At 39.4% G+C, this 144,179-nt stretch overlaps 1 long non-coding RNA gene across 8 annotated transcripts; it reads left to right on the forward strand.

Annotated features, from left to right (window-relative positions):
* Positions 1-3,314: 3,314 nt before the first annotated feature.
* LOC140700026 (uncharacterized) lies at positions 3,315-107,124 on the forward strand. 8 transcript variants are annotated; one of them, XR_012078230.1, is made up of 10 exons: positions 3,315-3,559; positions 14,706-14,786; positions 63,922-64,055; positions 66,097-66,342; positions 82,961-83,133; positions 84,914-85,132; positions 103,480-105,240; positions 105,367-105,455; positions 106,475-106,566; positions 106,943-107,124. It is a non-coding gene; the product is annotated as an uncharacterized lncRNA (long non-coding RNA). The 8 variants fall into 8 exon arrangements; XR_012078231.1 differs by having other exon boundaries at positions 103,480-104,807; positions 105,138-105,455; XR_012078229.1 differs by having other exon boundaries at positions 103,480-104,807.
* The last annotated feature ends 37,055 nt before the right edge of the window (positions 107,125-144,179 follow it).

A 144,179-nucleotide genomic window follows, 5' to 3' on the forward strand; every position in this document is an offset into this window, starting at 1 on the left:
GTAACATGCTTTTACCCATTGCTTTTGTCCTGAAATTTTAAAGTCATTCTCATGAATTATTCCTAGCACATGGAAATCAGGCACCAAAGGAGAAAAGCAGGAATAATAGAATACAAAGTTGCAAACAGGAGCCTCTCCTTTATATAGGAGATATTTAATTTCCAATTACGTGTCTGCAAGAAGACCTCCAAAGTGCCTCAGAATTAGTTACTATTCAATATGAAATCTTCCCTGCTGCTTCTGCTAGCCAACATTTCGTTTCTTCTTGTAACCACCTCAGCGTTTATTTTGTTTTTAATCCAGGGAGATATTCTTGTCTTGATACTCAATTCCTGGTATTGCTGCATCGAGCAAAAATGTGTATCCTGTCCCTGGAACATTCTCCTCTTGCTTGTGCTCTTTTGCTTTGGACTGAGTTGCAGTATTGGGAATTTCAATCACTGTAAAATTTGAGGGAAACACTGTTCTCATGTTTAAAAAGATGGAAACATGAAGCAGCTCCCATAGACTAGATTAGAGAGCCCCAAATGAGCAGAATATTATAGAGTTATCTGATGACTTCAGGACCACACCATTTCTCTATTTTCTAAAAATTAGACTTGGATACTTCCTGTTATTTGCAAAGAATTCTGATTAATAAAAAGCACTGCTCTGATAAATTCCTGGTACTAATCTGCTGCAAATTTCAGTGCCATCAGAAGATGTAAAATGACACATGAAGTTAAATGGTAATGGAAATAGAGCTGATGGGTTTATTGAGTGAGATTGTCTTTATCCATCAACCTTAAAATTTGGAGTCAGGAAGTGGACTCCAGGACCTCTCTACAAATGCCCCTTCTGGAATCACAGAAACTGAGGACGAGGCTGAAGGGTCAGAAGGCTGTCAGCTTGCCATTCTCAAGAATGTACTGTCATTTTCCATTTTAATCTAATATTGTTATTTCACAGGAGAATAATATGTGATTGCACTTCTTACTAACAGGAATTCACCTCAAAACTGAGGACATGAAAGCCGTCTTTGTATCAATTAATTTTTATATCAACCCTGGAAAATAACCGAGTGGAGAAAGTAGTCAGTTCTGGTAATAGCAATGAAGCAGATAAAAAGAGATGTGACTAAGGCAGCAGCAGAAGTCTCAAAAACAGACTTATTTCTGACCGAAATGTTGCCAGAAAAGCAGATTCCTAGATGTATCTAGGGGCCTGCAGCTGCCAGGAATGTTTTCTGGGTGGTCACAGGGCTCATTAATCACTGGTCTGTGTTCGCTAGCCTGGCGGCAGGTGGATGTGCAGAAGCCTTCAGGAGCGGGAAAACCTGGCAGATCTCATCCTTTTATTGGCTTGCCTAAATCCCTTCAAAACCCAAACTCCTTTGCCTGGCAGATGAGGCATTTCCTGATGTCACCCGAAACCCCTCTTCCATATCACCTCTGACTGTTCCCTGGGCCTCATTTTCCTAGGCTTTCAGTTCTCTTCCATGCCTCTGTAAGTTCTGCTCCCTTGGTTGTGATACCCTTCGTCCCCTTGTCAACCTGGTGAACCACAGAGCTTTCAAAACTCAGCTTAGGCTCCGCTTACCACAGACAGAGGATGACTTCCTTGGTTTCATGCTCATTACACCACTTTGTAATGTTTTGTTTACCATTTCCATAACCATTGTTTACTATTGTAACTATTGTTTACCATTGTAACTATTGCTTATTTTGTAACTATTTTTTACTATTGTATAACTAGTCTGTAAGGGCAGGAACCAACTCATTCAGGGTCTTAGCACAATGCCTGGCAGATGGCTATGGCTTAATGAATGCTTGTTGAACAAATGAGTGAATGGCGCCAGTCAGTGGATGTCTAGACTGTGGCCAATGATGCTAAAATTAATTGGACTTTTATTGTAGAACCAAACTATCAGCCAAATTTGATGTTCTCAGTCGTAAGTATCTAAAATATAGGTTTGGAAATAAGGTCAAGGGACAGAAAGTCTAGACAGTTCCAAAAGCCAGGCTACACACGGAATTGGAACAAAGGTTCCAAGTCAGAGGCTGTCTTTTCCGGAGAGAAAGTGAAAAAGAGACAAGAACGTGATCTGAAGTTAGGATCAAAAATGACAGAGTAGCCCAAGGAGACCACAAAGAAGACAATTATGGACAGCAGGTGGTCCAGAGCATGTCCATGCCTCATGTGCCTGACGATACAGGGCAGGGTGACAGAAAACTCACATTGGGTTCAGCAATAGAAACTTCAGTCACCGGGAGTAAAATAGGAATCCAGTCTGTTAGTATCTCAGGAACAAGGAAGAGAACCTAAGAAGAACTAAGAAACAGATCTGCAAGAGTGTCTCATGTTAAGTCATTCACTTGTCTGTTTCTGGTTATATTTTTTTCTACCAAGGACAAGCCCTGGTCATAGAATTTAAAGTACTATCCGTATCTGTGGAGTGGCTTGAGTAGTGTTTAACAGTTAAACTGTGGAGTCAGACTGCCTGGGCTTAAAGCCTCACGCCATCGCTTTCCAGCTGTGAGGCATTAGTCAATTACTTAACCTCTGTCAGGTGTAAAATGGGGCTGAAAATAGCAGCTACTTCACAGAGTTGTTGGGAAGATAGAATGAGTTAATCCACTGGAAGAACTTAACCCAAAGACTGGAAGATTCAGAGTGGGTAGCCAAGCGGTTAATTATACTTTTAGAGAATTCAGGGTTGAAAACCCACCTATTTAATTTTTCATGTTGAACTAAAAGACATTCTCTATTTATTTGCTTTTATCAAATAATTATCATGATGTCCTTTACAAGGAAAAAAAAAATCTACCAACTTAAAAAAACTCTTTGGGGGGGTATAGCTTAAGTGGTAGAGCGCAAGCTTAGCATGCACAAGGTCCTGGGTTCAACCCCCAGTACCTCCTCTAAAAGTAAACAAATAAATAAACCTAATTACCTCCCCCCAAATTAAAAAAGAAAAGAAAGAAAAAACAAGAAAAAACTCTTTGAGTAGAAATAAGAACTTAGAAATACATAATCCATCTAAAATGCTACAAAAGCAGTGGAGTTCCATTTGCTAGTTGATGTATTAGCTGAAATAAAGTACCAGGGTCTATTTCACCTCTATCTGGAAAACACCTGTGACTGACCATCATACGTAATTGCCCCTGCCTGGGCTAGTGATTGCCCTTATCAAAGCGGTGGTGAGGGGCGTGCCCCTCCGCTGGTTTCCATGGTAACCAACGAGCCAATGGGACGTCAGTTTGCCCTATAACTGCGAACTGCCCTCTGCCCCGGAAGCGAAGCCTGCCACCATGTTCCGCCTGCTGGCCGCCGTCCATCCGTGGCGGGAAGTCGCTCCGGGAACTTGCTCCAGGCATGGAAGCTCCACCTGTCCTTTAAGTCATTGCTGTCTCTGTCACTGGCTTCTTCGGTCCCGCAGCTGGGAGTACAGGCCTCATAGGCCTGTGGGGTGCAGCCCAAAAGCGTCTTACACACTTCATCTTAACGAAGGCTGCTCCAGTTCTCCTAGGCCTCCTCTGGGCTCCCCCCGCACGCTGGTTTGCCTCTGGGGTCACGCTTGGTAAGTGGTGTTGTGACTGCTTTCCTGCCCTTTCACGTTGACGGTGAATTTAGGGAGGCACACTGCCATGCAGAGATAGTTGTTTAATGGACTAATCAACGGATTCCGGCCCCGTAGATATTGACACATGCGGCGTTACCTCATAAAAAGCTCCTTTAACAGAAATACATTAGGAATAACAATAACCACGTTGCTAATAGCGGCAGTGGCAGCTACGACTTTTTTTTTTTTAATGTATTAAATGTATTTGAGCGTCAGGAACTTGATATATACTGTCAGGAATCTTTAAAACCTTTAAAATTAAGGAATATTATCCACATTCTACAGCTGAGAAAATTGAGGCCCAGTTAGATTGCATAGCCTGCAGCTGATGCCAAAGTCTACCCCAAACTATGCTCTGAATTGTTTTTCTCAAGTAGCACGTCGCTCTCTTGGGTTAAGCAGAGATCACTACCCTCTTTGGTCATCTTTGTTTTAAATGCAGACACTGAGAGGCACTGTCACTCGAGTCCCTGACACATAGGTGGGCTTCCTGCCTTGGATCCCCTTCCTTATGAGAGAAGGAGCAGGAAATGCACAAAAGCATGGAAGGAGAAGCAGTGATTAGAAATGAGAGTAAAGCGACCCATGTGCCCCTAGCCCAGGATTGGCTTTCTCTAAAGGATTTGGCTGTGTCAGTGAAGCATTGTATTCATTTCCTCCTGTTCCAATGTAGTTGAAGATTTCCCGACAACTGCTGTACTTGTGTCTCTCCAGTGTCCTCGCAGGCACACGCTCACATACACACATGACATCTCCTTCACAAAGAGAATAAACCCAGCCATAGTGGACTGCCAAAGCCTTCACTTTTCTGCCATTAAGTCTATCAAACCTTCCAGCATCCGTACTGTCCATCTCTTCTGCTTTCATTCCCTCTTGTTATGGCTCAGGAGATACCACTCCCTCTTTGTTAGAGATCCCACGTCCCCACACTTGCCCCAGAACCTGACATCGATCATTATTTTTTTCATTCTTGTTTCTTTCTTTTTGTGGCGCCCTTCTCATCATCATTTAAATATATACACATATTTACAAAGTAAGGAAACATTCACTTTCATGTTAAAAAGAACTTTGCTTCCCTTTTGATTGTTTCTGTTTTGGGGGTTTTTTTCCCCCTCTCCTTTACAAAGCTTTGACAAAAGTTGCCTGTACTGATTCGCTTACCTGCCACTCAGCTCCTTCCCATCTAGGCTCCTCTCCTGTCCTTTATCCATATGCTTCCTGCCATGGGTACCAGTGAGTTCTCCATCAGTTAAGCCAATGGGCATTGTTCTGTGTTCCTGTTACTGGAATCCTCAGCAGCATTGGCGATTGCAGACTAGTCCGTCTTTCTTGACTGATTCTGCACTGGGCTTCGCTGTCACCAAACTTTCCCTGTTTTTTTAACCTTGGAAACTGATTCCTCTCAGCGTCCTTTGCTGGATCACTGCCCTTTATCTGGCTTTTAATCTTGAGTTATTCAAGGCTTTGAACTTGGTCTCTTCCTTTTCTTACTTTGTATTCTGTCTCTCATGACTTGTTCCATGCTCATATCATTAATTATTATCTATATTATGAATGCTTTCAAGTTAATATCTTCATTCCAAACTTCCCCTCTGAGCTAAGACAACATCTAACAAATTGCTGACTCAGCACCTCCAGCTGGAAGTCTCAAATTAACCACAAGCTTAACCAGCTTAACCACACCATAGCTGAGCTCGAGATCTCCTTCCTCAATCCCAGCCTTCTGCCAGTGTTGTCTTGCTTAACAAAGGACACTACTATCTGCTCACAGCAGAAACTCGGGATCTAACATTTTCTCTAAAGAAAACAGTATAGTTCTATGTGGCCTGATATCCTATAGGTCTAAGGTGACTTTGGCACATTTGGGTAGGCAACCTCTAAGTTGGCCATCAGTGATCTTGCAGCCTGGGATTTGCTCTTGTGAATACCTTCCCCTTGAGTGTGGGTTGGACTTGATCCACTTCGAATAGATGGGATATAGCAGAAATAATGAGATGTTACTTCTAAGATTCAATTGCAAAAGGACTGGTTTATATCTTCTCTCTCTCTTTCTCTCCCCTCACTTGTACTGGAGAAGACTAGCTCCCATGTCACAAGGTCATGCAAACCCTGTGAAAAGGCCCATGTATCAAGGAACTGATGGCTTTAATTGTAAATGGCATTTGGGGAATGAAAAACATCTCACTGTTGTTTTACTTAGCTTTTTGCCCAGTGGAACATCTTTTCATATGCTTATTTGCCATCTGTTAAGTTCTTTGATCCATTTTGTTCATCAGGTTTTTTTTTTTTCGTTATTGTTGAGTCTTAAGAGTTCTTTTGTGTATTTTGGTTAACAGTCCTTGATCAGTTAGGTCTTTCGCAAATATTTTCTCCCAGTCTGTGGCTTGTCTTTTCATTCTCTTGGCAGGTCTTTCACAGAACCACTGCCCTTTTCTGAGCCCTACCAATGACCACATAGGTGAGATTGGAGGTAGATTTTTCAGCCCTAATTAAACCTTGCCTTAGCTCACTTTTGACTCTGAACGAGCTAGACTGTTTGCTGTTTTAAATTGCTAAGTTTGGGATAATTTGTAATGTAGTGAAAGATAACCAATATACATTTGAAGAATGAAGACGTGAACTTAGAGAAGTCAGATGGCTCTTTATTAATAACTTTATCATTTTGTAGAGATTGCAAAACAGACATCTAGAGTGTTGCATACATATTCACTCAACAACACATGTTTTCCTATAAAAATAACTTGGAGCAAAAGTTTGTTTTTAGTATGAGTTGTCTTTTTTTAACTTTATATTTTTAGAGTAGTTTTAGGTTTATAGTAAAATTGAGTGGAAGGTACAGAGATTTTCCATGTAACCACTGCCCCTATACATGCAATTTCCTCCATTATCAACACTTCCACCAAAGTGGCGTATTTATTACAACTGATGAGCCTACATTACCATATCACAACCACCCAAAGTCCATGGTTTACAATAGGCATTTTACGTTCTTTGGGTTGGAACAAATGTACAAGGACATGTAGCCATCTTTATAGTATCGCACGAGAGTAGTTTTATGGCCCTAAAAATCCTCTGGTTTTTCCACTCATCCCTCCTCCCTCCGCTCCCTGGATTGTCTGTTACTTTTGAAAAACTTAAACTGTTACAAATATAAAAGAGATGAAGTTAAATATCCATGTTTTATGACCTCTAGGCATAGATCAAATAACCTAATAAAATTTATGCAATCTATTATTGACCTATGCTCACCTTCACATATGCTACTGGAATGTTGAGTGACTAAATTTCTATTAGCTGTCCAAAGACTTGTGGGAATCCCCTCCAAGTCCAGCACACATTAATATATCCCATGTCCTGTGTACAGGTTTTTAAATTTTTAATTCAAAGCTAAAATTATGAGGTATTTTTACTTCTGTCTTTTAATTGAATGTAAGCTAATCCTAGTTTGCCTCTCAATCCCCCTTCTTTCTTCTTCCTTCATTTCTTACCTGCTGTTTCTTTTTTTTTCCTACTTTTCTACCCGTAGATAATGGTCATTTATTTCTCATTAATTTTATACCCAACCATAAAGGATGCAAGAACCAAGGGCAAGTACAATATAATAAAAAGTACTAACATGGGCTGTGACTAAAGTCAAACCTTAGAGCCTAGGTAAAAATAAAGATGCAAGTTTTAGTTCATTTCTCTGAGGTGAATAATGCACTCTAACAGTTTTAGTCCTTTACAGTAACCAGACGACTATCTAAGAAGAACAAATGCAGGTATCCCAGAGCATTGAAATAGGAAAACCTATCTTTCAAAACAGATAACAGTAGAAATAATCACATGGTTGAACTAGATACAAGAACTGAAAATTTTCTCCACAATAAATATTAGAAACCCAAACAACTTAGAACCAAAAATTTAACATGGATAAGTAAGAATAATTTAATTAAGAATGAAGCATGTTATATAACTGAATCTAATAAGAAAACTTTTAAAATGTTCTATAATTATTGAGAAATCTTTGTAACATGGAAATTTTGTATTACCTTATAGATAACATCATTTTTAGAACTAAAATGGCCATGAGTCGTATTTCTTCATCTAAATATAATGCTGAAAATAAAGACTGTGATTATTTAAAAAGAATCTTTTAACTCAAGTTAGCTAATTGTTTTAATTGGCATCATGTGGGTGGAAAAGGTATAGAGATAATTGCTATGAATATATTAATCAAGCATTGCTGGAGAAAGTGTTTAAAAGAATCGTTAAAGAAAAATGAAAGTCTTTCCTAATACAACTAGGTAATTCAGTGTAAAATTTTAGCAGTTACTACTCGTCACCATTCCTTTTTCATGAGCTCATAGACCCCTATAAATGTGGCATATGATGGGAAACTTATTAATCACAGTAGATCCTTTTTAAAAAGCAGCACCAAAGATTTTTCTGCTTTGGAACTAATCTGCCAGTTACTATGCTGCCGATAGATCTCTGGTTGCATACATCCTTCAACTTAATGAAAAAGCCACATTTTATTCATTACTATTTCTACACACAGTCCTACCCCCAAAAGATCACTAATATCTATAAACATTTCTGCTTCATACCTTTTATAATTTCCAATTAGCTATTCTACATTGCTTTACTTGGTCAGTTTTGTCTGTTTAAAATCGTCTATAAAGGTTTTCTTAAACCTCTTCATGTTGAGAACTATAGAATAATGATGCCAATGATAACATTAAATATGTTCTCTTATAAAAAAACAGAAGATCAAGCACAAGAAATATGCCTACCATGCGAATTATGTAAAATAAAAATTTCTTAGTTTTATCTCAATTACATCATGGTAACATGACGTCAGGTGAAAACCAGCACTAATTCTTTTTTTTTTTATTGAGCTATAATTTATACACAGTAAAATCCACCCTTTTAAAGTGTACAACTCAGTGGATTTTAGTATACTCACAAGGTTGTACAGCCATCCCCAGTAGGTAATTTCAGAATGTTTTAATCACCCACAAAAGAGACCCCAAGTCTATTAGCCATGACTCCCTCACTCCTCCCTCCCTCTTTCCAGCCTCTGGTAACTACTGTTTTGTCTCTGTGTGCCTAGGACATTTCATATAAAGAATCATACACTGTGACCTTTGTGTCCAGCTGCTTTCATTTACCATGTTTTGAGTTTCATCCATGTTGCAGCATATTTCAAAGTTTTAATTCCTTTTTATGGCTGAATAATATTCTGTTGAATGGATATACATTTTTTTAAAAATTCATTCATTTGGTATCGACATTTGGAGTGTTTCACTTTTTGGCTATTATGAATGATACGAACATTCACGGACAAGTCTGTGTGTGAACATGTGTTTTCAATTGTTTTAGTATATACCTAGGAGAGGAATTGCTGGGTCATATGGTGATTCTATACTTATCATATTGTGGAATCACCAAATTGTTTTCCGCAGTGGCTGTAGCATTTTACATTCCCACCAGCAATGTGTGAGGGTTCCAGTTTCTCCACATCCTCCCCAAACACACTATTTTCTGTTTGCTGTTGTCTTTTATTTTTATTTTAATTATAGCCATCCTAGCAAATGTGAGTGGGCTCAGTGTGGTTTTTGATTTGCAATTCCCTAATGACCAGGGATTTTAAGCATCTTTTCAAGTGCTTATTGGGTGTTTGATAATCTCTGAAGAAATGTTATGCCCTCTTTAAATTTGTGTTACTGAGTTGTAAGACTACTCTGTGTGTTCAAGATAAAAGCTCCTTATTGAATATGTGAAAATAGAAAAATATTTTCTCTCATTGTATGTGTTTTCACTTTCTTGACAGTGTCCTTCAAAGCACACAAAAAATTTAATTTTTGATGAAATACAATTTATCTGTTTTTTGTTGCTTGTGCTTTTGGTGTTAAACATAAAAAACCATTGCCTAATGTAAGGTCACAAAGACTTGTGCCTGGATTTCTTCTAAGAGTTTTACAGCTTTAGCTGTGCATTTGGCCTTTGATCCATTTGGTTTAATTTTGTAGATGGTGTGAGGCAGGCATCCAGTTTTATTCTTGTGAATGTGGATATCTAGTTTTTACGGCACTCTTTGTTGAAAAGACTCTGCATTTGCATTGAATTGTCTTGGAACACTTGTTGCAAATTAATTGACAACAGATGTAAGAGTTAATTTCTGGACTCTCAGTTCTTTTCCATGATCTATATATTTATTGATCCTTATGTCAGTATCACACAATTTTTATTACCATAGTTTTGTAAGATTTAAAATTGAGAGGTGTGGTGGGTCCTCCAAATTTATTCTTCTTTTTCAATATTATTTTAATTATTCCAGATATTTGCATATTTATATGAATTTTAGAATCAGCTTGTCAATTTCTGCCAGAGTACTATGTAGGATTTTAATAGGGATGGCATTGAATCTGTAGATAACTTTAGGACTATTGTCTTCTTAGCAGTAGTAAGTCTTCCAGTCCCTAAGCATTGATGTCTTTGAATTTATCTCTTTAATTTCTTTCAGCGAAGTTTTGTAGTGTATTGAGATACATATCTTACACTTATTTAGTTAAATTTATTCCTAAGGATGTTATTGTAAGTTGAATTGTTCATTTTATTTTTGGATTATTCATTGCAAGTGTATGAAAATAAAATTGGATTTTTATATTGAACTTTTATCCTTAACCTTGTTAAACTCACTTATTAACTTTAATAGTTTTTTGGGGGAGTGGGCAGGGATTTCTTAGGATTTTTCTATCTGTACATAGAGGTACTTTTATTTCTCCTTTCAAATATGGGAGATGTTCATTTCCTGTTCTTGCCTAATTTCCCTGCCTAGAACCTTTAGTAAAATACTGAATAGACTGGACATACTTGCCTTTTTCCTAATCTTAGGGGAAAGCATTCACTTTTTCAGCATTGAGCATGATGTGGGCTGTGGGATTTTTATACAAGCCCTTTATCAAGCTGAGGAAATTCCTTTCTATTTTAGTGTGTTGAATGTTTTTATTATGAAATTGAGTTGCATCTTATCTAATGCTTTTACAGCATTTGAGATGATCATGTGGTTTTTTTTTTTTTTTTTACTTTTATTCTATTGGTGTATTACATTGATTGAACCGAATTTGCATTCCTGGGAAAAATCCCACTTGGTCGTTATGTATAATGCTTTTCATGCACTATGGATTAGTTTTCTAGTATTTTGTTTAGGGTTTTTACAATGATATTTGTTAAGGATATTGGTCTATATAATTTGCTCTTCTTGAGATGTCTTTGTATGTTTTTGTTATCAGTGTAGTAAGCCCTAATGGAATGATTTGAAAAGTGTTCCATCCTCTTCTATTTTTTTGGAAGAGTTTGTGAAGTTTTATTGTTACTCTCCTTAAATGTTGCTTGAATTTAAATGTTGGTAGAATTCATCAGTGAAGCCTTGGGATTTTCTTTATGGAATGTTGTTTGATTACTGATTGAATCTCTTGTAGGTCTATTTTGATTTTCTATTTTTTCTTGAGTCAGTTTCAGTGGTTTGTACCTTTCTGGGATTTGTCCTTTTGTCTAGGTTATCTCATTTGTTGACATATAATTTTTATAATTTTCCCTTATAATCCTCTTCTGTTTTTATAACGTTGGTAGTAGTGTTCCCTCCTACATTTCTGATTTTTGTAATTTGAGCATAATTTTTTTTCTTGGTCAGTCTAGCTAAAGGTTTGCTGGTTTTGGTATCCTTTATGATATGAGTTCCGGAGAGCTGGACAGAGCTAAGCTACCAGATGTTGGATTAGCCAATTAAGGTAACAAGACAGAGTAACAGTCAGGTCTTTGATCACTTAGATAGAATAAGGAAGGAGCTAAACTGCAGAAAGTGCTGGTTTTCCTGTTTCATTCTCCCTGTGGAATGACACTGGCCAAGGCTTAGGGTAATAAGCACAGATGTGGAAGTCATCTCACTATAGACGGAGCCCTGTACAGAAGGCTCCTGAGGTCTCATGTCCCCAGGAGCCAGATGAAAGACAGCAGGAAAGGCTAGGAGTGGAAAAGTACTGAGTTAGAGCAAAGAAAATTATCTTTCGGGTTCCCCCTATCCTTTCCCTGAAAAGGTGATCTCTGCAGAGATGATGGAGGAAGGCCACTAAAGAAGGCTCTACATGAAGGGATTTCTGAATGAAGGCATCTGGGCTAGTGATGCTGAAAGCATACTTTGTGTGAGTCCATTCCTTTTAAATGTATTGAGATTTGTTTTATAGACTAACATACGGTCTAGTCTGGAGAATATTCCTGTGTCCTTGAAAAGAATGTATATACTGCTGCTGTTGAATTGTTCAAAAAATGTTAATTCTAGTTGATTTGTAATGTTTAAGTCTTCTACTTCTTTAATGATCTTTTGTCTAGTTGTTCTATTCATTATTAAAAGAGGGATATTGAAGTCTGCTTTATAATACTTACAAATATCATATAAATATATAAAATAGTAACAGTTATCTGGGAAGGAGGACTTGGGGAAACTCCTGCCCTTTCTTTGGTCTTCAAGGTCTGCTGGGTTGCTGGGTTTCCCCATGATTGTAGAGCTGTTGGTTTTTAAGACTCTCACATATCTGGGGAAGGTGGGTGGGACTGGGACAAGGTAGATGCCACAAAGCTTTCTGTTCTGAGATTTAGCCTTTTTTCTTAAATAAATGATCCCCAGGTTGTTGCAAGCCTTTGGTTAATTTCCAGAGTTTTAAAAAAAAGTTGATTTGGGCCATTTTTTTGGCCAGTGTTCTTGCTTTTATGGGAGAGAGGGTTTGTGCTGGTCTTTACTTTGCCATTCATGTTGCCATTCAGCATCAGTTCTTGAGAAGATCTTTTTCTTTTTCAGAAGTTTTTACTGACACTAGTTACAGTCAGTGGCTATAGTAACACACCAAATATTTTTAGAGCAGCCTTGTATTTGTATTTTCTTTGTTCCTAAGAAATACTTGTTGAAACTTTTTTTTAAAAAAATAACACTTTTGCCATGTTCATGGAATTCAAATGAGTTTGACAACTTTTAGATACAACATCTTGGTACACAGAGGTCTCCAAATAATAGATTGGCTTGAAAGCCATTAGGTCAAAAAAAAAAAAAAAGATGATCTGAGTCACAGTAACCATGATTTTATGATGATTATTATTGATTATAACAACTATATATTGAGATTTTGCTATGTGAAATGTCCAATACTATTTTGGGGGAGAGTTACAAAGCAAATAAGACTACATTTACAATTTAATACAACAAACTTCATTACGCTATTAATCATTATAGTCATCAGTTACCAGTATTTAAACATATGAGATTTATTACTACAAATAAGTCAATAAATCTGGTGCCTTTTTTGCTTAAGTCGTAAAAGAAATATATGACAAGTCCTAATGATAAAGATTTTCTGCATTACAGCTTTCATTTTCTAACATAATATACATAATTTTTACAACAACGTCAAGAGAAATGTAACCTTTCCATTGATATTTATTTACTGCTTTTATTTATTTCCATGCTTTCTAGCATTTCTCCATGAATACAAATCACACATGTTCTTTTGACTAATACGTTCATAATTTTATATTGTGAGCTTAGGAAACAGTTTTCAGACCAAACATAAGAAAGCATTTGCCGATTCCCTTAATATGCAGACTATCAGATGCCAATTAGTTTGGTGATTCTTTCCACTGCAGCTGCATGTGTGTGGGCAGGAATGAAGTCCAAGTTTTCATTCCTTTTTCTGTTTCTTGTCATGTTGGTGTTAGACTACTGCTATTGGATCCAGCTGAACCTCTTCACACACTGGGTGGGCCAGCAGATACTGTCTCCTCACATCCTTTTTAATCCTATTCCCCCACTGATGGTAAGCATCGTTATTGTCACCCAAGTAAAAATCTATTTGCTCTCTGGCTTTCATTTCAAGATGAATATTTGGCCCATGAAATTTTTTTGCAAAATAAATACTTTTATACTACGAGAAAATTTTGACATTTCACTGAGAGATCTAGTGGTTAGACTTACTTTAATTCTTTCAAAAACAGTTTATGCAGTATTAAGGTTTGAATTCTTCTTGTGTGTTCTCTTCCAAACCATAAATGAGCAATCCTCAAAGGAGTAAATTGCAATCTTACATTTGAGTGCTGGTCCAACCTAGCTAGGTTCTTTAGGTCCTTAGGACTGTGCTGAATGAAACATTAGTGTTTTGTTGTTGTTGATTCTGGAAATTTCTTTCGTTGTAAGTCAGAAGGTTTTGAGGGAAATAGCACATTCCTATAGTCACAATGATAAAGCTGTTTAGAGAAGAAAAAAATTACAAATGAGTTTCCAATCTCAACTTAGCCAATTTCCTCATGTTTACTTACAGGATCTGGGAAATAGAGGCATAGTGAACTAGTGAGCTGGGTGTTTTCTTCGTTTTACATCCCTTGTCTTATGGTATAACTGCTGAATAGAGGGACTATTAAAAAAAAAATCTAACAGAATGTCAGAAAACGAGTTCCAGACTTGCATTTCTACTTTAATAGATTTCTACTTTAGTAGGTTTCATGATGCTGATCTAACAGATTAATTATTCCTTTAAATAACAGTACCTTCAGAGATATTCTGGAAAATCTGAAGATCAAAGTGCTACACATACATGAAATATTGTTGTAGATACTTGTGTTGTAAAGGAGAGAAATTAGCAAAACTGAAAATCTTGTTAAAGGCTGAGAATAAGAAACAAGGAGACAAACTGGTCTAATGCATCTCTGTAAACATATTGGGAGCGAGTCGGGAGTGTGGGCACCAATCTTCATATTCCCACCTGAGATTTTCATAGATGTGTTTGACAATGGTCATTTCCACTACTGTCCCAATAGTTTGTATAAGAATATATAAGAAAGGCCCACTGTTACGTGGTGCCATTTGTGGCAGGCAGCGATAGGCATTTAACAAAATAATTCCCTTTACTCTTGGGCACACTGCTAGACTACATTTCTCAGCTGCCTTGCAATTAGGAAATGCATGTGGTCAAATTCTAGACAACAGAATGTGTGCAGAAATGATGTAGCGTATTATCAAGTCTGGACTTTAAAATGCTCCCACGCATAATTCTTGTGCTCTTTCCCTATCTTCCAGCTTAAGGGAGAGGCATGCATGGACCTAGAAGAGTGGAAAGCTCAAGAGAGTAAGAGCCTGGGTCCCTTCCTTTTCACTGTGGTAAGTTACTGAGGGTTGGGGATTGCTACATCAGTTCACCTGTCTTTACTAATGAACTGTCATAGGATTTTATAGTCAGTTAAAATTCTAGTTATATACATTATGGAAAAAAAAACTGTCTGTGCAGTCAATTTGGAGTAAATATTTGAAATGATTATTTGACAGGCTCTGAATTAAACAGTTGGTTAGTTGATCAGATCTTTCAAAATCAACTTGCTGCTTGAGGATTGTATTTGTAAATATAGTCATAGTGCTTGCTCTCTGGGAGTTTGATGTCACACAGAGTTTCCATATGGATCCATGAACGAGACGTAGAGTGACTGAGTGCCTAGGCTTCCATTTGTGTGAGGGACTTCTAAGCCTCCTGGGGGGACAGTAACTAGACAGTGCTGGCAGCTGGTATTCGCTCTAAGACTTCCAAGGATTGGGAACAATTGAAGAACTGCTGACCTGTTTAACCAAAGAAAATGAGTTGAAGGGAATTTCTACCAACTTGAGCAAATATTGACCTAGACCACAAAGTTAAACAAAAAGAAAGCAGAAAGGCAAAATTGGGTTTAAATGTTGGAAATATTAGTTGAAATTTTCTTGAAGTTAAGCAATAAACATTGGGGCTACAGTTTGTACCTTATCCAACACCCAAAATAAGCCCAAATAGGATGATGACTGCCAAGCAATGTGAAAGAGCCAAGATATCAAGCTTTCTAGTACCAATTCAAAGCTCACGCATGAGAGAAACAAAGTCCCCTTTTATTCCGCCAAGTGCCTTTCTCATCATAAAAGAAAAGAGCACTAACAATGTAACTGTAATAGCAAATTCAGAGAGTTTGAGTGGCTGAGTGTTACAGGGGAAAATCACTATATAAATGAATACACTGAGAAATAAAGTGGAAACCAGGCCACCATTCAATATTCCAGTAGGTACAAAGAATATTTCAGTAGATGCAGAGAAAAGTGTTCATGAAGGGTCTCTGTGTCGGGCATGAAAGGGGAGAGAAGCTCAAATATCCCAGCGTAAGGAGCAATACTGAAGCGCACCTCAGGGGCACCAACACATGGACCTTTAAAATGAAAGGGGCCATCAGAGGGCTAGTCCTTAGGTCTGGTGAGACTTCAGCCTCAGTTATGTAATTGTGGTCCACATAACAAAGCCCAAGGTGTCCTGTGTAAAGAACAGCAAGGAAATGTGAGTTCCCAGTCAGAAGGAAGACCGAGAGATTGCTCCCTAAGGTGACGACTCTTTGAGCCTTAATCATGCCTAGTTTCGTGCTATTTCCCATGAAGTCATTGATGACTCTAAAGAACCTGAGATTGAGACAGTTAGGTAAGCCATTAGAAGGGGTCAGTTTGAGCAGGGAAGGGAAGTTCCTGTAACTTAGTGATTTCATTCTGTCACTAAAAAGAGGTAAGAAAATCAGAAAGCGATGGAGCCTTTTCTTTGTGATATCCCCATCACTCAGAAGCCCTCGCTTCCTGGAAATGGTAAAGGATGCTCTGTGTGTCAAAGCCATTTCAAAACTGAGATAACTGGAGGTAATATTCTTATATACAGACATGAACATAGATAGTATGCTTATGAGGGATTACCCAGTTTGTTGACCTGAAATAACTAAGATTCACTAGTTAAGAAAAATAGGGAAACAACAAACAAAATCTTACAACTAACAGCTTTCAATCAGTGTTTACTTTTTGAAGTAACTAAAGTATCAAGACTATCTTTCAGAGTTAGGTAAAAATTAGGTGTAATTGGCTAAATAATTCAGGAGAAGACAGACATATTGTAGCTTACTTAAGAATTTCAGTACAATGGCTTCGGAAGAAATCCAAGTAGACCCGTAATGTCATTAATTTTATTTGTATTGTCAATGACAAGAGGATCCTCATGTGAATATTTGGCTAGAAAATATTCTAATGCTTGAAAATACTTCTTGATAAAAATTACCTTTGATGGTTGACATTGCTCTTTTAAAAGGAGAGAGCTTTTATCAGGTTTGAAACACTTGATATGAGAGAACGGTGTTTTTATTTCCAAAGTCTTTGCATTGTTTCCAGATTTCATTCAAACGGTTTTCAGGAAATAATGGTACATAAAAGGGGATAAGGGTGGGAAGAAAAATTAGGTGAAACTTGCTAAAGGGGTGTAGCAGTAATAAACAGCAGGTGTTTGCAGTTTGCTTTCTGCAGATTCACAGTAATTATTAGACAGAAACCTACTGCCCCTCTCCCGGGAGATCGTGGTCCTTATTTGTGTTTTATGTATAATGACCTGTATGCTGGCCGCCTGCAGCGATAAAGAAGGGGTTTCTCTTGGTTTCCTCTTCCCCGTTCAGTTTCCACAGCCAGTTTGACGTGCACAGTCAAGTGTCCTGAATAATAGCCCACGCAGGAATATGCTGTGTTAAAGCATAGCTTCTTTTGGGGGAGGATGCTCATCTTTCTTTTTTAATTGAAGGATAGTGAGTTTACAATGTTGTATTCATTTCTGGTGTACAGCATAGTGGTTCAGTTATACATAGATTTATATTCCTTTTCATACTCTTTTTCATTTTGGCTACTACAAGGTATTGCATATAGTTCCCTGTGCTGTACAGTAGGACCTTGTTTATCTATTTTATGTATAGTAGTTTGTATCTGCAAATCCCGACCTCCCGTTTATGCCCTTCACCCTCCCTTTCCCCTCTGTAACCGTAAGTTTGTTTTCTGTGTCTGAGAGTCTGTTTCTGTTTTGTAAATAAGTCCATTGTGTCATTTTCTTTAAGATTCCACAAATAAGTGATATCATGTGATACTTGTCTTCCTCTGTCTGACTTATTTTGCTTAGTAAGACAATCTCCAGGACCATCCTTGTTGCTGCAAATGGCATTATTTTATTCCTTTCTATGGCTGAGTAGTATTCCATTGTGTATGTATACACCATATCTTTATCCAGTCATCTGTCCATGGATATTTAAGTTGCTTCTAAGTCTTGGCTATTGTGAATAGTGCTGCTGTGAACATTGGGGTGTATGTGTCTTTTTGAATTAGAGTTTTGGAAGATGTTTATCTTGCTACCAACTAACATTTGGGGCTTCCACCTTATTTATGTGTCTGTAATAATATCTGAAGTTACCTAGATTCTTATTCTTGATGGATTTCCTTTAGATATATTTAATTAAAAATAACAGCAGGAATAAGAATGTTATGTTATTTTTCTATACACATGAACACAAATACGTTTTCTTCTCAGCCTATAACTTAAAGTAAACTGCCTAGGTTCAAGTCCTGGCTCCACAACTCACTAGCTTTCTGGGCAAATTATCTAACCCCTCCCCCTGCCTTATGTTATTCTTTATAAAATGAAGACAGTAGTCGATTGTTTAAGGTTACTATGAGGATTACATGAGATGGTGCTTGGAAAGTACTTGGTTTATCTGATAACACATAATGAGCATTCGTTACATGTTAGTCACAATAAACTAGTAATTCTCCAACAAGCGGTTTTGGTATTAATCTATGCAGAGCTTGCTTGATGAAGCTCTGAGTTGGATGCCCCTAAAGGAATTCGTTCTATGTCATCTTTTACAAGAATCTGCCTGCTTCACCCAGGGCTCTGGTCTTCTGAGTTCATGCTAGTCTTTGACAACCAGTCGTTTCCTCATTGTAGGATGTTTCACACCAACTGTTCCAAATTTCTGAAACTGCTCAAAGTTTACACTTGAGAATCATGTATATCATCGTGTATATTTCTAAGGGGCAGTGGCTTTTCTTCAATTTGCTAAGTAAAATATGGAAGCCAAATCTTATTACATAAAAGAGCTGCTTCCTCTGCCAGCATTTCTTCCCCAGATAGTCTTAACCCTCCCTCTCACCCGCTTCCAGGTTTGCTTAAATTAATCTTCTCAGGGAAGCCTTTCCAGACCTGCCTGTTCAAAATCATAATATCTGCTCCTTTCGCCCAACTCCCCAATCCTAAATTTCGTTTTCAGATCAATTTTTCTCTAAGGCATTTTTCAAGTTCTGATGTATTTATTTATTCTTACTTGTCTGTCAAGTTTGGTTTATTTTTATTTATTTACTTATTTATTTTTGCTATCTTCTACAAGAACATAAAATGCGAGTGAGCAGAGGTAGTTTATTTCCTGCACTACCCCGTCGCACAAGCCTAGGCTAGCACTCGGCAGGGAGCAGGCACTCAAATGTTTGATACATGAATGAATGGAAGAGTGAAGGAATGGACAAGCAGTTTTTGTTTCTCCTCTCTCTCTCTTCCAAGGGTTACTTTATAGTTGCATTTTCTTGCTTCTTGTGCCTCTGTTCTGCTGCAAAATTTGGAGCATGGTTTTATAATCCGAAGTTTTCAGCGGGGCAAGTCATTTCCAAAACTGTTTTGGGCAGAAGAAGCCCCTCCCCCAACTTTGAGGTGGTGGGTACTTTTATCCCATCAGTGTACCACTGCTAGGTATTCCCTCTGGTTGTATTTGTGTAGAACTGTAATTATTCCGTCAACCCTATCATGTCGCTCACCTACAGTCTGAATAAAGCCTCGGTAGGAACAGCAGCTGTATTTAAACATAGGCATGAGCTAAGCTTCACACCGTGTCTTGGAAAAATAATACTCTGTGCGTGCGCTACGAAGAACCTGCCTAGGAAGTGAAGGTTCCCCAGATGTGTGTCAATTTCTGTTTCACTGTCAAGCTACAGGATTTCATTAAAGGAAATCTTTCCTTTTTAATGAATTTTCCAGGCTTCTTCAGCATTAGGCAAGTAACATTGCCCAACTAAACAAATCAGCTTTGGAGTCCTCAAAACCTCTCTAGCTAATCAGGACACTTGCATTAGCTGGGAGGTGCACTCTAAATGGATTAAACAGACCTCACCATTACCTACCTGTTAGAGATCGAATTCCTGCCTAAGGGAGCAGATGGTAATGGTTTCAACCCTGTTGTCCGAATCTGCACGCCAGGGAACGCTACAGTACATCACAAAGAAACTCCACACTGTGCCGTGTCTCCCAGCTACAGATTGCCTCTCCTCCGACTTCTTCTCTTGTCTTCTTCCTCCTCTTCTGAAAATTTCCAAGGAGATGTGAATTCTTTATTTTTTTTTCCCCTGCAGAATTTTTAAAATTCAGAGCTGAAATGGCCCTTAGGCACTATCTAATCTGTAATGTGAATGCAGCTCCATCAACATTCGTTTATTTATTTAATACATATTTATTGACTGCTCAACATGTTCCACACATAGGTGCTGAGTGACGGGTTAGTTTCTAAAGTCGACAGTCAAAGATTGCAAGCTTCCCAGTTAAACACCACCATAGAAACTCTGTTCTCACTCCACATGGACTTCTATCTACAAACAAAAGATGAAGCTTATTTCAGATGTAAAGCTATCTTGCTGAAATGAAATGTGGTAACTCATTTGTGGACACAATGTTTCATCTCATTAAAGCACATAGAGGGATGATAAGGGTTTGAAAGGTGTAAAAATGGAGGTGAGGGGGGGAAATTAACAACTTTATGAAGATGACTTCCAGATTTGATATGAACCCTATCTGGCTTCCAGACATGACCTAATCAACCACGTCTACTATAAATAATGAATTGTGTAAGGTTTCCCAAGACCATCCTACATGGCTTAGCCCCATGGTTGTGAGAAAGCTGGAAATATGCCTGAGTTCTGGGGCAGATATTAAATATAAACAGAGATTTGGCCTTGATGTTTGAATAAGTGGATTTTAAAAAGCAATGGACAATGCAAGAATTGGTGCATAAGGAGGCTCCACTGTGATTAGCAATCAAGTCAAACTAATGAAGAGAAAGGGTTCTCCTGTGGTATAATTCATACCAACACATAGCCGTGAGGAAAGCAGCCCTATAATATTTTGGTTACTTTCAAAACATGTCAAAATCCAAAATTAGTGAGATTTGACATACTGGGGACTGTTTCGACAATGCTCTTGAAAACTGTGCTGACTCTCTGCTGTTCTTTAAATACACCGTGCTGTCTTGCATGCCAATACTTTTCACGTCCCTTTCCTTTTATCTATAATCTTCACTCCCTCTTTGATTCACTCTCCTGAGTCCTACTTGTTTGTTAGGACTTAGTGGAGAGGCCACCCTCCTTAAATACTTCCCCAGCAATTAATCCTTAACCTCTATCACAGCAGGTGTCATAACCATCTAAAATTGCTTGCATGCTTGTCTGTCTCTTCTCTCAACTGAGAACTCCCCACGTATGGCAGCTAATCACCAAAACCCTAATTCCTGACCTGTTGTTGGAGCCTAATAGATAATTTTTTAGTGTTGATTTCTATTTAATGAAGATAAAAAAAACTAAAATTAACATTAATTTAACGTTTATATCCTTCCTTCAAATTCAGCAGCCTAATTTTTGTTTTACTCTTTAACAGATTGTAATAATAATTCCCCTAGTGCTCCATGGTTAAGTATAATATTTACTTTTGGTTTAAAGTAGATATATTTTCTTTATTAGGAAAGGACCTTCTCATTGCCTACTTACAAGAGTGTTTTTGTGAAAAACAAAAACAGGACATTGTAGTCATAAATTTTTCATAGTTCTCTAACGTGAACGTGTTTAGAAAGTCAGTCTCTGGGTGTATATTTTGTTCACATGTGTTCTTGATTCATGTTCTATTAATTTTACTTGTTATTAAGTCTGGTTTCAGAGCACTAGGCAGACTGCTTTGCCGGGCTACACTCTACTTTGTTGACCATGAAAGGACATGTTTAAGTGTGTGTTCTGTTAGGAAATAAAATACAAAACTAGGATTGTTCTCCAGATATTTGGTGTGCCACGGCGCACACTTCTCATGGTTGTCTTAATATTTCAGAAGTGCTTGTTTGCCATTTGAATGACCATATGTGGAAAAGGGACACACTGTTACACTCTTACTCAGTTTCATATTTTCTAACCACAGATGCTTCACTTTTTTGTTGGACATGGTATCTTACAGGTCATATGCATGCAACAAACATTCTTGAGTTTTAATCCATCCCTAACCCTCCTCCCAACTATAAGAATCTTATGACTGATACTTTATTTACTTCTGTATTATTTAAAAGTTTTATAAGAATAAATTAATAATCAGAAAAATAAAATATTAAATTATACTGAAAAAAAAAAAGATTACGCTGCCTAGGTGAATAGAGTAAAAGAAGCTGGCAAACTCCCCTGGTTTGTTAACCTGGGATGAAGGTCAGGCAGAGTCAGGAGTGAAGGGAGCGAAGCCCTGCACAGCAGTCATCACAAGACGGTTTGTAGTTCTACAGGATTATCCGGTGGTGCCTTTTTGCATAACCCATTTCCAGTTTTCCGCTGTTCATAAGCAACTTTTGAGTGGTTCTAACATTATTATTTAGTTAGTAACAATGATTAACTTCTCTCAATCTATATTATAAGTGAGCACATTAATTATTACTACACTCTGGTTGTGAGGTCTTGTAGTGGCAATTACAAGCAACGTGGTGTGTAGAGTGGGTGAGGGTAGGGCACGGGTGAGTTCAGTTTTGTCCAACTAATCTGAACATCAGTGACAGAAATTCATATGAATGCAGATTGCAGTAACTGCTTTTACTTGATAATGTCCATGTTTTATGTTAAATATAATTGTCTATTTTTTCTAATTACAGGTATAATAGTGACCAGTTCACAAGCAGTTACTAATGAAATGCCCCCAGGTGTTATCTCTGCCCTTAAAAGCAGCTGAAATGAATTGATTTTGTATAGTTTGTTTTCCATCCTTGTAGCAGGTGTTACTAAGCTCTGCTCACCGGGCCAGAGACCCTTGCGGTATTGAGCAAAACATGTGCCCCGCGTGTAGCACACCACCCGCGCTTGTGAGTTCCTCCGCCAACCTGCTTTGTGTGGTTTCTGCAAACCAGATGTGTGGAGATGAAGCAGGAGCACAAGTTTGGTTACAGTCCTCGGAGGCGTCGTGTCCTTGCGTCACGTTGGGAGGGCTTTATAAAGCCTGTACCAAGGCCTGTGCTCTGGGGAACCCTCAAATGCGCAAGCAACCCCACCCCCGATTCTGCCTCCCAGGATGTGAGGTGGGTAGCTTTGTTATCAATTATTCTCTTGAACTAACCTAAATATGTTCTAACAGTAAGGAGTAGAAACCAACAAATTATAGAACAAAATTGATTTCTTATGGTAGTGCGGGAATGTTATTCCAGTGCCTTCATTTTGCAAATAAGAAACTTGAAGCCTGTAATGATAAAGTGGCATTTACAAGGTTGCAAAGCCAACTAATGTCAGAGCTGGAATCAAATGCAGACTTACAGATTCCTCGGAAAGGGCCGTTTCCATGACACCACATCATAGCCTCTGGAAGAGACACTAACCACTAAAAGCCTCTTGACTCTCAGATCCAAAGTCCTTCAGCTCATTCTTGCAAAAGTACTAAGATAAAGAGTGTGGAAAAGTCAGGGACTTTTTATTTCTTTATCATAGTATCTTTTTGATGACTGTAGCTGTCACTTTCAGAGAGAAAGTGAGCTTGACTAGGGTTCTGTTTCATGTATTTAAGCATATTTTTGCCAGCAGTTCACCTCCCTAACATCCTAGAGCCATCTCTTGGCTTTTTTCTTGAAGACATGTCTTCAGGCAGGGAAAATGATTTGTGGTCTCTGGAGTCAACTGCAGAAGAAGATTTCTATTACAATAGCCCTTTGACAAGTACAATGTGTTAATTTCACAAAGCACTGTGCTGACATGAATGACCTGGTCTCCAGAGTCCTTTTAAATGGTAGTCTCTTGGTGCTGTGATGCTCAGAGCAGATAGCTAGGGACAGAAAGACAACTTGGGGCTAAGATAACTGGCTGTACTCTTATGGCTGAAATCACCCGCAACGTGTTTTCTTATTTCTCTGAAAAGAAGAGAAAGCGAAGTGGATGCGTTTTCAGTGCTCGTGATGACTACATTTGAAATATTGCAGAAAATGTAAAATTTGATTCCTCTTACCTTATTATATAACACCTTACTACAATGATAAAATAATTGCTTAAGACCGTGTTATGACTCTCAAATTATACTGATGCTCTAATTAATCATATAGAAATTCCCTAGATACCTCACATAAATGCAACAAGAAGTGGAAAACATTAATATTCTATGTATGTCAATATGTCATATGAAAATCACCATGACAGCTCTGTAAAACTTTCACAGATTGAAATACTAATAGCTAAGTTACAAAGCCTTTTGAGCAAAGTTTTCCAATGTTGCAAGTCGAAGTGGCAGAGAGACTGGAGAAATCTTGATACATCATAACAATAATTAAAAAGCTGAGGGACGGGAGTATATGTTTAAGGAAATTGTATTATTTAGAATGGGGAAGACAAATTTGGAAGGTAATTTAATCACTACATTTATATAGCATTCGTATACTCCCTCCCTGATAGGTATAATAACAGAGCACATGTAAAGGACAAAATTATTTCCAGGCTCTGGAGCGTATTCAGACATTTTTCTCATTTAGCTCAGCTTAAAGCCTTACCCCAGAGAGTGAAAGCAGGCATGGTGTATTCTGCTTTGGCACTATGACACAAACTTTATGCAGCTTTTTCAAATTAAATCTCTCCACTGTTTCTGATCTACATTTTAGTGACTCTTTAACTTTATGGAAGATTCTAGCAATGCATTTAATATGGGCAACGTTCTGTAAGCCAGTGTGTAATGAAATGTATATGGAAGCAGCTTGCTTTTCAAGCTGCTTTCTTGCACAGTGAGTGCCTCTTCGACTTGCTTCCAATTTACTATTGAATGTCAGAAGATAAAGGACCTTGGTATCCTGGTAACAGGTGGGTTTTCCTTTTCATGCGCCAGTCCTTAGAGGTCTACTGTGGAATGCAGCCAGTAGCAGTAAGTAAAGCTGACTCTAGCTTGTGCAAAGAGCAGGACAGAGTGGAACAGACATCGCATCTTTAACAGCATGTGTGCAGGTGCACATGTGTATCGCAGGGAAAGGATGCTTAGCATCAGTATCTTTGTTTTTATTGAAAATGTATATTTTGTGAGGCAGATAAAGTTTCAGAGTGGCTATACAAAGCTGTCAGTCATTCTTACATTTATTCTAATTGTTGCACAGATGCCTCCTGAAATAGGGAATCAGGTTTGACACATTTCTTTATTGTTTCATTGCCAGGTTGGCAAAAGAAAGTGTTCAAAATTTTCTGTTGTCTTTGTTTTACTCACAGTTGTCACTGTCTTGCTTGCAGATTCCACTATGTCTAAAGGTTTAAAAAACCATTTTCTATACTTCTTGAACTTTGCAAATGCTCATGAAACTTCTATAAGGGAGAAACTTCACACACATTTCTAACAAGATGTAGTTGGCAATTTCTTTGCTCTCAAAATTGTTTCGCAGTGTATTTTTCCATTTGCTTTTCTTCACGTAGTTTACCTTGTCCAGTGTTCTATTTCAGAAATATATGATCTCTGATTATTTTTCATATAAAGAGGGCATATCAAAAGATTTCCAGGGTCTGACAACAATTTATTTTGCAATTGCTGGATCAAAAGGAATCCATATAGATTGTACATGACAGCATAATCATACCGATCTACAGCACGGAGTAGTTCCAATGTATGAGCTGCACTTCTGTGTACTTGATGCCACGAAGGTTTGCATTGTATTTTTCCATAATATATACTTTAGCTTTGCAGGAAGATTGTTTTGCCTCTGGAAATGAGACATCTATCTGTCATTTAAATGGACGACCTGTGCAATTTGTTTGAAGTGATGTTTTCCATAACCTAAAAGAAAGGAGAACGCTAGAATTGATAGTTTAACATTCCGTCAACTTGGAACAAAACTATTTTTTTGTCTTTTCAAAAAGAATGAGGTATAGAAGCTACTTTCTTAAAGTTGAAAACATAAAAAATTGGATATTAAATAAACAAACTTTTATGTATCCAACATCCCTAATTCCAAAAACAAAACAATGGAAGTAGAGAAAATGCTAGTATTGGATGAGATGATTTATCATAGGACTAAGAAATTGAACATTTTGGAAACTTGACTAGCAAGCCAAAGTTGATCAGATTCCCACGTGCCTCTGCGAGTCTTCAGAATGCTTTACAAAACAGACCACCTCTGTTTTCAAACAAAGAAACAGATGTAAAAGCAACAAAATGGAAAACAAGTATTTTGTAATTTTGGACTTCTGCAATGACTTTTTCCTTCTGATGCAATTTAATCCTTTCTTCAAATGAGTGATTTAGCCTATGAGAAGAAAGATAGTTTTATAACAAAACTGGCATCCCAAGTCTGTTGTGAGACTCAAAAGGGAGGTCCTGCAAGCTTGCTTTACCTTTAATGGTTCTGTTGGTTCTTTAGTTGGTGCCGTATGGACATCAGCCATCAGACATGAAAGCCTCCAGAATGCTCCTTGCAGAACATAGTGATCTCAGGCATGCATTTATTGGGTTGTCTAACTGTTTCCGGCATACTTGATCGTGTTCTCTAATCTATCCCTGCCTTTCTCCCGAGGAGTGGATATAAAAATACTCTACTGTCTCAGTTTTAAAGATGAGAAAATAATACAGGAACAACCTGAGAAAATAATGTGAAGTTAGCTTTTGTGTATTACCGTGTGATGTGTGAATTCCTAACAGTAAAAAAAATTTTCATCAAAACTTTTATGTTTTAGTCTTGATCTGGTTGTGCCTGCCTTTTAGTCTAAATGGAAATTATTCTCTAGAATCTTGATGAGATATAGATTTAGCATTTTTGCAAAAATGGAAAAAATCTCATGCTTCAATTTGCATCACATCCAGGGCCTGAAAAATCTGTTGGTTCTACTGTTAGTGATGTTAAGGTTGATCAGTGATTTCAGGTGGTGCCAGTCTGGCCCCTCTGTTGTGATACTCCACATCAATCTTTTTTTTTTTAATTGAGTTATAGTCAGTTTACATGTTGTGTCAATTTGTAGAGTAGAGCACAGTTTTTCAGTTATACATGAACATAGATATATTCATTGTCACATTCTTTTTCACTGTAAGCTACCACAAGATCTTGTATATATTTCCCTGTGCTATACAGTATAAACTTGTTTATCTATTCCACATATGCCTGTCAGTATCTACAAATTTTGAACTCCCAGTCTGCCCCTTCCCACCCCCTGCTCCCTTGGCAACCACAAGTTTGTATTCTATGTGTATGAGTCTGTTTCTGTTTGGTATTTATGTTCTTTTTTTTAGATTCCGCATATGAGCAATCTCATATGGTATTTTTCTTTCTCTTTCTGGCTTACTTCACTTAGAATGACATTGTCCAGGAACATCCATGTTGCTGCAAATGGCGTTAATGTTGTCGTTTTTATGGCTGAGTAGTATTCCATTGTCTAAATATACCCCAGCTTCTTTATCCAGTCTTCTGTTGATGGACATGTAGGCTGTTTCCATGTCTTGGCTGTTGTAAATAGTGCTGCTATGAACATTGGGGTGCAGGTGTCTTTTTGAAGTAGGGTTCCTTCTGGATATATGCCCAGGAGTGGGATTAAAGGGTCATATGGTAAATCTATTCCTAGTCTTTTGAGGAATCTCCATACTGTTTTCCACAGTGGCTGCACCAAACTGCATTTCCACCAGCAGTGCAGGAAGGTTACCTTTTCTCCACAGCCTCTCCAGCATTTGTCATTTGTGGACTTTTGAATGATGGCCATTCTGACCAGCGTGAGGTGATACCTCATTGTAGTTTTGATTTGCATTTCTCTGATAATTAGTGATATTGAACATTTTTTCATGTGCCTATTGATCTTTGTATGTCTTCCTTGGAGAATTGCTTGTTTTGGTCTTTTGCCCATTTTTGGATTGGGTTGGCTGTTTTTTTCTTATTAAGTCGTATGAACTGCTTATATATTCTGGAGATCAAGCCTTTGTCAGTTTCATCTTTTGCAAAAATTTTCTCCCATTCTGTAGGTTGTCGTTTTGTTTTGCTTATGGTTTCCTTTGCTATGCAGAAGCTTGTAAGTTTCATTAGGTCCCATTTGTTTATTCTTGCTTTTATTTCGATTGCTTGGGTAGACTGCCCTAGGAGAACATTTGTGAGCTGTGTATCAGATAATGTTTTGCCTATATTTTCTTCTAGGAGGTTTATTGTATCTTGTCTTATGTGTAAGTCTTTGATCCATTTTGAGTTTTTGTGTGTGTGTGTGTGTGTATGGTGTAAGGGAGTGTTCTAGCTTCATTGCTTTACATGCTGCTGTCCAGTTTTCCCAACACCATTTGCTGAAGAGACTGTCTTTATTCCATTGTATATTCTTGCCTCCTTTGTGGAATATTAGTTGACCAAAAGTTTGTGGGTTCATTTCTGGGCTCTGTATTCTGTTGCATTGGTCTGTATGCCTGGTTTCGTACCAATACCATGCCGTCTTGATGACTGTAGCTCTATAGTATTGTCTGAAGTCTGGGAGGGTTATTCCTCCAGCCTCTTTCTTTCTCTTCAGTAATGTTTTGGCAATTCTGAGTCTTTCGTGGTTCCATATAAATTTTATTATGATTTGTTCCAGTTCTGTGAAATATGTCCTGGGTAATCTGATTGGGATTGCATTAAATCTGTAGATTGCCTTGGGCAGTGTGACCATTTTAACAATATTGATTCTTCCAATCCAGGAGCATGGGATATCTTTCCATTTTTTTTAAGTCTTCTTTAATTTCCTCAATCAATGGTTTATAGTTATCTGTGTATAACTCTTTCACCTCTTTGGTTAGATTTATTCCTAGGTATTTTATTACTTTGGGTGCTACTTTAAAGGGGATTGTTTCTTTACTTTCTTTTCCTGCTGATTCATCGTTAGTGTAAAGAAATGCAACTGATTTTTGAACATTAATCTTGTAACCTGCTACCTTGCTGAATGCTTCAATTATTTCTAGTAGTTTTTGTGTGAACCTTTTAGGGTTTTCTATTTATATTATCATGTCATCTGCATATAGTGACACTTCTACCTCTTCTTTTCCAATGTGGATCCCTTTTATTTCTCTCTCTTGCCTGTTTGCTGTGGCTAGGACTTCCAAGACTATGTTGAATAGGAGTGGTGATAGTGGGCAGCCTTGTCTTGTCCCAAATTTTAGTGAGAAGCTTTTGAGTTTGTCACTGTTGAGTACTATGCTGGCTGTAGGTTTGTCATATATAGCTTTTATTATGTTGAGATATTTTCCCTCTATACCCACTTTGGTGAGAGTTTTTATTATAAATGAGTGTTGAATTTTATCAAATGCTTTTTCTGCATCTATTGAGATGATCATGTGGGTTTTGCCCTTTCTCTTGTTGATGTGCTGTATTCCATTGATTTATTTGTGTATGTTGAACCACCCTTGTGTCCCTGGGATGAAACCCACTTGATCATGATGTATAATCTTTTTCATGTGCTGTTGGATTCTTTTTGCTAGTATTTTGGTAAGGATTTTGGCATCTATGTTGATCAGTGATATTGGCCTGTAATTCTTTTTTTTGGTAGTGTCTTTGCCTGGTTTTGGTATCAGGGTGATAGTAGCTTCATAGAATGAGTTTGGGAGTACTCCCTCCTTTTCAATCTTCTGAAAGAGTTTGAGAAGGACTGGTATGAGTTCTTCTTTGTATGTTTGGTAGAATTCCCCAGTGAAGCTGTCCGGTCCTGGACTTTTATTTGTAGGGAGGTTTTTTTTTTATTACTAATTCAATTTCATTTCTAGTGATTGGTTTGTTCAAGTGGTCAGTTTCTTCTTGATTTGGTGGTGGTGGGCTGTATGTTTCCAGAAACTTGTCTGTCACCTCTAGGTTAGCCATTTTGCTTCCATATAGTTTTTCACAATATTCTCATATGATATTCTGTATTTCTATATAGTTTGTTGTAATTTGTCCATTTTCCTTTCTTATTTTGCTTATTTGTGTTCTCTCTTTTTTCTTCTTTGTGAGTTTGGCCAGGAGTTTGTCAATTTTATTTACTGTTTCAAAAAAACAGCTTTTGGTTTGATTGATTTTTTTTAATCTCTATGTTATTTATTTCCTCCCTGATCTTTATTATTTCCTTCCTTCTGCTGACTTTTGTGGGGTTTTTGCTCTTTTTCTAATTCTTTTAGCTAGTGGGTTAGATTGTTTATTTGAGATTGTTCTTTTTTGAGGAAGGCCTGTATCACTGTAAGCTTCCCTCTTAGCACTGCCTTTGCTGCGTCCCATAAATTTTGTGTGGTTGTGTTTTCATTTTCATCTGTCTCAAGGTATTTTTAAATTTCAACTTTGGTTTCATCTTTGACACATTAGTTTTTTAATAGCATGTTTAATTTCCATGCTGTCACATTTTTCTCCTTTATGTCTCTGTAGTTGATTTCTAGTTTCATGGCATTGTGGTCAGTAAAGATGCTTGAGATAATTTCTGTCTTCTTAAAATTGTTGAGGCTTCTTTTGTGCCCAAGTACATGATCAATCCTAGAAAGTGTCTCATGTACACTTGAATGTATATTCTATTTTTGGGGGGTGTAATGCTGTGGAAATATCCACCATGTCTAATTTTTCAGTTGTATAATTTAATTTCTCTGTTGCCTTATTTTCTGTCTGGAAGATCTGTCTTGTGATGTTAATATGGTGTTAAAATCTCCAACAATGATTGTATTCCCATCAGTTTCCCCCTTTATCTCTGTTAGTAATTGCTTTATGTACTTAGATGCTCCTATATTGGGTGCATACGTATTAACTAGTGTAATATCCTCATCTTGTATTACTCCTTTAATCATTATAAAATGTCCTTCTTTATCTTTCTTTATGGCCTTTGTTTTAAAGTCTATTTTGTCTGAAATCAGTATTACTACACCTGCTTTCTTGGCTTTTCCATTTGCATGTAATATCCTTTTCTATCTCAATCTATATGTGTCCTTCTCCCTGAAGTGGGTCTCTTGTATGCAGCATATTGAAGGTTCTTGCTGTATTTTCCAGTCTGCCATTCTATGTCTTTTGATTGGAGCATTTAGTCCATTGACATTTACCATAATTAACAATAGATGTGTGTTTATTGCCATTTTAAACTTATTTTTGCCGTTGATTTGGTATTTCCTCTTTGTTCCTTTCTTCTTCCTTTTGTGGTATGATAATTTTCTTTTGTATTATCTTGTATTTTATTTAGTTTTTGTGACTCACTTGTAAATTTTTGGCTTGTAGTTACCCTTTTTTGTAAGTCTATTAACCCATTACAATAACTGTTTGTACTAAACAGATAGTAATATAAGCTCAAACCCATCCTACCAAGAACAAAACATTTTAAAAAGGAAAAAAAAACACTCTATTTTCTTGTTTCGCTCTCCCACTCTTAATGATTTAGATGTCTTCCTTTACAATTTCATGTTTATTCTATTTGTAATGCATGATAGTTACCACCTTCCCAATTATGATTGTCTCATTTCTGTAGCATCCTGCTTCTTTTGCATTTAGAGTAGACCTTTCAATATTTCTTTTAGCATGGGTTTAGTGTTGCTAAACTCATCTAGTTTTTGCTTGTCTATGAAGTTCTTTAACTCTCCTTCTATTCTAAAGGATAACCTTGCTGGATAAAGTATCCTAGGCTGCATCATTTTTTCATTCAGGACTTTGAATATATCTTGCCACTCCCTTCTGGCCCCAGGGTTGCCTCTGTGCAGCCTGCTCCAGTTCTCTGCCTGGCTCGGGAAGCCTGTCCTGTCCCCCACCTGCCACTTTGCCTCTAGGGCTGGGGGGTTGTAGAGAACTTCTGTGCCTGTTTAACTTAGTTCTGTCAGTCAAGGGTTGTTCCGTACAGATCCAAGCCTTGGAGGTTCCCCCACTATCCCACTGACCTCTCTGTTGGAGAGGGTGAGACCCAGCAAACAAGAGCTGTTTCTCCTTTGCCACTCCCTCCCCACAGGACTGGTCCCACACTGTTTTGCTTTTTCTTCTTTCTTTTTTCCTTTTGTCCTACCAGATTCGTGGCATCTTTGTCTTTCGAAGAGGGCGATGTTCTGTCGGAGTTTAGCAAGTGCTCTGGTTGGCTGGGTGGGTCTGGATGGAGTTTTGGTGTATTTGTAGTAGAGGGTAAGCTAGAGCATCCTTCTACTCCGCCATCTTGGCCGATCCCCCGTCAATCTTTGATCTACTGCCTGTACCTATGAATGATGGTTGCCAGATTAATTACTCCTTTAGAGGATTGAGAATGGTAATTCTCTAATTCTTTTATGCTTTAAAAGTGTATTAGTTGGAATTCTGCAATAAAGAAGAGCTTTCTCTCATCAGCTAGGACTACTTAGTTTCCTTGAAATATAGTTCATACTCAAAGAAGGGTAAACACTCAGTTCTTTCCTTTTAGTTACCAGTTCTCCAAGTAAGAAGTTGGTACTCTCGTTGGTCTCCTGCCATGGTCTCCAATGAATTTTACTTTTGATATCTCTCTTTCTGCATAGTTATAAACACAGATGGCTTGGTATATTTGATAGGTTTTAGACAATCACTTTACATTGTTATTTTTTGTTCAAATTGTCCCATCTTTGGTCAGTGGAAGCCCTTTCATATTTGTTTCTATGACCAATTGACCAAACTGCATTAGTCCTTGCTTAGTACTTGCTTATTCCTGGCACAAGATGTCTTAGACTCATGTTGTATGTTTTCTATCCCAGACTTAGAATTAGCCGTTTCCTCAAGAAGATCTGGTTCCTTTTGGTACGATGTGAAATCCAGAGTCTGGGTGCTAGGTGTGTTCATGTTTTTGGTTTTTGTATTTTTAGGCCTTTAGTGGACAGAGTTGAAAAATACATATGTTCAAAAAGAAAAAAAAATAAATCCATATGGATATTTATAGTTAAACTTTACCAGTCTAAGATTTTTTAATTAACTTCCTAAAAATTAATTTTAATTAACTTAATTTTATTCTTGTATCTCTTTCCTCTTACAGTGAAAACCTTGGTTTCTAAGATGTTAGCATATTTTTTGTTTGCATTGTTCTATAGTATATGATAGCTTTACAATAATAAATTAATGTTGCTATTAACAGTTAGGCTGCTAAATCAAGTTAAGGAAAGTTGAAAACCAATATTACTCTTTAGGATATGGTTATAACACATATTTGATACCCAGATTCATTCATTCTATTTTTTCAGTTCTTATGAGTTTTAATTTTATTTTTAAATATGTAAATATATTTCAAAATATTTTAATAGTAAATCATTTCTGCCTAAAATAAATTTTAACTATTATAGGAAAAATAATGATGGAATATTAAGTGAGAAAAGCAAGTCTGATATTGTTTGTAGATATCAACAATTTATACTTAAAGAAAAATACTTCAAGGAAATACACTATAATGTTGGTAGTAGTTCTTTCCAGAAGATGTGACTCAAGGTGAAGTTTTGTATTATTTACTTACAAAATCAAATCTAATTCTTTTAAAAGATAATTTCACCTTCGTTTTTTCCATTCAAGAATATATTCTTATACTTAGTGAAGTAATTACTGCTAAAAGTATTCTTTAGAGTAATTTTCTAAGAATGGCTTTTCAAAAAAGGGCTTCTTGTTTACTTCCCTGTTTGTACACATTTTAAACTACACTCAACTTAATGATTTACAACAAAGCAAAAAGGCTTAAGCTTCAAGGCATCTGTGAAAGGATGCTAGTAGTGTGTTCACGTGGCCATATGTTTTGTATATTTGCAAACGTATTTTAACCATGTTAAGCCTGCTGTCTCTTTCCACTCTGACTTTTGTTGTTGCCTTCATCAGGTGACATTGGAGAGGCCACCAACATTTCTGGGTTCTGGCTTAGGGAAGTCATATTGGAGATACCTTCAGCTTAGATTTTGTAGAAGATACTTGTGCACTTTGCTTCCATTATCAACTTGTTACCAGCTCTCTCGGTTAATGAATAGCTTCTACAAGTACTCCTCGTCCCTGCTGTGCTGACTTACACTGCTGTGTGGGTCAGGGTGAAGGGCCACAAGTGGCAGCTTGATAAGAACATGAACTCCTGCACTCAGCCCTGGAAGTATGGGCAGGGGTAGAAAATTAAGGTCTCAAATGTAAACAGCAAGATTCTAGTCCGAGGGAAATGTTGCAATCTTGAGATACTTAACACTGTAAGCTGAAGATTTATTTTTCATTAATTATCAGTCAAAAACATTCTCTTCTGTCAAGAGTATACTAAATAGAGCAGCCTATAATATTATAAAAGAATCATTTTTTCCTTTTTTTATAGGGATGATGTATTCAATAAGGTCAAAAGGCATTGCTAACTAAAATTTGATAAGGTATTTTGGAATGTTGTAATACAATAGTGAGAAATTGCATATTACTGTATATATAAAAAGTCCTTTTTATTTATCTTTAAATTTAGTTATTTAAAAATACCAAGAGAAAAAATCATAAAATTAGTAGAATATAAAACTAAAGTGATAAAAAATGAATCATGAAATCAATAGAAATTATTCTTATGTCAGGAAGCAATTTATAACAAAATTTTTGTTACTGTATCAAAAGCAATCTTCTATTAAGAGGAAGATAGAAATTTCAAATTAATTTGTGGACTCTGCTTATTTGTTAATATTATTTGTTAGTATAGTTAATGAATAAGTGTGAATTAGTGAATTAGAATTTCACATTGATTAGACACCAAATACTGGCATTAATGGGAAAAAATACAATATGCCACTACCAACAGTATAGAAAGAGCAAATTGTTTGTCAAAGAGTCTGAAAATATTTAAGATTAGTTACTACACTAGAAAAATTTTAACAAGCATCCTGCAAGTTTAAATGATATTCCTAATATGGGTTATAATGACACAATTAACTTTTCCAATTACCAGTTATAAAGAAGATTCAAGTATCTTCAGATTCTACCTACCGAAAATTTTACTACAAATGTGTTGGTATGTGAAGACATGATTGGAGAGTATGGCACCAAAACATGTGGGAAATAAGTGTCATAGAGGCATGTCAGCAGTTGAATAATTTTAGCTTTTTTCCAGATTTTATTGTGTTTTTAGTATTTGTCAGTTTCTTTTCTTTTAATGTTATCTTCTTACAATTTCTCATTCTCAGTAAACGTTCACTTTATTTTTTTAAATTTTTCTTTGGCAGGGGAGAAAGTAATTAGGTTTATTTATTTTATTTATTTATTTCTTGGTGGAGGTACTGGGAATTGAACCCAGGACCTGGTGCCTACTAAGCAGGCACTCTGCCACTGAGTTATACCCTCCCCTCCCCTCCCAGTAAATATTCACTTTAATTCTTAGTTGTGTATTTAATGAAGAAGGGTCCCCAATATTGTATAAGCCTTAGGACCCATAAAACCTAGCTCCCACGGCATTCTTAACATAAGTCTAAATGGCCATAATTCAAGATACAAGGACTTGGTTGGGAGCCCAAGGGAAAGGAGAGTGGAGAAAATACACAGAAACCTTGCAAAGAGAAAAGGAACTTGGCGAGGCTAGATGGAAGACAGATGAGTTCCCCGAAAAATTAGGAAAAGTTGAATGTGTGTCTTTTAGAACTGTGAACATTCTGCTTATGGAATTACCTTCTCACTTATTTATGGTCTACCAGTTTATATAGTAGTTGAGTCTAGTGACAGTAAAAGCATATGAAATAAAGGACTAAAATGTAAAAATCAAAATCCAAGAAGTAAAAAGTAGATTATGAAAGTGGGGGCAAAACCCAACAAAGGCAATATTTTGCAGACCATAAGGAGCAATGTAAACATTATTGGAACTATAAACTTGACTCTCAGCTTCCTGGCACCAAATGAAGGGGAAAGCATTTTGATGCACATTGTTTTTCTGTCAAAATCACAATCAGATCATTCCCCTGGGGAACAAAAGCTTTTCTGAGCATTTAGCTCTAAATAAAGTATTTTAAGGGACACTTTAATATAAGGAGTGATGTAATGGACAAAGTTCTCAAAATAGTCTTAAAGCAAACACGGTAATAGGTTTAAATTGCCTGATTCTATGAAAGCTGTACAATATATTTGTTACTTCATAAAAGCTGTGTTGGACATTTGTTGCTTTGGCTGCCCAGGATTGATTCCACTTGGCGGGGCGGGGCGGGGCGGGGCGGGGGGTGATTCTAGCATCCCAGTTCTTTTACTGAGATAGTTATCTCCTGTTAAAGACAGTCAGCGACCCTCGTGTCTAATCCTCCCTAGATTGGTGTAGTCACGTTAGGGTAAACTGTACACAGGTGTAAACTTTGAAATAAAAAAAGGTGGGAGTTTATTTTTCTCTCGCGCGCATGGTAGCCGTTTCAGGTTGGCAGATCTGCTTCGCTACAGAGCATCATTCCAGGATCCCTGCCCCTCCACACTGTTGTTTGGCCATCCCCTCGGCTGCTGTCATCACTGGGTCTGTCAAGGCTGGCCACAGCTAACATGTTCCACACGTCCACGTTTCCGCCTGTGGGAATAGAAAAAGCAAGTCCTGGGGGAAGTGGCTTCATCTTTAAGAGAACCTGGAAGTGGTGAAGTAATTTCTGTTCGTATTGTGTCGACCCGAGCTAACTCACACGGTCACACTTGGCTGCAAAGGAAATGTGGTCTCAGGGTGGTTAGCCTGTGCCCAGTTGAAACTCAGGAGTTCTGCTGAGGAAAGAAAGAATGTGAAAATGGATGCTTGGGACAGTTATCACTCTCTGCCACATCAAGGGATTAGCAAATTAACCTAAGGCAAACTGATTAAATGCTCCCTCTCTGAAATATGCAAATTGATAAAGCAACCAAAAATGAGTAGAGTTAATTCAGTTTGGTGTCTGACACACAGCATTAATCTGTTTATCAGTTGCTGCTACCAAGACTCTCTGCAGGTGTCCCAAGTCTGATTCCTCAGTCTTTGATCTGAGTGAGTCTCCTATACAGTCCAATAAATCCCCCTTTCTTGCAACATGACTGTCTCAAAGGATCAGAATACCTGGGAGTGAAGACTATTCTGTTATGGATAAATGTTAAGTAGGGTGCAAGTATGTCTTTTTTTCTTTCATCCTTTAAAAAGGTTATTTTATTCTGAAAATATATTGCTATGTTTCCTTTGATGAGAGAGATAACACTAGATAAGTGATTCTGCAATATGCAAAGACCCTAACATATTCACTCCATTCCATACATACCTATGTAAATAAATGTCAGAAAGATAGTTTAAAAAATTTTTTTAATTGGAGTACAGTCAGTTACAATGTGTCAATTTCTGGTGTGCAGCACAGTGTCCCAGTCGTGCATATACATACGTATATTCGTTTTCATATTCTTTTTCATTAAAGGTTATTACAAGATATTGAATATAGTCCCCTGTGCTACACAGAAGAACCTTTTTTAAAATCTGTTTTTATATACAGTGGCTAACATTTGCAAATCTCAAGCTCCCAGATTTATCCCTTCCCACCCCGCCTCTCTCCAGTGGCCATAAGATTGTTTACTATGTCTGCGAGTCTGTTTTTGTTTTATAAATGAGTTCATTAGTGTCCTCTTTTTTTTTTAAGATTCCACACATGAGTGGTATCTCAGTCTTGCTCTTGATGGGGAAAGGGGAGGAAGGAAGAAAGAAGAAAAGGGGTGAAACTGAATAGTAGGAGCAGCAGCCCAGGAAGGAGATTCAGGGAAAGGACTGTTTTATTTTTTTAATGACAGGTGCCCTCACATCAGCAACCACATTACAGCCATTGGCACATCCCGGACGTCCATTGTGTAGAATTAATAGCAACAGTGAGTGGAAATATTTGAGGCATGGCAGCCAACTTTGACTTCGTAGCCCCCAGACTGAGGGTAAGCTGAGAGCCTTCACAGATCCTCCTTTGAGAAGCACACGCTGACGGCACCCATGCTGACCTCAGTGTCAGGGGACTCACATTCTTGTTATGGCTCTGTCTGTGGCGAACCCTGTGTCCCGGGGAAAGTCACTGAGCATCTGTTTTGGTTTCCTGTCTGAATACCTGGCCCTTCCTGCTTTACGGGGATGTTGCAAAATGAATTAGAGAAGGTATGAGAGAATGCTTTGTCTTCTCATATGATTCTCATAGTTTCCTTTTTCTTTCTTTTTTTTTTTTTTAGATTTCACATATGAGTGATATTTGATATTTTTCTTTCTCTTTCTGGCTTACTTCACTTAGAATGACGGTCTCTGCGACCATCCATTTTGCTGCAAATGGCATTATTTTCTTTTTTATGGCTGAGTAGTATTCCATCGTATAAATATATCACAACTTGTTTATCCAGTCATCTGTCCATGGACATTTAGGTTGCTTCCATGTCTTGGCTATTGAATACAGAGCTGCTGTGAACATTGTGTCTTTTTGAATTAGAATTCCCTCCAGATATATACCCAGAAATGGGATTGCTGCATCATATGGTAGGTCTGTTTTTCATTTTTTGAAGAATCTCCGTACTGTTTTCCATACTGGCTGCACCAAACTACATTCCCACCAGCAGTGTAGGAGGGTTCCCTTTTCTCCACACCGCTTCCAGCATTTATTGTGCATGGACTTTTTAATGATGATAATCCTGACTGGTGTGAGGTGATACCTCATTGTAGTTCTGATTTGCATTTCTCTAATAATTAGTGATATTGAGCATTTTTTCATGTGCCTTTTGGCCTTTTGTATGTGTTCATTGGGGAATTGCTTGTTTAGGTTCTCTGCCCATTTTTGAATTGGGTTGTTTGTTTGTTACTAAGTTGTATGAGCTATTTATATTTTCTGGAAATTAAGCTTTTGTCAGTTGCATCATTTGCAAAAATTTTCTCCCATTCCATAGGTTGTCATTTTGTTTTGCTTATGGTTTCCTTTGCTATGCAAAAGCATATAAGTTTAATTAGGTCCCATTTGTTTATTTTTGCTCTTATTTCTATTCCCTGGGTAGACTGCCCTAGGAGGACATTCCTAGGATTTATGTCAGGAAATGTTTTACCTATGTTTTCTTCTAGGAGATTTATCATGTCTTCTCTTATATTTAAGTCTTAAAGCCATTTTTTGATTACTGTAGCTCTGTAGTATTGTCTGAAGCCTGGGAGGGTTATTCCTCCGGCTTCATTCTTTTTCTTTAGAATTGTTTTGGTAATTCTGGATCTTTTGTGATTCCATATAAATTTTAGGATCGTTCATTCTAGTTCTGTGAAAAATGTCCTGGGTAATTTGAAAGGGAGCACATTAAATCTGTAGATTGCCTTAGTATGGCTGTTTTAATGATATTGATTCTTCCAATCCAAGAGCATGGGATTTCCATTTCTTTAAGTCATTTTTAATTTCCTTAATCAATGTTTTGTAGTTTTCCATGTATAAGTCTTTCACCTTCTTGGTCAGATTTATTCCTAAGTATTTTATCGTTTTGCATACAATTTTAAAAGGGATTGTTTCTTAACTTTCTTTTCCTGCCAATTCATTGTTAGTGGAAAGAAATGCAACTGATTTTTGTATGTTAATCTTGTATCCTGCTAGTTTACTGAATTCTTTTATCAGCTGTAGTAGTTTTTTGTGTGAAACTTTTAGGGTTTTCTATATATGATACCATGTCATCTGCATACAGTGACAGTTTTACCTCTTCTCTTCCAATTTGGATCGCTTTTATCTCTTTTTCTTGCCTGATTGCTGTGGCTAGGACTTCCAAGACTATGCTGAATAGAGAAAACATATTTTTAAATTAAGGTTTTAAATAAATGGATGAGCCTCCAGGAAAGTGAGTGAATCACTCCAAATTCACATTCACACACACACACACACACACAGACAAAATCAAGAGCACAAGTTGAAAGAGACAGGTAGTGGTCAAGCTGCTGGGATCCCCAGAGAGCATGTGAGAATTCAGTTGGTTTAGAGCTTCCACTCATGTGGGAGGGAGAGAATAGGCTTGGACCTAACTAGAGTGGAGGGCTGGATCGTAGTCCCCTTAAAATGTCAGGATTCATGAAAAATCATATATTCAAGAAAATAATAAGTTTTAAAAACATGCTTTTTTTCTCCTCAGCTTTACTGAGGTATAATTGACAAATAAAAGTGTATACATTTATGGTGTACAACATGATGTTTTGATATATATACATTATGAAATTACTGCCACACTCAAGCTACTTAATATATCCATCACCTCACATGGCTACTTTTGTGTATGTGTATGTGGTGAGAACATTGAATATTTATTAGCAAATTTTGAATATAAAATACAGTATTATTATCTGTAGTCACTATGCCAAAATCAGTTATGTTTCATGTTTCTATGCACTAACAATGAACTATCCAAAAAAGAAATTAAGAAAATAATCCCACTTACAATAGCATTTTTTAATATTTAGGAATAATTTAATCAATGAAGTGAAAGATCTATACACTGAAAAAAATTGATGGAAAAATGCACAAAAATATGGAAAGATATCCCATGTTTATGGATTAGAATTAATATTGATAAAATGTCCTCACTACCCAAAGCAGTTACAGATTCAGTGCCATCTTTGTCAAAGATCCAATGGCATTTTTTACAGAAATAGAAAAATCAATCCTAAAATTCATATGGACCCACAAAATCCCTCTAATAGCTAAAATGTGCTTTTTCTGAATCATACTTTTTCTTATGATTTCCCCCTCTCCAATATTCTCTTTTATCTTGATAACTGCGTGAATTAAATATGCTATCTATATATTTTTCTTTTTGTGTTAAGAATTATAGAAAGATTTTAGTTTTGTTTCTTCAGATTGGGTACCTTTTTCCAAACATTACTGTCATATGTCTATTGACTTCCCTTTCTTCATTTCCATAAAAGGAATTCTAGACAGTGTCTGAAAGCTGAGGTAGATTATCTCATTCATTTGTTCACGCAACAAACATTCACAGAGCACAACTACACACATAGCGCTATTCTCGGTGCTGAGGGTACAAGTTTAAATAAAATAAAGAACAAAGTAAAAGTCTGTGCTCCTCTAGAGCCTGCATTCTAATAAGGGAATACATAAACAAATATATAATTTTATATGCAGGTAAGTTCCATGAAGAAATATAAAGTATAATAAAAAGTGGATAATAGATAAGGAATATAGGGAAAGCGTCTCTGAAAACGTGATATTTGAATAGCAAACTAAAGTGAGGGGAGTTATCCACCTAAAGGAGCAGAGGAAAAGTATCTTAAGGAAAGAAAGAGGCAAATACAGAGACCGTAGGATGGGAAAAAGACTGTGTGTTCAGGGACTACAAAAAGGACAGTGGGGTTGGGACAGAATTAAAAGAAGAGTGGGAGTACATATAGGCAGGAGCCAGATCATGTAGCACCTTTTGGCCACAGAAAGTGCTTTAAATTTTATTTGAAGTGTCATGGAAAGCCATCATTAGGTTTTTACATGATCTCATTTGCATTTGCCCAAGTTATACTGGCTACTATGTGAAAACTAGATACTGCTGGGATGAGTAAGAACAAAAGAATAATTGTTGGGAGTAACCCAAGCAAGAGATGATTGTGCCTTGGACCACGATGATGGAAAGAAGGGTCAAATTCAGGATATATTTTGAAGATAAAGCCAAGGGCTTTTATATGGATTTGATGTGAGGTATTAGGGAAACAAAGGATTTATGCACGAGGCTTCGTATTTGAGCTTGAACATCTGTGTGGACGGTGGTAGCTTTTAGTTAGATCAGGAGGTCTGAGGAGGGCTGAGTGCATGGTGGGATCTGAGGGGAGACTGATTAGTAGTTCAATTTTCCACATGTGTTAAGTTTGATAAGCCAATTAGACATCCAAGCAGAGGTGTTGAACAGTGTAGATATGAGTCTGGAGCTCAAGGGAGAGGCAGGGCTGGAGGTAGAGCTGTGGGATTCAGCAGTGCACAGATGGCATTGAAAGCTGTGAGATGATGGGAAATCATCTGAGAATGGAGAGGTGGCGGAGAGGACAAAGCAACAATTTGAGCTCAGAAAGAGGGGGAAGAACCAGCAAAGGAGGTTGTGCCAAAGTGACCAATGGGCAAGGAAGAAAAGCAGGAGTTTGAGGGCACTAAAGACAAAAAACAGTGTTTTAAGAATGAGGGAATTGTCAACAAATATCAAATGCTGCTAAAAAGTCAAAGTAAGAGGAAAACTGAGAATTGACCCTTTGGCCACTGTGTGAAAGATTGTCCTATGCAGATCTTTCAGGTAAAAGGAATGAGGGAAAGTTTAAATTTGCTATGCTTCCACCTTGCCTGGAGTAAGGAAGAAGGGAGATAGACAGGAATCTGAGCATCTATGGAAGATGTTTTTATTTGGCTTTTTACAAAAATCTTTTTTTCTTTTTTTTTTTTTTTTTCGTCAACCATGAGTGAAAGCAGAGTACTCATCCTTCCCCTGACAAGACTGACCTCATCATCAGTGTGTGTTGGCAGGACTCTGCCCTTTGTAGAACTGGGGCAGCCTCAGACACATTTAGGCTGGAGGCAGATGCTGCTTTGGGCTTTGACTGGCCACGGCACAGAAGGGATGGAGATGTGTCTCCTGACATCCTGTCCTCGACCCCATGACTTGCTCCTCTGATTTAGTGGTTACTGGGAGAGTCTTACAGTTTTAGATCTAACACAAGTTCATGATCCACCTTGAGGGTGTTTTTTGGATTTTGTTTTGTTTTGTTTTGGTATTAAATGTGATGTTTGGTCTGTTAATTTTTTTCCTATAGATGTCCAATTGTTATAGCACCATTTGTTGAAAAGGATATCCTCTCTCCATTAAACTGCTTTTGTACCTTTGTCAGACATCAGTTTGGCATATTCATATATGTCTGTTTATGGGTTCTCTATTCTGTTCCATTAATGTGTATCCCTTTACCCTTTACCCTATGGCAGTGTCTTCATTACTGTAACTATACAGTAAGCCTTAATACGGCAGAGAGTGACTCCTCCCTACTCTATTCTTTGCCAGGATTGTTTTAGCCATTCTAGGGTCTATACCTTTCCATATGAATTTTCAAATAAGCTTGACAATGTACAGAAATTCCTTCTGGGATTTGATAAGAGTTGCATAAAAACTACATATCAATTTGGGGGAAAATTGACATCTTTACTAGGTTGATTATTCCAATCCATGAACATTGTATGTCTAAAATGTATTTTTAATTATACAAGTAGTATGTTAATATTTTTCATTTTGAAAATGTAAATGATCAGATAAAATTAGAACTCTTATCCTAACCCCCGGGTTGATTTTTCTCCAAAATAACCATTCTTAATCAATCTTTCTCTATTTATTTAATATGATTTTGGATAGCATAAATGACATCATACTATATGAATTTCTGGCAGCTTTTGCCATTTAGCAATGAGTCTGTGACATCTTTCTGTACTAGTATGTAGAGATGTAAATGATTTTAACTGCTGTGTGGTATGCTGCAGTATCAACATAAAATTTATTTAACAGTTTCCTTTTTGATTGGCATTCATTATATTGGTAGAATTTCTGTAGACTGACTTCAGGCAATATTTAACAACTGCTTTACTCTATAGCTAGACACTACCTGATAGTAGAAATGACCATTTTCACGATAGAATAAAAATATTATAGTCTCTTTATTGACTTCTCCTTGAAGGCAAAAGATGTATCTGTCTTATTTTTTCCATATCCTGGGCACCTAGGATAGTGCCTGCCATATCAGCCACTTAAGAAGTATCTGTTGACATGGAAGAATGTTGTTCTGTGTTTCTGTAAAGCCCTGGAACTGAAGGGGATCTTGATGGGGACTCCTATTGACATTTATCAGAATTAGAAAATGGTGCATGAAGTGTTGCTGGTTTAGAGGGGTCAGAGAAAATCTGGATCTTTTGGAGAAAACTGAGATAATATAGATGATAAATTGTTCACAAATTTATAAAAGTGAAATCAACCTGAAACGTCTTTCTTGCCATCTGACCTTGATTTCCACAAAGCGGCTAATCTATATTTTATCAAATGACTGATATTGAAATATATCTGAATTGAAATTACATCTCTACCAATGTTTGTGCATGCATGCATGTGTGTGTGTGTGAATCACCTACCTGAATCCAGTAAAGAGCCTGAGATACTGCATTACATGAATTGGTAAATAATTTTAAGGGAGAAGACAAGATTAACATGAAACCATCAGGAAACAGTTGCTGATATCTTTGAGATAAACGTGAAATAAAATAGAAATGGTTTTGGAAGCTTGCTCCGTGGTAGAGATGTTTACTGTTCAAATGGGGGAAAGATCCTAACCAAAACGACACCAAGAAAAAGGACAAAAATCTGTACTTGTGAATATATTGTTTATCTTTATGGTAAAGATTTGTTCACAAAGCTGGATTATGGAGCATTTTTCCCCCAGGGTGTAATGCTCTCAACAACTGTAAGGCAAGAGACATGAAAAGAGACTGACCATGGATCAGATACCTTTTAGTGCTTTTTTTTAATTTGATTTTTTTAATTGAAGTGAAATTGAAGTACATTATTTCAGGTATACTATATAGAGATTAGATTTTTTTTTAAAGATTACACTCCATTCAAAGTTATTACAAATTATTGGCTATAGTCCCTGTGCTGTATATTACATCCTTGTAACTTACTTATTTTGCCTAATATTTTATCCCTCTTAATCCCCTTCACCTATTCTGCCCCTCTCCTCCACCATTCTCCCTTCTGGTAACCACCAGTTTGTTCTCTGTATCTACAAGTCTCTTTCTGTTTTGTTACATCCCTTCATTTGTTTTATTCTTTAGCTTCCACATAGAAGTGACAATATACTGTATTTGTCATTCTCTGTCTTACTTATTTCACTAAGCATAATAATCTCCAGGCCCATCCTCAGGTAGGTTTATTCCTAGGTATTTTATTCTTTTTAATTCAATTGGAAATGGGATTTTTTTCTTACTCTTTCTCACAGTTCATTATTAGTGTATAGAATGCAAAATATTTCTGTATATTAATGTTGTATCCTGCAGCTTTACCAAATTCATTTATTAGTTCTAATAGATTTTTGGCGAAGACTTTACAGTTTTTTCTATGTTGTATGATGTCATCTACAAATAGTGAAAAATTTACTTCTTCCCTTCCAATTTGGATGCTTTTTATTTCTCTCTTGTCTGATTGCTGTGGCTAGGACTTCCAATCCTTTGTTAAACAGAAGTGGCAAGAGTGGCCATCCTTGTCTTGTTCCTGATCTTAGAGGAAAAGCTGTCAGCTTGTCACCATTTGAATATGATGTTAGCTGTGCATTTTGTCATAAATGGCCCTTTTGTGTTGAGATTTGTTTCTTCTATATTGTTGAGAATTTTTATCATGAATGGACGTTGAATGTTGTCAAATGCTTTTTCTACAGTCTGTGTTTTAGGACATGCTCTGGATTTCGTCTCCACCTCAAAGCCATTTCTTACTTGAGGAGCTTTTTAAAGGAGAGACTAGTCATGAGAAATGGTTCTAATTAGATTGTAGTAATCACTGGCTCCTTTGTATTTTTCTAAACTCTGCTTGAAATTGAGTATTTACCTTTTTTTGGCAATTGATGTGATCATCTGATTTTTATCATTTGTTTTCTTAATGTAGTGTATAACATTGATTTGCATTCTGGTGTCCTTGGAATAAATTCCACTTGATCATGATGTGTGATCTTTTTTATGTATTACTGAATTTGGTTTGCTCATATTTTGTTGAGGAATTTTTTGCATCTATCGTCATCAGGAATGTTGGCCTATAATTTTCTTTTTTTGTGGTATCTTTGGTTTTGGTAGCAGGGTACAGCTGGCCTCATACAATGAGTTTAGAAATGCTCCTTCCTCTTCAATTTTTCTGGACTAGTTGGAGAAGGATAGGTATTAACTCTTCAAATGTTTAGTAGAATTCTCTGGGAAGCTGTGTCGTCCTGGGCTTTTGTTTATTAAGAGTTTTTAAATTATTGATTCATTTTCCATACTAGTGATCGGTCTGTTCAGATTATCTATTTCTTCCTGATTCAATTCTGGAAGATTGTATGTTTCTAGGAATTTATCTGTTTCTTCTAGGTTGTCCGATTTGTTGGCATATATAGCTGCTCATAGCATTTTCTTATGATTGTTTATACTTCTGTGATATCAGCTACAACTTGTCCTCTTTCATTTCTATTTGTATTTGGGCCCTCTCTTTTGTTTTCTTGAGGAGTCTGGCTAAACGTTTATCAATTTGGTTATCTTTTTTTTTTTTTTAAAGGCTCTTAGTTTCATTGATTTGTTTTGTTTTGGTTGGTTGGTTGGTTGATTGGTCTCTGTGTACATATTTCCATCTGGTTTTTATTATTTACTTTCTTCTGCTGATATTGGGCTTTGTTTGCTCTTCTGATTCCTTTAGATGGAAAGTTAGGTTATTTATCTGAGATTTTTCTTATTTCTTGAGTTAGGCCTACATGGCTCTAAACTTCCCCCTAAGAACTGCTTTTGCTGCATCCCAAAGATTTTGTTAAGCTGTGTTTCTATTTTCATTCATCTCAGGGTATTTTCTGATTTCTTCTTTGGTTTGTTGTTGTTGTTGTTGTTGTTGTTGTTGTTGTTAATCCATTGGCTTTTTAGTAGCATGTTGTTTATTCTCCACATTTTTGTGTTTTTTCCAGTTTTCTTCCTGTAATTGATCTCTAGGTTCATACTTTTTGATCAGAAAAGATGTTTGGTATAATTTTCTTAAAGTTACGGAAGTTTTCAGCTGTAATTTTATCATATGCTTTTTCTGCTCTTTTCTCTGTTTTCTCTTTCTGGACCTCTATAATGAGAATGTTAGTATGCTTGATGCTGTCGTAGAGGTCCCTTACTATCCTCTTAATTTTTTTCCTTTTTTGCTATTCTGACTTGGTCATTTCCATTATTCTGTCATCCAGTTCACTTACATATTTTTTAAAATTGAAGTACAGTCACTTATAATGTGTCAATTTCTGGTGTACAGCACAATCTCCCAGTCATGCATATACATACATATATTAATTTTCATTTTTTTCATTAAAGTTTATCAAAGATATTGAATATAGTTCACTGTGCTATACAAAAGAAACTTAAAAAAATTGTTTAGTCTATTTTTAGATATAGTGGCTAACATACGTAAATCTCAAACTCCCAGATTTATCCCTTCCCACCCCCTTTCCCCAATAACTGTAAGATTGTTTTCTATGTCTGAAAGTCTGTTTCTGTTTTGTAGATGAGTTCATAGTGTCCTTTTTTTCTTTTTAGAATCCACATACGAGTGATATCATATCATATTTTTCTCTCTTCCTGGCTTACTTCACTTAGAATTACAATGTCTTGGTCCATCCATGTTGCTGCGAATGGCATTATTTTACTTTTTTATGGCTGAATACAATTCCATTGTATAAATATACCACTACTTCTTTATCCAGTCTTCTGTTGATGGACATTTAGGTTGCTTCCATGTCTTGGCTATTGTATACAGTGCTGCTGTGAACATTAGGGTGCATATATCTTTTGAATTAGAATTCCCTTTGGGTATATCCAGAAGTGGGATTGCTGGATCATATGGTAGGTCTGTTTTTCATTTTTTTTGAGGAATCTCCATACCGTTTTGCACAATGGCTGCACCAAACCACATTCCCACTAGCAGTGTAGGAGGGTTCCCTTTTCTCTACACCCTCTCCAGCATTTGTCATTTGTGGACTTTTGAATGATGGCCATTCTGACTGGTGTGAGGTGATACCTCACTGTAGTTTTGATTTGTATTTCTCTGATAATTAGTGATATTTAACAGTTTTTCATGTGCTTACTGGCTATTTGTATGTGTTCATTGGGGAATTGCTTGTTTAGGTTCTCTGCTCATTTTTGGATTGGATTGTTTGTTTTTTTGTTAAGTTGTATGAGCTGTTTATATATTCTGGAAGTTAAGCCTTTGTCAGTTGCATCATTTGCAAATATTTTCTCCCACTCCATAGGTTGTCATTTTGTTTTGCTTATGGTTTCCTTTGCTATGCAGAAGCTTATAAGTTTAATTAGGTCCCATTTGTTTATTTTTGCTCTTATTTCTGTTCCCTGGGTAGACTGCCCTAGGAGGACATTGCTAAGATTTATGTCAGAGAATGTTTTACCTATGTTTTCTTCTAGGAGATTTATCGTGTCTTGTCTTATATTTGTCTTTAAGCCATTTGAGTTTATTTCTGTGGATGGTGTAAGGGAGTGTTCTAACTTCATTGATTTACATGCTGCTATCCAGTTTTCTCAACACCACTTGCTAAAGAGACTGTCTTTATTCCATTGTATTTTCTTGTGTCCTTTTTTGAAGATTAATTGATCATAGGTCTCTGTATTTATTTCCGAGTTCTCTATTCTGTTCCATTGATCCATATGTCTTGCTTTTATGCCAGTATTATGCTGTTTGATTACTGTAGCTCTGTAGTATTGTCTGAAGTCTGGGAAGGTTATTTCTCCAGCTTCATTCTTTTTCTTCAATATTGCTTTGGCAATTCTGGGTCTTTTGTGATTCCATATAAATTTTAGGTTTGTTCTAGTTTTGTGAAAAAATGTTCTGGATAATATGATAGTGATAGCATTAAATCTGTAGATTGCCTTGGGCAGTATGACCATTTTAACATTTATTCTTCCAATCCAAGAGCATGGGATATCCAAGAGCATGGGATATCTTTCTATTTCTTTAAGTCATCTTTAATTTCTTTAATCAGTGTTTTGTAGTTCTCCATGTATAAGACTTTCATTTCCTTGGTCAGATTTATTCCTAAGTATTATTATTTTGGATGTGATTTTAAAAGGGACTGTTTCTTTACTTTCTTTTCCTGCCAATTCATTGTTAGTGTAAAAAAATGCAACTGATTTTCGTATGTTAACCTTGTAGTTAGTTTGCTGAATTCTTTTATCAGCTCTAGTAGTTTTTATGTGTGGAACTTTTAGGATTTTCTATATATAGTATCATGTCATCTGCATATAGTGACAATTTTACCTCTTCTCTTCCAATTTGGATCCCTTTTTTTTTTCTTTTTCTCACCTGATTTCTGTGGAAATCAGAATTTCCAAGAGTATGTTGAATAGAAGTGGTGAGAGTGGGCATTCTTGTCTTGTTGCAGATTTTAGTGGAAAGGCTTTCATTTTTTCACCATTGAGTACTATGCCGGCTGTAGGTTTGTCATACCATATAGTCATTCATAGTATTCTTGTATGATATTTTGTATTCCTTGGTATTGGTTGTAATTTCTCTGTTTTCCTTTCTTATTTTGTTTATTTGTGTTCTCTCTCTTGTCTTCTTGATGAGCCTGGCCAGAGGTTTGCCAATTTTGTTTACTCTTTCAAAAAACCAGTTCTTGGTTTGATTGATTTTTCTATTGTTTTTTAATCTCTATTTTATTTATTTCCTACCTGATCTTTATTATTTCCTTACTTCTGTTGACTTTTGGTTTTGTTTGCTCTTCTTTTTCTAATTCTTTTAGGTGGTAGGTTACTTGAGATGGCTTGTCTTTTTTAAGGAAGGCCTGTATCCACTTGTGCATTCTTCTGTATCACCTAACCTGCTGTTCATTCCTTCTGCTATATTTTTTGTTTCAGTTATTCTATTCTTCAGCTCTGATTGGTTCTTTTTTATATTTTCTAGTTCTTTGTTGATGTTCTCATTGTGTTCCTCTATTCTTTTCCCAAGCTCAGTGAGCATTTTTATTATTATTGCTTTGGACTCTTATCAGTTAAATTATTTACCTCTGTTGTGTTAGGGTTTTTTCTGGGGTTTTATCTTGTCCTCTTGTTTGGAACATTTTGCTCTGTTTTCTGATTTTGTTTGACTTTCACTCTCCCTACAAGCTTAGGTGAAACAGTTACCTATCCTGGTTTTGAAGGTATGTCCTCATATGGGAGCATCCCTCTGCAGTGTGTGTGTGCCCAGCAGCTTTGGTGAAGTGAGCCCAGGACATGTCTTGTGCCAGGGGCACTGCTGGAAGCTGCCCCAGTAGGAGGTAGGGCTGATGTCAGAGGGGATAAGCTGGAGAAGGAGCCCTGAGGGAGCTGGGCTTCTCCCAGGAGTGATCTCAGGCTTTACCTTGGTTGAGAGTGGGTCCAGGGCCTGAGAGGCTGAAGCTGCACTTCTCATCTGGCTCCACTTCTCCTGATTGAACATGATGGTGGTCTTTGCCTTAGTAGGGAGCAGTACTGGAGCAGGAGGAGGGGCTGGAGCTGGAGTCCATGGTGGGCTGGGACTGTGCTGGAGTGGTCCCGGTAGGCCAGCCAGAACACCAGTCAGTTTTCAATCTGCTGCCTCTGCACTGGGACTGGGAGCAAGCTACTTTGTGTGTGTACTCTCCAAGAGGAGAGTCTCAGTTTCTCACAGCCCTCTGGTTAAGCCTCACTGGTTTTTAAGTCAGCTGAGAGGACTAATCTTCCCAGGGCCGGACCCCAGGGCTGCAGTGACTACTATGGGGCTCAAGTCCTTCATTCCTAAGGGACGACTGATATACCCCTTCTCCTCTGAGTCACTCGTTGGGGTGTGGGTTCTGAGGAGACCGCTCTCCCCCTGCTTTCCTACCAAACTCTGTCTGGTTATTTATAGCCCTGGTTTTAGGAGAGCTGTTCTGCTAGTCTTCAGGTGGTTGTCAGTGAGAGTTGCTCTACATGTAGTTGTGGGTTTGATGTGTTCATGGGGAGAGGTGAGCTCAGGGTCTTCCTACTCCACCATTGATCCCTCTCCTTCAGTTCTTGCTATGGATAAGAGATGTGACCTCATAGCAAAGAGATGTAATGATCAAAATTTCCACCAAGTGTATCCCTAAAGTTTGAAACTTACCACCTATTTGTGACATGCTGGAACTCCTTCCTCACTGATAACTGGTGTGGCTAACAAGAGTACAATTTTTTTTAATGTTGCCACTAAAATCCATATATATCTAAAAAATATTGTGATACCATAGTGTAAAAAAAAGAATATTTGCATAGGTATTAATGATGTGCAGTGTGAGTTGCCTTCTATTCTTTAGGGTTTTATTTTTCCAAAATAGATCACAATGTAGTAAACAGCATATTACCCAGTAGGTGATAACTTGGGTATAATTTTTATTTGGGGTCTGTTTGATTTTTGGTGGTTGTTTGTTTGTTTGTTTGTTTATTTATTTATTTAATTTTTAAGAACACACATGGAAAGCAGAGTTCATATGAATTTTTAAGGTAAAATGGAGCTCTCAAAGACTTTCTTTCTGGTCTTGACTGCCTTGAGCTATTATTTAGAATAGGACAAGATCTATTTTATAAGTTAAGATGACATAAATCCCAGAATCACAAGTGGTCCACAGATATATGATAATTTGAGCATGATGTGTTTCTGAATGCTCTCTTCAGCTTGTTGCATTTTATTCTCTGGAAATCTCTGTTTAACAGTTAAAAACAGCGAACGTGAAAGAGCACTGATGAATTTAATTCCATCTGTGATTTCTGTATGCATGAGTCATGATCCCAGCATCACATCTATGCTAAGAAACATTATCTCGACAGAGCACAGATGACTACACACTCCATAGTGCCTTTACTTACAATGCAAACTCCTTGAGGGACATGACTAATATTTTGATGTCCCTCATGATAACTAAAATGCATGTAGTGATGCCAAATCATACTCGAGGAGTAAATGCATGACTTGATGCCAAACTCAGTACAAAGATGAGATTGAAGGAAGTCATGATTAGCTATTATTCCTCACAGCTGTTTTCTCATTGGTGCTACTAAACATGTCAATGAAAAAAACAAATGATGTATCCTAGGAAGATGATGTTTCATCTTTTCTTCTGGGTCCTCACAAATCCTATACTTTGGAGTTTAGATCTCTGTCCATCAGTCTGTTACACTTGAATGCATGGGAAGCCTGTGGTTGAGTGGCTCAGAACCAAGGCTTACAGTGAAATTGATAAAACTCTGCCATTTCCAGCTGTGTGATTGTTAGCAGTCTCTCAATCTCTCCAAGACTCAGTTTCCTCAAATGCAAACTGAGGATGATAATAGCATATACCTTACCTAGGTACTTGTAAAAATTAAATTGGTTAATACAGTGCTAAACACCATGGCAAAGACTAAATGCATAATAAGTGATGGTTATTACCCAGCAGCACAGTGAGATATGGTGGTGAATACAAAGTAGAACCAATCTTGGGCTCTTCCCCCAGCAGTTTGCCATTTAGTTTGAATGAGCAAGATGTACACATAAGTAAATAACCCACAATGAGGCAGGGCTGTTGCACTGCACAGGGAGTAGTTATTATCCAATTTCAGAGATGAGAAAGATCAAAGAAAATAGAATCAGAAAAGGAATCAGAGGAGGCAGGGGGTGAAGTGGGCCATAACAGAAGAATTTCAGTGGGCTGAGGGAGAAATTTGGGTTGAGGGAAAGGCATTAAGCAATTAAGAAAGAACAGTGTGAGCAAGAGCATGGAAGCAGTGAGCCCAGCGTGGACGGGGCAGTGAGGTGATTGATGGCTGATTGGAATAAGGGCTCTTTTGGGAAGCAGACAGACACCTATTCAGCTACAAGTTGATTCTCAGTAGAGGAGAAGATTAAAAAAAAAACAGGAAGAAATGTTGATTTACTATGAAAATAACAGTTATCACTGCATATTGAGGAAAACAATGGAATAAAAAATTATGTTTAAGGAAAATGCATATGTATTTCACGTGTTAATACTAAAACCAAATTATGGCATGATGAACAGTGGATGGAGTTGAGTGGTGATGCTGTCTCTACTGAAGACTCAGCCAGCCTATAGAGAGTTTTGAACCTGGGATGACCCTTTAGAGTTGTCCCCATTTGGATAATAGACGGGCCTTTATACCCTCACTGATCCACCCTTGGAGATGGGTCACTATAGGAATGCAGTGTGGCTGGATAAGGAAGCTCTCTAACCTGAAAGGAGCTGACGGCGAGGGCTATCTTCTGGCAGCAGTCTCAGCACCTAGAGGAATAAGTCCTCCATTCCCAGAGGAACATCTGGACAACACAGCAGAGTCCAGCACAGCTGCCAGCACTCTTAAAGGGGTCAAATACAGAGTGGTGAGATAGTGACTTATGGCCTGGTCTAATTATTTCACTCCCATTCTTCCTGCCCTCAACTTAGGACTCTTCCCTGTACAGGGTTGTGTGGGAACTTTTTTTAAAATAGTTGGGCAACTCAAACCGAGAAAAACAAATGGCATCGCTACCAAAGTTTCCTGAAAACACCAAACGTGGTTTCAATTCATAGATAGCAGAATCGCTTAAAATCCTCTTTCTCGTTTCTCTCCTCCTTAGTATCTCATCTGAGCATCAGCTTCCCCTAGTTCTCGCCTGAGCTCCTATGTATCAGCCCCGCCAGTTCCCTCCCCCGACTCCCATCCCCAGGTCAAGCCCAGCTCTGCTGCTAGGGTTTCCCTCTTTGCAAATCTAGCCCAGCCTCATCCACTGGAACTCTCTTTCCGGCTAGTTTGTGCTCCTCTCCCACCTCCATCCCACCACTACTCTGTTTTTGTTTTTGTTTTTGTTTTTTACAGCCAAAGTCCAAGAGCACATGTAGCAGACACAACTTCATGCCGAAGGTTAGTTCATTGTTATGCCCCACACTCTAGTTACGGCCTGTTTGTGTTCCTGCTCTCTGTAGTCTCTTTGCAGTCTCACTCTCCATAGATGCTAAATGAATGTATCGGATACCTCTCAGCCCACTTTACTCCGGCCTTTCGGTGGCAGCCAGTTCTGCACAGGTCTAATCTGACAGCAGCTACTCCTGCTTTATCATGTGTCACTTTATCGTGTGTCATCAGCCCCTGGGCATCTCTAACCCTGTGACCTGGGACATCTTTGGACACCTGTCCCCATTCGTTCATGAACAACATGTGGAATAAGAATTAATACTCCAAGGGGTAGCCTTGGACCAATGACAGATGAAAGCCGGTAAATAAATGTTCCCTTTCTGCAGTGGGTGTAGGCAAGAAGGAAAAGGGTTAGATGTGCCTTATAGAGCTTTTGCAAGCACTGATGAGTTAGAAGCATGAATTAAACCACTGTCCTTGGAGAATTGCTTGTTTAGGTTTTCTGCCCATTTTTGGATTGGGTTGTTTATTTTTTTCTTATTGAGTCATATGAGCTGCTTATATATTCTGGAGATCAAGCCTTTGTCGGTTTCACTTGCAAAAATTTTCTCCCATTCTGTAGGTTTTCTTCTTGTTTTACTTCTGGTTTCCTTTGCTGTGCAGAAGCTTGTAATTTTCATTAGGTCCCATTTGTTTATTCTTGCTTTTATTTCTTCTAGGGGAAAATTTTTGAAATGTATGTCAGATAATGTTTTGCCTATGTTTTCCTCTAGGAGGTTTATTGTATCTTGTCTTATGTTTAAGTCTTTAATCCATTTTGAGTTGATTTTTGTATATGGTGTAAGGGAGTGTTCTAGCTTCATTGTTTTACATGCTGCTGTCCAGTTTTCCCAACACCATTTGCTGAAGAGACTGTCTTTATTCCATTGTATATTCTTGCCTCCTTTGTCGAAGATTAGTTGACCGATAGTCCGTGGGTTCATTTCTGGGCTCTCTATTCTCTTCCATTGGTCTATATGTCTGTTTTGGTACCAATACCATGCTGTCTTGATGACTGTAGCTCTGTAGTATTGTCTGAAGTCTGGGAGAGTTATTCCTCCAGCCTCTTTCTTTCTCTTCAGTAATGCTTTGGCAATTCTAGGTCTTTGATGGTTCCATATAAATTTTACTATGATTTGTTCTAGTTCTGTGAAATATGTCCTGGGTAATTGGATAGGGGTTGCATTAAATCTGTAGATTGCCTTGAGCAGTGTGACCATTTTAACAATATTGATTCTTCCAATCCAAGAGCATGGAATATCTTTTCATTTTTTAAAGTCTTCTTTAATTTCCTTCATCAATGGTTTATAGTTTTCTGTGTATAATTCTTTCACCTCCTTGGTTAGATTTATTCCCAGATATTTTATTACTTTGGGTGCTATTTTAAAGGGGATTATTTCTTTACTTTCTTTTTCTGTAAAGAAATGCAACTGATTTTTGAATGTTAGGAAGACATACAAATGATCAAAAAGCACATGAAAAAATGCTCAATATCACTAATTATCAGAGAAATGCAAATCAAAACTACAATGAGGTATCACCTCACACCAGTCAGAATGGCCATCATTCAAAAATCCACAAATGACAAATGCTAGAGAGGTTGTGGAGAAAGGGGAACCCTCCTACACTGCTGGTGGGAATGAGTTTGGTGCAGCCACTATGGAAAACAATGTGGAGATTCCTTAAAAGACTAGGAATAGACTTACCGTATGACCCAGAAATCCCGCTCCTGGGCTTGTATCCAGAAGGAAATCTACTTCAGGATGACACCTGCACCCCAATGTTCATAGCAGCACTATTTACAATAGCCAAAACATGGAAACAGCCTAAATGTCCATCAACAGGTGACTGGATAAAGAAGATGTGGTATATTTATACAATGGAATACTACTCAGCCATAAAAACCAACAACATAACGCCATTTGCAGCAACATGGATGCTCCTGGAGAATGTCATTCTAAGTGAAGTAAGCCAGAAAAAGAAAGAAAAATACCATATGAGATCGCTCATATGTGGACTCTAAAAAACAAAAACAAAAACAAACAAACAAAAACAAAGCGTAAATACAGGACAGAAATAGAATCACAGACAGAGAATACAGACTTGTGGTTACCGGGGAGGGGGGAGGGTGGGAAGGGATAGACTGGGATTTCAAAATTGTAGAATAGATAAACAAGATTACACTGTATAGCACAGGGAAATATACACAAAATGTTATGATAACTCAGAGAAAAAAATGTGACAATGAGTGTATATATGTTCATGAATGACTGAAAAATTGTGCTGAACACTGGAATTTGACACAACATTGTAAAATGATTATAAATCAATAAAAAATGTTAAAAAATAAAAAATAAATAAATAAATAAATAAATAAATAAACAAACAAACCACTGTCCATTCCTTTAGATAGAGAAATGTTACAGCAGAACACCAGGGACAATATAAATTAACTCTTGGAAGTTTGATAAATGGCCACCTGCTTTGGAACATTTACATAAGAAACAAACTTTCATTTGATAAAAAAAAAAATTGATCAAAAATTTTGCAGCCTCCTTTCAAAATGCTCCTTTCAACTCTTTCATTTAGAGAGACTTAGTTTTCTTATGCTTTTGAAATTGGTGATGGGTGAATAAGAACATGCCGCTTTCATCTAGAATTAGATGTCTTATTGCAATGAGCCTTGATGCTAATTTCCAGGTGTACAAACCTGCCCCCTCCTCTCACTCCATATAAACAAGTTCATCTCCCACATTTACCAGCATTGCTACCTGGGTAGTAGTTCACTGAATCAAAAAGATTAAAATTATTTCTAAATGACACTATCAAATCAGTTATTAGGAGAATAATCTATTGAAATGTCTATTCAGTTTGAGATATAAAAATGGAACTATGATTCCTGTGAATGCTGACTTGGAGGGGACCAATGCTATACCTGCCCTCCAGTTAATCCTCAAATATTTGACAATTGCTGTGTGTGAGTCGCTGTGTTAGATCTGGAGCAATTACAAAGACCTACAGTAATACTTCCCCCATGGTGAGTTCCTCTTACATGGAATTTAAGTGCACTGAGATTTGATGAGTCACTTCTGCTGCTTTTCACTGGGGCTGCACAGGGCTTCTGCTGCTGCCCTGCCCCGGCTGGACAATGGAGAAAGTTACATTTTGCTGCCCCTCCCTTTTTCTCTTTATTTTCTTTTTCCTCTTTCTCCCTCTATCATTTTATTTTTGAGGAATGAAGTCTTGAGGGGCAGATATAAGGGTTTCAGCAAAGATTTGTGTTGCATGAAAACTCCTCTAATTGAGAAACTGTTAGCTCCATATATTCTGAAAGATTAAGGCTAAAGGAAGCCTTGAGTCAGCACAGGGCTGGGGTAGCCACATCTGTCAGATCAGGGATGGGAGGTGGGGAGCCGGCTCTGGGTGGGGGCAGTTGCAGGGACAAGCAGCAGAGATGTGTTCATGGGAGAGTACATCCCAGGTAACACAGACCAGCAAGGAAGCAGAGACCAGAGCTCTTCCCACATCCATGTGCTTAATGCACCTGTTCCCAGAATGTCTCCCAGCATCAAAAGCTATTGGTTCTGATGCAAACACAATCCTAATGTACACAAAGGGATAGTGGAATAGCTGTACAATTCCTTGTATTTTCACAATAATGAAAGTCAATAGAAGAAATAACTCATCTTTGACCTGCCTTATGGAAACTTTGGCATGAGATCATAACTGATTTTACAGCTTTTATTCTGATAGGTACTTAAAAAAACTTTATGAAATGTTTGGCTGAAGAAGTCAACGGTATAGAATAACTGACATTATTAGACACTAGGCTTTATCTCTTGGACTGGAGGCGAATCAGTCTCAAGAGTTGGAAGAGTTGAAATCAATCTCAGTGAATCTCAAAGAGTTAGAAGAATTTGCATTTTCCAACAGTGCTGAAAAGTATCAAGACGTCTGCAAATTTAAAATAAAGCAGATTCTAAAAGCCAGAATGTTTTTGGTCTAAACTTCAAAACTACAAGATGTCACAGTGAAAACTCATCTCTCTTCAAGAGAAAAATTAAACTTGAATTTATGCAACTAATATTTGTTGAATACCTCCCATGTGCCAGGCACATAGTTATTAGTTGCCAGGTGATTCACTACAGTCTTAGAAAGATGTGCAGGGAGGCTTTAGCAAAGATAATGTATATTTTGTTTTCTGTTTTTCTTTTTTTTTTTAATTGAAGTAGTCAGTTGCAATGTGTCAGTTTCTGGTGTACAGCATAATGTTTCAGTCATACATATACATACGTATGTTTGTTTGCATATTCTTTTTCATTATAGGTTACTACTGTAAGATATTGAATATAGTTCCCTATGCTATACAGAAGAAATTTGTTTTTTATGTATTTAATATATAGTAGTTAGTATTTGCAAATCTCAAACTCCCAGTTTATCCCTTCCTACCTCCTTTACCCCCAGTTACCATAAGTTTGTTTGCTATGTCTGTGAGTCTTTCTGTTTTGTAAATAAGTTCATTTGTGTTTTTCCTTTTAGATTCCTCAGATAAGTGATATCATATGGTATTTTTCTTTCTCTTTCTGGCTTACTTCACTTAGAATGAGGATCTCCGGATCCATCCATGTTGCTGTAAATGGCATTATTTTATTCTTTTTATGGCTGAGTAGTATTCCATTGTATAACTATATCACAGCTTCTTTATCCAGTCATCTGTCAATAGACATTTAGGTTGCTTCAGTGTCTTGGCTATTGTATATAGTGCTGCTACGAACATTGGTGTGCATGTATCTTTTTGAATTTGAGTTCCCTATGGATATATGCCCAGGAGTGGGATTAGTGGATCTTATGGTAAATCTGTTTTTCATTTTTTGAGGAATCTCTATACTGTTTTCCATACTGGCTGCACCAAATTACATTCCAAAGCAGTGTAGGAGGGTTCGCTTTTATCCACATCCTCTCCAGCATTTATCGTTTGTGAACTTTTTAATGATGGCCGTTCTGACTGGTGTGAGGTGATACCTCGTTGTAGTTTTGATTTGCATTTCTCTGATAATTAGTGATATTGAGCATTTTTTCATGTGCCTATTGTATGTCTTCATTAGAGAATTGCTTGTTTAGGTCTGCCAACTTTTGGATTGAGTTTTTCTGTGTCTGTTATTAAGTTATATGAGCTGTTTATATATTCTGGAAATTAAGCCTTTGTCAGTCACATCACTTGCAAATATTTTCTCCCACTCTGTAGGTTGTCATTTTGCTTTGCTGATGGTTCCCTTTGCTGTGCAAAAGCTTGTAAGTTTAATTAGGTCCCATTTGTTTATTTTTGCTTTTATTTCTATTGCCTGGGTAGACTGCCCTAGGAGAACATTGCTAAGATTTATGTCAGAGAATGTTTTGTCTATGTTTTCTTCTAGGAGGGTTATAGTGTCTTATGTTTAAGTCTTTAAGCCTATTTTCTGTTTTTCTTTAACCAAAAGAGTATAGAAAATAATTTCAAGAACACCAGAACCATTGTGTAGAAACATACAGATGGGCTGGCTAGGAAATTAGCCAATAGAGCACACATATAGAGGAGACCACTGCTCCTCTCTGTGACCTTTGGGCCTTTCTTTCTCCTCTCTTAGTCTTTATGGCCACCATGGGGATAAGGCAGCAGCAGCCCCGCAGGGTCAAAGGCAGTTAGAAATTAGTTTCATAAGATCCATTATTACTCATTTAAGATGCTTAAAATGCATTGAAACTCATTGTTTAATGTGCAGCCTTTAAGTGAAATAAAATAAAACTTAACAGTTACGATGTTTTCCTGTAAACTTACTCATAAAAGTCTTAGTTTCTTCTCCTCAGGATTCTGGGGACCCCTTTCCCTAGCCGTTGGGTAAGATTACTGCAAAAGGCCTTGGAGCTGTATTATCCGTTATGGAAGACAGCACATGTGGCTACATAAACTTAAATTAATTAAAATTAAATAAATTACATTAAAAGTGTTAATAGCCAAACATGGCCAGTGGCCACCATATTGAACAGCACAGATATGGAATGTTTCCATCATCTAAGGAAGTGCTCTTGGACGACTCAGCCTTAGCATTACCTTTGAGGAGGTTGTCCAGAGTTACTTGGCGCAGCTCAAGGGCCAATAGCACAAGTTGTGTCGTTATATTGTACAACAGCACAAATGCCAGGTGACTGATGATAGTAATTAATAGTTTAAGAATCAGAAGAGAGTTCACAGTGAGTGAAGTGGTCAGGGAAAGCTTCGTGGAAAAGGTGGGATTTGAGTTAAGTCCCAAGGGACTGTTAGGATTTGGGCAAGCAGCAAGTGGCAGAGGTATTCCAGATGATGGACAAAACCTGAAGCAATAGATAAATGTCAAGTAATTTAAGGTATATTTAGGGCAGTGATCTGAAAGTTCATGTATAGGAAAGTAATTTGAAATCATATTGTAGACGACATGGGAGGCTGAGGTGAGTACACGATGAACCTTGGTTTTAGAAGGATGTTAAAAATGTGCTGGGGTCTGTTTTCTAAGGAGGACGCATCAGCAGGACCACTGTGGCCCCAACAGGGCTTCATTCGGGAATCAGAAGAGGGCTCCCTGGAAGTTAAGTATTTTTAAAGTTGGTATAGTTTAATATACCTATAACAAATAAAACAACATAAAATGACTTTTGTAAATGACACAAATTGAAGTAGTGAACATAAAATTATAGAAAATTAAAAATTTAATCACAATAATTAGGAACTCGGAGTTACAATAAAATGTAACTATAGAATAATTATACGTCTTACTTTCATAGGAAACAAAACCCTTCATCACTGCTTCAGTGCTCAGTTACGCTATTTCCGTACAGAAAGGGCTACGGGATTCGACAGCCTGTCTCATGGCATTGTTCTTAAAAAATGTACAGTAGGATTTGAGGTTTGCCATTTGGCACACACCAAGCACCACTGCAACCAACCAGTTCTGAAATCGCATGCCAAGGTTTCATTCAAAACAAGGAATCACTTTCCCTACTGAAGTTTGTGGCTTTTGCTTTTATGGGTTCTGCCTCATTTTGTGTTTCCCTCTATAAATCCTCAGTGTTTTACACTAATTGCCTCAGTTATTTTTTGATGGTTAATCCAAAGACCTCTTCCTATCGACCTGATGTCTCCATATTTGGTCAGATTTTCACTGTCCTGTCAGGCAGAAACCACAGCAGAGCACTCACTCTGCCTTTTCTTGATTAGTATCATCATAATTCTTCACATTAAATATCATAAGAGTATTTAAAAGGCTATACAAATTTTTATGATCATATATCTATTTTTTCAAAATTATATTGTTGTCTAGAAAATTTTTTAAAAGTTGATTTTGAAATTTAGTTTTGAATCCTGAACTGACAATATGATTTGAGGTCAAAATAAGTCTGCCTTTTTCTACATTGGAGAAATTGGCATTAATGTAAAGATGCTCACAATTTGTTTGGTGTCAATAATATGGACTTTACAAATACCGTCATTTCTAACTTTATAAAAGATTCTGAATCACTTAAATGCTTTCAAGGACAATACATACATTAAATTTTGGTTTATGTATTATTTCACTTAAAATGTTGAGCCAAACTAGTAATACCACCAGCAGTTGCAGTAAGCACAAACTGCATCTGACTGAATTGAGATGGCCTGATTGCAATGACTTGAATTTCTCAGTGTGGATCCTGCAGTGGTTTCAAATTTGTGTTTGTTAAATGCGTTTTCAAAACATCCCAATATTTCACTGAAGCCAAAGAGTAGTAATTATATAGTTCTTGGATAATGTTTAAAAAGGAAAAAAGAAAAACTGAAGTGATAGTAAAAAGAGTTTTTTTGCTTCATTGTTAAAGGACAAAAATTTTAGAATGCCTTAGATATTTTTTAAGGATTTTTTGTAGCAAATCGTTCTTTTCCATGTTTCCAGATTGAGACACTTTAGAGTCCCAGGCTTCTAGAATGTTTTTGACTTAAATGTATTCTTTTAATCTAGTCTATTAAATTGATTTGTTTACCAATATATATATAAAATTTGCCAGCATCTGGTTTTGTCTTTTATTCCCTAAATAATGTGCAAAATTATTTATTGTCAGTGTTTGTATTCTGCATGTAAGTAAGTTCTGCCATAATGCTTTCAAATTTGGCTTTGGTTTCTGCTAAATGAAGATTCCCATTATCATGCACATCAAATTTCTTGGATAATGTTCTGGATGGTGGGTATCACCTTGCCAAAAACTGAATCGGGTATCATGCCTTCAAAAACAGCACATCAGTATTTTTACCATCAGTGTACAATGTCTTCATTGTATCATTGTGATAACTATGTCCATAAAAATAAGCTCAATTTAAAAACGCTACGACTGATGAATATTGTACTTTGTGAAAATGCTATAAGTGCTGCCAATAACTGTACAATCAGTCTCAGTCTCCAGTTACTTTTTCCATCAATTGAAGAGTTTGAAATATACAAAAGAAAACTACATAGTCATCAGAGATAATAAACTAAATAGGGGGCATTTTGAAGAATTTGTGTCCAATAAACATCTGAAAACATCATGTTAGTACTATCTCTTGGAAAACTGAAATGTCTTATTTAGGCTATGAACTTGGATCAGCAGACAGCATGCTTAGTATAATAAGTTCTTTGTGATTTTCTATTCCTGTTTGTTCTTAAAATTCTGGAGTAATAGCTTTCATGGAGACGTACGGGAAATTTACTCATGTTTCATCTGTGCCCTAACTGGCCACATTCTGCTCAGGTTAGGAACTCTGAAATACACTTTATTTTTTCTACCTTTCCATCTGTTTTTTTCCAAAATTTTATTCAATAATTATAATAATTTGTTTTCTTTCTGATTTTTGATGATGACCATTTTTTAATAAAACTTTTTTGAATTTCTAATAACAGTTTAGCATTTTAAAACAAAAATATTTATAAGTAAATTACATAAATTACTAATATATGTATGTAATAAATTGCTAAATTTTGTTAGGAGTTCATTTTCGTATCAGGGAATTCTTTTGTGACAACAAATAATAGCTATCGTTTTTGTGGAGCATTACATGGTAATCTTTAAATATATTAAATACTTCGAGGTTATTAATGGCACGTGGATATTACTTATTGCATAGTGATTCATATTATGATGAAATACTTGTACATTTAAATCAAGAACTCAGTAATACCATCTGGTACAGTAAATAAATGGCTAATAAAATTAACGAAACCATAGAATGTCAAATACAGCAATGTACTAATTTTAGGGAATTTTAAAAAAATAAGTATTTACTGATCACTATACATATTCGCTGTAAAAACAGCTTCTTATTTAGCTCCAAAGCATATTTTAGATATGATCAGATCAACAAGATCTTTCAATTATCAAACTTGTTCCTCTTTCATAAGTTAATGTGACATAACATTCTATGTATACATATAATTATATAATACAAAATATGTCTTTGAATAACACATTTTTACTTCCCACTAGTCATAAAGTTATCAAAATATATTCATTTTTTAGAGCAAGACTCTACCACCACCATTTTAATTGATAATAAAAATTATCAATCTAAATATGGAAATAGTCCATCTTTGGGGTCAACAGATAGTGCAGAAGAGCTACATTTTGGAGGCATGAACTGATCTTATGTCTTATGTCTTATGTCTAGTTACTTGTTTTATAAGTGAATTATATCTCCAATTATTCATGTTTTATAGTAGTCCGTAAACTGTAAAACAGTCCATTACATTCAGTAATGATAAGAATGCATTAAGAATGTAATAGAGCTAAGTCTTCTTATATCAGCTTTCCCCACTGGAAAAAGCAAAATTAATTGTAATCTCCTCTGTCAAAGGCCAGTAGTGATTCCGTATCTCAAAGGCATCTCCAAACATTGAGTTTATATGGAGATTGGTAAATTATCTCAGAGCAGTATATTGGTTTACAGAAGAAGGTTTAAAGTCAACTTTTCAGTTTATTCAATGATTTTGCAATAAATCAACTGCCTTCTCTATGCAGTAAAATATTTTCTGTGAAACAGCACATCAGTTGGCTAAGAATCACAATTTTGTTGTTCTCTGTAAAATGTTATAGTGAGTAAAATTATATTTTTATGGTTGCATTGAGTAAAGAACACTCGTGCAATAGCTTTGATTTGCCAACCTAATTCTTATCCACATGAACTGCCACTCTCCACTGCATGTACCTTCTTCTTTAGTCATCTGGCCCTTTCTAAACACCATTCTTGAAGCTCTCCGTAATACCATTATTTTTTCTTTAATCTTGAAAGAATAGAGACAACTTCACAAACAATTTATGTATCTTTGGAGAGCATTTTAATATATGAGCAAAGTTAATTGTACAGTAGTGTGGGGCTTTTTAGAATATTAGACTCCTTCCTAGAGTTGACCAGCAGATCTCGTCGGTCTCAACTGGTTCACATAAAATTGTATTCAGACAGCTTGTCTGTGTATTTGTTACCTCATATGTTAGATCATCCTTTTTCAATCTCCCTGTAGAAAATGAAATTGTTTGGAAGAACACTGTGAATAAATTAGTTATTTTTTTTTCAACAAGGTGGAGCCATATGGGGCCAGTTTATTACAAGTTAGTTATTAATGTAAGAAGCTGATATGAGAATATTTACCCCATCGTTTTTTTCTATTGCAGGATGTGTTAATGCTTACCAGACAGATATGAACCACAGTGACGCCACCAGCCACATATTAGATTATGTCTTGAAGCTTCTGTTGAAATGAGGAAATTAATTGAACGACTCAAAGAGGACTGTTTCCTGGATCCAGGTATGTTGGATATTTTTCTAGAGTACAAATGCCACCTGTCGGTGGGAGGTTTCACTGCAAAGCGTATTAAAACAAGCAAAAACAACAAACAAGACCACAGGTTAGAACTGAGTGAGATATATTCACCAAATACAGGGATCACGTATTTGTCTGAACTATAGATTGGGCAAGTGGCTCATGGCTGCTTTGGAGAAAGTGAACATGTCCATAGAAAACTGTGATATTTAAAATTTTCTCCACTGGTACTATTTCAATTTTCATACTTCTGGAATTTATTGCTTACCACGCGATACCTAAATCACCATATTTCTTGGAATTACCTAAAAGTTTTAAACTCAGAACCGTCCTTTATTTATATCGTAGCTATGGACTAGACTAGAAGGGAGTTCCCGAGGAAGAAGTAGGTCACAAAAGCAAGGTTAGAAAGAACATGAAGGTAATTTTCAGTTATAAAAATTGGCCGAAATAAAGTACATGTCATAGTTATAAAATAACTTAAAAGATAGTTGTGTAAGCTGCTTGACTGGAATCAGATAACCAAGGTGAAAGTCAAACACGACAACAGAGAGGAAAACTATCACCAACTAAATAAAGCAAAGGAAACTAATCCCAGTAAAGGAACAAATATTCAAACCAAAGGAACAAATGAGAGAGACCGGAAACTAATCGTAGGCACTCCTGTTTCTACTTTCCTCATGTAGCTGTCATGCTCTCTTGGTTCAAGACCTCGAGTCCACCCATGTGGTTCAGATGCCTCTCCTGTTTTATCACAGGACTTTCCCATTGCACTGTGACTGTTGATTCATGTCTTCACTTGTTGACAGGGGACTGGGACTCCAGTCTTCCTCATCTCTATGTACAGTGGCTCGCACAGTGCCTGGCCAAAATAACTGCTTATAATTAATTGTTTGTTGGAAGAATGAATAAATGCCAAGTTCACAACTCCTACAAAGGCCAAGTGGGTGAATGAAAAATACCTGTTTCATTTGGCTTTCAAAGGGCACCAGTCTCTAGGGCTCTTCCTCTACTTCATTGGCTGTTCCTTCTCCTTTTCCTTTGCTTATTCCTCCTCATCGCCCAGGTCTCTCAAGATGGAATGTCTCAAGACTCAGTCCTTAGGTCTGCTGTCTTCCGTTAATACTCAAATCTTTGAAGACAGCATTCTGTTGCATGGCTTTAAATACCAAGAATGAGACACAAATGTGTAACTTCAGCCCAGACCTTTCCCCAGAACCCCAACTGCCTACTGCACATTTGTACTTAGATGTCTAATGGCATCTTAAACGTGTCCAAAATGAAACTCCTGCTTTCCAGCCCACCAGCATCAGCTCAGGCAATGGCAATCCCATACTGCACTTACAGACCAAAACCCTGGAGTTATTCTTTCTCTCACATCCCATATCCAATATGTCAGCAGTTACTATCATCTCTACTTTGAAAGTGTATCCAGGATGAGGACAACCTCTTACTGCTTCACCGCTATTGCCCTGACAAGCCTTCTTATTGTTTTCCCTCTTCTGCCTTTTCCAGCCCTTTATGCTTATTCCCAATGCAGCAGCCAGGGTCATCCTATTAAACAGAAATTAGATCACACCAGCCTCTGCTTAGAACCCTCCGATGGTGTCCTGTTTCATGAGGAAAAGCAAGAGTCACTTTAATGGTTTAAGGTCCCCATGACCTGGTCCCTCTCTGACTTCACCCCTCTAGCATCTGCTATACAGTTGCCCACCCAGCTTTGGCCACACTGACTTCTTGAAATTCTTCTCGAAACCTTTCCTGACCTACTTAAAACTACAGACTCTTTCCACAAACTTTCCCTGTTTTAAGTACTCCTTACCGTAATACCATCTAACATGCTTTATAATTAACTTGTACTTTAAACTTTATTGTCTACATCCCTTTGCTAGAATATAAACCCCATGAGGTCAAGAATTTTTATGTTTATCTGAAATACTTCTTGGCTCACAGTAGGTGTTCAATAAACATTATGTCAGTAAATAAGTGAAAATGTCATTGATTCATTCATTTGCTTATTCAACAGATACGTACTGAGGACCCACGATGTTCCGGGTATTGTTCTAGGCTGTTTATCCGGTCCCACTACAGTCACCCACCCACCCAGGGTTTTGGCTAATGATGATGGCTTTTGACTGGTATCAATAATTTAGTGGAGCATCTCTCTTCAGTTTCCAGATCGTTACGTGTCTCTGCTGCTTTTCTTCCAATTGCTCTGCCATAGTTTATTCCTTCTCACCTTCATTTGTCTTCCACTCTTTTCAGAAGTGAGGTAAGAATGACATAGTCAAGCAATTTAAGTACCATAAGACTGTTAAGTATCCAAGTCCTTTTCCTGTCTTTAAAATATTTCTGTCCACCTCCTTTACGTTTCAACTTATTGTGAACACCTTCAGCCAGTACACATATGTATTAAAACATTTCTCATTATTCAATTTTATCAACTTTTCCATTTTAATAGGTTATATTGTAAAAGGATCTTGTATTATTTTACATTGTGTATGCATGTGGGAAGTTAATTCTGATGATCACCTAAAGATAAACTTTCATAATACACTTTATAACTTCCTTGTCATTTGAAGACCCTCTACATTTTAAAGAATGATCTTAAATAAACTTCATTTTCCTAAGCATTCTTCAGCTAGGTGGCAGGTAAGATGTGTAAGGTATATGAAAGAAGCAATTTTTGTACGTTTACTTTTCACTAATGAATCCCCTGCATTGAGAGCAGTGCTGAGAACACAGCAGGCACACAATAAATATTTGTTGAATGTATGAATAAAAGATACGACATGAAAATGAATAGTGAATACACTTAGGTGAAGATAAAGATGGCATTGGTGAATGCAGGTGATCGATCCAGTTAAAACCTTTATAGATCAGTTAGTATGAGACAGCGCTAATTGTTTTATGTCTTTGATTTGTAAACACAAGTTTATTGGGCTCATAATTTTCTTTTGATTTCTTGGAATAAGGGAAAATATGAGCAGGACTTTGAAAATCCTGGCCAGGTGAATTTTGAAGGGTTGGTACAAAGCTGAATTTTCCCCTTTAACCCTTAGTGTTACATTAAAAGAAACATGCACTCTGAGGGATGGTCTGGAGTCTGTGAAGCCACTGCAGCACATCCGGAGTGAGTCTTGGAGATTTCTAACTGCAGAACAGATGCGTGGGCCTGGGGAGGGGGAGGACGGGGTGGTCTCAAATCTCAGAGGGCAGGATGAAAGTAAGTATCAAATGAGTATCCAATTAGATAATATATTCACAGCAAGAGTTCAAGAAATGATAGCCATAAGCTATTTTTAAATCTTTTTTTAAACGCCTTTATTGTGGTATGGTTCCTGTAGAGTAAACTACACATATTTCAGATGTACCATTTGATGAATTTTGATAGATGTATATACACCAATGAAACCACTACCAAATCAAGACAGCTAACGTTTCCATCACTCCCCAAGAGGTGCAATTTTCTAATCCTCAATTTATCCCTTCCTATCCCCCTTACCCCCTAGTAACCATAAGTTTGTTCTCTATGTCTGTGAGTCTGTTTCTGTTTTGTAGATAAGTTTATTTGTGTCCTTTTTTTAGATTCCATGTATAAGTGATACCATATGGCATTTTTCTTTCTCTTTCTGGCTTACTTCACTTAGAATGATGATCTCCAGGTGCATACATGTTGCAGCAAATGGTGTTATTTTATTTTTTATGGCTGAGTAGTATTCCATTGTGTTTATATAGGTGTGTATATGTGTACACACACACACACACACACACACCCCACATTTTCCTTATCCAGTCATCTGTTAATGGACATTTGGGTTGTTCCCATTTCTTGGCTTTTGTAAATAGTGCTGCTGTGAACATTGGGGAGCATGTGTCTTTTTGAATTATAATTTTTCTCCAGGTATATGCTCAGGAGTAGGATTGTTGGATCATATGGTAAGTCTATTTTTAGTTTTTTAAGGACTCTCCATACTGTCCTTCATAGTGACTGTACCGATTTACATCCCCACCAACAGTGTAGGAGGGTTCCTTTTCCAGCATTTACCATTTTGAATGATGGCCATTCTGACTGGTGTGAGTGGTATCTCATTGTAGTTTTGATTTGCATTTCTCTAATAATGAGTGATGTTGAGCATCTTTTCACGTGCTTGTTGGCCATCTGTATGTCTTCTTTGGAGAGATGTCTGTTTAGGTCTTCTGCCCATTTTGTGATTGGGTTGCTTGTTTTTTTATATGAAGATGTATGAGCTGTTTGTATATTTTAGAAATTAGTCCCTTGTTGGCTGCATCACTTGCAAATATTTTCTCCCATTCTATAGGTTGTCTTTTCATTTTGTTAATAGCATCCTTAGCTGTGCAAAAACTTTTAAGTTTAAGTAGATCCCATTTGTTTGTTTTTGCTTTTATTTCTATTACTCCAGGAGCTAGTTCGAAAAATATATTGCTGCTATTTATGTCCAAGAGTGTTCTGCCTATGTTTTCCTCTAGGAGTTTTATGGTATCTGGTCTTATGTTTAAGTCTTTAATCCAATTTGAGTTTATGTATGTATATGGTGTTAGAAAGTGTTCTAATAAAGTACAATGTTAGCTGTGGGTTTCTCAAATATGCCTTTTAGTATGTTGAGGTATTTTCCATCTATGCCCACTTTCTGAAGAGTTTTTAATCTTAACTGGATGTTGAATTTTATCAAAAGCTTTTTCTGCATCCATTGAGATGATCATATGATTTTTATTCTTCAATTTGTTAACATGGTGTATCACATCAATTGATTTGTGGATATTGAAAAATCCTTGCACCCCTGGGATAAATCCCACTTGATCATGGTGTATGATCCTTTTAATGCATTGTTGGGGTCGCTTTGCTAGTATTTTGTTGAGGATTTTTGATCTATATTCATAAGTGATATTGGCCTGTAATTTTCTTTTTTGTGTGATATCCTTGTTTGGTTTTGGCATCAGGGTGATTATGGCCTCATAGAATGAGTTTGGAAGTGTTCCTTCCTCTGCAATTTTTTGGAATAGTTTCAGAAGGATAGGTGTTAATTCTTCTCTAAATGTTTGGTAGAATTCACCTGTGAAGCAGTCTGGTCCTGGACTTCTGTTTGTTGGGAGGTTTTAAATTACTGATTCAATTTCAGAACTGGTAATTGTTCTATTCGTATTTTCTACTTCTTCTTGGTTCAGTTTTGGTAAATTGTACCTTTCTAAGAAATTGTCCGTTTCTTCTAGGTTGTCCTTTTTGTTGGTATGCAACTGCTCATAGTAGCCTCTTATGATCCCTTGTATTTCTGTGGGGTTGGTTGTAACTTCTTTTTCATTTCTGATTTTATTAATTTGGGTTCTCTGCTTTTTTCTTGATGAGTCTGACTAAAGGTTTATCAATTTTGTTTATCTTTTTGAAGAACAAGCTTCTAGTTTCATTGATCTTTTCTTTTCTTTTCTTTCTTTTTTTTTTTGTCTCTGTTTCATTTATTTCTGTTCTCATCTTCAGGATTTGTTTTCTTCTACCAACTCTGGGGTGTGTTTGTTCTTCTCTGGCTGCTCTAGGTGTCAGGTTAGGTTACTCAAGATTTTTCTTGCTTCCTGAGGTAGGCTTCTATCACTATAAACTTCCCTCTTAGAACTACTTTTGCTGTGTCCCAGAGGTGTTAGATCATTGTGTTTTCATTTTAATTTATCTCAAATTATTTTCTGATTTCCTCTTTGATTTCTTCAGTGATCCATTGGTTGTTTAGCAGCATATTGTTTAGCCTCCACATGTTTGCAGTTTGTTTTTTTTCTTGTGGTTGATGTCTAACCTTATAGAGTTGTGGTTGGAAAAGATGCTTGGCACTATTGCAGTTTTCTTAAATTTACAGAGGCTGGCTTTGTGGGCCAGCATGTGGGCGATTCTGGAGACTTCCATGTGCACTTGAGAAGAATGTGTAGTCTGTTGCTTTTGGACAGAATGTTCTGTAGACATCAGTTAAGTCCATCTGGTCTGATGTGTTATTTGCGGCCTGTATTTCCTTATTGATTTTCCTTCTGGATGATCTGTCCATTGGTGTAAGTGAGGTGTTAAGGTCCCCCAGTATTACTGTGTTATTGTCCATTTCTCCTTTTATGTCTGTTAAAAGTTGCCATATATATTGTGGTGCTCCTATGTTGGGTGCATATATATTTACAATTGTTATATCTTCTTGGATTGATCCCTTGAGCATTGTGTAGTGTCTTTCTTTGTCTCTTATAACAGTCTTTATTTTAAAATCCATTTGTCTGGTATCAGTATTGTTACTCCAGCTTTCTTTTGGTTTCCTTTTGCATGGAATATCTTTTTCTATCCCCTTACTTTCAGCCTACATGTGTCTCTAGCTCTGAAGTGGGTCTCTTGTAGACAGCATACATGTGGATCTTGCTTTGGTATCCATTCAGCCAGTCTATGTCTTGGTTGGAGCGTTTAATCCATTTACATTTAAGGTAGTTATCAATAAGTATGTTCTTATTGCCATTTTGTTAATTGTTTTGGGTTTGTTTTTGTAGGGTTTTTTTTCTTTTTGTTCTCTTGTGGTTTGATGACTAGAGAATTTCCTTTAACATTTGTTGTAAAGCTGGTTTGATGATGCTAAATTCTTTTAGCATTTATCTGTGAAGCTATTGGTTTCTGCATCAAATCTGAATGAGAGCCTTGCTGAATACAGTATTCTTGGTTGTAATTTTTTCCCTTTCATCACTCTAAATTAAATACATTGTGCCACTCCCTTCTGGCCTGTAGTTTCTGCTGAAAAATCAGCTGATAACCTTATGGGAGTTCCTTTGTATGTTATTTGTTGCTTTTCTCTTGCTGATTTTAATATTTTCTCCTTATCCTTAATTTTTGTCATTTTATTACCGTGTGCTTTGGTGTGTTCCTCTTTGGGTTGATCCTGTGTGGAACTCTCTGTGCTTCCTGGACTTGGGTGAGTGTTTCCTTTCCCAAGTTAGGGAAGTTTTTGATCATTATCTCTTCAAAATTTTTCTTAGTTCCTTTCTCTCTCTTCTGAGACCTCTATAATGTGAATATTAGTGCACTTCATGTTGTCCCATAGGTCTCTTAAATTATCCCTTTTTTCGTAGTGCTTTCCACTAATCTGTCTTCTAGCTCACTGATCTGTTCTTCTGCCTCATTCTTGGTTCCTTCTAGTGTGTTATTCATTTCAGTGATTTTATTCTTCAACTCTGTTTGGGTATTCTTTATATTTTCCAACTCTTTGCTAAAAACTTCACTCTGTGCATCTATATTCTTCTTGAGTTCTCCGAACATCTTTGCTATCATTACTTTAAACTCTTTCTCAGATAAATTGCCTATCTCCTCATCACTTATTTCTTCTTCTGGGATTTTATCTTGTGCCTTGGCCTGGGAGATATTCCTCTGCTGCCTCAAACTGTCTATCTTTCTATTTGTATTTTTTAGGTAGGTTAGTTACATTTCTCGACCTTGGAGAGGTGGTCCTCTATGGGAGACATCCTATGTGTCCCAGCAGTACACGCCTCTCTTGTCACCCAAGGGCCAGGGTCTAGCTGGTACCAGTATGGAATCTGGCCTGTGTTTTTGGATTCCTTCCACAGGCTTTGGGATTGTTGTTTTTTTATTTCTGGTATCTGTCCCCTGGTGGATGAGGCTCGAATAGAGGCTTATGCAGCTTTCCTGGTAGGAGGAGCCAGTGTCTGCCCACTGCTGGGTGAAGCTTGGTCCTGGACCTCTGGGGAGTAGAGCTGTGGCCAGAAGCATTTTTGTGGCTCAGGACCTCTGCTGATGGGTGTGGCTGTGTTCCCACCCAGTCTGTTGTTTGGCCTGAGGCTTCCCAGTCCTTAAGCCTACAGGCTGTTGGGTGGGGCTAGTCTTGGTGCTAATGATGCAATCAAGATGTCAGCCTCCCAGAAAGCTCATGTAGATGAACACTCCTGGAATGTCTGCCACCAGCTTTTATGTCCCCTGCAGCCATCCCCTACCTCCCCAGGAGACCTTCCAGAACCAGCAGGCAGGTCTGGCGCAGGTTCCTATGAAATCACTGCCTCTCCCCTTGGTCTTGGTGCATGAGGGATTCTGTGTACACTTCCCCAGAGAGTGAAGTCTCTGCTTCCCCCACTCCTATGGGGCTCCTGGAGTTAATCCCCCCTGTGCTTCAAAACCGGATGTCCTGGGGTCTCCCCCAACCAATGCCAGAACCCCAGGCTGGGGACCCTGACATGGGGCTCAGAACTCTCTCCTGTGGGTGGGCCTATGCAACTTAATTATCCTTCAGCTTGTGGGTCGCCCACGCGGGGAGTGTGGGGCCCGATCATATCACAAGCATGCCCCTCCTCCCACTGTGGTTCCCTCTTTATGTCTCCAGTTGAAGAAGATCTTTTTTCCTAGGTCCCAGTCTTTTTTTTTTTATCAGTAGTTGTTTAGCAGTCAGTTGTGGTTTTGTTGTAGCTGCGAGGAGAGGCGAGCTCCTGGTCCTACCACTCCATCTTGCCTGGAAATCTAGTCTTACTGTAAGTTCTTTTTAACGAGTCTGACAGTTCTTTCATTTTGTATTACACTTATGCCTTTTCATACATGTGCTACAACACATCTGATAAATCTGATAAAAAGGACAGACACTGACCATGGCTTATAGGCATTAAATTATGACTAGAATTATTCATGTCAGATACAAGAGAGACACCTATTAAAACTGAACTGAGAAAATCCTTTTTCCACATCACAGGGGATAATTCGTTTTTCAAAATCTTCTTCATATCCCACAGTGTAAATATGGCAGTTTGGGAAGATTTGAGATGGAGCAAGTTTTCTTATCCTAAAGCAATAAGGAAATATGTATCTTCCTTTTCCCTCATCAACTTCAGTAACAGAAATATTTTAGGTAGCAGAGTATAATCATCCATATGTATTTTGATCATCCAAACACTTGTGTTTCTAGGAAGATTCATGGAAGCTCAGAGCAAAGGTGAGCCAGAGCCTCCTTGATTGTTTTCTCTAGGACCTGTTGCAGTGCAATCAGTAGAGGAAAAAAAATGACCGTGCAAGTAAGTCCCCCCTGCCGAATGCCCGTAAGAGGAGAAGGAACAAGATCCAGCGTGGATAGCTGTTTGCTCCCTAATCTCAGAAAGTGCCTGTGAGGCAGTGCTGCCAGCCCTCGTCTCCCTTCCTCAGTGCGCTTCCCGACAAGCTTCTGTACTTTTCCCACACACTTTCAGCCAGGAACTGTGTGATAAGTAGAGGGTACATTACGTTTCAGATACCATGATTTGGCCCACACATCTGACTAGTAATTTGTTCACCGCAAATGTGTTTGGCCAACACATTTTATCTCTGAACTCTGCTCTGGCAGTCTCTAAAATTATGGTTCAGATATAATGGTAAATCTTTCAGTGAAGGTCACCCACCCTAAAATCACAAAGTTAGGAAAACGTGCCACTTGTATTATGCAAAAAAGGATACCACTGATGCGAGTGGAGTGCAGCTGGAATTGGTTAACTTCAGCAATCCTTCCTCAGTGTGGAAATCTAGAGCTGGAAGTAAGTTGAAGCATCTTTCAAAATGAGCATTTCTTCATATTTCTCTGACTGTGGAAATAAAATATGAATAGAACGAAAGAACTGTGAGAATCTAAATATTATTTCAAGTTTTAAAATGCTATAGCTATTTAATATTTCACTTGGCTAGCATATTTAAGCTAATTATTGGTATCCAAATGTATGCACTGGTTTCATCCTTTGCAGAGGAACATCAATCTTGAAATTAATTGCAACTTCACATTAACTAGTAATTACTAATTAAATCAGCAAACCAGTCTCTGCCAAAAAAAATCTCATTCTAACTCCATGAACACCAAAGGCCTTTAAAAGACTGGGGGGAAATGTTAGCTAAATCTTACTGTTTCTAAATTAATTTGTACTTTTACTTTTAGCCTCCCTTTATAACCACATTGTAGTATATCACCTACTTTTTAGTGAAACATGATGTGTCCTCCTTTGGTGTTTGTTAGTTCATTTATTCATTCCCTCATGCATTCTCCGTATCTGGTAGCTTTCTTTGATTGCAGTCTATGGCTGTAGACCACAACAAAGATGAATAAATGAGTGAATTATTCCATCGACATGAAAGATGATGAACTAATCTTTTTTTTAAAGTCAAAACCAGAGGCACTCTAGTGACCCAGGAAAGAAAACAGGTGGATATACTGTTCTCTTTAAGGTGCCACTGCATTAGATTAATGTTCTTCAAATATTTTGTGTGTGAGGGAGAGAAATGGGGGAGTGTATGTGTGAGAGGGGGAGGGAGAGAGTCAGACAGAGAGGGAGAGACAGGAGACGGGAGAAAGAGGAACAGGGAGGGAGAGAAAAGAGAGGAGAGAGTGAGGGAGAGGGAGAGAGAGAAAGGGAGAGAGAGAAAGGGGGACAGAGTGGGTAGAGGAGGGGGAGAGTGAAAGGGAGAGAGATGGGAGTTGGGGTAGATAAAGAGGGAGACAGAAAGGGGGGAGACAAAGAGGGAGAGTGAGGGAGGAGGAGAGGGAGAGAGGCAGAGAGATTGTGAGAGAGAAGAGAGGGAGAGACAGCAGATGGGGAGATAGAGAAGTGAGGGAGAGAAAGGGAGAAGCAGAGAGAGGGATGGGGAGAAAGGGGAGAGAGAAAGGGGGAGACGGAGGGGAGCATGATGGAGAGAGAGGAGCGGGAGAGAGTAAGGAGGGAGGGAGAATCAGAGGGACAGACAGATGGGAGAGAAAGGGAGGACAGAGGGAGGGAGGGAGAGACAGGCAGAGAGATAGTGGGGAGGGGGGCATGAGGGAAGGAGAGAGAGAAAGGCAAAGAGAAAGAGGTTGGGAGAGAGCGAGAGAGGGAGTGAGGGGAGACAGGAGATGGGGAGATAGAGAGAGAAACAGAGAGGATGGAGGGTGGGAGGCAGAGTGACCAAGACAGGCAGACAGAAGGAGAGACAGACAGACAGAAAGGATGGGGAGCATGAGGGAGAGAGAATGATTGGAAAGGAAAGTAGAGAGAGATGGAGGGGGTGGAGAGAAAGAAAGGGCAAGTGGAGAGACAGCAGACAGAGCGGGAGGTGGGGGAGAGACCGACAGTGGGAAAGAGGGTCGGGGGAGAGACTGAGGGTGAGAAAGGCAGAGGGAGAGAGACAGAAGGAGAGGGAGTGAGGGAGAGGAAGACAGAAAGAGGGAGAGATGGGGGAGGGAGGGAGGAGAGAGACAGACAGAGGGGGAGAGAGAAGAGAGTGAGGAAGGGAGAAGGAGTGAGGAGGGGGGAGAGAAAGACAGACAGACAGACAGAGTAGGAGAGGGACAGAGAGACTGAGGGAGGGGGAGAGGAGAGAGGCTCTGTGCAGGTGCTGGCTGTCCGTCAGGGCCAGGTAGCCAGCACCTGCACAGAAATGCTCTCCCCCAAGACCACATCCATGGGTGGGCAGGTCTTTTCCTTTTTTTTTTTTTAAACAGCTTTATTGTAGCGTGTTCCTGTACAGTAACCTACACATATCTCAGATATACAACTGGATGAACCTTTACAGACATACACACCAATGAAACCACCACCACAAAATAAAACAGTTAACATTTCCATCCCTCCCCAAGAGGCGCAAGTTTCTGATTCCCAGTTTCTCCCTTCCTTTGCCTCTCCGCTGATTCTTCCCTACTAGGGATCTGTCATTTTTTCTTGAGAAGAAACTTTTAAATGGCCTAGTGTTCCCTTACTTCCAAAAAAGCTTTTTATTTTTGTATAATTTCATAGAAAAGTTGCAAAAATAGTGAAAAGAACTAAATGTAGCCTTTATCCAGATAACCCAAACGTTAAGGTCTCTCTTTGCGTGTGTGTGGGGGTATATACATGCTCTGAGAGTGACCTGCAGAAATAATACCTCTTTAACCCTGTGATAAAGAGTCTAACTCCATTTTCTGATTGACTTGTCAACAGCTTTGAAACCTCACTCCCACCTCCTCCCCTCTGAGCAGATTGGAAAGTCCGGTGCTTTCCTTCAGTGCCCTGGGGGAGACTGAGACCATGCACGCCCCAGCGTGACTGTGGGGACCCCAGTCTGGCCCCACCCCCGACACCACGAAAACCCTGAGCCAGCCTCCCATCTTTGCTCTCTGGGACCTGCTGAGGAGACTTGCCCTGTTCTCCCAAGATACATCAATTGTGTGAGCAGTAATCCTTCTCACCCCCTCTTCGGGTGCGCATGACATCATACGCCTCAGTGTTGAAACAAAACTCAGGGGGAGGGGCCGTCTGCAGAGTGATCACAACCAACCCTAAATAAATCTCTTACACAATCACAGGGTAATCCCCCAAACCAGGAAATTAACACTGATACGCCTTGATTATCTAACCTGCAGACTCTTTTCAGGTCTCCTCATTGGCCCAGTAATGGTCCTTAAAGCCAAAGGAGATCTTGGATCACACTGTTAGTCAGGTGGCGTGTCTATGCCCCGCCTTTATCTTGAACAGTCCCAGAGTCTCCCGGTCCCCCACGACACTGACGTTTGGAAGAGTGCTGCTCCGTCGTCTTGTGGAGCGTGTCTCAGTGTGAGTTAGAGGCTTCTTGCTAAGTTAATTCAGGCTGTTGTGCTGGAAGCTCCTTGTCTCTGCCTACTGACTTTGTGCCTTTGGTCTGTCAAAGGGCTTCTGGTACCTGTCGTCTGTAGTAGCTCTCAGGTAGGAATAAATTCCAGTACAAATCCAGACTTAAATCTTGACTCTCCAAGGGCTGAGCCAAGACCACCAGACAGTGCTGTTCTCCTGGACCACTTGCTATTGACTTTAGGGTGATAGAAAGTGTCAGTTACTGAGAGGTGGTGGACAGAGCGTTGTATCATTTGTGCTTTTGGAAACTTTGTAAAAGTTTTCCTCTCTTTAGTCAGGCTTGGCTGAGATTGGACACAAGAGATGCCTTAGTAAAACCTCTTGAATAAACCTTTCTGCCTCTTCTGTGAAGTTACCCGAGACATTCAAAGAGCTGCCAAAAAGCTAAAGGAAAAGGTGTAGCTTCCAGTAATCATAGCACTATTAGGAGTTGGACTGATCAATGATTCTTACATTTTTATGTAGACTTTTTTGGATTGAGAAACATGTACTACTTTCATAATCAGAAAATAAGTATGATAGTTTTTCAATTAAAAAAACCCAAATCTACCCCGACCAAATCCGTTTCTTACTCTGATTATTCTCTCCTTCCCCTTGAAGCTAAGTTCTTGGAAGAGTAATGGCCACTTATGTCCCTACCTCCTCACGTCCCATTCAGTTCAGCAGTGACCTCCTCAGCGTCACTTCTCCAGTCTCCAGGGGCATTTAATCAGTTTTTGCTGCTGCTTCCTTTGGCATCCAGTTGAACATCATCTTTATTTGCATGGCTTGCTCCTCCCACCCCTTCCTCACTCAGGGTCCCACACATGTCCTCCTTCTCACTGTTCAGTGAACGCGTATGCTTCTGTGGGTTCAACTCCCACTTTCCCACAGTGATCCAACATCCACGCCTGTAGGCTAGTCCTCTCCCAGACTCCAGGATGTCAGGCTCACGTCCTCTGTAAAGCCTTACGAGCACTTCAGCCTCAGTTGTTACCCCCTTTATGCCCTTGAGTTGTTTGTATACTCGGCACTCAGTGATTCTAAGGTTCGGACAATCTTCCAGGTCATAAATACAAGTCATATTAGATCTGTCCCTGGTTTTCCACATATAAGTCCTATTGAATCCAGCTCCTATATATTTCTTCTCCTATATCCCTTCTAGTACCTAGCTATAATGAGAAATTTCTCATTGATTCATAAAAATCCTATGCAGTATGTATTTCAGATATTTCAATTCTATCCTTTTTTTTGGTTTCTTCTATCAGTTTCCAGATATCTCCACACTTGAAAAATCCCCACTATTTTCACAATGACATTCATCATAAATCTATAGACTATTTAGGAAAAGCTTCTGGAACTTTCTGCAAAAATCAGAGAAAACAGCTGAAAGATAGGAACACCCACTTATTGGACCTATTGATTTAGAATGAGTGCCAATTTTTAGAGAAAACAATTGAGGCATTCAATCACCGCTTTTTAAATTTCTCCTGACAGTGAAAGATCATCATCTTTTCTAATTTCTCCTGGCATTATGCTTCAAAATTGTTTTATTGTTCAATATAAGTATCAGTTTTCTTACACTTTCTTGCTGCATTGATGACTTCTTTACATCTGGGTGCCGATCTTCAAGGAAGCCACTCTAAAGCTTGGCACTTCACCATACATTGTTCAGATTGGATTCCAGGTGTTTGCAAACATGTTTGTGCTTGATTGACTTCATCTAAAACTTCAAACTAGAAAAAAGATAACTCAGGAAATAAAAGTCCCATTCATTAGAGAGCAAAGTATAAGCTTATCTTCTTGGATCCATATTTCGTCCTAGATCACACAGCACTTCAAAGGTTGGGATTAACTTTTCAAAATGTGCCTGTGTGACCTGCACAGCTTCACAATGAACATCCTAGCTTGTCTGGGAACGTCTCTCCACTGTTACACCTTCATTCTGCAGTACTTTCCAGTAATGAGGTGAGACGAAAAAGAATGAGTAATTTTTCCTCAAGGCTCCAAAAAGACACACCTGAAGAAACAGTTCCACTGGAATGATTTCTGCAAAGATTCCAAGAATGATTTTTCATAATGTCAGATGAGAACATAGGATTGTTTACTATTTCTCTGAACACCAGTGAGAGTATCAGTCATTGCTGCAACATTATTATATCCTTCCCCACTATGTGTAGACAAAAATTCTGTAGAAATGCAAATTTCTGTATCTAAAGTAACTATACTAAAAAGAACAGGATTCAAATAGGACAGGACTAAACAATGAATCATCTTCTACAAGCACTGACAATGAGGAGAAAATGTTGGTAAGAATGAAAATCATATAGAGAGACAGAGACAGAAAGAGTCTAGTGAAGACTAAGACCAAGATTTGATACAGAAGGGACAATTAATGATATTTTAATTTATTCTGATATTGCTGTTTGGTGACTGCTGGTTCCAGATGACTTGAGAGTTGATTTGTTTAAGACAGGAGGTGTCTCCCGATTAGAGATGAACCTTCCCAGTCCAATGAGAAGGAAAAAAATAGCAGAGGAAGTGACTGACACATCGCAACTTCCTGGTTTTATAAAATCTTTACCAAATGGCAAAAGCAAGTTGAGAACTTGATTTATTCAAAAGCCCAAATTTATTTGCTTCCTTTTTCACTGCAGACTGTTTGAGACAAAAGTTGAAACATTCAGCTTTATAACTAGCTTTAAAACATAGTGGAAACTCAAACCTCAAATCCCTGAACTTGAGACACATGGACATTTCTGCTACTTAGAAATATGGAAGATATCAGCAGTGAAAACCAACAAAAAACATTGTTGCTAAAACCCATCACATGGAAATATAAGGAAAGGAAAAATGGGGAGACATTTGATGTCATCTTTTTGACATACTATGTTTTTAGCTACAAACACCTTCCCATCTGGGGTCATAAAGAGGATGTCGTCTACAGACGGCACATTTTTGGAGCTGTTAGAATTACTCTCAAATTACAAGCTAATTTTGAAGAAACATTTTATTAAAGTTAAACATGTTATTCTTTCTGAAGGGAAAATAATTTCATATTTGTCTCTGAAGATCTTCTGGAAAATCACATCAAACCAAAGACAGTAGTAGATATTTTCTAAAAAGTTGGAATTATTTTTGTTGCTGAACTAATGCAAAGGGTTCATTGTCAATCCACTCCCGAGAGTCAGCGATTTTACCCAGTAGTAACCTTTACTAACAGCTTTAAGGATAAAGACCATCAAGAGATTCGGACAGAGCAGAGAGGTCTGGGGCCTCTCGCCCGTCTCTGTGAGTCCATCTTTTCCATGCTGGACACAAGAACGACAGACGCATCTCCATGATTTTCAGGGGCATTCTTCACGTTGCACAGAACGTTTAACTTATGAAATGTTTCCATAGTATACCTCAGAATGTGGTACAGCGCTTAGGGGAAGCTCTCTAGGAAGTCGTGCCTTGGAGATTATGAGTTTGTTTATTACAAGTAATCTTTTATCCAGAGATGTCCCACTCATCATACCTCTTCTCCTAGCAGACCTCACTGGTTCACTAGTACCTGGACATCCATTTGACAAGAAGACAGACCAGTCTTTTCTTGCCCCCAGAGGTGTGCCTCCTTCCTATTAAGGGAGTGAGTGAGCTCAGGCCAGATCTGCAGCTCCTTCCCTCTCTAATTCTTTCTGTATTTCCTTCCTCCACATGCAAAGGAAAAGGAAATGTCCACACTGAAGGTGATAGAATTAAAATAAAGGAATCTTTCTCAGGCTTCTTTCCCATTTCTGGAAAGACTGCTGCTAAGCTAACAGGAAAGGCTTCAGAACAATAGATAGTGATGTATGGAAGATAGTTTGGGAGAGATTCATGAAAACCACAAGTCAGTATAAATCTAGAGATTGCAATACTGTCTGTTTCTTCTAGCAGCTTTCAAATGTCTTGAGTTGAAAAATTCCTACTAAATATCTCTGCCAGTGAACTCACCATAAATTTCTATTATAGTTGATAAAATATTCTGGAATTTTTCTTCTGGGGAAAAAAAATCAAACAAAGGGGCTGAAAGATAGCAAACTTTTAAATTATCCTATCCCTGGCTTCAGAGTGTCTGGTTCTTAGTGATCCTTGAATTCAGGTATTCAAATATTACTCTTTCCATTTGCTTTTTTTTTTTTTTTTTTTTGTCTTGTGAGCTTCAGTGAGTTGATCTTGTTTCTTGTTGGGAAAAGTACCCCATCCCAAATCTCTCTTAAAATCCAGGATAAGTAAGAACCAGCTGCTAGTTTCACAACCATCTTGCAAACAAGTTTTTTTTCCAAATTTCTGAAAGACTGAAAGAAAAAAGTTTGTTCAATGTTATTTGTATCCTTCTAAAAATTTGCACTTTGATCTTTTAATTACACAAATATAATAATGGTTGTGTAAATAATCATCCAGGAACAAGTTAGTGAATTTTAATAAAATCAAACACCTGCAAAAAGTAAAGTTTAAGCAACTACTAAGTCACACTGTTTATGTAGCATTCTATTTCCTTGTTCTTTAGTATTAAAACAAAAATTTAGAAATACACTATATTGTAAAGATATATATTATACTGTATGAACTAAAACTACCCAGAGATAGTTGAGAAGTCTCTATAACAAAACAGATTATCTTTGTTGCATGTATGTTATATGGCAATTAAGTATAACTATGCTATTGTCCAGTACCTCTGAATATCTGAGATAGTCTGCTTAGACACTGCTAGTAAAACTCTTTTCATCGGAATTCCTAGAATTTATTTGATGGGAAAATAAACACATCATGTGCCTTACAATGCACTTCAAATGGGCTCTGAATATACTCCGTCTAACCACAGACTATGAGTCTATTCCCCGCTGACTGATATTTCAACTCAGTAAGACGGTCTTCTGAAAGTATCCTACACCCCTAGCAAATATTTTCCAAAAAGCTGGCCAAAACAAAAATACTTCTGCCTCATCTGTGACCACTTATATGTACCAGTATTGCTTGCTCCCATCAACAGTATTCTATTTTGGCTGACTTTTCATAATCTACAGCATATTATGTTTTTTAATTCATTCCATCTTTCATTCAGCAAACATTTATTAAATACCTTCTAAGTGCCATTAAGGTGCTGAGAATATAAAGATAAAAGATGTGATTCCTTCCTTTTGCAAGATAATTATCTGGAAAGGCAGACAAGTAAATAGTAAATTTGGTAGATGCCAACACAGAGGGTCCTTAAGAGATTGGGGGGTATCTATTGAGAATTTACTCTGAAGGCCTGGGGTTTGGAGGATGTTAGGGAGGGCTTGGAAAGTTGTTAACTGAAAAGGAATAAAATCATATTAAAAAAAAATCACTCTGGCCTACTAATTAGTGCTAGGAAGTCCAGCTAATAATCACAATTTGCATCTCATTAAAGGAAGGGAAACCTACAGAAGAGATTTGAAAACATGGCCATCAGTCTCCCATGATCACCAAATACCAGATTACTCACCTCACCAGGGCGTGGGGCCATGACTTCTTCATCTTAGTATACCAGACCATAATATTAAGCACTGGCTCAAAAATGCTTTTTGAACCAAAATAAAGGTAGTATTTCTGACAGTTGAAACAGAAATTTTGAATTATCTATATATCACTCGTCTATCCCCTACAGAAGAAAAAACTTGACGAATAATGTAGAAGAACTGTATTTTTTACTAGCTTCCTGAGTGGACTGGATTTATATTCATCTTTTGTTTCTTTTAGATTCAATGCAAGGCACTAAAATGGTAGAATAATATCTATAAATTGGTGACTAAGAGAGTAAATAGCCAGAAAACCCACAATCTTCAAAATTGACTACTGGGTAGTTCAGAACTGGCATAGTGCAGTCAACAAACGTGTGTTGAGGACCCTGATGTTCACTGGGCACTACAGATGGAAAATCATAAGAGTTCCTAATTTATAGGATTATAAATTTCAGAGGAATATAATGGTGGGGTGACTGCAGTGGGAGGGAAGTGCTGGTAACCGCTATGGTGATAATGAGCGTGATGTGGCCACAAAGCTAGCATCACAGAATTATGGGAAACTCAGTCTAGTACCCGACTCTTGCAAGTTTGGGATGTAAATTATATAAGGCATACATTATGCTAGCAAGTAATAATACTCATAACCAGCTTATAATAAGTCCTCAAGAAAGGAAAGTTATTATAATTATTACTATTTCTCCCATCATCATCACCTTCCATCATGAAGGACAGTGCGCTGCCAGTCCCAGTCATTCCCAGGTGAATCTACACACTGAAATGAACGATTTTCTAATTTTCCAGGTAAGATTATGGAAACGAGAGAGAAGCAGCAGCATTATCAATGACTTGAAGACTGTGAATAACATGCAGCTCCCTCTTCCTCCCAACCACTACACTGACCCAGGACGAGGACCATTATTAGCAGTGTCTGTGGCCATGGCAACCATCCTGCTCTGAAGTGAATTCATCCCAAGGTACGCTGTGGTGGTTCTCTTTATTTTTATTGTTAAGCCTGTAGCACTGGGGATATTTCAAGCAATCAGCTAACTTACCCTCAAAGAGAGAAAAATCAAATAGTGGATAGACAGTGGGTGGAGCAGGATGTTGAGAAATACTCACCACAAGGAGAAACGCTTAGACATAGACATTTATAACTAATTAAGTTATTATTCTTAGTCTGCCTCTTTTTACTCCCTCTACCTCCCACCCAAGTTGAAACAAGGATCCTATTGCCAAGTAGTTTGAGTGTTATGAAATAAAGAGCCCGAGATCTGATGGCGCCTAGTTTCATTTTCTTTGAAACATCTTATGGCTCTGTAAATAGACCCTGTAAGATTCACCTGCTGGATGCATTGAGATCCAAAGTAAAGACAGCTTCCTGAGAATTTATAGAAGTGCATTTAAATAAAATGAAGGACTCAGGGAATGAGACATGCCAGAATTGAGTCAGTTATAATGTTAGAGTTCTCACCCCATTTTCAATGTTGTACTTAGAACCTGTGTATTATTTCAGCACCCTTTTATATTAATAACTAATTAATTTTTGATTCTCCCATGAACTTTTACAAGGAGATTAACCTTGTTAAGGCTCAGTTTTTTCATCTGTAAAAAGGGCATAATATTACCCACCTCATAGGACTCTTCATGATGATTAACTTGAATAACGAATACCAGATATCTAGCACAGGGCCTGGCACATAATCAGCTCCTCCATCCTCTATAAAATCTGCGTTGTTTCTAATCTCTGCTGTCTTGTGATTCTCAATGTCTTGTGATGAGATACTCAAAAGATTACCTCATTTCCATACTACACTAAAAGATACACCAAAAAAGTGATGAATCTGTGAAAAGTCACATAGTTAGTAGACCTAGAAAGTTTTGCTTTATTCACTCTTCAATTATTTACTGGTTGCCCAGTAATTACCAAGGCCTATGTAAGGCACTGGGGACTCTGAAGGTGATTTCCTGGACTTGAATAGCCATTTCAGTAGGTTTACTGGAGCTCAGAATTCTACATGTGGTTTGTTCATCCATCATTTCAAGCAAGTTACTGCAAAAAAAAAAAAGGCCTGAGAGTTTCAATATATATTCAGACAGCTGTGCGCACCAAAGGGGACAGATGTGGTTTCAACAATCCTCTGATTGTCTGAATTCTTTTTTACACCTGCGTTAGAGAACTCTGGCCCACCTTTATGAGCATGAGATCATCTTAGCATTTTCAGCCTGTAATTCTGAATAAAGGGCCAACCAACCCTGGGTGGGAATTGACCTCAAGATTTAGTCTTTTTTAAAATTTTTCATGGCCACCTGCATTTGAACTCATTCATCTCCATCAAGTTTAATAAGCTGAGGGAAGAGGGAGAGTCCATTAATGGAACTGAAAGTTCTTCTCTTCAAAAAGAACTTATTAAGGAAACAAGTGGTCTTAAAACACACGTGCAGGTACACATGCACGTGGCTCCTGCACATGCACATGGAAGCAAGATTTGGCACAACATAAAAAATAATAAAGCTGGAAATGTTTTTCTTCAGACTCTAGTGCTTATTAAACATTGAAAATAAATCCAATGAAAATAGTTCAGGTGTGACTTTTGCAGAACCATTGAGACCATTCCTTACATGTAAAACATAAAATATTTCAAGATATTTTCTATCCCACTTTCATTGTCTAGAAAGTGAGGATAAGATGGAATTATCCAGAAAAGGTAGATTTTGCTTTTTAAAAAATATACCTGTTTTTGACTTACATTACAGGAGAGGCCCTTACCTGCGAAGCAGCTGAGAGCCTTAGGCGCACACACTCACAGGCTAAAGTAGCTCAACACCTCAGGAGTGTCACTACCTAGAAGAAATCCAACAGCTCAACAGTGTGTGCCAGCTGAAGCACAGGTATTAGAGCAGACCGATCAGAATGTTAACCAAGCCAAGCGTGCTGAAGGAGGTAAAAGGAAGTGTCAGCAATGTGGAAAAAAGGTGAGAGATTATGCAGGGGAACAAAGTGGAGAGAGTGGTTATCCCACATATGATCATTGACATAAAGGCTGCGTTAGATGAGATAAAGAGTAAGATGGATGTGGTCGAAGAAGGAATCAGTGAGTTGAAAAGACAAAATGGAGATAACAGCTCATCATGAGGATTACAGATAGTGTATGGAAACTGTCAGGCCCAGAACGAGCACTTAACACATGGCAGACATTCATGTTTCTGCCGTACCATCCAGATACCCTTTTAACAACAACAGAGGGTCTTCCAAATAATCTAATAACTTTAGCCTCATAACTTTAGTTAACAGTGTACACGGTCAAGTAGTGCATTTCACTGTTTCCCCTTCCTCTTTAATTCTTGCTTTCTTTCCCAGTTCCCATCAGTATATGCCACCCACATCTTTCTCTCTCCATGGCTGTGTAGGATTTGGGAAGGCAGGACCTTGTGAATTTCTGGAGTCAGGAAGACTTGGGTTGAATCCCATGAACTTTGGCAAGGAGATTAACCTTGTTAAGGCTCAGTTTTCTCATCTGTAAAAAGGGCATAATATTACCCACCTCATAAGACTCTTCATGATGATTAAGTTGAAAAACAAATACCAAATGTCCAGCACAGAGCCGGGTACATAATCAACTCCTCGTACTCTGTAAAATCTGCATTGTTTCCAACCTCTGATACTGAAATTCACTTAACTTGGGGAAAACATTGAATCCACAAATGGAGATACACCCTACAAGGCAACACACATGCGCTAAATTACATTTGGGATAAGCAAACTATAGACGAAATTCACACTGAGGCATAATTTAGTGATAGATGCCTCTTTCCAGAAAAAAAAAAGTGCTTTATTAAAAGACAGGGAGAGAAATGAGAGTACTGAATGTCTGAAGAAGGAAAAGAGTAAGTAGAGGGGAGGATATACATAAATAGAGGAGACCTAGTCCACCAAAAAATGAGTTTTATCTGTTTTAACTATTTGTCTGAAAATCGTTTTATGTCTCAGAGACTACCCTATATGATAATTCTTGTGGGATTTTAGTCTTTGAATAGCATGTTATGCTCATCAACCATATTATAAATGAATCTGTGCTATGTCAAAAAGGCTTTCCATTACTCCCGATAATAATATGAGCTTCATTCTGAATTCTGTGCTATGACGCACTGTGTGATAGTAAAACTTTGTAGTGGTGTGTGAAACCTGTCCCTTTCCAAACCTTTGGCGACAGTGTAATTCTTGGCTCAGGTATCCAACGATAAGAGGGGAGATTTGAGTTCTCAGTTGGGGGCAATTCAAGCATTTGTTGTCAGTCAATCAAGATGAGTCTCATCTGCACATTTTTCTTGAAGAGACGTGAATCTGGTGATGAATATGTGTGAGTTGTGAATCTGGTGATACTAGCCTGTCCGCTGACCACTTCTTCCTGCGGTGTCACCAGCACTGCCCCAGCCCCTGCATAAATGTGAAACTGTCAAATAAGTCATCATTTTTCCCACATGTACTAAACACCAAATTTATGGACTTCTTGAATAATATCTAAAGATAAGATTGATATTAATTTTAAAATATGGCTCTCAAGGTCAGAACAGTGGCGCTCTCAGTGGAGTATTTCTGAGGTGTGTTGCCTCCTCTGAATTTCCATATTCACTCACCTCTGTATCATTTAACTCGTATGTGTGTAGGGCGTTCATTTCTCATTGCATCTGAAGTGCTCTTGGAAAACAATAAGCAACTGCTGGGTAGGAATTTCATCTATGTTATGAGTTTCTGGAAAGCAGAAAAGTACATCTTACTTATCACAATGTTCCTTTCATCACTGAAGAAGAGTTATTCAACACCCAGTATGTTTCAGGCATCATATTACGTGTGGAAGAGCCAATGACAGGACAACTGCACTGCCTGCCAGGAGGACACAGTGAGAACAGAGGACCTCTGAAGCTGCTGTTGCTTGGAGCAGAGCTGCAGATGTCTGGGCTCCACCCAAGATCTGTTGAATCAGAACCCATGCTGGGCGTCCTGGGAATTAGACCACATAAACTGTGGGTTAGAGATTGTGTCTTGTTCTTCATTTTATTCACAGTGGAAAGCACAAATCCTGAGACAGGCTAGATACTCAGTACCTATTTATTTGCTAACTTCAAGCATTCCACAAGTATTTGAGTCCCTCCTATGAGCCAGATATTGTTCTAGACTAAAAAAAAATTTTTTTCATGCAGTTTATATACAGGAAGAGGGAGGGGGAGAAATAATAAACACAGTAAGAGAAGGCAGTCAGCTGTATTAATTAAGGTGCCAAGAGCAGCACCCTTGAGAAAAAGACATTTGAGCAAGAATTTGAAGGAGGTGAGAAAGTGTCTAGTAAATACTTGAGGGACGAGTACCCCAGGAAGAGGGGAGTTAGAGCAAGGGGAGCGAGGCAGGGCGTGGCTGGTGCCCTCATGGGCGGGGGCCAGAGCGAGCAGCAGGAGAGGAGGTCAGAGAGGTAAGGAAGGACAGACCATGGACAACCTGGCAGGCCACTGAAGTCAAATGAGAACGTGAATGAATGATTCAATGAATTAGTGAATGAAGCTGTTACCATGTCAGGTGGCAAGTCCTAAGCACAGAAATTGAGAAGGTGCTCAGAGGAGAGCCCACTGGTGTAGGAATTCAAATACTGCTCTAATATTAGATATTTTCTTTTTCAATTAAAAGGTTCATTTTATGATCATCCATCTTGCCGGAGGCTAGTGAAAATTAAATACACTTCTAATAGGAGCAGTGTTCTTTCTGCTTTTTTTTTTCTTAATACGTGCACTATTTTTTAAGGGCAAAAAATCCTCCTATTTTCATTTTTCCTAAAATAACTAATTAACCAACATAGCAGGAGAATAAAAGCCCTGTGTCTTGTCTTTCCATCAAGAGTCCCTCTCTTGTAGTAACCTGTAATGAAAAAGAATATGAAAACCAACATATTTATATGTATGACTGAAGCGTTATGCTGTACACCGGAAGTTGACACAACATTGTAAACTGACTATACTTCAATTGAAAAAAAAAAGAGTCCCTTCTGTTTTCTCATCATCTCAAGATAACCCAGGATGTCTGGCAAAGCAGTTGTGGGCTTTCAAGGGCCATAAACAACAGCGGCCGCCTTCATCTACTGCCGTGTTACGTGTCGATTATAGCTCAGTAAAACTGGAAGAAGGAAACTCAGCAGTGGCCCCAGGGGCCTGCCCTTATTCTGGTTCTCTCTACCAAGTGAAAATAAACATAAAAAGGGCTCCACAGAGTGTCTGGTGCACTGATACCTTCTCAGGGCACAGCACAGATTCTTCCTGTAGCATCGGACACTGTGCTTCACGAGGCTGGGTCACGCCCAGGATGTTTCCACACATTGCTGGTAAGATTATATGTATCCCTTTGTCATAGAAAAACTACAGTTTTCTAGGCAAACAACCAAACAAAACAAGATTCTAGTCAAACAAACAAGAACAAAATACACACCAAGAGAAATAACTGCACAGTCAAGTTTCAGGAAGAACACGGTAACAGACAAGAACAGAGATGGTAAAGGAAACGATGTTTTCAGCCTAATTATTTTATGTACGATCATCAAACTAATTTCACAATCTCTGAATTTTTTCAAACTGTATATAGTGACAGGCTATTACATTTTATGGTAATTTAATTAGATTATTAAAAACCTATTTCAACTGCTATGCATACATAATAGAATCATAGTTTCACATTTGACATTAATATACTGCTGTACCTTAGTTAAATTTTTAAGGTTTTTTTTTTCATTTTTTTCAGGCTTTTGTGATGCTTTGTTTTAATGATTCAGCGTATTTGGAAAATTTAATATTTTTTATTTGTCTGACATTAAACAGGTCATGTCACACTGTTCTCTTCATTCTCTGTTCTGCATGAAAAACCCTTGAATGCTGAAATCATTCTTTATGGAGCTATTATATTGTTTTCATTTGCATAATTTCTTTACTCACACTGCACCCAAGAAATTGTGCTAATTTAGTCGTTCGTAAAACCATCTATATCAGCAGAGTATATGTTAAGTGATTATAAACTTGCATAAATGACCCCTACAGTCCCACGTGATTACAAATTATTAGTTTCTTTGTATTATATTAATATGTTAAATATTTTATACCCAGGAAGATGTGGTACACATGCATTTGAAGTTTATGTTCTCCCTGGGAGCAATCCTGGAAAATACATCATGAAACACTCACATGCATATTAAAAATATATTTTGTTTCTTCTGTGATTTTTGGATTTTTGTCATCTGTCTTGGGAGCTTAGAGTAAATAAGAGGTAAAAAACTGAGACAGAATCAACAAAATCAAGTCTTTATGTTTATAGTCTGATGTCAGCCACACAATTCTACATTTTTACAATCCCCTGGGCATGAAAAGCTCACCAGCTGTGCCTTAGTAAATTTAAACATCGTAGTTTCAGGTTTTAACCGTAGAGTGTCAGTAAAATCACAACATGTGGCTGGGAGAGGTTGTTTATAGAAAAAAAAATTCTCAACAGTGATATTTAAAATATTGTTATTTTTAAACAATGTGTCCTTTTAGCTGAAATGAGTTTACTTAAATTCAGAGACTGTAAAAAGTACTGATCTGTTGTAAAATAATTGTAGGGTGAGAAGGTTGAGATGTTGATCAGCTTAAGCAAATGCTCTCGTTTCTAGAAAGCGCTAGATACCGTTTTCCTTCTCGTGACGAGATCCCCCTCCACCAGCTCTCACTTTGCTTGTGCGATTCCTCCTCTGTCTCCCTGCCTCCCTGCCTCCCACAGGTTTGCTGTTTTCCTTTTTTTGCTCCATCATTCACATTCTTTTCTTTTTCTCTTCTCTTCCTCCTTGCCTTTTCTTCTCTCCTTTTGGCATTAGGGCTTTGCATCTTCCTTGACCTCTTTTCTGGCTGTTTCTGTTTCATTTGGTTATGTTAAAGCTCCTTTTGGCAAAATCTCCTTTAGATACATCAGGGACGTTGCATGAAATGCCTGGAAAATTAATTCCATGTACATTTTAGGAAATCTTGCTCACAGCTGCATTTTTCCATTAGTGATGGTTTCAAAGGCTACATAAAAAAACCCACAGCCAAATGAGGCAAAGTTTAAGTGAGAAAACATGTGTGGAGCATTAAGCCAAGTGACAGGAACAGGGGTACGTTTTCAGAGAAACAAGAAGTTCTGTAAATGACTTTCAAATAAAACGAGAACATTTTTTGAACTTAAAAAATAAAAATCAGATCGCCAATACAATAAAATTTACAAAAATAAAATTCACATTTGGTTTGAAAGACAACACTGAACTTCTTAAGTGACTGGTCAATAGGAACCACATATGTAAAAATAATGAAATGTACCTGGTAAGAGAGAGAGAGACGTTCAACTAAAAACATTCCATCCATTTATTACTATTCTTTGTTAGTATTTGATCATAAAGATTTTCTTAAAATCATAGTCTGCTAAAAATCCTGCTAACTGCCAAATTTCCACTGATTCAACGCATTAATTTATGACGTCCTCTAAGAGTAAATCAAATATTTTCTCTTTCCCCATTTTGGACAATGGTCTTCTTTTTCTACCAATTTTTTTCGTATGGCAAACACACAGAATTCATATGAGTAATACCAAATTAATAGTAGTGAATGATTAAAAGATTATCTAATCTTTAACAGATTTCTCAGTACACAGATTGCCCTGAAATCTCCATGAACCTTTTGTGTAGGCGTGGAAAGTACGTGATGAGGTGGTGACCTTTCCTCTCTGCACTACTGCACGTATTTGACAAGGGATAATAAAGTAATACCACATATCTTTACAGCTTCAAGTTTCAGAAGACCTTCCATACATAGTCTTATTTGATGTAATCATTTACTGTCTTTGAGGGAAATAAAAGCAACTGTCCTGTCTGTTTAAATAGCTCAGAAAGAAAAAGGAGGAATCTCTATGAGAAAATTGAAAGGAGTTAGGAGTTGCTATGATATTAAGTGAATAGTCATCTTTATGCAGATGAATGTTTACTGTAATTCTGGACCTCACAAGTCAGTTGAGAAGGAACTGAGGTGAGGTCCAAGGATCTCTGCTAGTTCTGGAAAAGGACTCATGAGGAAGTAATCGGGAAGGATATTAAAGTTTTACCCTGTGACCACTTTACTCTTCTGCTAATCTAGGAAGATCAAATATGAAATATGACCTTTGCTCATAGAAACCTCCACCCACTCCCTCCACCTCCAAAAGAGTTTGAGATGATATACAGAGTTAGAAGTACAAAGGAGCTGCCTTCTTTCCAATAACCTGTGAACCTCTCCAATAACTGATGGTTAAGAGTTGCTAATTCTGTTCTGAAATGTCTAAGGAACCAGTTCAAGAAGCAAAAAGAAAAAAAATTTGTTTACCAAGTGATTGTAAAATTCATTGTCCAAGCCAGGACACTCCTGAGAGTGAAAGAGCACCGTGACCAGCTGAACCTTCTCGCAGGCAAAAGGTTGGAGGGCTTTTGTTTAAAAAAGTGTCTGCTAAATGACAACAGTAATACACGTGAAGTCCCTGCAGACAAACTAGTAATAGCCTTGACTCAACACCCATTTTCATTTTCTTAGTTTTCTTCGAACTTACAACTAAGGTTTCCCACACCATCCAATAGCATTGTAAATCACGGAGTCAGACCTGTTAGATGATCTGCTGGTTCTTTGTTTGTCCTGGAAGAGTCCGTACTGGAACTCCCTTCTTCTGTTCTAATCTTTACAACTTGCTCTCTAGGTCTAATGAGCAGTTTTCATCCTGAGAATTCCCTTTGCCTTTTTCTTCTCTTGCATCCTGTAAACTGCATCTTCATTCTCTTTCTTTGTGCCTTTGGTGGAGCACATTCTTGAGAAGATTTCTCAGAAAAGTACATGAGACTAATTTTTTTTTTTTTTGCAATGATGTTTCTCTGAAAATACCTTTATCCTGTCTCCACACGAGGTTGATATTTTAGCTGGAGACAGAATTCTAGATTGACAATAATCTTCATTCATAATTGAAGCTGTTTTTCCACTGTTTTGCAGCTTCTAATGTATGAGAAGTCTGATGATATTCTTACTCTTGATCCTTTGTATGTGACGTGTTCATTTTCTTTGAAAAATATTGCTTAGGATCTTTATGACTAGTGGTTTATAGATTTATAATTAAATACTTTGTTGTATAATTATTATCATACCTCCTCCCATTTCTCTGAGTATATTAATTTTAGTTTCTTTGAAGTTTTCTTATGTTCTCTATATTTAAATGCAAATCAAAACCATAACCAGATACTACTTCATATCCATTAGAGTGACTTCTATCAAAAACCCCAGAAAATAACAAATGTTGGCAAGAATGTAGAAAATTTAGAACCCTTGTGCTCTATTGATGGGAATGTAAAATGGTGCAGCTGCTATGGAAACAGTATGATGTTTTCCTGAGAAAGTAAAAGTGATCCAGCAATGCCACTTTGGGGTATATACTGGGGTCACAGACAGATATCTGTTCATCCATGGTCATAGCAGCATTTTTCACAATAGCCAAAAGGAATATGCAACCCAAATGTCCATTGATGGATGAATGAAAAAACAAAATGTGGGGTGTGTGTGTATGAAATACTATTTATCCTTAAAAAGGAAAATAATTCTGACACATGCTACAACATAGTTAAACCTTGAAGACATTATGTTAAGTGAAACAAGCCAGACACAAAAGGATGAACACTATACAATTCCACTTACGTGCAGTACCTAGAGTGGTTAAATTCATAGAGAAAGTAGAATGTTGGTTGCCATGGGCTGGAGGAGGGGAAAATGGAGAGTTAGTGTTTAATGGGTGTAGAGCTTCGGTTTTGGAAGATGATAGAGTTCTGGAGATGGATGATGATAATGGTTGCCCAGCAATGGGAATGGTCTTATCTGCACACTTAAAATGGTACATTTTATGTTAGGTATAGTTGGTCTCAGTTTTTGAAAATGGCATGGGAAAAATTCCTCAGGCATTTAAAATACATTTTAATATCTTATTTTGAACAAATCAATGACATAGAAAAAAAAACAAATTCAGGCATAATAGAATAAGTGATATAAATGAGTGCCCTTTTTTGGTTTACTATAAAGAGGTTTAAATACTTCTTATGAGTTTATTTTTACTTGTTTTAGTGTATCTTATTTTTTATATCAGAGTCTTTCCTCAAATATCACATGATCTTTCGCGGTCCATTTCTGAAAAGCTACTTAAGAAATATGTCTGCATGAACACAGCTCATTAACTGGTAGGTTTTACTCCAGGCTGATCATCTTAGATTTAAGAATCTGCAGTATGTTTCTTTGGGACACTTAAGGGTCTCAGAAACAGATACACGTGTCTCTCGCCTGGGCTTGGGAGTGGAGGAGGGAACGTAAACCTGGTTGCAGTTGTTCTGGTAAGAACATAGCTGGGGCCGATCATGCTGTTCACTGTGCTGCCTTCCATGTTACCCCCCTTGTCAGTCCAGCATCTCCCCCTGCAGAGAGCTTGCTACGGTCCTGTGGTCACACCTGGCTAGATCACTGATTGCAGTCCACCCAGAGCAATCAAAGACAGACACTCACTCACTGCAAGTCATCCCATCTGGCTATTCACGTTGCAGTTAACTATATCTACGAAAGAAAGAACATTTTTTTCCCAACTAAAATTGCAAACATCAATCTATTAAGTGATGATAAACATCACAAAGCTGTAGAGCTAAAAGGTTTTGTGGCACATGCCTTATCATGAAATTCCAATCAAACAAGGAAGTCAAATACTATTGACCTCTGTGATGGGTAAACGACAGTATTTGTTCGATATCCTAAGGTGTGTTTTCAGATTGATGTCAGTGACATTAAAATCAATATAATAGCAGAATAGCAGTGAATACACACACACGTGTGCACACACATCTTATGAAGGGAAGACAAAAACAACTCTGTTCACTGAAGTGAATATGTTCAGCTTCTTTCCTGTAGTGATTCGATAGCATGGAAAACAAGGTGTAGAAGTATTATAACCTTTATGATCTTCACCCACGTCTGTCCCTCGGTCATGAAATACCTTTGTGGCCTGAATGAAATCACTTTAATCTGGTGAGTTCAAATTCTTCAGTATCTTTCTGTGGATTAAAAACAAATATCTAGCTTCCCCCACAGTCTGTAAGTCAAGCTTCAAGTTTACATATAGAATATATATAAATCATATAAATAAATATATATAATTTCTTACTGAACAAGCCCAACCTAACCATCTACAATCACCTCAAATCCAACTTATTAAAAGTGAGTCTGTCATTGTTTCCGGGAACTCAGGTCCTCCTCCTGCATTTGTTCTCAGATCCGTGGTGTCACCATCTGTTCATCCTTCCAAACTACGAACCTGAGACACAGAATTATCTTTCAGACATCACAAAACACACACAGACCTTAAACCATTCATAAAAGCTGGTAAAACCTATTTCAAAGTTTCTCTCAGCTTCAGCCCCTCCTTTCCAGACCCATTGCTGTCATTATCATTAATGACAAAGTGGTGTCTCTGCCCAGGCCTCCTTTTTAAATTCCTCGTCTGTCTTTAGTATTGCCACCAGATTTGCCTCTGGCCATAAATCTGCATGTGGCCCTCCCCATATTTATGTCTCTGTGATCATCCACACCCAGGGGATAAACGCATCCACTCTGTGCCCTCAGGGCTTGGCCCATGTGTTCACTTTGACCTCACGCCCTATCAACAGACACATAACCTTCCTATGTGTAACACTTCCCCAGGGCACAGCCGTTTTCTGTCACTCTAACTAGAATGCGTCAGCTCCCAGTCCCCAGGACAGGCACACTCCTGCCTAATTTTGAGACCTAGAACAGAGGCTTTGCTCATCTCTTGTGGGTGGAATCTGTCATTTCTCCATCCAGTTATTTGTTCGTGCTTGCGCCATGTCACTTACTACCTTTGACAGCAACTTACTTAAATTACCCGTATTATACTGCATACAAGTGTTGGATAAAGTTTATCTTAGATCTTATATTTAGGGCTCTCAGACTGCATAAAATATCAAACTATAAGTGAAATTCTGTAAGGTTAATGGGTACATAAAGCAATTTTACACAATTTTATCAGGTCATTGGTCATTCCAGTGACCTTACTGCTCTGAAATAATAAAAGTTTTGCTGAACAATTTAATCAACTCTGGTATGAGAAGGAATTTAAATAAAGAGTCCGAAGTAATTTTCATGAATGACATGCCCATGAATTTTAACTCTTTGAAAACGGAATTGTTTTATTTCACAATCAAAACTTATTTTACTCTCATAGGATAGATTATCACCACTTTCTAATAGTTAAAATCTTACATTCCTACTCTCGCCTCACTTCTACTCTGCTTTTCCAAACATAGAGGATTTTCTTCACTTGTTTCCAAAAAAAGAACAAAATGTTTTTTTACATGGTGATCGCTGTGTTTGTATTTAAAATACATCCTGTGAGATGTTGAAAATTGAACTCAATTGGAAAACCATATACTGAGTTTTTACATTTTGCCATGTACAGAAGGAGTATTCCAACTGCTTTGGAAAATTGATAGTGTGATATAAGTAAAGGACTCTGGGAGCCAGTATCAGAAGATCTGGATTCAGACTCAGGGTTCATCATTACAAGCTGCGTGAGCCCACGCAAGTCACTGGAACATACGTTCTTTAAGGGCTGTCTCTGTTTCAGATATTTTCTTGATCTCTTCCCTGTATCAGCAAGGGCAAAATTTGTCTGGAAAAATAGGAATTCTTCATATTAGTTTATGCAAAAGTTTGGGTGTATTTTTCACAGTTCTGTAGAGAAACTAGAAACCTCTATAGATATTTTAAACAGAAAGGGATCTAATGCAGGAATTCAATGCCTCTAAAATCATCAAAAGGGCTGTAATGAGGAGACTGACAACGGAACCATTGAGTGCAGGAATTTTAAGCCCTAGCTTTGTTCCAGGGATCAGACCGCCACCACCTCCCCACCAACAATATCTCAGCTGCCTCCTGTCACCCACCAAGGCTGCGACTGAAAAGGAGCTCAGAGTCCGACATCCACTTCCAACACCGCACTGCTTCTCAACACTGCCAGCAGACACGGCAGAAGGGGGAAAGCATCCACCTCTCTACCAGCCTCCAAACCTCATACCAGAACAGCCAGAACAAGCCGCACAAGAGTCTAGAAAGGTAGAACTCGGCGATTCCAGACTCTGAAATTAATTCAAGAAGGCACACAGAGAGAGCTGAAGAAGAGAAGGTGGCCATCTATTCATCACATCCAGACTGGAAAGCGTGGACAAGGGGCAGTTGATTCAGAACTCTGTGGCATTTAGGAACAGGGAACAAGGAAGATGTAGCTGGACAGATGCAGGTAAGAGCTGGAAAGGGAACATCAGTGAGTGACCTTGGTATACTCATTGTTTCCCAAGAGCTGTGCAGCTTTATCCCATTCCTGCTCTTCCTCTCATCTCTCCCCTCCCCCTCTCCCCCCACCCCTGCTGACACGGATCTCTATAGCGTAACTAGACAACTAGGGGATGGGGGTACGTGAGGGTGAGGGAAGGAGGTAAATTATCTTAAAAGCAGAAGTGGTGGGAACGTAGTTTAGTGCAGCCATTATGCAAAACAGTATGGAGATTCCTTAAAAACCTAAAAATAGACTCACCATATGGTTCAGCAATTCCACTCTTGGACATATATCTGGAAGAGACTCTAATTTGAAAACATACATGCACCCCAATGTTCATAGTCAAGACATGGAAACAACCTAGATGTCCATCAACAGACAAGTGGATAAAGAAGTGGTATATACACAATGGAATACTACTCAGCCATAAAAAGGAATAAAATAATGCCATTTGCTGCAACATGGATGGACTTGGAGATCATCATTCTAAGTGAAGTAAGACAAAAAGAGAAAAATACCATATGATATCACTTACATGTGGAATCTTAAAAAAAGATACAAATGAACATGTCTGCAAAACAGAAACAGACTCATAGGCAAAGAAAACAAACATGGTTACTGGTAGGGAATGGGGTGGGAAGGAATAAACTGGGAGTCTGAGATTTTCCAACACTAACTTCTATATATAAAACAGATAAACAAGTTTATCCTGTATAGCACAGGAAACTATATTCAATATCTTGTAGGAATAAAAAAGAATATGAAAATGAATATGTGCATGTATATGTATGACTGAAACATTATGTTGTATACCAGAAATTGACACAGCATTGTAAACTGACTATATTTCAATTAAAAAACAAAAAAGAAAAAAAATAGAAGTGATCAAGCAGGCAGTAATGTTTTTTGTTTTCATCTCTCTCTGTGTCTGGCAAGGTTTTGAGGACAAAGGACATAATATTTAAAACAAAGGACATAATAAATAAACAGATGAATAAATAGACTTTGCCTCTGTTTCCTCATATCTGAAGTGACAGTGATGTCTGCTCAGCCCTTTCAGGGTTGTTGTAAGAATCAAGATAACTAAAGAGGGCTTATATAAATGTTATCCTTTTTCATGAGCTATGCATCATTTTTATCATCAATTTAAAAATGTGAACGTAAGAAAAAAGAAAGATATTTAGAACAGCATTTTCTATGTGCTTTGCTATGGTTTATGTAGCCATATTATCTGACACTGGGTCTCTGGCTCTCAGTAAATACTAACTGAATTGAATCTACACGTGCATTCACGTGTTCAGTAAAGAGAGTAGCTGCATCCATCCATGGGATATTTTTTATCATCGATAATAACAATCCTTATTATTTTCTTTTGTGAAATCACCTGATAATTGACTGAATTTCCAACTGAGAAACCTGAGAACCAATCCAAGTGTCAGTCTAGGGAACAGTTACCCTACGACTAGTGCGTTCTGTTCATTCTCAACAGTCTTCAATTTGTTCCAGAAATCGGATTCCAGGACTTTCACGGGGCATTGAACTATAGATAAGACAATTGCAGCCGTAAAGTTCTATACTTCTGTTGGCACTAAATAGCAATAGGTTTTAGCCTAAAGACTGAAAGCACTGTGAGACCAAGTTAACCCGCTCCACAGCTCTAAGTAAAGATTTCCTAGGCGCCAAATAAGAAAGGGAAAAGAAATAATATCTACTGGTGGACCACCTTGATCATTTTGTACATACATTATTGTATCTGAACTTTTATTGAATAGTCGGACCTATTCCAGGCAATTTGGACAGACTCATCTTTTTGTCTTGAAAATATTCAACGAGTTCTAGTGTACGCCAGGAAACATCCTGGGGACAAGTGATGAGCAAGATAAAAGCAACCTCTGCCCTCAAGGCACTTGTACATCAGAGGGTTTATGAATAAAGAACCAATCGCAATGCACAGAAAAATGGGTTATCAGTGTGCTACGGAAAATCACAGTGGAAACTCTAATTTTAGCCTCTGGTGGTCAGGAAAGACTTTCTGGAGGAAGTAACAGCTAAGGGACCTGAAGATGAGCATGTCTGAGGTGTAAGGTGCCGGGGTGTACGGCAGCAGGTGCTGGGGCTTGTCTGACATGCTAAGGCATCTTGACTTAATAAAGAGGGAAACCAAGGACTCTGAGCAGAGAGGGGTGTGACGGAGTCTGCATCACAGGAAGACCAGTCTGGCTTGTATGGAAGTGGACTGGAGGCCCGTGGGAGGGAAGATTGGGAGGAAGTCTTTGTAACAAAGGCGAAAGGTGACGGTGGCTCATACTACGCAGAGCTAGCGGGAACTGGAAGAAGAAATGTTCCCAGAAATGAAAGGACCTTGTGATTCAGTAGAGGGGCAAAGACAAGGGAGCGGTGATGGATGACACCTACGTTTCTGGTTTGGATGGAGAATTAGAAGGATGATAGCACCATTCACTGAAGCTGGGAAATAAGGAGGAGAAACCGAATTCTGGAAGAGATGACAAGATTTGAGCATTTTGAGAGTGAAGGGCTGACAGGCATTGGGGTGCAGACGTTAGGCACTACTTCTATTCAGTTCTGTAAGTAGGTCCAGGGCGTTCTCCAGGAGAGAGATCACGGAAGCCAGGAGAGTAAGGGAAGCTAGCTGGGGGGAGTATGGAGGGTACCTGTGAGGGACAGCAGTATTTGAGGGCACCAACGCCTATCATTGGGCAAAGGAGCTAAGCTGTCAAAGGAAACAGAAGAGGGAAAAGCAAGTAAGAAGATACTGGGTAAAGCGTGTTTCAAGGAGTGACTCACAGGGTTAAGCGCTACTAAAGAAAAAAGTTCAGTAAGTATTGACAAGTGGTCAGTCGGGTCACTGGGGCACGTAAGGGGCAGAAGCAAGACTGCAATGAATTGGAAACTGCAGATGTGAGGCAGCACAGACAGACGTTTCATAAAGCTGACCACAGGGAGAGGAGAGTGGTAGCGTGACAGTCGGAGGGCGCATTCGATTAGCAAAAGCTCTTCCCACTTTCTTTTGTTCAAGGTGGGAGAGAGATGAGTTATTTTAAACGTTGAAAATGGAGGAGTCAAAACAGCAGAAACAGAATGATGGAAAGTATAGGACAGAGAAGATACGCACCTGAAAGAGGCAGGAGAGGAACCAGAGCCAGAAAAGATGCCTTGGCCTCAGACCCACTGGCTTACTAACTCAACAAATAGTCATTGAGTGTTTACTCAGTTCTGGAGATACAAAAGTAAGAGGAGATAGAGGAGAAAAAAGTAAGTAAATTTTGTGGAGGAAAAGGTAAAAAATAAAAGAAACTGAAGGTGAACATGGTAGGAAGGGAATTTGTTATTAAATGAAAGAGCATCAATTCTTTGGGAAGCATTAAATGGAGTGGCATTTTCCCACTTCATCTTAAGTGTGCTCTGTTTGTAAGCCTTCTCCAAAATCACTTCGGCGTCTCCATCACCTCCCATACCTGCTGAACCTGAGGTCAGCTTGTTACCTGTAAGGGAGTTGATCGACCCAAGGTCTTTCTCTTCTTGGCTTTCCACAGCAGCTCACTTATAACAAAGCACGACTCGCTACTCAGCAGGATGGGTTCCTTAAACATCCGCAGAGATGTGGTCAAGAGAGCTCACTGCAGATCACCAATATTATCAGCTACGAACAGTTACAAACCAAAGAAGAAGACGAAGAAGAAGCAGGCCACATCCTGAGCACCTGGTGTAGCTTAATAGCTCTTCATTCAGTTGAATCAGAACCTTTTATGAAATTATCAGTTAACGCTGCAGAGGCTCAGACCAAAATAAAACAGTGTCCTTGTACAAAGAAGGAGGCCGCACACAGCTCTGTGTGCTGAAGATGAAAGGCTCGGAGGCAGAGCATCACGTGTGCGGGCGCCCCCGAATGCGCTCCTTAGGGCTGGACCTCCAAGGAATCAGACTGACAATTGCATGAAAGGTTCTGATTCAACTGCTCCTTTCACAAACACTTCAAAGGATGGTGATGAGAGATACCAAAGGGATAAAAGGTTTCTTTCAGGGCTGTGTTAATTTATTTCAGACCAAAGAACAAATATCCCAATAGACAAGGTAGGCCAGTGAGCCCTCCTGATTGTAGTGACAAACTTTATAGAAAGACCAGGTCAGGGGGAGGCTGGAAGGAATCCCTAGTCAATTGTGCACCAACTTGCTTATGAAGTCAGTCTCTTAAGTCACTCTGGTTGGAACGTGTGTGCTGACAGCGAGACGCAGAGAAAAGTCAATGCAAGTGAGGTCTGGCAGGGGAAGGCAGGTGGATGGGAGCAGGTATTGCTTTTGCTCTCCAGGCTGCTAATGACCTCTCTGTGGACGCAGGAGACAGACACAGACAGAGGCAAAGGAAAGCAAAGACATTTTGTCACAGCCAACTACTTCGAGAAAATGTATTGGATTTGGAGTTGGAACTCTTGGGCGTGGATTCCAACATGCCGCAGGTTAGGCTAGCTGTGAGACTGACAGTAGGTGACAATTTCTCTGTGTTACAATGGAGGCAACTTCTCAAGAGTAAATTACGCAGCTCTTGAGCACCTTAAATGAAATAATAGACCTTAAGGCAATTTGTAAACCCTAACACGCTACATGTTAGAAATTTCTGTAGTTATATTTGCAAGAATTAAATGTGGAATGTTGTGTTAGAACTTTAAAAAGATCATGTGGGAAAAAAAAGACAGTAGTAGTCACCAAAATACCTGAATGCAGGACAAGCAAGAACTCAAACTGGATGAAAATCAAACTGATTGAAAATACTGTTAGCAATCCAGAAGCTGAGGCTGTGGTACATTTTAAAAGATCATGTAGAATAAATGGAGCAGAAAAGAAAAAAATAGGAAATCATGTTTTTGTCATGCTTTCACCATGACTCAGTTGAAAGGAATTTTGAGAAAGAATTCAATGCAAACTAATGAGGATTGTGCTTAAATTGAGCCTCTCTTCCCCAGATGTAGAGATGATAAATTGATCCCTCCCTGCTTTTTCTATTACATTTATTTTTATACAAGTATTTTTTGTAATTGAAGTATAGTTGATTTACAAGATTGTGTTAGTTTCAGGAGTACAGCATAGTGATTTTTTTTTTTGCAGATTATATTCCTTTATAGGTTATTACAAGATATTGGGTATAATTCCTCATGCTATACAGTAAATCCCTGTTGCTTATCTATTTTATGTATAGTAGTTTGTATCTGTTAATCCCATATTCCTAATTTATTCCTCCCCTTCTCTCTCCCATTTTAACCGTAAGTTTGTTTTCTATGTCTGTCTGTTTCTGTTTCTTATATAGAATCATTTGTATTATTTTTAGATTCCACATATAAGTGATACCATCTATACAGTATTTGTCTTTCTTTGACTTATTTCATTAAGCATAATGTTCTCCAGGTCCATTCATATTGCTGCAAATGGCAATATTTTGTTCTTTTTTATGGCTGAGTAATATTCCACCCCCCACACTCCACATCTTCTTAAAGCATTCATCTGTTGAGCATTTTGGTTGCTCCCATGTCTCAGCTATTTTAATTAATGCTGCTGAAAACAGTGGGGTACATGTTTTTGAATTAGAGTTTTCATTTTTTCCAGATATGTACCCAGGAATAGAATTTCTGGGTCATATGGTGGGTCTACTTTTAGTTTTTTAAGGAGCCTCCAAACTGTTTTCCATAATGGCTGCACCAATTTACATTCCCACCAAGAGTGTAGGAGGGTTCCCTTTTCTCCACATCCTACCCAGCATTTATTGTTTGTGGACTTTCTGATGACGGCCATTCTGGTTGGTGGACAGGTGGCACATCAGTCCTCTATCATATTTAGTTTCAGTGCATCCTTTACCCCCTTTACATGACACCTATGCTATAAAAAGATATTTAATTTCATTCACAATAAATATTATACATATTAACGCTACACCATCTTCCATGCAATAAATCAGCAAAAATTCAAATTTCGATGAATATACTGTGTTGGCAATGACGTGGAAGCACAGGTACCTCCGTGTATTGCTGGTGAGTTGGAAACGGCATAAGACCAGCTCATGACAGTTTGTCAATGTCTGTCCAAGTTCAAGTTCACCTACTAGACAGTCCCTCAGCTAGGAATTTATCTTAGAGTTTACACATATGAGTTAATGAAATTATTTGTATTGATGCAGCAAATGGGAAGAAATTGAATTTTGCCTCTGAGTTTGGTAAAATAAATTATGGAATATCATACAATAAAAACTATGTACCTTCATAAAATAATAAATAAGATCTTTATGTACTGATATAGAAAGATTTCCCAGATATATTGTAAAGTGGAGAAAATTAAAGTATAAAAGAATATGAGAAATAATCTACTATTTGTAAAAAAGTGGGAGTTATAAATTTATAATCATATTTATATTTGCATACATGCTAAAATCTATGGAAGGATATGCAGGAACTTAACACTGCCTACCAGGTGTTAGTGAACTGGATAGTGGTGGAAGGGAGACTTTTTTTTTTTTTAAACCATATGAATGTGTCATGATTTCAAAACTTTAATTGTTTTTAAATTATTCGCTTGGAAACTTGTTTTCCCACCAGATGATGGACTGTGTCTTGATCATTTCCAGTCTCATTAGCTAGCCCAGAACACAGCACCAACTCAACAGATGCTCACTAAGCAAACACTGGATAACCAAATACTGTCATTTAGACTTTCCTGAAGGGCAGCACACATCCTACTGTCCTTCCCAGTGGAGTTCTTGATGCTGTGAAAGTGAGTGATGTTTTATGAAAAGGATGCAGAAGAACAGCAGGAAAGTAACTGAGAAGATAAGAAAATGGATTTCTATGCAAAATCCTCATTTTAGATGTCATTCATTTTCTCTTTCCAGAGTCTGCCAACCAAGGTTGGGGCGGATGGAGTGAGAAAGAAAACCTTCAAAATGTACTTTGAGGAGCGAGAGACAGACAGACAGACAGAAAAGAAAGAGAAGCACAAGAAATTTCAAATAGAAGCAGTTGCTCCTAACTCTAGAGCATCAGGTGGTTTGGGTTTTTGTTTTGTTTTTGTTGTTGTTTGTTTAATGAACGCCTGGTTTTCAAACAGTTGTGGATTTAACATTTTTACTTCATGCTTCTTTTTTAGGTTTGTTAGATATTTTCTGAAAGCTTTTTCTTTCTCTCAGGCTCAAAGTAGTCAGCCCACATATGCTCAGCGTAAGTATGAGGGACGAGCACAGGTTAGATCACGTGGCTCAGAGCAGCGGCTCTCGGTCTTGGCTACATGCTGGAGTCCACGGGGAGCATTAAAAGTAATCCTCACGCCTGGGTACCACCCCCAGGTCGGCTGATTTACATGGTTTATAGAATTGCCAGGGTATCAGAATTTTTTAAATCTCCCCCAAGTGATTCTAATACGCAGCAAAGTGCCAGGGCTACGATTAACAGCATTTCTTCTGCCTTTGTATGGAGATATTTAATCTCCATACAATCAAATGAATGTGGATGGTACTTGCTATTTTGAATAATTAACTTTTATAGTGAAGCTTGTGAAATGAATTGTCGAATCCATGTTCTTCCTTTTTGAGGGTAGCCAAGTTTTCACTATCCTTGCCTCCTTAATAAAGGAGCTATACATTGTAGCAAGCTCCTGTTTGCTGCATATTAACGTTCACAGGGAGCAGCAACACCAAGTGACAGCTTCTCAGGCCCTTGGATTACTGCACCTGTCGCTACAAGTTTCCATGGTGGTGCTTAGGAAAGCCCGTCGGACTGGTTCTCAGGTCAGTCACCTGGGTTTGCTCGACGAGAGCAGCAGAGTTGTTGAAACACTGGGAACAATTCAGATGCCTAAATCAGAATGGAGAAGCAATCTGCTTTATATTACACACACATACATGCACACACACACGAGTGCATGTGTGTGCAATAAAAATAATTAACCGGAACTCTGTGTAACGATAGAGAGTAATCTTACAGTATCAAGTGCAAACAACAGTTCCCAGAAGACCACGCACAGTACAGACTGATGCTTTTTAAATCCCCTACAACTAAATCTGACAACTTATTGTTGCAGGATAATGACTGGTTTTTCCATGTTCCACCTTGAAGATTTAGGTACTGGAGAAATAACTGAAAATGTTAATTAATTAAAAATTAAAATTTTAAGTGAAAAGTCCATATCCTAATGGAACTTACAGTCAAAGGAAACTCAAACAAGGTGAGCAAGTGATTTTTGTGTCAACAGAGGCGTGAAGATTTAATCCTATGAGAAAAGAGATCGCATGGTTTGAGTACCAGCAGAAATTTCCTGGAGGGGCTAACATCTGAACTGAAGAATGTGTGAAAAGAGACCCAGGGAAGAGTGCTTGGGAGGACAGAGTAGCTGTACCAATAGGTGGAGAAGAGACCATGAGGCATTCATTCAGTGGCCCCAAGTAGACTGGGAGAGCAGGATTGCACACACACACACACACAGAGGGGGGATGACAAAAATAAGGCTGAAGAGAAAAAGCAAGTAACAGACCATAATGGACTTGTCTTCCTGCAGCTCGGGGTTGTGCCCACAAGCAGCAGAAACAGACCTGGGTCACATGAGAGGAAAAGATTTTCTGGAAAACCATCCGAGAGTGCCAACGCATTTCATTCCACCAGTAATGAACACTCGGGGGTTTCCCAATATAAAATAGAGGGTCAGATGTAGAGATAAACTAAGTAGGACTGAAGAAGAGAGAATAAAACAAAAACACATTCTAAAGAACTTTGATTTCATTCTGTAGGCAACCAGAGGTCGTGAAAGGGACTGACATGTTCCAATCTGCATTATCTATCTAAGGCTGCTTCTTGCAGTGGGGGCAATACATTGAAGGTAAGAGAGGAGACTAAGAGCTGTTACAGTGATGTAGCTGAGATGTTGGTGACCCAGAGAAGGGCAGTGGTCAAGGGGGAAGAAGAAAATGGGAAAGAATAGACGTGGGAGCTGGGGTTGATCAGAACGGTGGCAGAGGACGGGTGTGCATCTGTGCCCTGCTGGCGCTGACGTGTCTTTCCGAATACTGTGAGAAGTCATGGCTTCAGTGGTTTGGCTTTCACGAAAAGGGAGAAGAAAAACCCCAGATGGGAGTGGATTCAGAGAATGGAGAGTTAGCTGCTGCCTCCCCCTGAATGTTCCTGTGTGGTCCAAAGTCCACAAAACAGAACTGCCCGTTCCCCGCACCTTCAGCAGTGGAAGTTGTCTATTTCATTTCCAAACATTTCCTGTTTGCTCATAACACCTAACCTTGACTGTCCTCCACGATGGGATGTAAATTTATTAACACCTTTTAGTCACTTGCCTGCAACTATATATATCTTGGCCGCCTCCCAAGTCTTTAATTCCTTTATTGGTTCATTTCATGATGGTTACTGCTTCTGTTTAAAAGCTCTTTTGCAGTCTCTGAGTTTTTGGAATACTATCTGTTTCTCTCCCATCCACCCTTTCATTAAAATCGATTTTCTCAGCTTCTCACACATTTCTGTTTGAGGCAAAGAATTTTAGATTGACACCACAACCTAAGCACCGGAGGTAAAGATGGGGGACAACCGAGATCTGACTAATGTTATTTTAATTGCAGTTTAAAGCCAAAAGGCAAAAGAGCTGTTTTCATTACAGTTGTTCCATGCATGAAATGAACCATTACACATTGGAAAAGAAGAAATCATTCCAGAGTGGCTTAGTTCTAACAAACAAAATGAGTTCCAACAAGCTGTTTTTAGTCCCAAGGCCAAAAATAAAACTGCATTCTGTTGGTATTGAGGAATATTTTCCAATGTGGCGTTACATTTTGAGATGTTATTTCATGCTATACTCTCTTTGTATAACATATTCGCATTGACTGATGGGAGAAGTGACCAGCTGGTTACAACGGCAGCAGGTCGATGGCAGACGGCAAGTTTAGGCTGAAGTCTCACTGAGAACAGAGCTGCGGCAGCTTGTTGATGTGAGATATGCAGCCTCTCCTTGAGTCCGCGAGAAGGATGGTAGGGTGGTTTATGGGGCTTATCGGTTTGCATTTTGCTCTCACTGTAGTTTTTCCCCCCTCATTAAAATGGGGAAGGCTTTGGGGTTCCCTGTAGTTGAGTTTCAAGGCCAAAGGCCGAAGTCACGCAAAGACAACCCTTCTATTGACTTGTTTTTGAAAGCCTGAATTGACTAAGGAAATGAATAAGAGGGAGCAGAGGGGAGACAAGGTCCTGGGGGCTAGAGAGCTGGAAGAACAAGTCCGGGTCTCAGGTAGGGGACACTCTGCCAGCCTGGGAAGAGGAAAGCAGTACTAGGTGGAGGAGAAGGATTGACCCCGACTCCTCTGCCCACAGGGCTGTTCACCCTGAGCGGCTGTGCACTGGGCACCACGACCACCACGACCACCACTCCTGCTCCTGGACTTGGTGCAGGTGTAGCAGAGCCTCCCAGGTTTAAAGAGACCAGAGAGAAGCAGAGGCCTCTGCTTTTGTAAAGATCATGGAAACATAAATAATAAATATCCTTGGAATCATCATATGGGAGACAAGAAACTTTAATGTTCCGCAAACTGTCTAGACCCCTGTTCTCTTGTGTGACCTTGGGAGCGCAGGACCTGGACCACTCCCAGCCACTCCCATACCCTTACGACTGGACATGAATTTCTCACCATGATGATCAGAGATCTGGAATCTGGCTAAAAACGACTCAGTATGATAGTGTGCTGTTTCTTGCGTTGGAGTAAAGGAAAATTCAAACCCTGCACAAATGTGAGAGGACGCATAATTATTTAAGGTAGAATAATGTAAAAGAAAGGGTCTGAAAGCCACGATTCCAGATCACTCTGCACTTTATTATAATCATTATGAGAAATAAAGATAGTAGATAAGGGCAGTGGCTGGGGTGGAGAACTGTTTCCTGAGAAGTAGATTCGTGTCACCACCCACCACTGTTCCACAGCCAGGTCCCTGGGAGCCCTTACATCTCTGTCCCAAGCCCTCTGTGTGGAGACGGGACAAACCCCTCTCCTCTCAGTCTAGTGCATCATCGCCCTTCACAGCCCAAGACAGCGCGCGCCTCTCTCCTCACTAGGCTAAGTGGTCAGTCCTATTAGGTTTATCTCCCGGTGTCTTGTTGCACGGGTTTTGTCCTTTGCGCCCTTTAAAAGCACTGATGTCTTCATACTCCATCAACCATTTGTGTCGGAGGTCATCAAGGGCAGCGTGGTATCATGTCGAGAACCAGGGAGTGGTCCCGGAGCTGAAGCTCTGCGGGATCGTCAGAGGCAGCTGGGGCTCATTCACGTCCAGGCTCTGCCGTCTCCCCGCCGTATGACCTGGGGCCAGGCCTTTAAACTCTCTCTGTCTCAACATCCACATTTGTATTCATCATTTTAAAAAATTTTCTGTATCTTACGTTCTGACATCTTAAGGGACCTTGTAGACTTTCTTCAAGGGCTAGTTAGTTCCTAAAAAGAGGACGCAACCTCGTTGGGGCGTGCCTTCGCATGCGAACCGCCCAGTCACTCCCCCAGCCACCCTCCTTATCGCCCTCTCACACACCAGACCAGTATTTCCTCTGCCCCAGAGCATCTCAGGGCCAGGTACCAGACAACTGGAGACCACCTCCATATAGCCCAGAGTCCACTGAAATCGCTCATACTAGCCAACCTCAAACTGGTCACCCTGCCCTCCTTGCCTTTCCTGTGGAAACCCCAGTAAAGGCTCTGTCCAAGGCTCTCCTCCCACCCCTGCTTCCGCTTCTGACCAAACCCGGTCCTTCCCTGCAGCCTGTGTGCTGTGGCTTCCCCCTTCTCCGGGTAAATGTAGGCAATGAAGTCTGCAATGGCGCTGACCACTCTGTCATCCCTCTATAAATTAAATCCCCATAAATTATAAACTCCCATGTGCACAGATGAGACAATGTTGAAAAATCAGAATGATAATTGCAGGTTGCCGTAAGGATGAAGAAGACCCAACAATGTGCGCATGTGTATAAAGTCCTAGGAACAGCACTCTGCATAGTAGGTGCTTAATTGATGCTGCCCATTATTTTTAGTAAATGAACGGTTGTTGAGTACTAAATCTCTGCTTCCTCAGTTTCTTTGCCTCTAAAGGAGGGTATGATGACAGTATGTCAACAGCAAAGGAATAACTTAATGATTGATTTTGATCTTTTTTATAAAATGATACATACTATATTCATACACAGTAATACTTCGGGAAATTCCAATAATAACTATTGCATTGTAACCTGAAAACCTATGTTGCTGGAAGGGCAACCTTATGGATCTAATGATACCAGTAAACAACTTCTTGAAATGACTGGATGATTAAGGTCAGTTTAAAGATGTCATTTTTATATTTTGCCCCATTGTTCCAAGCAGACAGCTTCTCCAGGGGACGCCCAGCTGCCCTCCCGGTCTGCCGTCACCGCGAGGGAAAGAAGGGCGGGGCAAACTCAGGAATGAGTGTCGCGTCCTCACTTTGCTTTGAGAAGGTTCAGCCACATTTCTGAATAATTTCCAAATCAGAACCACATTTCCTGCCTGTTTTCTCATGTTCGGTATGAACCACAAACTGCCTTAGGGCACTGCACTCAGAGGCCGCTCCTGGCTGCGTCTCTGTCTAACCTGGGGCCCCGAAGCCCACCCTTGGCCCTCGACGCACCTGCTGAAACTATACCAAACCCTGTGCAGGGACGGGAGGCACACACGGCAGGGCACCGTCAAAGGACACGCAGACAAGGGAGGGGCTTTTCTCTTAAGATACGAACGGTGGCCCTAAACTTTTCAAGTTGAATACAGGTGCCCCGTCCTTTGCCCCACAGCAAGGGGGTATGAAAACCAGAAGGCACAGAAGCCCGAGGCCTCAGCACGCACCCCGTCACCTCGCACACTGGGTGACGTCTGCCTCCGGGACGAGGGGTGGACAGTCTCCCCCTCCTCCGCCCACTAAATACAACTAAAACCACCGAACACTTTTCATGTGTAGCAAACATAACAAGACCCTGAAAGGTGGGGAGAAGGCAGACTGACGGGGCGCCTGATGCCGAGTTCCCTGAGTTTTCTTTTTGCCCCACGTGTCCCAGGCTTGGAGCAGAAGCAACCACTCACCAGGAAATAACAATGGCCTCAGACCAAAAAAAAAAAAAAAAAGTCTCAGCAAAAGGACTCAGAAAGGGGCGGCCTAGCAAGACAGGAACTTGCAGAACGTGACGGCTCCACGCCAGCAAACGCCGCAGGGGAAACAAACAGCCGCACCTACGCCTGCGCCGGGTCAGCCAAGGCCCGGCTTTCACCTCGGTGGGGTCGGATGAACCGCCCCAGGCTCCTGACGGGTGGGATCACAGAAGCCGAGCAAGGCGCCAGGACTCCTTCCCCTCCCACCCGTGTCAGCAGAGACCCCGCGGGGATCCTGCAGCCCCGTCACCACCAGCAGGAAGGAGGCGCCCTTGCCTCGGACATCAGAGAAGGCTGAGGGAAGGCTCGGCACTTCACCTGCTACCAGCAATACGAGGCCGCTCTCACCAGGGCATCAGTAGGCACCGCGCGGGGAGTGTGAACGCCCACCCGGACCCAGCGCTGTGCAGCCCCCTCCTTGAGTGTCAGTGGAGGCTGAGCAGGGACCTGGACTTCTGCCCCACCTGGCAGTACCAAGGTGACACACGACCTCTCAGTCCCCCGCCAGCGAGTGTCAGACGAAGCCACCAAACCCAAAAGGTTAAGGAAACTCCTCATACCCAGAATCAGGAACATCTCCAGCTGAATGAACAAGAGACACTCAGTAGAGGCCAACATCAAGGTGATGCACGTGTTACAATTACTGGGCAACGATTCTAAAGCAGCCATCATAAAAATGCCTCAGCGAGCAACGAAGGATCTGCCTGAGACCGTCACAAATGAAAAAAAATCCAAAGCCTCAGCAAAGAAATAGAAAGTCTCAGCAAAATTACAGATGATATAAAGAGCCAAACGGGAACTGCAGAAGTGGAAAATGTAATAACTGAAATTTAAAAGTTCAAAGGCTAGAGTTAATAGTGGAGTGAAGAGGACAGACGAAAGAATCAGTGAAGCAGCACACAGGGAGAAGGGAACGACCTGATCTGAACACCAGGAAGAAACCTAAAGAGAGCGAAACAACAAATAAAAGCAAAAACAGAAACAAAACAAAACAAAAAAACCCAAAGGCTCAGCAACAATGAAACTAGTAAAAAAAAAAAAAAATCTAACTTTTGTGTCACGGTGTCCCTGAGGAGCGGAGAAACAGGAAGAAGCTAAAAAAAAAAAAAAAAAGTACTTAAGGGCTTAAAAATCCCCAAATTTGGTAAGAACCCCAAACAAGATAAAGCCAAAGAAACTCATGCTGAGAGATACCATAATTAAACTTCTGAAAACAAAAAACAAAAAGACCTTGACAGCAGCTTACAGAAAAACCACCCCTATGGGGATCAAACCATCCTAATGGCTGCAGACTTCTCACCAGGAACCACGGAGGCCAGAGGAGGTAGCACTGTATTCTTCAGGTGAGGAAGGAAGGAAGAAAGGGAGGGAAGGAGGAAAGAAGAGATTCAACTCAGAATCCTATATTCAGAGAAAATATTCTTCAGGAATGAAGACGGAATTAAGACATTTTCAGATGAAGGAAAAGTAAGGCAATTTGTTTTGAGTAGACATAACAAAGAATAGCTAAAGGAAGTTCTCTGGAAAAGAAAGAAACTGATACAGGAAGAAACCTGAGACCATCAGGAAGGGAGAAAGAACAGTGGAAGCAAAATTAGACAAACACAACAGGCTTCTCTTCTCATTTGGAATTTTCTCAGTTACGTTTGATGGTTGAAGCAAAAATTATTAGACTGTGTGATAGATGTGATTCTCAGCATTTGTAGAAGAATTCCTTAACGCAAATACATTATAAATAAGGAAGATAAAAGGACGTCCAGAGAGGCGAGTTTTCTGTATTTCACTTTAACTGCTAAAAGGATGCCAGTAAACTCTGATAAATTATGTATATATAAAAGGAAGGTAAAATGATGTAGTCACTCTGGAAAATAGTTTGGAAATACCTTCAAAAAATGTAATATGCAACTACCATGCAAGCCAGCAATTGCCTCCCTAGGCGTTTATCTCAGAGGAATGAAGACTGTGTTCACACGAAAACCTGTCCACAAATGTTTATAACAGCTTCATCTGTAATAGTCAAAAAAGAAAACCCAGGTGTCCTTAGTGGGTGAATGGCTAAATAAACCGTGATCCAGCCACACCTGGACTCTTATTCAGCAATAGAAAGAAATGCACTATCGATGCAACAACCCGGATGGAGCTCCAGAGGACGGTGCTGAGTGGGGAAAACCAATCGCAAAAGGTTACACACTGTATGATTCCATTTATATTACCTTCTCGAAATGACAAGTTACAGAAATGGAGGACAGATTAGTGGCTGCCAGGGTTTAAGGAGGGGGTGAGGGCAGAAGGGAAGTGAATGTGGCAATAAAAGGGCGACGTGAGGGATCTTGGGACAGAAACAGTCTGTGTCTTGATGGCATCGCTCTCCATGTCCTGGCTGTGATCTTGTGCTCTGGTTTTGCAAGATGTTACTACTGGTGAAAACTGAGTCAAATGTACAGGGGACCTCTCTTCATTGCTTCGTACCAGGGCTTGAGAATTTAGAATTATTTCCAAATAAAAAGTTTTTAAAAATGCAAATTGCAGAGTCTTAGATTCAGTAAGTCTAGAGTCATGCCTGGTAATCTGCATTTCTGTAGAGTTCCCAGGTGATGTCAGGACTGCTGGTTGGGGCCACACTTTGAGAACCACTATCCTAGAGAAAGAGGGATTTTTATTCCCAGGGAAAATTCGACCCAGAAACCCTTGCCTTTTATCCCAAACCAAAATGGCAATACAAATAACCCCTTCCAGGGTGCTAAAGAGAAGCAAGAGGAAAAAGAGGGACCGGAGAGAAGCCAGTCTTAAGGCTGACCCTTTTGTAGCCTCAGGACTGGTGTGGAAGGACCAGCGAGCCGCCATGGTGGTCAGTGAGGCCCGACCATCTCACCAGGGGTGTCAGGGCCTCTATGGGCACAACGCTGTAACACACCTTCATTCTGGCTTGGAGCCAGAAATATTTGCGGTAAAAATACAGCTTCCTGGACCCCACTACAGAGCCGACAGGACCAGAGTCTCTCCTTGGAGAGCCCAGAATTCTGTATTTCTCATCACGCTCCGCAGGTGAGGTGCGCGCAGTGAAGCTGGAGGACCCGGGGCTGCAGACGTGGGATGCGGGCAAGGAAGAACCCAGGCTGCCGGCCAGGCCAGTGCGGGGCGCCCGGGGCTCCAGCCCAGAGGCCGGCGGCCCCCGCCTTCCGGGTAGAAGGGCTTCCCTGTCCGCAGCTTTGTCAGCTGCCTTTTGTGGAGCAGCCGCTGTGTATGAGGCACGACACCGGCAACACTGTAGTCTTTCTCTGATTTTACCCTCACTATAGGCCTGCAAGACAGCTAGTTTTAGCCTCATTTTACATATGAGGACCCTGAGGTCCAGAGAAGCGAACTGCTCAGTGCCGTGTACCTGACTAGTAACCGAGCCAGGCTCCCAACCTGGCTCTTTCATGTGGCTGAACTCAGCTTCCAAACTCGCTTTCAATACCTGCACCACTTGGCTTCTCCACCACAGTATGTAAGGATGGAAGGGGTAGGAGCAAAGGGTTGGGAAAGTGAGCCACTAGCAGCAGCAAAACAGCAAAAGCAGCAGAGAAGGTGGTGTGGGCAGCAGATGACAAAGGGTCATGGGGAGGAGACACGGCCCAGAGAGTGGGGGCTGGTGGCTGGAGGGAGGTAAAGCCAAGGCAAGGGGGCGGGGCTGCTGCGGCAGGGGCGGGGCTGTGGTGGCAGGGGCGGGGCTGCAGCGGCAGGGGCGGGGCTGTGGTGGCAGGGGCGGGGCTGCGGCGGCAGGGGCGGGGCTGCGGCAACAGAGGGAGGGCGGGGTAGGAGGATGTAACACCTACCACTAACATGAAACAGGATGATTTTAAATTCAAATGGAAATTTCTATTTACGAAATAAAATAAGGCTGGATGAAAATACATTTAGAAAGCCATATATGCTTTAATGAAAGAAACTTAGCATATTTTCTAGGGTGTATAAATTACCAGAATCACGTATGACTACATTGCTTCAAAGAGGAAAATGTCTTCAGATTTGCTCATTTCCAGTTAAAACATTTGTTTTCCTAGAACATATGTCCTATAAATAATCTAACACCCAATATAAAATCTGGCAGGAAACATAGTCCATTAAATTTCTACCATTGTGCTTTATCTGTCATATGTTTTAATGTGACTTTATTAACTGTGATAATTGCTCCTTTACTGCTAATGATAATATGATACTGTTTAAATTCAACTTCCAAGGTAATCATTTTTATGCTTTCTACCTCCCTCAATACTTGCACTCAAAGTGTGTGCATGGCTCTAGAGTAAAAGTAGGCTTGGTTTTTTTGTAATGGAATCAATCTGGTCTCCAGCGGAAAGTCCAGGACGATGCTATCCCTCTTGCTCCAAATTTCCACGACTTTACTTAACCCCAGTTGTACGGATTAAACGTAATAATAGACATGCAGCGCCTACTGTGCCATCTGCTCACAACAATTGGTAGCCAGTAATTGTGTCACAGAAGCAGTGGTTGTAACGGACAGGAAACAGTAGCAGCGACACCCACTGAAGGAATGCACACTTGATATCCGTTGTTTTGGTTAAAACAAGTTACCTGGCTTGCAGGGGTTTCTCTTGTGTTGTTCAGAGGGGAAAATGCTATTATCTAGCCCATCCAAAGAGATGTCTCAGGTTATCACTGTTAACCGACCCCAGCCCTAGACCTCCCAGCTTACTTCCCTTGCTCCGAGGCTGTGCTAACCCAACAACCACTTAGAAGTGGTGCGTCTTCCCCTGTGGATCTGCTCTCCAGGGAGAGCACGTGCTGACCACCTGGCAGGAACATCCCAGGCTTTTCATCTTCTTTTTTTTTCTCGTTATAATTCTAGTTTACAAAAAAAAGAAAGAAAATGAAACATCTTGCCTTATGCAAGTTCTAATTTAGGACTTTTTTCCTGTTTCCTTTTTTATTCACTGCATTCTTGATTGAGTAGGGAAAAGTTTTTTGCACAGAAAATGAAACAATAAACAGAATGAAAAGGCAACTTATAGAAGGGGAGAAAATATTTGCAAACCCTGTATCTGATAAGGTTAATATCCAAAATATATAAAGACCTCATACCACTCAAAAGCAGAAACAAAAATTTAAAACAACAACAAATAACTAGATTTTTTTAAATGGGCAAATGACTTAAATTGACGTTTTTCCAAACAATACATGCCAGTGGCAAACAGATACATGAAAAGATGCTTAACATAACTAATTATCAGGAAAACGCAAGTACAAGTCAAAGCCACGAGATATCACCTCACACCAGTTAGGATAACTATTATTTAAAAAAAAGAAAGACAAAAGTAAGAAGCATTTGGCAAGGGTGTGGACAAAAGGGTGCGTACAGTTGGTGGGACTGTAAAATGATAAGATGCTTTGCAAAACAGTATGGAGGCATCTCAAAAAATCAAAAATAGAGCTAGTATATGATCCAGCAATATCACTTCTGGGTACATACCAGAAGAAAATGAAATCAAGATCTTGAAGAGGTACCTGCTCTCCCCTGTTCACTGTGATATCATTATTCACCACAGCTAAGATGTGGAAACAACCTAAAGTTCCATCAATGGATGAATGAATAAAGATGATGCTATATATAATATACACATATATTCAAGAATATTATCCATACACACACACACACACACACACACACACGTGTACAGGTATATTCTCCAGCCTTAAAAGGAAGGAAATCCTGTCACCTGTGACAACATGGATGAGCCTGGAGGACCTCATGCTAAGTGAAATAAGCCGGCCATGGAAGGACAAGTACTACATGACAGCACGTGTATGAGAAATCTAAGAGACTCCTAGAAGCTGGGAGCAGACTGGTGATCATCAGGGGCATGGGGGAGGGGGAAACAGGAAGTTGTTCACTGGGAATAAAGTCCCAATCATGCAGGACGCGTGAATTACAGAGCCCTACCGTCCAACATAATGCCCGTGGTTAGCAATACTCCGTGGCGCACAGAAATGTGTTAATTGGCTCGATCTCATGTTAAGAGTTCTTACGTCAATTTAAAAAAAAAAGGTGAGCATTGAAGGTGTTTCTCCCAGAAAAAAATACCAAAACGTTAAATACGTGTTTTGGGTTTGTTTTTTTTTTAAACAAAAGAAACTTAAAAAAAAATTAAGAATGATAATAGTAAATAAGAAGTGCTCAGAATTCCATCCTGGTGTTGCTATCAGTGAGGAGCTTCCCCCTCCGGCTCCAGTTCCCATCTATAAATGAAGGCGTTGGTCCAAGACATCGCCCAACAAAGTATGTGCCAATGAGAGTTGCGTATGACCAGGAACCTGTGTTTATTTTATCTTCCAGATCAATACTACTCTGGACCAGATATAAAAATATCTCTAAATTGTCTCTCATCACCCCAAATGCAAAATCATCAAAGGAATTTTCGAACAAACTGAAATGTGGTTTAGGTTGGTGTTGGTTGGTCATTACAGACACATCACCGTAGATGCTGAAATTTTCTGAGGCGTGGTTAACCAGCTGCCACTGCAATATTGACCCAGTTCCCCAAACGTTCTCTTCTCAGCCAATATAGACATGGTAATTAAACTTCTAGACGGAGACTCTTCGGGGCCAGAATGTATTTTCTTTTGTTAAAAAAAAATTGTGATTTCTTTAGTCCTGCTTCAAACTGGGCTTTGCTTTTTAGCTTATGCACCTGGAAATACAAAGAAGAGGAAAATTGAAGTACTCTTTCTCCCAGGTTGTCCCTCAGTTCTCAGTTGTCTGTGAAATCTGTCCTTTGTTACTAAGGTCTCAGACATCAACAGAAATACTGGGAAAGCCTTTAAGGCTTATTAGGGTGTGTTTATATTAATTCCGAGGCAGCCCAAACACTTGTCCTATGTGGTGGACTGTCAAATTTAATTCATCAGTGGGGGGAGCTCTATCCTTCCGGTTCCTTACAATAAGATTGGATGAAGAAGTCATTGTGCACTGGAAATTTGACTCTTCAACCAAAGTATGTTTCAGAACATGATGTTTCCAGTAAAAATCCATAACTACTACTTGGATTACTATATAGCCTTGTTATTTGGGAATCAGTCTCTGAGATAAATAACAAAATAAACAGATGATGCCTCCAGCGTGAACTTAAGAGATTTAACTCCTGCCTCTTACAAATGTCCGTTCTGGTTGGCATCTTGCTCCTAGTCCTGTGAAAGGGTATCTCTGAAATAAAATTTTTTTTAACTAGACTGCAAGAGAAAAATCAGAATAATGACGAAAAGGACACAAAGACAATGCTGGCACCTTGACCCAGTTCATTAGAGCACATACACTTTGGCCATAGGAGTCACTTATGCGGTAAGATTGTTTTAGGCATTGTGAACGGAACAAAAATGTTATCACAAGTGTTCATTTATTGAACTTTACACCCTGCACAGAACAAAGTGTCAAAAGTGCACTATTCCCCAGCAAAGCCATGGGATAGGTATTGTCATGGCTGTTTACAAATGAGGAAATTGAGATTCCAAAAGCTGTAATGAATTGCTCAAGGTCACATACAACTATCTTGTGAAAGGTAGATCTGGGAATGGAGCCAGGCGTTTCATTTGGTAGACAGCCCTCTAAAGAAACCAGATGTCACAAATTCCACTAACAAAGTATATTATCCCACAGTGACCTCAGTAAAGATCACCTAATCAAATTATACATTCCTCATTAAGGTGGCCAAAAACATTAAATAATTTCTGTTATATTTGCATTTCCAAACTACAGACTTAATGCTCTCCCCACTCAGCCTCCAAAAAAATGTAACACTCAGAATTTCAAGTCTGAGATTCTGACAGTTTTCAGCAGGGCTACACATACAAGGAAAGAAGACTCAATTGAGCTAAAAGACACAGTGAACTTTGATCTGAGCAGCTTCCCCTAGGAAGGAGAAAGGATTATTTGGGAAGAAAAATCTTTTAGAAAGTAAGATAGAATAAAGTAACTTTCTTGGAGTAAATTTGCTACTTTCCCTTTAAAACAGTGTTTAAAAAAAGGAACTGTTTTTGAAACTCTTCTGATAAAAGTCAAAGTCACTTCCTTAATAGGAAATTGTAAATTTAGAAAACGTTAATTTAAAAAAAGATGTTCAAGCTACTGTGACTGCTGACTCTCAAAGAAATGGCAACAGTTCAGGAAAAAAGAAAGAAGGAACAAAAAGCCAGCATCAGGCATATGGATGACATTCATTATGTTTGTTGAATGAATGAATTTTCAAGCTATGCTTCCAAGTCCACTAAGGAGAGCTAGTCAATTAGATCATTAATCTATTTCTTATATGGAATAACTTAGCAATATTGAGAATAACTCTTTGCTGACAGAATGAACTTTTCTGGATAAATGCACTTCAATTAACCATCGACCCTGCCAGCTTTGGAGATATTCTGGACGCTCAGCAAATTATAAAAATTGTTGTCAGTTGGGTCTGTGTACCAATTAGTTCCTACCTCCTCTTGGAAACTATTACCTCTTCTCTATGGGGAAATTTTCACCAAAATTCTTGATGCTGAAATTAAACAGAAATGGGTAGAGGGGTTGGTCATTTCAAATGTGAAATACTTGCAGTAATGGGTCTAAAGGCAGAGTAAATACGGGCTGTGGTAACTTCTGCCCTCTCCCACTTTATCCTGGAAAATATCAGATTGTCTTGAAGGCACTTACATGATTGTAGCCACCATCATCTCTCTCTAAATATATCTAAAACTCAACAATAGCAACAAAATGAACAGTGATGATTTTATTTAGCACATATTAGATGCCAGGGATTGCTCTGAGCATTTTCCACGTGTGAGCTCATTTAATCTTCAGAACACCTCTGTGAGGTAAACACAACCTGATTTCTTTTTAAGTCTCTTGATTCCTTTTCTCCATCTCTCATCATTGAAGCTACAAGGATCTATTTCTGAGATTGGCAAACTCCCGTGTGTTGCATCTCTCTGTAAATCAAGTCATGGGAAAATAGTCATGCCCATTCATTGATGCACTGTCTATGGCTGCTTTCACATTAAGAAAGTAGTTGTCTAGAGGGAACTCTAATTGGAAAAGCTACATGCACCCCAATGTTCATAGAAGCACTACTTACAATAGCCAAGACATGGAAACAACCTAAACGTCCATCTACAGATGACTAGATAAAGAAGTTGTGGTGTATTTATACAATGGAATACTACTCAGCCATAAAAAGTAATAAAATAATATGACTTGCTGCAACATGGATGGACCCAGAGATCATCATTCTAAGTGAAGTAAGCCAGAAAGAGAAATAAAATACCATATGCTATCACTTACATGTGGAATAAAAAAAAAGACAAATGAACTTATTTACAAAACAGAAACAGACTCACAGACATAGAAAACAAACTATGGTTACCAGGGGGGAAAGGGGGTGGGAAGGGATAAATTGGGAGTTCAAGACTTTAGATACTAACTATATAAAATAGATAAACAACACATTTTGTTTGTACAGCACAGGGAACTGTATTCAGTATCTTGTAGTAATCTATAGTGAAAAAGAATATAAAAGAGAATACATGTGTGTATGTCTACCTGAATCACTGTGCTGCACACCAGAAGTTGACACAACATCGTACACTCACTATACTTCAGTACAAAAGAAAGAAAAGTAGGATGGCGATCGTATGCCCACAAAGCCAAGTGTTGAGCCCCTGGCAGTTGACACAAGTTTGCCAGCCCGTGACCGGGACAGCCCGCAGAGGGATGCGGCCAGCCCGGCTTCTTCCTCTCTAGCTTTCTGAAAGTCCTGCTCCATTTTGGTTTCCCCAATCCCCGCTTGTCGTGACATTTCGCTCTGGAGCGCTCGCCTGGGAGTCAGGACGCGGACTTCAGACCCAGACTGCCGGGGCTCAGACTCCCTCTGCTCTGTAACCCTGGCAAACCTGCTCAACCCCTGTGTGCTTAAGCTGCGTCCTCTGTGGCCACTGCGCCCACTTCTGCTCTGCTACTGCTGTTTGGGGCCACCTTCCACCTTCGTCTCAGTTGTACCAGAACAGGACTCTCGGGGACTAGCTGTTCCCGTGTTTGCCACCCAAGGTGCTGACCCTGCAGTCCTTCTGCCCAAAGCCAGAAACTGGCCTCACATGAAGCTTTCCATCCCCGGCCCTTTACAGGGGAAGCGTCTCCTAGGAGCTGAAGATGCTTGCGGATTCTGGATGGGGAAGGAAGCGTGACTGTCTTTTCCCCAGGCAGTTCCCGGGAGTCCCACAGCGTCCACGCTGCCAGCCTCCCCCTACCGGGGAGCCTGTTGCTGGCCAGGGGTCTGCCGCCTTCACTGCCCACATAGCACCGCCACCGGCAAATTGCTGGACGAGGATAGAGGGACTTCTGTTCGTGTCCCATGGAAAACACTGTATAATGGAATGAGCTCTAAACTGGTTGTGGAACTGCCAGGACTTTAGTTCTGGCTCTGCCCCAAACTGCTTCATGACCTTAAGCTCTTACTTCTAACTTCTCTGTATTTTTCTCTTCTCACCTCTAAAATCAGGCACACGAGATAATCTCTAAAGCCCCTTATAGCTGTAGGATTTTTATGATGCTATATAACCCTGAACTGACTAAAAGGGATGCTTAAAATGTGCCCAAATGGAATATATTCAAACAGAAGTCAGCCTGAGATTGTCAACTGTCTGGGCCACTGAAGCAGTGGCCTTTGTCTCAGCAAAAGGGGTTAATGGTCATCTCTTCTGAGCTTCTTTTATATCAAATAGGTTCAAAAATTGTAGAGAAGAAAGAAAAATAGCTTGCTTAGTTCTTATAGATCTAGGGCAACTGTTTCTTGCAAAGAAAAAGAAATGACTTACTTTTCTAAGCAATAATTTCTACACTTGAAGCCATATTTTAACATAAGCCTCTAGGCTCCTGGCAGAGGAAATATATATGACAGTCTATTGGAAGAATTTAAATGTCAGATTTATTCAATGTTTTCAAAGCAATAGCTTCAATAGGAGAGGAAAAAAAAAGACATCCAAGGACTAAATTTGGGGGCAAAGATTAAAGGCTGTTCGTTTGTGTGAAGAAGGGGGGAAAATGACACGATGATTTGGTAATAATTGAAAATAATATGAAATTGTGGATGTTTTAATTTCAGTAACATAAAATAAAAATTTCAAACTATTCTTGATACATTATGAAGGGTCTCTATTTTTAATCCTATTTCAAGAGAACAGGATTAAAAATATTGAATTTTGGTTCCTGAGAGACATTCCTCAAATTCCATTCCTGAGTAGAGAATGAATACCCTAAGCACAGGCATTTGGCCCTAAATATTGTGAATAAGTCTTTGAGGACATGTTCATGAGCCACTTTGATTGGTGACATATTGAAGATTATATTTCTCAGGTGCTATTTCAAGAGTTTTATCACTTCCGTTCAAACCCATTTAAAATGAAGAAGAGAGAAATTAAATTCAAAAACTAGTCTTCTGTTTTTGTAATTTATGGAGTCCAGTAAATGGCTTCTCACGAATGGATTTATGATGCTTTTTTCAAAAGAGGATATAGAGATTCCTTAGTTTGGAATGTGTGTGTGGAGGGGGTTTTGCAAAGAAGACGTGACAAATAGCAGGAGGTGGCCGTTCCTCTTTATCTGGATAAAAGAACTGTGGGTAAGCAGCACGCCTGCCTCTTAAGTAACCTTTGAAGGGCATGGAAGTGACCAAATTGAAAAGCCACCTGCTCGTGGCCCAGGGGCCGTCGTGGGTAAGCGTCACTGACCGCCTCCTATGGACTCCAGCCTGTTGTGCCTTGTGGCACACTTATAAAGCTTAAATTTCTGGAAACATATTCAAAAAGGTTAAAAAACTCAAGAGAGCCTTCAAAAACAATGCCTTGATCAACAAGAGGACGGTTCTTATAGTCTAACAATGACCCGTATCATTTATGAACGCATCCAGGGGTGACCCACCACCCACCTGGCGGGCCGTCCGCACTGCCCTGCGGTCCTGTGGGGACAGGGCTGTCTCTTGCCTTGACCTCACTCTTAGCTGCTTGAGAGACTGCGCTCGCTTCTCGCATGTCCCAATAAACAAGTCCTCTAGACTTGGCCCTGGCTAGCCCTCGTGCTGAGCCTCCTACCCGCCGCCCTGCTGATCCGTACCCTCCCCTACAGATGGCTACACAAACCTCTGAATCCCACATTCATCCAACAGCATCACCGTGGCAATGTGAACACTCACTTGTAGCCAAAGTAAATTTTACACCTTGATCAAAATTAATTGGTGTAAAGACTTCACAGTGAGCCAAAGTGCCTGGGAATGCTGATAGGGAACCACTGAGTGATTACACAAACAAATAAACAAAAAACCCTGTTAATTCAATAAGCTTTAAAGGTTTAACGATCGAAGATTCTAGGGTGCCTGACTTTCATATGACGATTTTTCACTGAGGCATACACAAACAGGCTTGGACACATACTACCCTTTTCAGACCCATCAGGATTTAAGTCCTATTTAAATGTTAAAATGGTTATCATATTTATGGTCTGTGCATATTTGGGTTAGCTGCAGGAATTTTCATGATTATTTTCCCTTTCAGAGCTTTTATATTTTTTAATTATTTTAAATAAAATTAAAAAAATTATTTTTATTTATTTACTTTTTAATGGAGGTACGGAGGGTTGAACTCAGGTCCTCATATATGCTAAGCATGCGCTCTACCACTGAGCTATTTCCCTCCCCTCCAGAGCTTTTGCAGTAATTTTATATTCATCTTTTTAGACACTGCTTTGTGTTTTCCTTCAGCTTGCTAAGAGACTTGGACATCACATTTGGTTGGAAATCCCTGCCCTTGGTGTGTATCAGGGTTTGGGAGGTGGAGGACGGTTAGGGAACTGCACAGATCGTATGGTACAGAATTTCAGTGCTGACTCGTACCCGTCTAGCAGAAGCTTTTATGTCACCCAAATGCAGCCCTGCTTAGGCTGTTGACACAGTGGCCCGATATCAGATTGACTGTAAGTTATTCCTAGAGGGGCACGTGCCTGCCCACCGCATGACCAAGCTCCCCGGTCTCCACCTGCTTCTGCCTTATCCCTCCCGCGGCTGGAGCCGGCACAGGAGGCGGGGCTTCCGGCTGGTACTTCAGGTGCGTTGGGCCGCTAGTGGCCATGAACGCACTTGACGTTCACGGCTGGCTCTAAGTTCCCAAGTGCAGCAAAGAATAGGAGTTGACTTAATGCGTGACCAGTATGCGGAGATACAGAGCATCTCAGTGCAGACCTCCCTGGGGCGTCAAGGCTTACAAAAAGCCAAGAATGGTGTACGGATTAGGTGCGCCAACCGTGTGCGAGACTCAGCAGGAGAAACACAGCCCGGCATCTGGGGCAGGCCTGGGGCGCGCCCACGCGGGTCAGGGGAGGGGATTTTTATCTCTAACCGGCACAGCCGGCTTAGTAGGGAAGCAGTTAGCACCAAACTCCAGACTTTCACCGTTCGGACTGAGCCAAATACTTGTTTATTTGACTGGCTGTTGAAGAAGCATGGCAGAGCTGTGAAGACCAGTATTTTCTGAAAATGAGGAGAATTAAGCCTTTCTTACTGCCCTCAAAAAAAAAGAAGAGAGTGTTCCTTTATACCTTTTTATGATTATCAAAGAGGCACGTTTTTGTTAAAAAAAATTAAAAATGCAAAAATTTAAAGAAGGATATAAAAACCACTCACCATCCTCACCATCTCAGCTAAACCCTGTCAGTAGTTTGGTTAATAGCCTTCAGTCTCTTTTTAAATATATGCATATGTGATTGATTTACAATATATAGAATATGAAGTATAAAGTATAAAAATATTGCACCTACTTTCATTTTTCCTCAACACGTGGTGATGATCTTTCCATGACCTTTTTCTTCCACTGCTTCCTTTTAGTAGCACATGGTGTTCCGGTAGAACTCTCCTGTAATTTACTTAAACAACCTCACACATGGATGTTACATCTAACCGTTTTGCTACTATGAGTAATGCTGTAATGAACATCAAGAAGAGACATGGTCCTTGAAATTGGGTCTGCTTTTTAACATTTCCAAGCATTCTTTCTGCTCATCCCTCCCTTTTAAACTAACCATGCACCCACCTACTCACCCAGCACCTAATTTCCCTTTTAATCTGGAGCTGTGCTGACGTCCCAATACAGAAATGACAGGAAACAGTCAAAGAGCTGTCACACAGAAGAGGATTTATCATGCTTCTGTGTTTTCTCCGGGACACAACCTGAACCAATGGTGAGAAATTACAGGAGAACAGATGTCCTTTCAACATGTAAAGTTGGAAATAATGGAAGAGGTACAGCCGTAGTGATGAATTCATGTCCCCGGGATTCAAGCAGAGGCTGGAAAGACATCTGTTTAGGGTATTTTAGAAGGAATCCTTATTTCGGATAGGAACTAGATTAGATTAGACTTTTTCAGGTGTGTTTGTTTTTCAGATGGAAACTTCCCTGCGAATTCATGTGAACGCTACGTAGACAAGAGCAGTATTTTATTAGCATAAATGTGAGTTAGTAAGTTCAAACTTTTGACACTTACTTATTGTGAAGTCAGTCAATGAGAAAATTTGAAAACCAGTGGTCCCCAATACATTGAAAACTTAGGTAACTGACATGTTTGGGAAGAGCTTTATTGTTAATAATTCATAAATCCATAAAATATAGTTTGAAAAATTGGTTTGAATCACTTAGAGTCCTTGAACTCTGTCTGCAACTTTACGGTTTGGGGGAATGAAGATTGAAAAGCAGAGCACCAGACTGTCCTTTAGAACCTTTCTAGTGCCAAGAATCTAGATTTTTGCAAAACTTTGGGAAGGATTACATCTGTATGAGCCAGCTCCCTGATTTAATTGTTGCTATACTTCACTCAGTGTCGCACCTACTGGCAGAGTGTGACAACTGGAGAGTGTGCGTGGAGGACTGTCAGTCAGATCGAGGCAGGGTTTGAACTTGGGATCCAGAAAAGCTGGAGTGAGTTTGTGCTGGTTCTCAAATAAATAAAGAGTCCAGGCTCACAGGTGCGGGGTGGGAGAGCGAGTCAGGCAGCAGGGGTCAAAAGCCCAAGATGACAAGCGCTGAAGTCTAGCTCGTGGGTATTGATGTCGGGGAAGGATTCCAGCAAGGAAGAAAGTGGCAATTTTTATACGAAGAGGGAAGTCTTTCTCTCCTTCCTGCCAAAGGCATGTCATACTCTCAAGTGGTGGGCAGACCTGAACTCAAAATTGTAGGCTGGTCGAAGCTCCTGTTTTGGATGGCATGAGGGTGCAGAGGCAGAGTGGCACATCCCTGGCACTAACAGTTTGTGGACAGGCAGCTTAATAAACAACGAATTATCCTTAGATCTAGTGTTGTTTGGCCTGGTAAAGTTTTTAAGGAGATTTCCTAGGCTTATGAATGCATGGTTCCCTCCAGGGTGAGAGAGTCTAGCGTGAAGATACGAGGAGGAAATAGAAGAAGGCGAACTTCTTCTCCCTCCTGAAGCAGGGAATGAATGAATCAAGATCGAGCCACCGTGCTGTTTCCAGGGCAGCATAGACTCAGGCCTTGGAGTTCTAGCTAACAAAAGCACGAAAATCAAGAAGACACATCTGTTATATAGGATGATGGTGGTCCCCAATCCATTAGCTTTGTTATCGAACCAAACTTGGGTCTGCTCACTGGATGCACAGCAATGCCAATCTACTGATACCAGGTTGTGGGTGAAGGAAAGTACAGCGTTTACTGTAGGGCTGAGCAAGGAGATTGGGTGGCTCATGCTCAAAAGGCCCGAGCTCCCCAGTGGTTCTCGGGGAAGGGTTTTTCAAGGCAGCGTGAGGGAGGAGGTTGCGGGTACGTGATCAACCCCGGACATCCTTCTAAGTGGTTGGTGGGGAGACAACAGGGTGGTATTTCAGGAGTCAATGTCATCAACTTGCTGGTTCCAGTGAGTCTGGGGGCTCCGTGATGGTGGTCAGCATGCAGTTAACTTCCTCCCCCTGGTGGGGGTTTTAGGATCTCCACAACGACTTAGCAATATATGTCAGACTTAGCTTTAGCTTTGAAACAGAAGTTCTTGGGACTGATTTATTGTTTAAGTTATGGCTACTCTCCTGCCTGATCGTCCTGTCTTTGTTTCTGCATTCTTTACTTCCCCAAACATTAACTGCTGGGCCCTGTTCTTTGTTCTGCATGGAGGAGGTCACAGTGTATTTCCATAGACTTTCCTCAATCAGCAATGAGCAGGGACACAGAGATGTCTGTCACCAGGAAGGCCCTTACATGGTCCTGCTGGGTTTCAGCTTATTCATCTACACCTACATAAATTATACCCTCAGAAGTCATTTCAGGTACAAAAGCTGCTAGGATATATGGGTATATAGGTAATACTTATATATGACTGTGTAGTTATGCAATTATTTTTATTTTGAAGAGAACATATTTATTCATTATCACTCATCAATTAGCTATTTGCAGTTCTCCCCTGTGCTAAAATACTGCAAAGTAGGTAACTAAAGGACTTCTGTACTTAAGAAACTTAAAACGTTGCTGAGAAACACACAACATACACTTTTAAGCAGTAATCTTATGCGACATGTTTTGCAGATTGTTTCCGTATATATCTCATTTGTTCTGCAGTATTTCAGAAATCTCCTCCAGACATCTCCTCCTCCCCTAGGTGTACAGATGAGCAAACATGACACTGTAACTTGACTAGACAATTAATATCAGAACCAAAATCCTCTGACCCAAGAGCAATGCATGGGCCACATCATTCTCCCTGTGCAAATAGATATGCCAATACGTTGTTTACTTTGTAATACACATTTAATTTTCAGTTTGGCCAGCTCAATTCTAAGTTTGTCAAATAGCTTGAATGACTTTTTCACATATTTGAAGTTTGGCTTGATATAAACCATATTTATGAAGAACATTTAATTTACAAAGCTGTATATATGTTTTAAGAGAGAACTAAAATGTGTGTTTCTGGTTCATTTACAAATAACTCAACCTTTTACTTTGCAATAGTCATTTGATGCTCAGATACTTCATTGTGGCTTCAAAATAGTTTCTCCTAGAAGTAGACATCATAGTTCATTAAGATTAAATAAATTACTCCTAAAAAAATCATCGTGGGTGCCTCAAAACTCGTTTTCATAATATTTTTTTAAGTTTCAAACTTAATAGACTTTGCTCATTTTCACTAAGGCAAACTTACTCTCCATTTAAAATCTTTTCCAATTCCTTATGTGCTATTTAGACAAAGTGATTTTACTTTTACATTTTCTCAGAATCCCTAGAATGTATATCACAATTATTAAAGTGGCTTTTATTGTCAAAAAGGAAAGAAGACGGGGGAAAAAAATCACTGTGTTTTTAAAGTAATAACAAGACTTTTAAATGAATACCTCTTTTCACCATTCAGACATGAGTGAACTTGGCATTAAACCTGTTCTTAATTCAATCCATCTGTGCAGTGCCCACTGATTTATTTTTAGTGCCACCATTTAAAACCACCTGAAATACTTCATAGAGAAGAATAACAAAGAACACAGCCCTCCCAAGATCATAAGCATATGTATGTTCACCAATGAACCATCTTTTCTGATGTGGGAATATTCACCCCATGTCTCTTAATACCAAATACAGCTTTTGAAAAAAATTCTACAATTTTCATGTCAGGGAAGTTTAACCACTCATCGTGTGGTCAATTCAGTGTGGCATCTGAGTGTAAATCATTAATCTAATGTAGCGTCAGGTACATAAACTGGATGTTGACAATCACAAGAACAGAGTAGGAGACGGAGACATACTTTACCAACATATAAAAGTATAGGAGGCGATGAAGACAGACAACCTCAGTAAATGCACTAAAATTCTGTGGATGGGGTTGTCTGCAGTGGCGAGCATGTTGTTGGCGCTCAGGCTTGGCCACTGTCTTCAGACCCCCCGCCGTCCTGCAGCCCCACAGCCCCCGCGCAGTGACATGGGAGGAACTGCGGTCAGCCCGGGACCACAACCAGCCAGCCTCACTGGTCCCTGCTCAGGTTTTCCCTGCTGATCCTCATCTTTCCAAAACAGCCCTGGGAGCTTCTCAAAAAGACCTGATTGTGCTGCTCTGGACCGCAGCGTCAGGCTCTGTCTGCTTCCGAACCAGGGTGTCCTGTTTCGGCAGGAATTCCTGCTATTTATTTTTAAAGCCCCAAATCAGAAGTTTCCCAAACTTGAAAACTTTTTGTTTTACATGAGCTGTACATCAAAGATACATAACCAGGTAGCTTTTGTTTTATGGGCTCCTGCAGTTTCAGCTTCTGGGATAATACGTTTTCTTTGTCTTTTCATTTCTAGTAAGAATCTGAGAGCACTGTGGCGGGGGAGGGTGGAGAGAGTAGAAACTGGTGCAGGTAAGTACGTAATCCAATGCTTTCCTAGCGTTAAGCATATTTTAAAACACAATTATTGCTATTATAAGAGGCAGTGTAGTCTAGTAGAGATGACAAAGTTTTCAGAACCGTAAGTGACCTCAGAAAGCTTATGGTTGAATTCCTTCGTGCACAGGAACAGCCTTGCGAGGTGGGGCGCCCTCCCCGAGTGCCAGCCTTCAGCAGCAGGGAACACAGGCTCTCCAGCCACGTCTGTGCCCTCGCTCCACGGCCTGACTGGGAGTCCAGCCACGCGGTCTTAGCTTTCCACCCACGTGCGCCCCTTCTGCGTCTCAGCTTCCCCGTCCCTGAAATGACGGGCGTTAGACTGGGTGGCTTTGGGGTCCTTTCTATTGCGTTCTAGACAGGAAGTTGCCAAGTTTTAATTTTGAGAAGACAAATTTATTCGGAAATATGGAAGATTCTGTCTTTCATCCTCCAGTCCTTTTTTGAATGGTTGGTATAATTATTAAATGACAGAGTGAGTGTAAAGACCTAAAGATGCCTGACACTCAGTAGATGGGAGCCCTTAAGGTTCCCATTTTCTCCCAAGGAAGCAGAGAGATTTTTACTCCGTTGCCGAAAAGTCTTCTATGCTATTTCCTCCAGGACATGGGCTCGGCTCGCCGCCTGTCGTGCCCCTGATGTCTTCCTCTCTCCAAATTAAAAGTGCAAATCGGAGGCAGGGGAGGCTTGAAGAAAGAAAACAGCAGAACGATGAAGGGGCTGGGGTGGGCAGAGTCTGCCAAGGGGTTCGGATGGGAGAGAAATCTCATAATAAATAACAAAAAAGAAAATACTCAAAGAGGTATCTTTTAATAGGCGACTACTCAGAATAATTAAAGAGGTCAAATGAATTTCTGGGGAGTGCCTGATAACGTCCAATCCCCCAAGGGATGGAAAATGTTGAGTGTTCAATTAGCAGTGCCCAGGGCTGCCAAGGGACGCGCCTGCTACAACTCTGCAGGCTCTGTACGCTTCATCTGGCCTTGCTCCAGGGTTGAAGCGGCTAATATACAGGTACTCCGCCCACCCTGCCCATGGTGTATGCAGAATGCACGCCGCCAGGCATCACTCAGGACTGCTTTTCAACTCCGGCTTGTTTTCCAGACGTTTGGACGCTGTAACTGTCTATGTGACGTATACCGATTTGTCCAATTGGTTGTTCCAAGCTTTCCAAGTAAGCTGACCCCCAGATGAGCTCTCCTCCCAAGGCCGCTCTGACATGAACACTACCACACGTGCGACAGGCTATTCTCAGTTCGCAGATGACACCGAAGGGGAGAGGGGGTGGCTGCTAAGCTCTAACATCCAGGAGCCCCACTGCGTTAGAGAAACAGTTCCTGGGGCAAGAGCCCATCAGTGGCCAGGTTTCCAAGCTACAAGGGTACCACTCACTGCTCAGGAGCAAGAATCTGCTAAAGGGTTCTCTGGCATCCTCAGGAAAGGAAGGCACGGGCAGAAGGAAGTTCACTTGTATGCAGGGAACATGTTTCTCAGGCACAGGATCTGGCCCCAAGGTTAATTCTTTGTCTCCAGGATCCATGAAATTGTTTCTGTGCTCAGAGGGGAGAAGGAGACACAGGGAGCAATCTGGCTACTATATTCGTTTTCCCCTTGGGTAATACGGAGACCTTTCTCTCCCAGGACTCCAGGAATAGCTCTTGGCTGGGCTGATGGACTGTGTGCTGGCCTCCTGGGAGCTAAGCTGGAGTTTCCTGCTGACTGGCAGATCAACCTGCAGCTGGCCACCCCTTTGCGTTTTCAATTTCCTTATCCGCAAAACGGGGATAACTGTATTTGCTTCTCCACCTCCCAATGGCCTTTGTGATTAAGTAATTAATATCGTCAAGTTCACTGAAACCAGGAAGACCCATATAAATGCTAAGACACGTTATTGTAACAAGCCCCAGTGGCTTGTCTAGTTTATTTCCTGCCAGGCCAGACACAAGGAGAAAGTGAGCTGGACGCGCGGGGCAGGTTGGACTGTTCAGAGTCGGCTGCACCATGATGACTTCAGGTTGTTTACAGCAACTCGCAAGTGTGATGGTTTTTTTCCCCTGAAGACGAGAAGGATTTAAACTCGAAAGCACTCTTCCGTCCTGTGACTATGGAAGGGATCTATTCTATTTCCTAATCCCAGATTTTATTTGCCACCATCCTCCATTTTACAGTCAGTGAGAATTTATTCAGTAAAGAGAGACTGAAAACCTTCACCTTAAACGAACCTCTCTGTTCAGTTTGGTACCGGTGTGTGTCATGCCCTAAGACGGACGCCAAGCTGGCGAAGACACAGCCCCGCTTTATGGGAAGCCACATGGAGATGGGGCGCTGGACCCACATGCAGGGACCGCAGAGTGTTATCCCCGGGGCACCGAGGCCCTGCACGCGTGACCCTCCCCCGGTAAAGGCACAGCCACGCTGTTCCCGCCCAAACGCGGCCTTCGGGATAAAGCACCCACCTCAACATGGTGTGAGTGAGCTGCACAGTTGGCTCCTGACTGGCAGCCAGCACCGTCGTGGCCTTCTCTCACCGCACACCCGGCAGTCAGGTGGCCCCTGCCATTTTGTTCCGCGTCACCAAATCCGCTGAGCTCCCCATCACCGCCAGGCCTCAGTGCCCGCTGCTGCTTTGGTGGGAAGAGCACTTCCCCAGGGTCCCCTCCCTCCCATCCTCCCAGCGCGGCCCCCTTTGCCTGGTCTCTGCCTCTCTCCCAATGCTCCAGATTTCAGTGTGCAGCCGCATCCTCCTGGCGCCTTCCCTGACGTCTGTGTGACTCTCTATGAGCTTGGATTTCTCCTGAGCAATTACTGCACAGTAGTATGATTGCCTATCCTCTCCTATTTTGCACTACACTGTTAGCATAAGGGCAGCAGCGTGTATCACTGACACAGCACGAACGCAGCAAGGGCACCATACGTACATGTGAGTGAGTGAATGAATGAGTGTGGACGAATGAATGAATGAATGAATGTGGAGGGTACCATATAAGTGCACAATAAGTCCATGTGAGTGGACGAATGAATGAGTGTGTGGTCTAGGAGTCCACCCCAGAGCTCAGGGCATAGCTTGGCTCCAAGATTTTAAACCCCTTTTGTTTCATTTCTCCAGGATTATTTTTCATATTGACTAAATTATGTCTAAAGCTAGGATCTGTAGCCAAGATCACTTTTTTATATCACATCCCCTCCATGAGCATATTCTGTTTACGCAATAGTGGGTTTCTAGCTTTTATGCAATACTGTCGTAACAAAAAAACACCAGCCTCAAGTGACAAGCAAGTCTTACTGTACTTTTAATTATAACTGTAAATTGTGTTTCTGTGTAATTCATTTCACTCATAAAGAGGGGAAGCAAAGATTTATTGGCATGTTTGATATAATATCCAAATCAAATAAGATGTTTTTCAAAAAATTTAATGTATGTTGTCAATTTTCATTTCCCCTGAAAATCCATTTTGACACTGATCCAAACCCATTCTGTAAAAATGGTATTTTACTGCATATGACTGTGTATTTCGTGTTGTTGTGCATCTGTTCCCTGGTAGTTAATCAATCAATCAACGCGTACCGAGGGCCTGCTAGGAAAGAGCTCAGCACTGAGATGGGAGCCATGCTGGGAAAGAGTGAGAAAACATAATTAGTCGGCTTCCTGGCCTCAGGCAGTGTGGAATCTAGTTAAGGAGTTAACTGACGTGCAGAGTGATTTTTTAAAAAAATCAAAATAATTATAGAACAGGAGCAAATCTCTATCCACAAACTGAGGAAAACAAGAAATGTGTTTTTCCTTATTTCCTTTCTGCTCCAAGCGTAGCCTGAGAACCAAGAGCACCAGCCTCCACGAGAAGCGTGTTTAAAACGTGGGTTCTCGGGTCTGGTGCCGGAACTACTGAATCACACCCCCGCCCCCGAGGCACTGGTGTGCATGGCCAAGTTTTTGAAGCACTGTTCTGGTAGATTATTTTTCAAAGTAGTCCACAGATGACCTGCACTGGATCACCAGGGGGCACTAGCTAAAAATACAGATTCAGGCAAGACCTATAAAATCATCATTTCTGAATATCAAACCTGGGAATGTGCCATTGTAAAAAAGCCCCTCAGGTGAGACATGAGCTGTCTAACATTTGAAGACCTTTGCCACATCTAGAAATATGGTAGCATTAAATAATTATGGAATTACACTCAATTTGCAATAAATAACACACAAATCTGGGAAGACATTGAATAATGCATTTATAAATTTTGATGGAGGAGAAAAGAGCCATCTGATATGTGTTAGACTGATCACAAAAACACAAAATAGCTACATTTCCAAAGTATTGTAGAATTATATTCCAGTGCAGTTTAACTAAGTTCAATGATTATTTATTTAGCACCTACTATGGGTAAACACCATATTGTGGCTATAATAATTAAAGTAACTGAATGTGCATTTATTAATTTTCTAGTACGTATCAGGGGTCGCGCTGGAACAACAGAATATAGTATGATATGGGCTCGTCCCTCAAGGAAAACTAGGGAAGGGACACTGTGGCGTTTTCTTAGAGTTTTGCTTGTAAGAATCTCACTTCAAAAAAGGGACAAGCAGAAGAAAGCTGATTTTTGGGAATCTCCCAAAGAATAGGGTTTATGAATATGTTACCTCTGTAAAAGTATGATATTGAATAAGTTTTATATTTCAAATGTATTGGATTAGGTATGTATCCTTGAGACTGGAACACAAATATTTTGGCTTATATTATTACTAATCTTTGCTACATAATATGCCATAATAACCACCAACCTGAAAATCTCTGTGGTTTAAAAACAAAAGTGTTTATTTTTGTTCATGCTTTGTAGGAAGCATATTTGAGCAAAAGGGCCCTCCTTGGATTGGGAAAAGCCTATAACGGACAAACATGCAGGCTCTCAAAGCTTCTGCCTGGAGTGACACATGTCACTGCTGCTCACTTCTCATTGGCTGAAACAAGTCACATGGCTGCCCAAGCACCACAGAATGGGGATGTATAATCCTTTCGTATGGAGGGGCACCAAATATTTATTTAGTCTAGCTATTTAATGAGCAGATAAAACAGTTGAGTAAGTAATAATTAAGTCGAGGAGACTTAAGCTTGAGGTTCCAGTGTAACAGTGAGGTCTGTAGTCAGAGGCAGGGTCAGGGGAGGAAAAACAACAGGGCAAATCCTTGGACTGTTACCAAACTGAACTTGCGTCCACTCGCCTGACACTCTGCAAAGCCAATCCGCTGACACCAGCTGTAGTGAAGGAAAGCACAGTGTTTATTGCAAGGGCCAAACGAGGAGAACAGGCAGCTCACGCTCAAAAGACCTAAATTCTCTAACAGCTTTCAGGGAAGGGTTTTTAAAGACAGTGTGAGAGAGTTGTGGGGGGCAAGCTCAGCTCTTGTTCAGTTCTCTTCCTGGATAGTGGTGAGGTACCGGGTGATGGTTCAGGAACCTCAATCATCAACATGCTGGTTCCAGCCTACCTGGGGTCTGTGTGCTGGTGATCAGCATGCAGTTAACTTCTTCTGTCTGATGGGTGTTTTAGTTTCTGCAAAACAACTCAAGGATGTGGCCCAGGGTATTATCTACTGCTCTTGAGGAGGAACTAAAGGTCCTTGACTTTGTCTTATGGCTAAATTAGTATTACTCTGTCTTGCTTGACTGTTTCCCCACTTCTCTGATTAAATTCATTTTTTGTAATTTGGAGAAGGCCCAGGAGGCTAAAGGTTTTTTTACAAACAAAAGGCAGGGACACGGGGGTCTGTCTCCAGGTATGTTTCGAGATGAGGACTGGAACTGCTGTGGTACACATCTTATTTTTTCAGTAAATGCCCCAAGACTCAATGTGGTCCTTTTTAATTTCTTCAAACAAATAAGCAATGAACTAGACCCAATCATTTTCAAATCATAATCTGGAGGAGCCATTAGTTCTTTTCCATGGCCAATTATTTTACTCCTACAGGTAAATGCCTTACTCTTGAAAGCATCTTGTTTGACGACCAGAGATGGGAGACGGCCACAGGCTGGGGGCTCATTCTTTTTCTCCTTGGCCCATTCTCTTTATTTAAGTGCCTGGGACTAAAAATGCTTTGTCCCACTGGCTCACACGGGCTAGGGAAGAGTGGGATAGTCTGTCTCCCACAGCTCTAATTCCTTTGCCAAATAAACAGACGTTTTCTATGTATCATACACAAAACTACAAAATATTTGCTAAGTACTACTATTAGAGATGTAAAGATAATGCTGAAAAATGGGTAACACATATTTCTTGCTTTCAAAAATCCCCATCTCATGTTATATAAGGATGCACAAAGGTGCTAGAATGATCATTTTTCAGAGCAGAGTATCTAAATGCGGAAGGAGTAGAAACCAAGGCAGAAAATGTAAAATGAGACCAAGTTGCCTGAGGACAATGTTGGGCACACAATGGGCAGACATAGTCCACTAAGTAAAGAAAGCCAGTCTGGTGGTGGTGAGCATTCAACAGAGCGGAGGGACCTGAGTCATGGGGACCAGGCAGAAGGATGTTGCATTAGGCTGGACAACAGGGGCTGGTAGAAGAAGAATTTAAAAGCTCTGTTGACTGATGGGGGGTAGAGGAGATCAGAAGATGAGTCAAAGACTGCTGTCCACCAGTCTCACTTTTCTCCTGTTAGAAGTCCCTCCCTGTTTGGAATTCTCTACTGATAGACAATCAACACCGGGATTCAGGGAGTCTACATGAAACCACAGGACTAGAGAGCTTTTCCTTCAGGATTTTGTCTTAATGAGGAAAATAGCTCCAACCAGGTTGCACATGTCAGTCATTGCCTCTGCAGCCGAAGTCACGTCGGGCACTAAGCTCTCGGGCCTCTTCCAGGCCTTTTATGTCTCAGGGGTTCTCCCTTGGATACCCTTGGTTTGCCAAAATATGTCCTCCCTAAAACCACTCCTGTTGCTACTTGTTTTCTTGCCAGTGGAAATCCATCCTTGTTTCCATGGCATTATTTCTGTCATTCTGTTACTATTGAACAGGGGGGCAAATATCTGTGCTTCCGTGGAAATACAGAGATCTGACTTCTGGACTCCTTCATCTGCGAGAAGAGATGGTTAGACCTGGTTGGGTTGATGAGATCTTCTGAGACGACAAAGGCCCAATAATAGAGTTCCGTGTGCCCATTTGGCTCCTGATCAATGAAAGCCATGGATATGTGAAGGGAACACTTAGAGATCAGTAAGAATCCTTTTCTCCAAAAGCCTCTTACCTAAGTGATAGTCATAAACCTATAGTTGTCCATAGGTTACATGTGTCAATGAGTTATATATACAAAACGGAGAGGTGGAGGCTATCGATGATGGAGCAAATACTGCGAGGAGATGGGGAAAAGGAGATGAGGGAAGGAAAGGAAAAGTGAGAAGACAGAGGAATATACAAATAAGAAGTGAGTTAACTGACTGAGAATGAAGGTTGTGGAAGTGGATTAAGACGTGAGCAAAGTGGCACCTTCCATGTGTAACGGCGATGGGGAGGTGTCTGGCAGGGCACACACGACCTTCATGCAGCACTGAGGATCAGCTGGCGGGACAGAGCAGGGGTCTGTTATCGATTCATTAATCTCCCTTCTGAGATCCTGGTGGGACAAGTGGTCCTCGGTGTGGAATCAGGGAGAGACAAATGAGGGGTGAGGGGATCAGCGCTGCTCACAATGTACAGACTGCTGCTTCCACCTTCCCCCAGACACTAACAGGCACACTGGTGAAGCAACTACGTGGGGGTCCTGTGATGGCAGATGGCGACTCGGGGTGGGCAGGCGCTTGAAGGTAACTGCTCGGAGGTGAAGCTGCTCAAGGCATGGCTGGCGGCTGAGGAGGCACGCCCCTGCCGGGAAGGACACCATGCCTGTGAACACAATTTAAATTTCACGTTTAGGGCCGTAACCACCCCATTCAGGGACAGCGTAAAGAGCTTAAGGTGGGGAGGGGGCTTCACTTATGAGAATTTCATATACTATTTTAAAGAAGGTAAAAGCTGGTGTCTTGTTGTTGCCCTTTGAATGCTGATTTAAATAGGGTCTCTCTGATGCTACAGCCCTACGGCAGGCCCCTAACGCCTGTGGGGAGAAAGGGGGCTTAGAGGGACATAGACGCTTGTGAAACTATTTTAGAAACCAAGGCAGGGACGGTAATTGCTAAGTTTTGGTTTTTTCTCTCTATCTTCAATCTGTGTATCTTTCATGAGGGAAACCAATCCTGCAATTTATGATGCATTTATGAGTCATTTACACTTAATTTATCAAAGCCACGTTTTTCAGATAATTCTCAGATAACAGACAGACAACAGGCTTCTTTCTTAAGCCAGTTGAAAGGGTAACTCTTTGAATGTGAGGAAAGCAGACTTTACCCAAAGTTACTAGAATCTGTTCTTGAGTCTGATTCAGCCGAGCGTCTATCTCCGAGCTCGCAGGGCTTCAAACATGAAACAACCTGCTCTCCAGTCTACTTATCAAGCTAAGCTGTAACTGATCAGGTATATTTTATTTACCAGACACTTATGTCATCAATGGTTTTAGCCAGCTCTGTATCGGGCAAGACCTGGCTCCCTCCCAATTTATAATGTGCCATCCGATCACTCCGGAGCCACAGGGCCAGCAAATATCCAAGTCATCTCTACTGACACAACAAAAACAGATTAGCCGTCTAAAACAAATGGGTCTACAATTAGGTCATTAAGGAGATGGCCACCCTCTAACCCCCTTCTCCATCTCTGTCAGGAAGAAGGCGAGACAGATCTGCTCATTTCCCACCATTTCTCCCCTAACCCCGAGGTGTCTGGTGAGTGAAAAACCTATAAACTTTCCCCAGTGCTTTTTATCTCCTGCCATTCCCCTCCGTCCTGCCGTAGGTCATTTAAATAAATGTTTGCTGCTCGAATCCATTTGCCCTGGTGGCAGTGATTAATGCACCTGTTTGGTTTAATTTTATATGCATTTTATATCACCCACTGTGCATTTTCAGACTTATTAAATAAGCGCTCCGTCTTTTCACGCATAGTCAGTGAGTATTTTATTTATACCATGTGAGTGTGTGTATATGTTATTCTAAAAGCCATTTTCTTTTCCTTTGAAAATGTAAATACCTGCAGGCTTAACTCCCTAGGCTGAGGTTTGTTTTCTAAAGCGCATGCTACAGTGCAAAGTGAAGACAAAGCTCTGAGTTTGACAACTGGCTTTTTTTCACTTTAAAATAAAGCAGCTTCCAATTTAACTCTTTACTGACAATACATGAGGTAGATTTCCAGGTAACTCACCCAGAAGCAAATATCCACACTTTTATTAACAAACGATTTGGGGTTAAGGGGACTTTATAATATAAATTTATAGGCAGGATTTTGAACTGATCTTTATGAATTCAGTTTCATTAGTGTGGAAAGCCCCATTTTGATTTTAGGCAAAGATTATTCTATCCTTTAATTTGCAAAGATTATTGAGTGCCAAAATAATTAATTCAAGTCCTGGGCCACCCAGTCAAAGTTCTTATAAAGATTTTTTCGTCTTTGATTCATGTCAAATAAATAGATTGGCAGGAAGATGTCCCATCTCAATACCGTCTGCTACTTCCAGCCCCATTGCCAGGAGCGCGAGGGCTGTCCTAGACCTAGCGGGTGACATTACTAACCTCAGAACTTCAGATGTTAAAAGAAGTCTCTCACACACTACAGGTGATGTTTGCTCTTCCATACTTGCCCCTGAGATTTGAATATGATGCCACTAAAGAGCATAAGAGCCAGAGAGGGTTACCCAGGAAAAATTACAACCAAATACACACACACACACACACAGACAGAAAGACACACACTCTCTCACACATACACACACTCACACACATACACACACTCACACTCAGACACACACACACACCAACACAAACACACACACATACAAGTGAAAGGGCACTTGGTTAAACAAAGGCACTTGGTTGAAAGACGATGTTCACTAGACCAATAGTTTCAACCATGATCTTTAAAAATCCCCAACTTATTCAAAGATTCTACAACATTCTGCAAACTTTTGATACAAATTCTAAGCCACATTTTAAACTAATTTTAAAATGATCATTAAAAAGCAATAATCCCACTCAGATTTGCTACCTGAATACATTCTGCCAGCAGGAGACCATCAGCACGTTAACAAGGACAGCTAGGTTCACTTATTTTGGTGCCAATCTCAGCATACATTTTCTCCTGCCACATTTGCATGTAGGTCACTTCCTGCAAACACGAATTTCAGGGGGCAGCTCTGTGAGGTTTCGTTTGTTCATCTGACTTTAAAATTCAGACCCGAACATGTCTACAACTATAAAAAATAGTTTCTCATCAGCACAGACTCTTGTCATGGCATAGTATTTCACCAAACAACAACAAGCAAATTTATTGATGTTCACATTCTTTTCAGCACTTACTACGTACCAGGCCACACTATCAGTTCTTTGCACAATCTGGTTTCATCCTCACACAACCCTATAAACTAGGTAGTATGATTAACAAAATTTTAAACAGAAGAAGAAACTAAGGCCCAGGGAGATAAGTAATTTGCCCCAAGTCATGCAGGTGAGAGGCAGAAGTGGGCAGATCCAAACATAGGTGGTCGGGTTTTAATGTCCACACTGTTGACCATTATTACATCCAACTGCTTCTCAGACATTTTTTAAGACCTCTAAGGTCTGAAAATGAATATATCTTTCCCTGTTCTGTCTAATCAAGGAAAACTCTGTTATCTATAGTTCACTGGATAAAAGAAAAGTTTCTTTCATTTGTTACTGTAACTCTGCTAAGCCATACGTGGCCACATTACTTACCCATCCAGGAAGTATTTGCTAAGAACATATGCTAATTACTGGTAGTAGAAAGTGGAAGACACAGTTCTTGCCCTCAAGTTCAGTTTCATTTGTGAGATTCCAGATAATAAAATATTCTAAGTGATAGGATAGGACAAAAGAAAATTCTGTGGAAACACAAGGAGGACATTTCCCAGACTGGAAAAGAAAAGGCGACCTCTTTGCAAGAGTGATGCCTGAGCTGATCTTCAAGGAGTCAATGAATCAAATGAAGGTGGGGAAGCCATTCCAAAAGCCATTAGAAGGGATTTCGAGTAAGTATAAGTAAGTAGTAAGAATGGCGAGAGTGCAGGGTTTAATGAGGGCAATGGGGTGGAGATGTTGAGAAATGGACTTGGAAAATCCAGTAGGAGCAATCCAAGAGCTGCCTACGTTATGACAGGAGCTCGGGTGCTGGTGGGAAAGGAATGAGGACTTCTTGCAGATCTGAAGCAAAGGAGTGACCTCACAGGCTTGAGGGAATGAATTAAAAGGGAAGCAGAGAATGGAAGAGGAAGGCAGTAGGCAGAACCCGATGGAAAATGATAAAGTCTGAAGTAAAGGAAATGACGATGAGGAGAGAGCCCTCTTGCAAAGCACTCGAGAGAAGCTTTTATTAGATAGTAGAGACCAGATAGCAGAGACTCTGTGTTAACTACTCAACTCGGCCACTGTAGTGTGAAAGCAGCCAAAGGCAATTAGAAACCAATGGACATGATTGTGTTCTAATAAAACTTTACTTGCAAGAGCATTCGGTGGGTCAGGTTTGAACTCTGTGTTGGCTTGTCAACCCCTGGATTAGATCAGAGGATTTCCAAATCTAGGAGAGTTTTGTGTGACAAATTCATGCAACCTAAACAATCAAATACCTTTCAGTCAAAAGCGTCTGGCTGACTTTCAAAAGAAGCTATTTAGCTTCAGGACAGTTTATTAAAAAAAAGGAAAAAACAGTCAAACCATGAGTTAAACCAATAGGAAAGGGAGCATAAACCCTTGGATGCTTTACGTATGGCTTGAAATTATACTGGAAGTCCCCAAAGTGCTAAAGAGGTAATCATGAACAAGTATTATTTAAAAAAAAAAATAACGTGTCACCATAAGATTATGCCTAACTGTTAATGACCAAAAGTGATTTAGAAGAGATTTTAGAATGAATGTGAAGGTCAAAACTCATACTTTATGAGATTTAGGAGGAAAGCAGCATGTAATAGTAAAGATTAATGTAAGCTAGTTTCTGTTAGTTTTTTTTTTAACAGTATGTGCTTAATAAATCACTTAATAAATCACAGAGATTTTATTCCTTAATCCATGGTGCCATTTTATGAGAGATGGCATCTAAGAATTAAAGAATATAGTATTCCTCTCATGAGGGAGTCTGTTTCCATGGAAATTTTGTACAAGTAGAAAAGCTCAGGAATGCATTCATGTTTATCCAGGACTATTTAAAGAAGAGAAACCGATTTTCAGACATGCGTATTCCAGTCCCTGGTGGGGTAAACACAGGAATGGACGAATATTTTCCTAAGCTTGAATAAAATTATAGAAAAGGCAAAAATCCATAGCAGTTTTATTTGATCATATTTGGTGTTCATCAAACTACCTACTGATTATTCATATGGTTTCCCAGATACTAACATAACAGAAGCAGATCATGTGCACAGGACCTTCATTAATAATATGCTCACTGACTGATTCTAGCCCCGCAAAAAGCATTTATATGAACGAAGTCATGACGATTTGACGAAATGGAACTATTATAGATGGAGAAACCAAGGCTTATAAAATTATGCAACTTTACACAGCTAGTAAGTGGTAGACCTTAATGTAAATCTAAGTCTGATTGACCCTAATATCCGTACCGTTAACCACTGATCATTCTTGCCACAGGAAAGAAATAACCACCCACTGGAAACTACTTAATGGTCCTTCTAGGTGATAAATTCAGCTCTCTTGAGCTTGGCTGGTATGAAGCAGCTGCAAAGCCTATACAGATAGGAATTCATCTTCGAACCCAGGTGTCCCAGTGCTGTAAGGCCAAAACAGTGACCCAGCCAAGCGTGCTACGAAGCCACATATCTACCAGTTTAACTAGTGGTTAATTTTGATAATGTTCCTAAAAGGTAAATAAATACATGATACAAGTGAGCGCAGATTCCAGAACCAAACTGCCTGGGCTCATAGCCCAGGATCCTCACTCACCAGCTGTGTGGCCTTGGACAGGTTACTTAAGCCTGAGCTTACTCATCTATAAAATGGACAGTCTATCTGGACTTGTCTCATAAAGTTATAGAGAGGATTAAATGAGATAATCTATGCAAAGCACTTGCTACAGTACTTAGAACACAGTTAATGAGCAACAATTAGTATCTTAAAAAGACAAAAAGGCCATGACTCAGATAGTTGATTGGCAGTGTTCAAAAACAATCTTTTTAATGTCCCTTTCTACCGTCTTGAAGCCAAAATGATTGACGGCTTTGCTTTGAGTAATAAACCCACATCCATGGTAGAGTATATACAATGGTAAAAGTTCCAATTTTTCAAATGTCCCTCATTTTCCCCTATGACACGTCTAGTAAATTTCTGACAATACAGTAAAATTCAAGGTGTCCTTTCTGAATGACATTTCAAACATGAAACCCCAAATTAGAGATCTGATAAGCCAGCCCAGTTTCTGCCCACTTAATGGAGTAGTCAGTTCCATCCCAAGGTCCACTGCAAATTTTTCAGTAGTAAAATTATTTAAATATGTTGGAAGCTGTCTTCCAGATTACTTGCTTCAGTCATGGAAACCATGAATTATCAGCTGAAGCCAGGCGAGCAGCATTCTGCAAAGTTAGGCATTACATTTAAAGATGGACCGGGGAGGGAGACTGCTGTTTACAACACACCAACTCCACTTGCTCAGATCAACTTATTCCAAAACCAGCCACCCTGCAGCTATATCATATATGCAGATGAATGTTTGTGACAATGTTAATAAAATGGCTGATAGTTAAATTTGACAGCTTTGAGATTTGGGCGCCAATCTTCCAGATAAGTATGAAATTAACTGGACAATTGCTCTAACCTGAATCTAGCCTTTATGTCTAACTCTGTATCTGTTTCTAGCATGTTTCTAAGTATGCGCTTAGAAATAGCAATTAGAATATATAGGCACTGTTGCAAGAGATGTGTCTTTCTTCTCTCTCCAGAGCCTACAGCATAACTCTGAGTTTTAGAAACGAAGAATTATGAAGGTATTTTGCAAATGAAGAAACTGAAGGAGATAGATGATAGAAGAGGACCGTGTGGCATTTGAAGGTGTCACGTTTTTAGATTCCAATCACATAGCTTAAAAGTATTTTCAGTCCCTGAGTGGACCACGATTTAAATATTATATAGACAGAAATTACAAAATCAAATAATTGCCTTGTCAAAAAATACAATTTAAAAAACTACTTAGGACTTCTTTTTTCCTCCTGGAAATATTTATTAGTATGTAAGTTTATTAGTATTAATGCTGTAGGTAGATTTGTCACCTACCTGTAAGTTTAGTTTAATTCTACTGTGTTTTAGGGTTTCCGTTTTCTTTCTTTTTTTTTTTTCATTATAAATATTCCCTGGAGTATCAATTACAGGTAGTTCAGCGCACTCAATACTCTAGAATAAGTATTAATGCAGTGTTCGCAGTTATGGTACTTTCCATGCTTCTGAAAGCATTTTTATGAATAACAGAATTGATCACTGCAATTCTAGCAAAATCTCACTCATCCTCTGAGATCCAATTTAAATCTAATCTCCTCTATAGTGGTGTCTCTAATCACCCTAGACTAAAAGACATCTAATCACTTAGAGTTACATATTTTCTGCCCACACACTTGTTTTTTATCTTTAACTTTCCATGTCCATATATGACTTAATTATCTGCTCATTTGTACAGTTATTCACCTACTCATTCGTCCATTCATCTTTTAATAAACATTTCCTAGGTACATTCCATATGACATTGTGCTAAAACCTGTGATGTTAAACTGCATAATGGTAATTGCTTTATAATAAAGCTATTATATATAACAAAAAAACCAGAGGTCAGAAAACATAGCTCTGTCAAGAGGAGTCAAAGAAAGCATCGCAGAGGAGGTGACACTGGAACTGGGAGTCACAGGATTAGATGCGTCTCAGTTTGCTAGGTGAGAAAGAGGAGATCACTCCAAGCCAAAAGAGACTAGGAAGTCATCAAGTGTCATGGAAGTTTCCAAAGTGGATACATTGCACTGGTATTTCCTCTCTTGGCCCAGGCGGATCACTTCCCAGTGGCCACTTTCTCCTGAGCACCAGACTTTCTCTGCTCATATCTGAAGAGAAACATGGCCACACGAGTCTCCGTTTGGAAAGGGCCCTGCAAGGGAACTAGATTTTAATCTTCCAACTGTCAGAGTAATTAAACACCCTTCTGAATGAGACATCCTGTTTTCATAAAAATATCTTAATTTAGGGGGCACAGAAAGAACGAATTGAGAAATCTAATGTTGGTTGACACAATTAAAACCTCCGACCCTCTGGAAGAACATATACAACAGATGTCAGGACTAGACACTAGCCTTTTTGTGAAAGATACAAGCAATTCTATATAAAAAGACATCTTGGTTAATCAGAAATGCTCCGATTGTCCATGTAGACAGTTCTTTGTTTTAGGAATTTGAGTTGGAAAGTTTACTTTCTGTTTTTCAGATTGATGTATAGTACGTATTCCTAAACCTTTTGTTAACATGAAGAGATCTTACCTTCCGTTAATTATTTTGTACTTCAGTTACTCCTAGACAGTACCAAAACTCCACAAAATAAAGGAAATTGGGATTAATGATCAGTAATCTCCACAAAATCAGTTGCGTATATGAGGAAGCCACTAATAAAATCCAATTTCATGTGTGTATAAAAACCAAGTGAACAGGAGAAAAACACAACGCGGAGAATTAAATGTCTGCTCATCTAAAGAGGGGCTCTCAGCGGAGCACTGGCACAGGCCTCGTGAAGCGAGAAGCACCTCAGAAAATGCTGGATGTATAATCTGGTAACTATTTCCATTTTCCTTACCTGCCTCGCCTGCCACTTGGGAAAACTTCATCATTTACCTATTAACCCTGGCACTGCGGAGGCCAAAGCA

The sequence above is a fragment of the Vicugna pacos genome, chromosome 12, assembly GCF_048564905.1.
Source record: "Vicugna pacos chromosome 12, VicPac4, whole genome shotgun sequence".
Taxonomy (NCBI): Eukaryota; Metazoa; Chordata; class Mammalia; order Artiodactyla; family Camelidae; genus Vicugna; species Vicugna pacos.